The sequence below is a fragment of the Molothrus ater genome, chromosome 6 (genome assembly GCF_012460135.2).
Source record: "Molothrus ater isolate BHLD 08-10-18 breed brown headed cowbird chromosome 6, BPBGC_Mater_1.1, whole genome shotgun sequence".
NCBI lineage: Eukaryota > Metazoa > Chordata > Aves > Passeriformes > Icteridae > Molothrus > Molothrus ater.
This window is the reverse complement of record NC_050483.2, coordinates 59,010,339-59,153,489: the sequence shown is the minus strand read 5'-3', so window position 1 is coordinate 59,153,489 and position 143,151 is coordinate 59,010,339. Positions and strand designations below refer to the sequence as shown.

The following is a 143,151-nucleotide window of genomic DNA, read 5'->3' as shown; positions in this document are numbered from 1 at the left end:
GAGCCAGAGTGAAATTAAGGGTTTGGCTGCAATGAGCCAATTGACCCAAAGTCAGTCATACAGGGTTGTTTTTATTTTTGTACCCCGAAGCATTTTGCTGTTTCTGCCTGGATTTTTAAAGTGATCCAGGCTACTTCAAGCCTGATTTCTCTTCCAATTCAGCCAAACCTCTAAGAGGTTCCATCCAGAGATGTGGTCCAGCCCAGGCATTTTGGGCTACAGATAATAACATCTGTATTGTCTCACCCTTCATATAAGACTAAAAACAGAATCAAGGTTTTTAAAATGCCTCTCAGTTACCACATCTCTAAATCAAAAAAAAACCCTTAATCCAACCAATTATTCATTTGTTTCATTTCCCACACCCTGTCCAGCCCAAGGAACCTTCCTGTCTCACTCCAAGTCATTAGTGGTGCCAAGAACACCCTGCTGAGCAGTGCTAAAGGCACTAAAGGTCTTCCTCAAAGGGACAGCAGGAATCCTTGGGATATCAAGACCTTTACATGTTGTCTGCTTGTAATTGTCCTTTTAATATTGTGCAACCCTGATAACCCAAGTTTATCCATATTGTGGAACAGAAGGACTCTCTGTTATTAGATTTGCTCTTGCAGACACCTCACTGGATTGTCTGAATGTAATTTGGAGTCTCTGAAAACTGCAGGCACAGATCTCTGCCTCCTCCACTGTCTGGTCATTTCTATTCATTACATCTCTGGAATCTAATGTAATAAAATTATAAAAGGCTCTAACTCCTCAGCATTTAATCAGCTTAGTATGAGAGAATTACATCAGCAGCCCTTAGGTGTACTTTACCCAGCAAAGGAAATCTCACATTAGGAGGCAATCACATTATTCTCACTACTGAGGATTGCAGGAATTCCTGAGGAGCTGCCAGGAGCACAGAAGACTCGAGGTAGGCTGTGTCTTTGTTTACAGCAGGTAAAAAGCAGGAGGGTTTTGCTGTGCCAGCAAAGCCAGTCAGAGCAGGGCCCAGCACCCAGAGCCTCCTGGATCCTTCACTAAGATCCAGAGTTCTACATCAGAGAGGATTTAGGGGTAGGTAGAAACTTGGTGGATCCATCTCCATTCTCTGTTCAAGACAGTTTCCATGCTCACAAGAGCAGCTGTGGATCAAGCTTCTGTTCAGCAGAGCAGGGAATTTAGTGCCTACTAATTTAGAGAGCCTTTTTTCTTTGCTAAAAGGATGTTGGTGCCCCCCCCTCCCTCTGCTCTGTTTCTTGATCTCAGTTTCCAGAGAAGCTGTTCCTGGGTTATATCCCACCTTCACATCTGGGTTTCTCACCCTGACAGGATCAAGGAATTCACAGAAATTCCCTTCCCAGAAAGGTCCTGATGCTCTGAAGGTCTGTTTGTTGCTCCTTCCCAGAGCCCAGATTATTTCAGTGTATTGGCTTGTAGGGCATTGGTGGAGTGATTCTTTACTTCCACCAGGTCTGGAGAAGTCACAAGTTTTATTTTCTTGGCCCTTTTCATAGAATTATTGAATGGTTTGTGTTGTAAGGAACCTTCAAGATCATCCAGTTCCACCCCCCTGCCATGGCAGGGACACCTTCCACTGTCCCAGGTTGTTCCAAGCCCTGTCCAACCTGGCCTTGGACACTTCCAGGGATCCAGGGGCAGCCACAGCTGCTCTGGGCACCCTGTGCCAGGGCCTGACCACCCTCACAGGGAAGAATTCCTTCCCAATCTCCCATCCATCCCTGCCCTCTGGCAGTGGGAGCCATTCCCTGTGTCCTGTCCCTCCATCTCTTGTCCCCAGTCTCTCTCCAGCTCTCCTGGAACCCTTTTAGGCTCTGGAATGGACTCTAAGGCCTCCCTGGAGCCTTCTCCAGGTGAACCCCCCCAGCTCTCCCAGCCTGGCTCCAGAGCAGAGGAAATCCAGCTCTCAGAGCATCCCTGTGGCCTCTCCTGAAGTTGCTCCAGGAGCTCCTTGTCCTTCTGACATTGCAGCTCCTCCGAGCTGGATGCAGCACAGCAGGTGGGATCTCAACAGAGCAGAGTGTCCACTTTATTAATTTCAACCTGATAATTTCCAGCAACTGGTGTGATAAGGTGAATAAAGAGATGGTGTGAGGAAAGAGATGCTCCAAAGGATGATGTGTCCCACTCCCCTGCCTGGGGTTGCATAGAAACTCTGTGAGGTGAAGCAGGAAAAGAAACCCACATCTTCTCTGGGCCATGTCACTGCAAAGCCACCGTGTCCCACATCTGCTCCCCAGCCCTGCCCATGGGTGGCTGAAATTGGGCCAAAACAGGATTTCCAAGGTTCTTTTTGGTGCACGCTGATGTAGGCTTGGCTGAGAGGCAAAGAGAAAGGAGAAGGCAGACAGGGAGAGAAAGGAGGTGTTTAATGTAGCCCAGGGATTGCACTTCTCTGGGAATGCTGAGGCCAGGGCTGTCCTGCTCTCCTGCCTCATGGATCCATGCTCTCCTGACCCCAGGAGATGGCATTTCTGCCTCTCTGGACACCAGTGTTATTTCAAAGAAAACAGCTTGCTTGTTTTCCTGCCCAAGCTAGCTCAGCCAAGCTCAGCCTCTCTAACCACAGTCTGGGCATTTATTTTTGTCCTCCAGACTTTCCAAGCCATTTCTTGGGGTTGTTCGTCTGGTTCTTGCTGGGAGTGATGGAACATGATAAAAATAGAGAGGAGTCCCAGGCCTGGGCTCTTTCTCCTGAAAAAATTACAGTGAAGTTTAACACAAAGCTCAGGGAACCCAGGCAGGGTCTCACTGCCAGAGCAGGACATTTGATGTGTCTTGGAGCCTGTAGCCATGATATTTTCTGAAAAATCCTTTCCTTAGGATTTTTTTCTCCTGAGAAGCTGAGAGGCCTCAGAAACAAAATGTAAACAATGATTATCTGCTGCTGTGGAATGCAACAGCTAGATCTTTGATTAGCCCATGTTAGTTGTTTCTAATTAATGGTCCATCACAGTCCAGACTGTCTCAGTCAGTCACAAGCCTTTGTTATTCATTCTTTTTCTATTCTTAGCCAGCCTTCTGATGAAATCCTTTCTTCTATTCTTTTAGAATAGTTTTAATATAATATATATCATAGAATAATAAATCAAGCCTTCTGAAACATGGAGTCAACATCCTCATCTCTTCCCTCATCCTCAGACCCCTGCAAACACCGTCACAGGAGCCATCCAAGGGGTCTGGGTGATTGAATGCAGCTCATTAGGGTGGCTTCCAGCCTGCCCCTGAGCCTGTCTTCAAAATGTGGATTTGCTAAAATATTCAAGGAACTGTGTCTCCAGCTTCAGGGAGAAGCATCAGGGCTAAAATTGGTCGAAATATAAAGAGTGGAGCCACCTCCATCACCACGCCGACTTCAGAACTTGACTTAACTGTGACTTTCATTAAAATATCAGCTGGAGGGTGGGCAGCAGTGGGTCCTGTCCCACAACGCCTTTGGTGCTCTCAGTGTTCAGGGAAAGCTGTGGAGCCCAGGTTTTGTTCTGCCTGGAGCCAGGTGTCCGGCACCTGCCGTGTTATCCCTGTCCCCTGGGAGCACCAGCAGCAGCTGCTCGTGTTGTTGTGTCTCTGCTAATTTGGGGATGTGTTGTTGTGCTCTGCCAAGTGCCCTCTGCACACCACAGGGGGGTTTGTGATGGTTCCTGGAGGAGATCATCCGTGGTCTGTGATGGTTCCTGGAGGAGCTCATCCGTGTCACCGACAGCTTCCCCAGGTATCTTGGTTTGGAAAGACAGGAGTCTGCTGAGGAAGGCAGGAGCCTCCCCTGAAATGGAGAATGTGAACCCTTCCCACCCCTCCGAATTGCTATAAATTTTAAATTGAGGGGCTCTCAGGCAAAAAATATGGGAGCAGGAAATAACAGTTCTTTAATAGGGAAGAAAAATAAAAGGATAAAATAAAACAATGCAGTACACTAGAGCAGCACTGACAGAGTCAGAACCCAACCTGACACCCTGTGGGTCAGGGTGTTGGCAGCAGTCCCATTGGAATTGTGGCTGCAGCCCTCCTGCAGTGTCTGGGGTGGTTCTGCTGGAGCAGGGATCCTGTAGAAAGGTGTAGTCATCCTCTGAAGGTCCAGTGGAGAAGAGACAGCTGCTGTTCCTGTGGGGAATCCAGTGCAGAAGCTGTGCTGGTGTTCCAGAATCTCCAGATTATATCCAGGCAGGAATGCTTGGCTCCTCCCTCTGGGCTCACATCTCCCAATGGGATGCTGTAGTTCTTATCAGCCATGCAGGGACATTCAATAGCTGTTATCAGCAGGTGTCTCCCCTGAGGGAGGTGTGATTGTGGTCACTCAGAGAGAGAGATAAGGAACACTGCCCACAGAATACATCTTGTCTTGCAATCTGGAACACCAGGAAAGCACCACCAAGGCACAGCTGACCACTGCCCTTCTCCCAGCAGCACCACTGGACACTGACAGATGAGTAATGTCATGACTGACTCTCACAATGAACAGACAAATATCATGTATATAGGTTAAGAAAAGTTTTATAGATTTATAGCTATGTTGTACCCCCTCGCGTGGTTTTCAAGGGACATCTGGGGTTGGGACATCTGGGAGGGCTGGGTTGTCACTGTGGAACATCTGACCTGCAGTCAGGATCTGAGGAAGAGATCTCCACCACTGGACAGCGAAGAAGGGGTTGATGGATGAACTTTGGGAGGGGTTAAAGGGTTAAAAAGGGAAAAACCTCCATTGTGAGGGGGCTGAGCACATGGCAGGGGAAAATCTTTTGCTCCCAGCGCCGTAACCTTTTTTTCTAATTATTTTTTTTAAATTTTTCTGTTTTTATTTCCTTTTTAAAAATTCTTCTGTTGTATTTTTGATAAGGTTTAATAAACCTTCCTAAACTATGAAAAGTGAGTAACTATTTCTCACTACACTGATTTAGCTGCTTGCTGCTTCGCTCGGCTGGTCTGGAGCCTGACCATGGGGTGCTTCAAAGATTTAAGTGGTTTTCCTCAACCCCCAGGGGAGGACAGGGCAGGATTGAGGACAGCAGTTCAAACATCCCCAGCTCCCTGGGGTTTCCAAATTGATGATGGCTGGGGCTTGGCTCTGTGCCACAGCTGCTTTTCAGCCCTGAGCTGAATTGTCTGTCATCATCTGTCTGTCTGGGCAGGGTGGTTTCTCTGAGGGATGGTGGGAACCATCACAGGGTGCTGCCAGGGTGCCTGAGCTCATCATGGATGGGAAATCAGGAGCCTGGGATATCCTGACTGTGCAAACAGCAGCAGAATCCTCCTCTCCAGGAATTGCTCCATTTAGGGCTATGTGGTGCCAACATTTTCCATTTCCACCAGGAGTTATCTGGGTGGGTTTTGAGCATTTTACTTGTCAGCTACAACCTTGGGTATTTGTGGAGTTTTGCATCAGGAGTGACAACCCACAGAGCACTGACCCAGCACTACAGTGCTCACCACCAAACCCTGTCCACAGCATCCACACGTTTTTTGAGCACTTCCAGAGGATGATGACTCCATCACTGTCCTGATCAGCCTGTTCCAATGCCAGACAAACATTTCAGGGAAGAAAATTTTTCCTAATATCCAATCTAAATGTCTCCTGGCACAATTTGAACCATCACTTATTACCTGGGTAAAGAGACCAACCCCCACCATCTGTAATCTCCCTTCCTCTTTTCAGGGATTTGTAGAAATAATCTCTGCTCTTCAGTTTTGCTTTCAGACAAATATTCTTTACACAGGGAATGATCTCATCCAAACTGGGCACCTCAGTGGTAATGCTGTCAGCAGGGGTGCAGGGGAGCAGGTCAAGCACTGGAATTAGCTGAACATTTCATCTGGAACCATGGGAACCCCTTCAGCACAATGCCTGCAAAAAAATGCACCAGGACACGCAGAGCTACTTAGCCATGGATGTGTGGGGGGAGATTTCAGATTTCCCTTCCTGTTTGGCAGGAGGCAGCCAGGATACAACCAGTTGTGCTGCTGGGGAGCTGTGAAAGGAGCTCTTGGGAGGCAGATTTGGGGCAGGTCTTTGGGGTCTGACCTCGCTGGGACCTCATCATTGCTTCAGGGCTGCTCATAATGCTCCTCTTGTCGTGCAGCTTTTGCAGAGCCACAATTCAAACCAGCATTAGCAGGATCTGTTTCCTCCTGGAAGCTGCAGCACAGCCCTAGTGCCATTATTTTGGGATGTCCTTTGAGCAGAAGTGTTCACACCTCTGGATTCAAATCACCGAGCGCCTCTCAGCATTCTCACCGCTTATCTAAACAGATCGTATTTAAAGGTTTATTTTGTGGTCATAAAAATTTGCTGCTGGCACTCAAAAGAAAGCTCTCTGCTGGATCTTAGCCTAGAAACAAATGTGCTGGATTGGCTTAGGCTGCAAGGAAAGGGACTTTAGGAGTTTATGAGAAATGGGTCTCCAAACTGGAATGCTTTAAGCTGATTTCCCAGACTTACCAGTTCAGACAAAACAAACGCAGCACTTCTCCTGGCAAACATCTCCTGTGGAGCTGGCAAGGCTGTGCAGCACCAGCCCAGGACCTTCAAGAAGCCTCTGAGGAAGGTGTTCGAGGCACTCATTGAAAACTGAGCTTTGTTCAGCTCTGCAAAACAGGGGACATCAAACACAAGTGATCACCACCTTGAACCCATGTCATCTGCAGCACCCTGTGTGCAAGGGAGCCCTGGATTTTGGTTTTAAACCACTCCCAGAGGCTGGTGAATGGAGAGCAGAGATATCTTGGCACAGGGACTGGTCCCAGGGCTGGGGAGGCTGCAGGTTGTCCCAGGCTACACTGGTCCCATCCTGTCTCCTTGCTGGCCACAGAAAGTCACTTTGGGATGGGCTCAAAAGCCCCCAGCCTTTGCATAGAAAAGGGAGTGGATGGCAGGAGAGCCTTATTTTGTTAAAATCACAGCTCATACACTTGGTTTATCTTTATTCCTGCCTGCCTTCACTGCTGTTGTGCAGCCAATCCCCTCTGCCCCAAGCACACTGTGCTGAATGTGGGCTAATGAACATCACTGACTGTGGAGAAACATTCCCCTTCTGCTTATAACTCCCTCAGCCTCTTCATTTTTGGGCTCAGACGTGATTGATGGTTTTCTTAACCTGGAGTTGTGTTGCCAGGAAAAGTCAGAGCAACATTGATTTGCCTGTTTTGTGGTGAGGAAACAAGAAAGGTAAGGAAAAGTTTGCAGAGTGGGTTGTGCACTCTGCAGTGCCTCCAGGATGGGTGGAAGAAGTTCCAGGTGTGGTGAGGTGTTCTCCTTATCCTGGAAAGGTTCCTTTGAATGGGCTGCAGAAAATGAATTTCCAGTTACAGAGTGGGGACAATGGATCTGGGAGATCTGCACAGACTCACATCTCTGGGAAAGCCAGAAGGGTGGAAAAAGAGCACCAGGATGAGGAGAGTGAAACAAAATGGGGGGAAAAACCTCCAGAAAGGGTGCTCTTAGGGCAACAGAAGACGTTGGTTAAGGGATCTCCTCCTTTTCTTTGATAAAAGCTGGGTGCTTGGCATCTTGGCTGGCAGGATATTGTGAATTCCAGCCTGAACCCCAGGGAATGCTCTTGGTGCAGGTGGGCAGTGTTTAGCCAGGCTGGAGATCAGGCTCTCCACTGGTTTTCCAGTCAGGATCCGGGTGAGACACAGCCATTGCTCAGATAAATATCGGACAAACCAAAGGTGTCCTGCTGGGTCAGGGCCCTGCAGCACAACCACAGCTCCCAGCTCTCCTTACAGACTAATCCCTGCTTGGAAAGACTCTCCTGTTAGCCTGGAGGTTGCCCCTCAGCCCAGTAAAGATTCCCAGAGTGTGGCTGGCCTGGGTTCTGCCTGGAGTCAGTGGAAAATCCTCTGGACCCCAAAGGACGTGGATCAAGCCCACCCCAATGCTGATGCTCACACTTTAAATCCCCTTTTACCCCCCTCTGATTCCCAAAGGAGTCAGTGGAGTTTGTAGGCAGAAAGTCTTTACCAGGTGCATCTTAGGCATGTCTCTCTCACCAAGAATGCTTTCCAACAGGGATATTTCTTTCCCATAGGTGAAATTGTTGACTTAAACCCAAGGCCAAGCTTGTCTAACTATCTCACTTGCAGAAATTATTCTGGTCTTGCTGGGGGCAATCAAAGCTGTTGGCTCCTGTTTGTCCCATTGGCTCTGGAGCATTCCTGGAGCATCCTGGCTGCTCACTGATGCTTCAGATTTTAGTTTTTCTATTTTTCAGGTTCTGTGCTGCTTTAGTGGGTGGGTCTGGGCTTCACATCAGGGCATGCTGAGCTCTGTGCACAGAGCAGGGAGACAAAACAATTCCTGCTCCAGCTGGGCACCAAGGACAAATGATCCAAACCTCAGCCCAAGAGCACAAACACCGTGGGCTGGAGAGAGAAAAACAAGCAGGGTGGGACTGCAGGGGCTAAAGCTGGGATGGGACAATGAACTGCAAGATGCAAATGGAGCAGAACTGATAAAAGTGAGAGACCCCGTGCCCAGTCGTGCATTTTGTGACCATTTTGGTTCACCTTGGGTGCAGCCCTGGCTGGGCTCTTGTGCTGCCCAAGGTGGATGCCATTGAGGCCTTTTAATAAACTCCTGCTTTATTCTTTAGCTCTGCCCAGCTCTGTTCTAGGTCAGCCTTAACAAGGCATCATCAGGAAGGGTCATTTGTCCCTGACAGCCCAGGAGGGAACAGGAGTGGGGATGGGGCAGAGCCATGGGGAGGGATCTGCCATCTACAACCTCATTCAGAGGCAGAATTTATTTATTTGCAGGTTTCTGCTCATCCATGTGAGGCTGCCCAGTTTCTGCCTCCAAGACCTGCATGTAAGGACGAGAGGTTTGCTCTTGTCTGGGAGCAACAAATCCAGGGAAAGGGCAGGAGGAGAGAGGAGATGATCTTTGATGTCTCTGCATCCTGCAAAGACAATGATTCACAGCTGCCCTTGTTACCTGGGAATCTGTAAGACATTCAGGTGATTAATTTTAGATTTGCTCACATAAGCCTTTTTTTCATCCAGGCTGTGAAAGGCAAAGCAAAGGAGGGAGAGCCCTTTTTGGAGATGCATTAATGATCAGGGATGTATCATTTTGCTTTTACAGCCTGGCTTTTAAACTATGCAATGACAAGAGTTTCAGCCTGCTGCTGCACTAAGAAAATCTCTAATAAAAGGCTGTTTTATTTTAAGACAACATCATGAAACTTTACCAAACAATGAGGGCTCTGCTATAAACTGACTGAGGTCACCTTTTTTTTTTTTTTCTGGCCCCTGTGGTTTCCCTCTGGGGAATGGAACTTACAGTCCTTTCAACCTCCCTGCAGCAAGGTCTTCAGTTCAGGGGCCAATCTTATCCAGCATGGCTGGACACCAATTTCTGAGCCTCTGAATAGTTCTGTGGTGTGAAAACGTGCAAGGAACAGCTCAGATATCTGGTTAAGCACACAGTGCAGATGTTACAGATGTTGTGCTGCAGATATTTTGCAATAGATGCTGTGAGGGCTTTGAATTTCACAAATTTTCTCTGCTTTTCTCAGCTCCACCAGCAGAGATGTGTATGGGAGAGAGGGGATAAAATGGGGTGGACAACCCTGGGGCTCCTGCCTTGAAAATTAGAGTGAACCAAGCACCAAAGGCTCCTAATCCTCAGCAATGCATGAGATGGTTTCTTTTCCAGCCAGCTGGCTGTGAGGACAGTTTGGAGATCACTGTGGGGCTCTCCTTGGATAAGTCCTTGTCCTTAAATAACTTCTACCCTGGAGCTGAAGGAAATGATGCTTGTTCTTCTCAGGCTTTCACCCGCTGAGCTGTGTCTGTCTGACTCAGTCATATTTCACATCCAGCCCTGAGCAGGTTATTTAAATCCCAGTGGTAAATAAATGGCAGATCAGAAGCACTGTGGTAGGCTGCTTAACCCATGCCCCATTCCCTCCACAACAGTCTTGATTTTTCATCATTGGGTGGGAGAAAAAATCCTCCCCTCCTAGGAAAGAAGAGCTCCTCCAGGTAGAGCACAGCTGGTGGGTCCCCAGGGCTGCAGGGCAGCAGCTCCATGAGCAGCTCCTGCAGCCATTCCCTGCTCCAGGAGCAGCTCCTGCAGCCATTCCCAGCTCCATGAGCAGCTCCTGCATCCCTGCAGCCATTCCCAGCTCCATGAGCAGCTCCTGCAGCCATTCTCTTCTCCATGAGCAGCTCCTGCAGCCATTCCCTGCTCCATGAGCAGCTCCTGCTGCCATTCCCAGCTCCATGAGCAGCTCCTGCATCCCTGCAGCCATTCCCAGCTCCATGAGCAGCTCCTGCAGCCATTCCCTGCTCCATGAGCAGCTCCTACAGCCATTCCCAGCTCCATGAGCAGCTCCTGCAGCCATTCCCTGCTCCATGAGCAGCTCCTACAGCCATTCCCAGCTCCATGAGCAGCTCCTGCTGCCATTCCCAGCTCCATGAGCAGCTCCTGCAGCCATTCCCTGCTCCATGAGCAGCTCCTGCAGCCATTCCCAGCTCCATGAGCAGCTCCTGCAGCCATTCCCAGCTCCATGAGCAGCTCCTGCAGCCATTCCCAGCTCCATGAGCAGCTCCTGCATCCCTGCAGCCATTCCCTGCTCCATGAGCAGCTCCTGCAGCCATTCCCAGCTCCATGAGCAGCTCCTGCTGCCATTCCCAGCTCCAGAGATGTTCCAGGATCAGCTGCTGGTGTCTCCCCACCCATCATCCCTCTCCCTGCCTGCTCTCACTGCTGTCACTTCCCATTCTGGTGCTGACTCACCTTGTTCCTGCTGAGCTCCTTGCCCTGCCAGTGACTCCCTCCCTCCATGGGTCATTTCCCATCAGCAGCAGGAACATCTCTGAGCTGGAACATCAACCAGGCTGTCTCAGGCTGCCAGCCTCTGGTGACATCTCCTTCCTGAGGGTCTCACAGGGCTGGATGTGCTTTTCTCCTGCAGCACCTCCAGGAGATTGGCTCGGGGTCAGAGAGAAGCCTGGAGGAGGAAGAGCAGCCAGAGGTCCCCCATGACTTCCTGAGGGGGCAAGTCAGGCTCATGATGGCTCTCTGTCCAGAGGCAAGGTTATTTTCAGAAGGCTGGGTTTAAAGGGGATTTGTCTGAAAAAATGTATGAAGGCAACCAAAATGAAGTCACACAGAAAGAGCAGAGAGACATTGCAGGGCTGATTAATGGCTGAACATTGATGCACAGAGGAAAACTGCCTCTTGATCTGCCCCTGTGCCGCTTGTGGAGATGGATCTGTGACTCCTTAATGGGAATCTTTGATGGCAGAAGCAAGATTGTAAATTGGAACTGGGGTAGTGGGCTGGTCTGGCTGCTGAGCACTGGTAACTTTGAGCTCAGATCCTGTGGTAGAAAATGAATGTTTTGGTCATGTGGGACAACAGCTGTAGCCATTACAGCAGAGGAGACAGACCCATTTCCCAGGGAACAAGTGACAGGATGAGAGGAAACAGCCTCAGGTTGCAGCAGGGGAGGTTTAAGTTGGATATTAGGGAAGAATTCTTCACAGAAAGGGTGGGCAGGCACTGGCACAGCTGCCCAGGGCAGGGCATCCCCCCAACCCTGGAGGGATTTGAAAGCTCTGTGGATGTGGCACTTGGGGACATTGGGTCAGTGGTGGCCTTGGCAGTGCTGTGGTAACAATTGGACCCAGTGATCTTCAAGGTCTTTTCCAACCTAAATGATTCTGTGATCATTTTTGGTGGTGAGAGAATGAAGGAATGTTCTCCCGTTCAAGTAAAATTTGCTTTTACTAACGTTCCCCAAAACCAGGGGAAAGGGCTGGTGATGCTCAGGAGGGTGCAGAGCATGGTGCAGGTGCCTCTTCCTGGTCCTTTTTGGGATCCTGAGATGAACCACGTGGTCTTCTCTGCCTGGCACACCTTTGAGAGCTGGTGGATGCTCATCCCCTCTGAGCTCATCCTCTGGATGTTTCTGAAAGGGCCTTGTGAGAGATCTTTGATTCTGAAATGGATACAGAATGTGCAAGGCTAATCAGCCAGCCCTGTCTGCAGCCGCTGGAGGATGTAATTCCAGCCCTATCTGCACTTGATAACATTTAAACATTTCATTTAATCTCGGCAGAGCTGGTCTGAGGTGGACAAAAAGCCCATCCAAGCAAAAAAAAACCTACCAACTCCTCCACTGTCAAAAGGCTGAAACAGATCATTGCCTCTCCTCTGAGGCAAACCCAGCCTTCCCAGACTCACAGAGAGGAGGAGGAGGAGGACGGAGCCCTGTCGGGGGCAGAGCAAATGACAAGCTGGCACACAAATGCTGTTTTGTGGTGGCAAAAAATAGATGGTTCCAGGCAGCAGCTGCCCCTGAGGAGGAGCTCTGAGCTCTGAGCAGGCTGGGGCTGTGCTAATTACAGCCACGCACTCCTAACGAGGAGCACTGCAGGAGCCAGGGCAAGGCAGATGGGGGCTGATTTCCCAAACCCTACAGTGTGGGGCATGGCCAAGCAGAAAAAGAAGGAAGACAGGCAGGAAAAAGAAAGAAAACAAGACCCCATCACCTCTACAATTCTCTCCAGCCTCTGAAGCTGCTGCATCTCAATGAGCTCCCCACAGCTCATCCCATTTTCTCTATTTAAGGGTTGGGAAGTGATATGTTTATCCAGACACTGAGAGCAAAACATGCTCACGTCTTTTTTTTTTTTTTTTCTTTCCCCAGTCTGGGACATCTTATTTTAGGTTAAAGAAAACAGCAAGGAAAGGCAGAGTAAATATAACTCCCCAGCAGACAGCAAAGCCCACTGTGTCTGCAGAACTCGACCCACTGATGTCCTGCTGAGGGGAGAAGCCCACAACCACCCATGGCCAGGGAGGGAGAGCTCAAAAGAAGCATTAACCACAAACAGGTCCCTGGACTGGGAACCAGGAGCTCTCCAATCTGACACTGCTTCTCCAGCCCTGAGCAGAGCTCTGGGGTCACTGGGAACCAGCCCAGCTCCCTTCCAGGGTGTTGGCTCCTCACCCTGCTCATTCCCTGTTTGAACCAAAGGCTCTTCATAGGCTGGCACCGTCTCCCTGAATGCTCCTCAACACACCTAAAATGCAAAGACACTCCAGATCCAGCCATTTCCACCTGCTGGGAAAGCCCCTGCTCAGCTCCACAGGCTGCTGTCAGAGCTGCAGCCACTTGGCATTTGTGGGAAAGTGGAGGAAATCTGTCTGTCTTCACTTTGAAATACAGTCACTGCTTTACCCATCTCTAATAAAGCTGGTGGAGAGCCCTGGGTGTGGATGAGGGTGCACAGAGATCCTTTTCCCTACTTGGAATGGGTAACTGAGTAGATATTAGGAATAAATTGGCTGTGAGGGTGTGGGGCCCTGGCACAGGGTGCCCAGAGCAGCTGTGGCTGCCCCTGGATCCCTGGAAGTGCCCAAGGCCAGGCTGGATCAGGCTTGGAGCACCCTGGGATGGTGGAAGTGTCCTTGGGCAGGGAGTGGGACTAGGTGTGCTTTAATGCCCCTTCCAACCCAAGCCTTTCCATGACTGTGTGATCCTATGGAAATGAGTGGCAGGATGTGTCCCCTGGCACCAATAATTGCATTTTTGGCACCCAGGATTGCTGAGCAGTGCTCCCAGCAGGGCTGGTTCAGGGGAAGAACTCTGCAAAGCACAGCTGCCCTCTGCCCTGCCTGCTCTGCTCCCTGATGGACGTGGCTGGGATTCACCTGAGGGCAGCCTTGCTGTGCTTTCCCACGTTCATACAATGTCTAAAGCAATCACCAAGATTTCTGAAGCTCCTCAGGGCTGGATTTCCAAGTGTCTAGTGCTCACTGACATTTCAGGGAAGCCTGTCTCTCAGATAAGCACCTAATAAGGCTCAGAGGGAAGAGGGCAATAACACTAATAGCAATCACTGCTCCTGCTCTCCTCGGTAATTGCCTTTCCCCCGTTTTGTTTATCCAGCATTGACAAACCAATTGGTTTAAAAATGTCAACAGCAAAGACCAAGGGAGTGCACCACTTGTAGGGCTGGCCTCGATTTCCTTGTCCATCAGGAGCTGTTCAGCTGTGTCTGACAGTCCAGGGACAGCCATGAGTCTCCCCACCCACAATGTTTTCCTGTCTGGCTCCAGGTCTGGTTCCCAGAGGAGATATTTGGGATGGTGGTGACCATTGCACCCTGTGCTGGGGCTCTGTGCCTGCCCCAGCACTGTGGGTGCCCTGGGCTATATCCATGAAAACCAGGCTGATTTTTTATTGGCAAAATGCTGCTGGGTGCTGGAAAAGGGGCATGGAATTGGTGTTTCACAGGCAGACCCACCTTTGCCTCAATGCCTGCCCCAAAGCCACTGTGACCCCAGTGGGAGGAGAACAGGCAGGACCAGTGACAAAGACCTGAATTATTTCTAAAATAGGAGGTTTCAGTGTCCATGAGTTCCCTGGCTCCCTGCTCCAGCCCCAGGAATCAGTCATAGCTCTCCTCCTGGCTCCTTGGGGGCTTCAGACCTGCTGGTGGCACATCTGAGCATCCAGGGGGGATCAGATGGTGCCTGTGCCACCCTGGGCCAGGGGAGCCAGCACAAAAGGGGGCCTGGAGTGCCTCACACAGAGGTGCCACTGTGAGCTGCCACAGAGCATTCAGCTGCAAAGGGGCTCTCCCAGGGTGGCACTCGGGTCCCTGCTGACCCCAGGGTGAGTTTGCATGGTTAAATAAATTCTGGTGTTTAAAAAAAAACCCATAACAAAGCCCCCATGATTTATCCAGACCCAGGGAACTCAATGCTCTCTGGCTGGGGTCAGAGGAGGAGTGTGGCCACCCTATGCTCACTGGCACAGCTGATTTGTGCATTTATGGCAGCAGTCTCAGAAATGCAGCATCTTGCAAGGGAGCTGCTGGATCTGGGATGAACCTGCTAAGTCATTAGAGAGGAGCTTGCTGAGAGCAAGCAGGAACCCAGCCCAGGGGCCAAAATTCAGCTCTGTGATTCAAGGAAAAAAAAAAAGAAAAGAAAAGAGGAAAGAGAAGAGGAAAGGCTGCAGTGGGTTCACCACTGAATCACACTCCCAAGTGTCACATGCACAACCTTTCTGAAAACTTCCAGGGATGGTGATTCCACCAGATGTTGAGCTGTGAGTGAGGGAAAGTCCCTTGGGCTCCACCCAGTCTGTGGGAGAGAAGAAGAGACTCCAGAGGTTCCAAATCAGAGTGGACAACATTCCAGATGTCACCTACCTCCTACAGGACAGCTGCCCTGGGTGAGGTAGAGCAGCTTGGAAGCTGAGGATCCCCAAGAGACCTTTGCAGTAGCAGATGACATAAATCAAGGTCCCAGCTTGCTGCTGTGAGTCCTCAAGGGTGTGTCTGTGGTGGGTGGGTCTCCCCTGGTAACGCTGTTTATCCCTGAATTCCCAAAATGCTGAATTTGCCTTGCAAAGAGGTAAATTATCTCCCAAATGGGTAACTCGAGTTCATCTTTGGGTTCCAGCTCCCTGGGCTCTTCATCCCCTGTCCTCTGTCCCCTGCTTTGGCCTGTGATGGGTCCAGTCTCCTTTTCTGGTCACAAAGCCCCTACAGTTCCACAGGGAGCAAAGGGAATGCAACAGAGAAGGCAAAAACAGGGGGAAACAACTTTCCCTTTGCTCATTTCCCCCACTCCCAGCTCCACTTCCAGAAGTTTTCCAGGCTTGCATGAGTCTCTGAAGCTTTTTGACCTCCTTTTTTCTACCCTTGTGGCAGCTTATACTTTATTCTCTGCCTTCAGAACTCATCATAGCTGTGCAGGGGATGTTTTTTTAGCAGCAATTTCTTCTCAGGAAGCAGAGAGCTGCTGCCTGACCGTAGCAGACACAGAAAATGTTTACAAACACGTGGAAAAGAGACAATTTCAAGCCACAAGTTCAATCCAAGTGTGAGGAAGTGAGGTTTTCATGAAGGAACCGTTGTGCAATTGAAAGTCCCCGATGTAAACAAGAGCGCTCAGGAAAGGCTACAAAACCCCAGACACGGTGATTGAAGCCTTTGAATGATCCATCAAAGCTTGAGAGATAAAAATGTTCTTTCAGGCTCAAAACTGGAGGAGCTGGGAAAGGCTGCACAGCAGAGAAAGTTGGGCCATGAGGGGCTCGAGGAGCTCGGTGAGTGGGGAAGGAAGGCAGGGAAATGTGAAGGCTGAGTTGTGTAGGGGGATGCAGTCTGAAGGTGGTATAGAATGTAATCCTATCCCCCAAAGAGTTGCAGCTGAACTAATTACTAAAGATTAGGATCAGGCCTGATCTTAACAGGCCACACCTGTAGCCAAGAAGAACAAGTGGTATAAAAGAGTGGATTGGTGGGATCTGGAGTCAGGTGGCTGCTGCAAGGACCAGGAAGAGTCAGTGCTTAGAGGAGCCACTGATGAGAAACATTGAGGAGGTACAAAACTCTGGTGGTATAGGAATCCCTGCACTATAATGATAATAGAACTCTTGATAAATAAAACAACTAATGGTGACTCCGATGTGATTTGGGAGAAAAAGGATTTACATACTAAACTGTATTGCCCTGTGGATTTAGGACTAAACTATATAACCCTGTGGATTTGGGGAAACAGGATTTGACCTTATAACCCCGTGGATTTGGGGAAACAGGATTTGACCGTATAACCCTGTGGAGGGAGGAGTCAGATGGTTAGAGCAAGGACCAGGAACAGTCAGTGCTTAGAAGAGAAGCCAACGAGAAACATTGAGGAGGTATGAAGCTCTGGCGATAGGGAACCCTTGCACTACAATGATAATAGAACTCTTGATATGTAAGACAACAGAGTGGGGACAGTGATGCTGCTGCTTTCCCTGAGCACAATTAACATCAAGAACATGTGGGTCAAAACCTGGTGGCATGCAGGGAAATCACCTGCTGTGAGGTGAGAGGTGATAAAGTGTAGGTGTGAATGCTGATTTAGCTGTTTTAGGATGGAGAAAGAGCTGGAAAGTTCCCAGGCCTTTTTGGGCATCCCAATCTTGTCCCACTCCCACCAAGGAGCTAACAACCAGTGTCTCCTTCTGCTCCCAGGAACTTTGTTGAGGTCAAGGAAGATTTGTTCCTGTTAGAGTCACTAAGTATGACCCATGGCATAACTCCCAATAAGTATTAAAGCCTGCAGTGAACACAAAGTGGGTTGCAGCGTTTAAGGTGTCCAACACCCCAAGGATTTGGGCTGGGCTCTGGGAGATGCTCCCCAGCTCTTGGTCTGCTCCCAGAAATGCTGGTCACAGACTCAGAGAATCATCAAAGTTGGGAAATACACCCAAGATCATCGAGCCCAACCTCTGTGATGTAGGGAAAAGGAAGAATTTGTACTGGCTGCTCCAGGTGGAAGGTCCAATGCAAACTCGTGATATCACCAATTCCTGTGGTCACTTCTCACCTCTCAGCTCCACTGTACAATGATAATCTAATTCCTGTGGTGTCCTAAGGACAATGTGGAGAAATTGATAAACAAGATTGTTAGGTCATGTTTGAGCCCATTTAGGAGTCTCTGCCCCACCTGAGGTCTCTCCTACTGGAGGTTCAAGGGTGAACAAAACCATGGAAGTTTTCCTGGATTTCCACCATCTCAGCTTCACAGAGGAGTCCATTCAAATTCACCCTCTTTTTCCCTTGTCTGATGGCTTGGGCCCTATTGAGACAGGAAGGGACCGTGATTAGTGCTCCAAGCTGCTGCTGTGATGTGAACACCCAGAAATGATGATGACAACAGCAATAAACCCAGCATCAACCACAGGACAGCTCCTGGGAAGGCAGCAGATGGCTGGAGGAGATGGGAATATCCAAATGCTGTCCTGGGAGGGCCTCCTTTGGAAAACACCTTTCCCACCCTGTTTCCCAGCTGATGAGCACAGGAGGATTGAAAAAAATTACCTCATTAAGGCTGGCAGTGTCCTGGGGGGTGTAAAACCAACAGGGGCATCATTTCATTTCCATTCCACCGCTGTTTTCCCTCAGCACTGCAGGTGATGGGGGTGTTTGGGGGACAGTTGTGTCACCTCCTCCATGGTTTTCCCTTCAGCCAGGCAGTCTGTCTGTCTGCCACAGGAGTTTTTCTGTTGTGTGGCTGCAGCTCCCTGTGCAGGGGGAGATCAAACATCCACTGGCTGGCGACTCATTAGCTCTCCTCCGTGGGCATTAGTGGTTAACAGCATCATTAGTTTCAATGGTAAAAGGAGGTTTTGCAGACCCCAGGAGAGTGAGGCTGTTAATCTCCTGGCATTTCACACAACATCCAAATGTAGCAAGATCTGTGTTAGAAGAAAATGGCAGAAATACGGTTTTCTGTTAAGGAACTTAAAATTAAAACGCTGACCTGAGGTGGCTTTGTTTTGCTTGTGAGTTATGCTAAAGAACAGTGATTTTAATGTTGTGAAATGCCTTATAGTGTTAGTGAGCAGGCAGCAAAATTTCCACCAGGATCCTGGGGTTCCTTCCCACTTGTGAATATCTGCCATATCCTCTGTCCAGGCTCAGCCCCTGAGTCATTCCCTGTTGTGGGAAGCAGGCAGAGTTTATAATGAGGATAAAGAGGCAGCTTTTGTTTGGTGAGGAAACTTTGACCATTTTCTGTGTCTTGGGTCTCAAGGGCTGCAGCAGGAGCAGGCAGAGGAACACCTGAAGTCCATGCCCACATCATTGGAAGGTTTCCAAACACTGCCTGGCATTTTACTGTGACCCAGAGCCCTTCTGGTGCTGCTCAGCAGCTGAAGCCAAGCATCAGATGAATACTCCAAGGAAAGTGGTGTTTTTTTGCTGGTGGAGTTACAGACTTTTCCAGATTCATGATGTGTTGGTAACCTCGCAAGGAACACGGCCTGCCTCGCTTTTCCAGACTGCAGGAGGTCACACACAGTTCAGACAAGCTTTGGGGAAACAGCTGAACTTCAGGATGTTTGTATGAACCCAACCCCTGACCTCCCCAGCCTCACATTTTACTGATCCACAAGTACAGATGGAATATTTACACAGACATCTGTGTGTGCTGTGGAAAGACACCCAAATTGTGACAGAAAATGAACTTTCAGGGCTGTTGTGTCCCAACACTTGGCACAAGGAGGAGAAGCACCTGGGATCTGGATGATGCCTCCAGAAACATCCATCCCTGAACAAAGTGGGGTTTGTTACTGGTAGGACTCGAATACCTCAACCCTTCTGAGGAGGTCTTTACACCCCATTTGTCATCTCATGTCTGAGCAGCCCTGTGAGCACCAGAGCAATTTAGGCACTATGTGGAACACTGTGCACAATATTCCTGAAAACACGTGGAAGACAGGCTGGTTGTTGGAGGAGGAAGGTGGATTTTACTGCTGCAGCAGTGAGCTGTGGATGCAAGCACAGATGCAAAGGTGGCCTCGTGATTCAGCTTGGACTCCAAGGGGTGCTTCTGGATTTTGAGAGGTTCTCCTCTGGCCCTTTTCCTTCTCTTCTGAGGGCTGGACTCCCTCAAAAACAGAAAGCAGAATTACAAGTGGTTTAAAGGTTACCCACTACATGCCATGTTGATTTATACGTAAACCCCAAAGGACTGATGGATCAGGGAAAGGAAACTAAAAGGAGTTAGGTTTGCATTTCTGCAGGGTCCTTGCAGGGCACAGAGGGATGCTCAGCAAGAGGCAACATCCCTGCCCAGGACCTGGAACCCCAGGGGCTGGGGACCACCCCCTCTGGCAGCATCCCCTGCCCAGCCTGGCATGCTGCTTCCCTGCGGGTTTTGGGATCCTTGGCCACCAGCACTCAGCTCTGCAGGAAAACTGTGCTGCATCTGGCCCTGCAGTCTGATTGCTGAGCTTGGTGAAGCATCACCAAATGTGCTCTTCCATCCCAGAAAGGGGGGTATGGAGACCAGAGGAAGAGAGGTGCTTCAATATGGGAAGCTACAGCAATTTCCGACGGGCCCCTTTTCCTGCTTTTCCACTCCAAAGCAGAGTGTGGGGAAGGGAGCAGCAGCATTTCCTGACAAGTCTCTTCTGGTAGCTATAGAAACTTAGAGCACAGCCACAGTAACAAAAATACACCTCTTTGCTGGGGCTTCCTTCCTCTGTGGGTCGTGACTTTTCCCTGACGCAGCTGCCCCAACCCTGCCGGGCCCCAGGGAGCCTCAACCCAGAGACTGAAATGTTGGGGTTTTTTTTGTTGTTTTTTTTCCCCCCAGCTGGAATTGAGCAGTGTCATTTTATTGCCTGGAAATGGAGAGATGCAGAGGCAAAGCAGGGAATATCAGGGACCACCAGGGATTAGCTCAGGGCAGAGATCCTGAACATTGCATTTGTGATAGCAACAACGTCAGTGTGAGAGGGAATATATCCCTTGGAGAGAGGGACAGATTGGAGCAGAGAGGCTGTGGGGAGGGCAGGGATGCCAGGAGCAGCTTGTTGGCAGAGTCCTGGTGGCTCCCTGCTGCCTGCAGGTCTGCCAGCCTGGGCTCTGGCTGGGAGCCCTCTGGCTCTGTGCCATTCCATGGGCGTCCAAATGGCTTTGGTGCCCAGCACCAGGCCTGGGGACCTGCTGGGACAGGGAGAGATTCCCTCCACCACACCTGATGGACTGAGACATCCCCTGAGGTGATTAGCAAGGACACAGGTGGAAGGGAAGGGCTTTTTGGTTTTTTTTCTTTTTTTTTTTTTTTGTCCTCTTGGCTTTCCAGGAAATGTGTGCCCATGGATTGTGGCAGAACCTCCTGAGACATCAACCCCCAGCACACATCTCCATGCTCAGATGTGTTCTACAGTTCAGCACCCCACAGTTTTCATCTCAGATTAGGGGCAGGGAGACATCTGAGAAGTGCCAAGTGAACAACAGATTGTATTGCTTGATTTTTCTGCCCCTCTAACAAATAAAAAAAATAAGCAAAACCCACTAGACATGAGATTTATGAGCCAGTCGCTTACTCTGCTTTTGGTGTTGGCTGCTGCCATGTGCCAAGCCATGGTGGCTGTGGCTCTGCTCTATTTTCTCTATTTTTCTCAATTTTCTCCCCTTGAATATTGTTCAGGGGGAATAATTTGGTTAAAATTATTTGGTTAAAATTATTAGAGCTGCAGCTTGCAGCTCTTTGGGGTTTTTAGTTGCTCGGCAGGCAGAAGAAAACGGGATTTTAATTTTTTTTTTTTTTTTTTTGGTGTGTTTTTTGAGGGAATAACAGGTGGCTTTCCCATTAGCAGGGACCTCCTGCACGCAGGGGATGCTTGGGTGGGCTCCAGAGCAGAGCCTGCAGCACATTCCTGCATGTACCAGTGGCAGGGGGCTGCAGTGGGGAGCAGCAGGCGCCTCCCCCTGCCAAATTCTGCTCTTGGGGGGCGATGAAACCTCCACCCTCACCCCCATCCACCTGCATAAACCCTGCCCTTCTCCCGGCCCTTCAGGAAATGTGGGATCTCCTCAGCCCCATAAGGGATGCTCAGGGTGAGAGGGTGAGGGTGAGGCCCTGAGCTTGGTGCTGTCAGCAGAGGGGGGGGATGCAGGCACCCCAGAAAAGTGAAATTATGGGGTAGGGAGAGAGGAGAACCCTCTGGGGAGGATCAGGTGTGTCCCATGAGGTGACAACAACCCCTCCCTGTGTATGGACACCACCTCCTGCAAGGCTGCTCCTCCAAACTGAGGCTGTTTCCTCTGCTGCCTGTGGTGTCTGTTCCCATGCACTGCTCTGCTGCTGCCAGGAAGTTTTTCCCAATAATTTTCCTAATGGATGCCTTTCTTTGCTTCAGATAAAGCCAATTTCCTCCTCTGGTAGCCACGGCGGATGCAGAGAACAATGGGTACCATGTCTGCTCTGCCCACCCCATGGGACAGGGACTCTTGTCCCACTTCCTTAGGATGCCCAGACCTCCACTGGGAATGAAAAAAATTCAGGGAACCCACCCAAGGGGAAAAAAAACCCAAAAAACCCAAAAAAATAAAGCACTACTGTAAAGAAGTGATTTGGGAAAAGCTTGGCAAAAAATGGTGGAAAGCAGAAATTTAAAGAACAATGTTTGTGGGTATTCCAGGACAGGTCCAGTGAAACACACACAGGTGCAACTTTTGTAAAATTACTAGAAATCAAAGAATCTCATCACTGTGAGCTTCAGGAGTTAAGAAGCAGCCAAGGGTGACCAGCATGACAGAGGAAAATCGTGCCCAGGCTTTGTGTGCTGTGTTGCATTGCTGCAAAGGGAAGGTGCTGCCTGGGAAACCTCAGCCCAGGAGCCAGAGACCCACTTTGGGGAGCCAACCACTGCTGTGAAGCTGCTTATTGTGAAATAGGCAGCTGAGTGTATCCAATTATCACCCTGTCTCTGGGTAAAGCAGACAAAACCTGAGCTTGTTTTCTCTCTCTCTCTCTCTCTCTCTTTTTTTTTTTTTTTTTTTTTTTTTTCCAAATAGCAGATGGTGGAAAAGTCTGCAGCCCCCAATTCTTTAATCCCTCCTGTGTTGGCTGTTGTTTCCAGACCATGTCAGGTTGCTCTTTCCTGGACCAGCTCCAGCTCATCTGTATTATCCCTAAGCCTTGTGGAGCCTTGTGCCCAGGGAGAGCTGTCACCTCTGTCACCTCCCATGGGTGCACCCAAAGGCGGCCCTTGCCCTGCCCTTTCCCTCCTGAGCATCATCCCAAGGGCCCACCACAACCTCCTCAGCTATTTTTATGGTGTTTTAGACCTATCCAAATGCTGCTCCCCAGTCTAGATCTGGGTGTTATTGATCTATCCAAAACACAGCCCCTTTACCTCTTTCCTCTAACTGAATTTTGTGTAGCTCACTCAAAATAAATGGCATTAATTTATTGTTTTTAATTATCTGCCTTCCAAAAAGCTGGCACTCCTCACAGCCCAGGGTTATCCACACACTTTCTAACACACTCTTGAGTCTATCATCGAGTTGCCAATGTAAATTTTGAATACATGGGGACTAGATGCCCCTTGCAGCCTGGCAAGGAATGCATGATAACAGCTCCAGGGGTGCAGGTTTCCTTCCCTCTGCTGTGCCCTCCTTTATAACCTCACCCGGATCAGGTTTCCTTTGTTTGTTTGCAGAGTTGTCAACCAAGATGGTGCCAGGAGCTTCCCCTGAGTGAGGCTCTGTCACAGCTATGGCTTTGGTGCATCCTTCCTTCCTCCCTTCCCTCCATCCTCCCTTCCCTCTATCTTCCCTTCCTTCCATCCTCCCTCCATCCTCCCTTCCTTCCATCCTCCCTCCATCCTGCCTTCCCTCCATCCTCCCTCTATCCTCCCTTCCCTGCATCCTCCTCTTCCTCCCTTCCTTCCATCCTCTTCCTCCATCCTCCCTTCCCTTATCCTCCCAGCCAGTTTTCCAAGAGCAGGAAGGATTGACAGGAATTTGCTCTGACAATTTCTCTTCCCTTGCTTTCCCTCTGATCTCCTATTTCTAAATTCCTTGACAATTTGCACCCGTAGCTTTCCAGATGAGATCCAGGCCATGGCCAGGATGCCCTGAGCACTGCCTGGACACTCCACCTCATTTCTGCCCTGCCCTGTCACTGCTGACCCCAAACTGGGACCAGTTTGGCACATCTGATTCACCAGTTCTTTGGTGCCTGCTGCAACACCCATGGATTGGTCCCAGCCCTGCAGGGCCATTCCCCAGGTAGAGCACTCCAGGGATATTTGGGAGCCATTCCCTGTTCCTTGAGGTTGTTGCAGAGCCTTTCAATGTGATGTCAGCGGTTAATTGTGTTTAGGTATTTGGTGCTTGGCAACATTTAGGAAGGACAGAGAAAACATAAGGGACCGGCGTAGGTTCCCAAATGCTCCATAATGATGTGAGCTGAGGAAGATTTCCATAGGAGCTGGAGCATATGGCAAGCTTTAGCACTGCAATCATCTGCCAGGACATGTGCTGTCACCTAATTACACACCCACATTTGTCTCCTCTGCTCTACATTTTGCCTGATTCCCTGCAGAGGCATCAGCCATGGGATTTTCAGGCAGAGCACTGGGGCTGCTCCATCAGAGCAGTGGGACATCCCAGGCAAGGACAGCAGTGTCCCTGTGGGCATCTCCTGGGCTCTGTCTCCTCTGAGAGCTGGCTGAGGAGCTAATGCACCTCTTAGCTCCTATGTGGCTAAAATCCAGCTGGACAGACTCCTGTGGAGATAAAATGCAGGGGATGAGAGCAATGAGAGCAAAGATGTCCGTTTAACACATCAGCAGGTCCAAGGTGACACTCTGTTCCACATCATTCCTACATGCTCGTCCAACTTGTTCTTAAAGATTTCTAGTGACGTGGACTCCTGTGCTTCCCCAGCTAATCTATACCCCTGCTTAATTAACCTTGTAATCACAAAGATTTCCTTAAGCCTCCCTCCAATGTGCTGCACTTTAATTCACCCCTGCTTGTCCTGCCTGTGCAGAACTGTCTCTGAAGGACCTCTGAGGACTGGTGGAAGCCCTTCCCTCTGTCTTTTTTCCCCCATTTCCTTCAGACTTCAGGTTTTCCTGACCTCTGATCACCTTTGTCTCACCCCTTCAGGCTCTGATCAGTTTGTTTTGCACCCTTCTGTCCTGGAATTTAGAATACACAGTAAGATGTTTGTACTCTATTCCCATCTGTCAGAGCTGGGGCAGTTCTCTGCTGTTCATGGGGCAGTTTTTTCTTCATCTCTCCCACAGCCAATCCAGGAGATCTCTGCTGTCCATGGCCACTGAGTGTCCCTGCAGGGCTGATCCAATTCCATCATCCCATGGGGAGATGCTGCACCCAGGGGAGGAGCCAAGCATTCCTACCTGGATCCAATCTGAGGTTTTTGGGACACCAGAACAGCTTTTCTACTGGATTTCCAGAGAAGACCAGGCCCATCTCCAGCAGCCCTGGAGCTGCAGAGGAAAACTCCCCCCTTGTGCAGGATCCCTGCTCCAGCAGAGCCACAGCTGGCACTGCAGGAGGGCTGAGCCCCCATGGGATGGGGCTGTGCCACCCCCCTGACACACAGGGGACAGGGCATGGTCTGACTCTGCCAGTGCTGTTTTGTATCACTGCATGATTTATTTTATTTTAATTTTCTTCACTAATAAATAACTGTTATTCCTGCTCCCATATCTTTTCCTGAGTGCCCCTTAATTTCAAAATTACAACAATTCAGAGGGAGGGGGTTTACATTTTACATTTTCCATTTCAGGGAGGCTCCTGCCTTCCTTAGCAGACACCTGGCTTTTCAAACCAAGACACCTCTCCTGTGGTTGCTTTCCAGCAATGAGCCTTGCCAAAGGAAGACCTCGTGTACCTTAAACCCAACAATTGTCTCAACTCAGCTCTTTTTTTAATGACTTTTTCAAGAAATAAAATATCATTGGCTCTCATGGCCCTATCACAGCAGTAAAGAGGGGGATGGACACTGTGATGGAGGAGATGAGGATCTGCCCATCATGGTGGGATTTCACAGAACCCAGAATGGAATCCCAGAGTGGTTTGGGTTGGAAGGAACCTTAATGCCCATCCAGTCCTACCCCCTACCATGGGCAGGGACACTTTCCACTATCCCAGATTGCTCCAAGCCTTGTGCAACCTGGCCTGGAACACTTCCAGGGATGGGGCAGCCACAGCTTCTCCATGCCAGGGCCTCCTCACCCTCACAGGGAAAAATTTCTTCCCATTATCCACCAAACCCCACCCTCTTTCTTCATTTCTGACTGTCTCCAACCACGGCCTTCTAGTATGAAAAACAGCATTTCCAAAGTGGGGGCAAAAAAAATAAAATCTCTAATGATCCAAATGTTTTGCACTTGGCGTTTGATTTCAATGATATTTTCAGGGCAGCTTTGTTTTTAGTGTGTCTCGTTTGGAAAGGACGAGAACATTCTGTGCTGATGAAATTGTTCAGCTTAATTGCATGCTAAAAGCATGTTGATGTTTATGTTGTGTGAGTATTAATTTTAATCTCCAATATTAATCAGCAGCAATGTAAACAATGCATCAAGTCTTATCTTTGCCAGGTTGTATTTGTATATAATTTAATATTTACAACAGGTGTTCAATATTTTTTATTATGTGATAATGTTTCTCTATTATTGCTCATCAGGGACATGAAAAGAAATGAAGGCTCTAAATGGCAGCCAGGGAGTTTGGATTAAACATCTGGAGCATTTTTTTTCTTAGGGGAAGGGCAGTGAAGCACTTGGGCAGATTTTTGGGGGTGGGGAGAACTTGGTGTGACCTCAGTTGTCACACCAGTTGGTTGTCCCCATCTGACCATCACCCCAAAACCCTTTTAGCCCAATTTTCCCAGTGGGGAAGGGAAACTAGAACTGTCAGCTTATGGGGTGGATTTATCATAAAACAGCTCTGAAAACTCATAGATTTGATTGTCCTGATGGAACTATTTCCTTATTTTGCAGCAAACAAAGGAGAGTAAAGTCAAGATCTGGACTGGCCAAATTTTGCTTTGATTGGGACATTGGGGTCCTTGAAGTAGCTTATAAATGAACTGCTCAGAACATCATGGTCCACTTTCTCCTGCTGCCAGAGTCAGATAAAATTTAGCCATCACTCCTTGTCAGGACTGAAGATCACAAATCCAAATTGCCTCCAGATCAAGGCTGAAAAAATCTGCATAAGAAATTATTTTTTACCTGTAAAACTGGTATTTATCCCTCAGGTCTAGCTCTGTGCCTGGAACACCCAGCACAGGCACAGCGTGGGAGCCACGGCCATTTTCACCCCAAATTTGTAAGGCAGAAAGAGCTGCTGTGATCCAAAATACAAAATAATCTGTCTCTAGTAGATTTACTGGAGATTCTACTCTTCAAGACATGGCTCTTGATTCCCAGTACTAGGAAAGAGCAATCCACATTATTTTCTTCCAAAATTATTTTGAGGTTTCATGGAAAGACTTATGTAAGAGCTAAACAGCATTTTTATTTTTCATGCATGAACCACTTTGACATTTTTTGACTTTTAAACTAGAAAAGTTTTTTTTAAAAAATATTATTATTTTCCAGGAAACCATTTGGTTAAATTATGTTTTAATAGTGTTTCAACAGACTCTAGTACAGGAAATAAAGTAATCACAAGTTATGCACCAAAGCACTGATTTGCATTATATTTCCCCACTAAAAAAAAAAATTATATATTTGTTGTTGCTATAAACCAGAAGTTTTGCTTAGATCAGATAATTTTTTTCTCATGTCATGGATAGAGGGGCTGAATGAACAATGTACTGCTAATGGTGTTCATGTTAAATCTCCTTAAAGGAACCTTTCAACTCCCACACCTCCCGAACAAATAAAGTCTTTAAAAAATGTTTTTGGGTAAGTTCAGTGCTCCTGAAAGTTCCTCCTGGGAGAGGCCGTGAGAGGAGTGCTGGGGCTGTGTGTTGGTGTGGAAATCTGAGTTTTGCAGTGATTTATGTCTGGGTTAAGTTGAGGTGTGGTTTTTGCTGATGCATCAGTTCCCTCCTTCAACAGAAGGGGTCCCTTGAGAATCCTCCTGCTCCTGTTGGGAGCCCAGAGTAGCACCAGGATGTTGATGGTGAAATAATGGTAATGAGAATATAATTTTTGATTAAACAGCTTTTTCCAATTGCCTTTTGGAAGAAAACTGTTGTTAGAAAAGATTCACTCGATTCCTGGAGTTGGGTCTTTAAGGGAAAAAAACAAAAGGTGAAATTCTGGGATAAAACTTCATTTGGGTGATGATGTTCAGGCCTTGGGCAAGGCAAGCAGGTTCTCTGCTTCTTTTGGCTGCTTGTGTGTATGTACAATGTGCAAGTATCTATATAACTTATACATCAATATCTATATCTAAAAAAAAAAGATTTATGCATGCTATATGTGTAAATGTATACGAATAGTGTATGGCTTAAATTTAAAAAAAATCTTGAATGTATGAATATATATGTGTGCATATATATATATGTGTGCCTGTATCTATATATATATATAATAGCACATAGACCCATATATATTTATATATACATATAATAGCATACATATTTATATGCTTATAATAGCATACATATTATATACACATATAACACATACACAGAGACATATATAGATTTAAAAATATATATCTTATATAAATATTATATATATATGTATATGTATATATATATGTATATATATATGTATGTATATATATGTATATATATATGTATATATATGTATGTATATATGTATGTATATATATATAGTTCTGAAAAAGACATCAAAACCAGAAACTTTTTCTTGCCCCTGCCCCTATTTTATTCCTAATTGTGGATGATGGATTGCATTTATATGGCTCTCCCTAATCTCTTTTCTTAAATACAAATATATCTCTGTAAGAATTCCTTGGGAAGAGCTGTGGGCAGAAAGCTAATTCAGCCTCCGTGCTGATTCATATTCCGTGCTTGCCTCAGACATAACAGTGCTGGGCTTGTGGAAGTTGGTGCTTGCAGAAAACCCCCACCTGTTGGAGGGAGCAGCTCTGGGGTGTCTCATTCCTCCCCCATTATCAGCCCTGGGTGGCTGCAAGAATAGAGCCAGTGTAACAGCCTGGGGATGGGAAACGAGGCACAGCAGCCAAAATGGGAATGAAAGTCTCTTTTTAGCTGCTGAACAGAAGATAGGAGTTAAAATATGCAAGTCCATGACGGAGCAGGGAAAATGTGTGCTTTGTTAAAATTAACTGGTGAGGGCTGCTCCCCATCCTTCCTCCTCAGCCACTGTGGGAACACCATGGCTCTTCTCCAAACAGGGGCTCAGTTTTGGGTTTGCCTCGTGCCAGCTTCCACCCTTGGGTAGGAGGCACTGGAGGTGCTGTGAGCTGCAAAAATCTAAAAATTTCCTCAAATATCCGTCCTGAATGTACACATTTATATGTGCGTGCATGCACATATATAAATATACACACACACATGTAAAAATAAATGTATGTATATACATATTTTCAAGTCCTCAGCTGCTCTGTTTGCAACATAAACTTCCAGTCTAACTATAAAAAAAAGAAAAAAAAAATTAGAGGAGGAAATCGACAGTTGGAGTTGCTTGGAGGGAAGTGATGCTCCCTGGAAAATCAGTTTGTTTTTAGGGCTGCCTTTGCTGGTGTATAAGTCATGTCAGGAGTTACCTCCAGCACCTGTGGCAAATTCTCTCTTGGCTCAGACTGAATTTGCAGGGAGCCAGAGGGAACAGCCCTGAATTTTAACCTGGTTCCTACCCCTGCTGCATTAAAGAGGAGAATTGTTAACTACAAGTGAGCTCATTAAAAGGGGGATGAAAGGAGAGGGCAGCTCGGAGGGAGGGGAATTAACTCAGAAGGGAGCAAGGGGTAGGGATGGAAAATCCAACATGTGGGACTCCAGGAGCTGACTGGGAGGGCACATTCACAGGGGGAGCCCTTAAAATTATTGGGAAAATGCTTTTTCTACTCTGGCTGCAGGATTTTCCATAGTGGAGGGATACCTGAGAGTAACTTGGGATGAGCTTCATGCCACAAAGCCACAAATCCAGATGGGTTTCTTTGAGGGTCTTCAGAAACTCTGGCATTAAGCTTCCAGCAGTTTCACTGGTTAAACTGGTGGTCTTGTACAGATGCAGAGCAGACAGCTAAGGATGGGGTGTTCCCTTTCCCTTTTGCATCCTTGAAGAAAACCCCCTGAAGAAAGTGTAAGAAATGTCCTCAGCTTTTGGGGCAGGAAAGGAGCAAGATCCTCATCCCTCACTGTGGAACCAGTGCTAATTCCTGGCTGCTTTGGATGGGAGCAGGAAAGGGGTTAGGGGATGCATGAAGTGTAATTTTGCGATCAAAGTGAACTTTTGGGGTTTTTGCACTGGGCTGTGACACTCAGGGTGGCTGTTTGTACCTCCACTAGGTTAAATCAGCATTGTTATCCCTTTAGGAATGAGTAGCTATTACCACATTGCCTCTAAAAAAAAGCAATTGCTGCATCCATTGGGCAGTATATTAATTGACACCATTTAATTACAGCCTGATTTATCTCTGAACAAAATAAATTTAAAATTTCCAGTGTATTATTCCATTCAATTACTGCAAATCTCTGTCCATTTGCAGCCACAGGGCTGGCAAAGCTGGGCACACACACCAGCAAACACTCAGCTTTGCCCTCATTCCTGGGGAATCAGCTCCAAACTTGGCTCCAGCAGCCTGATTTCTGCCTCTGGTGGCTTTTCCAAGCTTTAGTGGAGGTGGGATGTTTTCCAGGCATTCCCAGAGCCAGGGAGGTCAGGGCTGGAGCCAAATGAAGCTGATACAGAGTTTGGGAAGGGTCTGAAACACCTTTATGGGATGTGGGATGATGTCCCAGCCTTACTGAGGTCAGAGAGGGGTTGGTGACCATGGCCCTGGGGTTGGGGTTTCTCCTGGAGCCTGGGCTGAGGTCTCCAAGATAAACCTGGAGTGAAGCCAAGCTGAAACCCAACAATGCCCATCCTTTTAGTCCTGCCAGCAGAGTTGCATCACCTAATCCCAGACCCAGAAGGTACCAAAATTTACTAAAATTTAGATGGCTAAATTTTATCAGACTCTGGCAGCAGGAGAAATTGGACCATGATTTTCTGAGCAGGTCATTTATAAGGTATTTCAAGGACCCCAAAATCCCAATCAAAGCAGAACCTGAGGTACCTGTAAGGGTACCTTACAGACCCTCTTGTTCCAAACCCCTGCCATGGACAGGGACACCTTCCACAAGCCCAGGTGGATCCAAGCCCCATCCAACGTGGCTTTGTCCCAGAAGCCTACATTTCACAAAATTCCTTGTGTTTTCAGCCACAGAAGCTCAACAAATGAAATAATCACGGGCAGATTTGCCAGTCTGCCATAAATTTGTGCAGAAAGAGCTTTCTAGCCAAGGACAGACAATTTGCTGTTCATGCTGCCAACCAGTCATAGGAAATGTGCCTGTTTGACAAGTCTGTGATTAGGGGACCACCAAAATAGGTCCCCAATTTAAAATAAATTTGGGATCTATTTAAAATTCATTTAAAATAAATGAAATAATAAATTCATTTAAAATAAATGAAATAATAAATAAATTTAAACCAATTGAAAAATATAATAAATGAAAGAAATTAATAAATGAAAAAAACGAATAAATAAATAAGAATATTTCATATAATTATAATTATATAAACCGTATTTTATATACTTATATATAATATATATTCTATATTAGATATAGTAATATATTTAAATGATATTATATCTATACTATAATAAATAATATTTATAAATAGATAAATAATCAAACAAATAAATAAATGGATGAAATAAATGCACCTCTGGCCATATGCTCTAAAAGCCCATCCCATTCCAGCCCCCTGCCATGGCAGGGACACCTTCCACTATCCCAGGTCGCTCCAAGCCCCATCCAGCCTGGCCTGGAACACTTCCAGGGATGGGGCAGCCACAGCTTCTCAGGTTTGTGGCACATCCTGGGCTGCCCACTGAAAGACTTTTAAATACATATGATGGCTATTAAACACATAATCACAGTATTGCAAAGTGCAGCAGGAGAGGGAGGTTTTATTTTATTATTATAATTATTTTCTGTTATATTGGCATTTTCTGAGCAGCCTGAAATTGGGCAGGAAGCTCAGGGGAATCTGGGAAACGACATGGGCAAAATTCCTGCTGCTTTTGCTCTTAGCTACAAATCTCTCTGTGTTAAACATGTTTTCTTTAAACACAGATTCCCTCACTGCTTCATCCTGGGGCTATGAAATACTCAGGCATTGTGAAGAGAAGGAAGACAAGCCCTTTTCCAGGGACTCTCCAGCTCTGTGGCAGTGCCAGCTCTGGCTCTAGAGTGTGGATTGGAGCAGTGATTTCAGCTTTACTAAACACGTTTTCCTTAAATATATGTTTAAGGTTAGGCATTTACTAACCTGGGACCTAAAAGATAATTTTGTCCCAACCTCTTTCCATGACCAAGGACACTTCCCACTGTCCCAGGCTGCTCCAAGCCCTGTCCAACCTGGCCTTGGACACTTCCAGAGATCCAGGGGCAGCCAGAGCTCCTCTGGGCACCCTGTGCCAGGGCCTGCCCACCCTCACAGCCAAGAATTCCTTCCCAATTTTTAATATCTTTGAATTGCTCACCAAATGGGCTTCCTTGCAAAGAAAAATGATTTTTCATTCCAGGTTAAGTAACACTGTTCCTTTTTTTCTCCAGCCCTGCAGTTTCTTTTTCATTATGTCTGGGAGAAGGGAACACAAATAGAGACACAGGAGAAACCTGACAGAATTCAGCCTAATAGGGAATATGGGACAGCATTTTTGCTTTTAGATCTGTACTGAGCCTCTCATCTTTATTAGAGGAGTTGACATCTGAGCTTATTTCTCTGTGTGATAAATCCACTGTAGTAAAAGGCTGTTTCCAGATGGCAATAGCTGGCACATAGGAGTAAGATATAAGCAGAACATCAGATACACAGATATAAGCAAAAACATCAGATACTCCCAACCAAAACTGTTGGCTGGTCAGAAATTCTTCAGTTTTAATGGTGTGCGAAACGCCACGTGAAACACATTCCCTCAATAAAAATCGTGGGGGATGTTATTTTCAAATGAGCTCTTTAATTAAGAATTTTTTCTTCAGCCTCAAAGTTTTCACTCTGTCCTGGATCAGCAGAAAAAAGCCAACACGGCTGATCTTATCAAACTGACACGGGAGGATTGGAAAGCTGGGGGTGGGTGGTGACAGGGATAATTTAGGTTGTAAAGTGCTAATGACCTCCTGGGATCATCAGAGCGTTTGTTTGGGTTCCTTTGGCCACAAATGCCTTTGCCATGAAGGCACAGAGCTGCTTTCAGGCCGGGGAAAGGCAGGCTGGATGCAGAGGCTGTGCCTCTGGAGGAGGTCTGGTGGCAGCCATGGACAGGGAGCTTTCACAGCTGGAACAAGTTTTTCAAAGCAAGTTAAATCTCCTGCTCTTCATTCCTGTATCACCCACAGCTCGTTTGTTCCACGCTGGGATGGTGTCCCTCACTCTCCCAGCCTGGATGGGAGGTGGGCAGGTTTGGGAATTTGAGCTGTGTCCTCCCCTTCTTCCCTCTTGCCAGGATTTTCTCCCGCTTCTGGCTGCAAGTCTAATAAAACAAAACCCCTGTGCATTATGCAAAGCCTTTAATTTAAAATGCTCTCCATAAATCTGGTCTGTTTTATTTTACCACGGATGGGGTTTTAGCTACATTTGCTGGTTTGCCTTTTTTTTTTTTCCCCCTAGGATTTCTGCTCTGAATCCTTTTAGAGCTGTGGTTGGGGTTTGCTCTAGGGAATGTCTGCCCTCACCCTCCAGCCTTCAAACTCCTTCCCTGTGTAAACCCTTGCACGAAGCCACAGAAATAATGTGTTATGTATTATGTGCTATATATTTTGTGCTATATATTTGGTTTGTGCTATATATTGGTTTTGTGCTCTATTTTGCCTCTGTATTATGTATGCCCTGTCTGCTGTACATGGCCTGTGTGCTGTGTAGCCATATATTAACATCCCAAATTCATTTGCATTCCATAATTGTTATAGAGACTCCTACAACACTTTGGGTTGGAAGGGAATTTAAAAGCCCATCTCTTTCCAACACCCTTGCCATGGGCAGGGACACTTCCCACCAGACCAGGCTGCTCCAAAACTCATCCCAGCTGGCTTGAACACTCCCAGGGATGACGATTTTTGCTCAGAACCCCCAGGTTTGGTTTATTTTACAGAGGCAGCCCCCAGGCCTGTCCTCAGGCACGCCCCAGCCTCCTGCCTGCCGCAGGCCGAGCGGTTTTTCCGAGGAAAACTCTCCAAAATCAGCTCTGGCTCCTGCTCAGAGAGTATTAGTGTGTGGATTACATGTAATGCAACCCATTATGCAAGGCAGCCAGGATGGCAGCCGGGATTACAGCCCGAAAACCCCATGGAAATGCGGGTTTAGCAGCCCTGGGTGAGCGCTGGGCCCAGAGCACTGAGAGGAGGGAGCTGAGCCTCCAGCATTCCCTCCCCGGGGATACCCCTCAGTGCATTTCATGGAATCACAGAATATCCTGAGCTGGAAGGGACCCACAAGGATCAGGGTGCAACTCCTGGCCCTGCACAGACACCCCAAAAATCCCACACATTCATTTCTGAGCGCGTTTTCTCAGCTCCGGCAGCCTCGGGGCTGTGACCGTTCCCTGGTGTGAAAAATGCGTATTTTATCATTGGCTTTTCACAAATATTCAAATGAATATTTTATGTGTTGTGTTAGAAAGTGATGCTGTATTAATTCTCTTAAGTAGTGTGTTAAATATAGTTTTAGGTTATACGAAAATGTTAAAATAGACACTATGCTATCTAGGATACTTTATTTTCTAAAGAAACGACTTGCAGTGAGATAGCAGCCACAGGACACCTGAATCTTTCAGAGAAAGAGAATTTATTGCTCCATTATCAGGAGAAATGAACTTCTTCCTGCCTCGCTGGGGAAGGATAATGCTGTCAGGATTATGAGAAAGAAGTTGATACTGACCAGACAGAGTCCTGTGTTTGAATGGAATTTATGCATCATGTATGAGGTGTATGAATATGCAACAGGCTGTTGTTTTTAAGGGTTAATCCTCTGTTAACGTGGGTCCTTTTTCAGGTTTATGCTGCCCAGAAAAGGTACCCGGACTGTCCATAACTCTTTGTTTCTATTGTCTCATATTGTCCTAATCCAAATTGTCCAAATTATTATTACTCTAATTATATTGCTATTTTTATAACCATTTTATTACTATTAAACTTTAAAAATTTTAAAAACAAGTGATTGGCGTTTTTCACACTGAGGAGCCTTTTCAGAGCCCCACCACCCTCTCGATGAAGAATATTTTCCTAACATCCAACCTAAACCTTCCCTGACTCAGCTCCAGCCATTCCCTCGGGTCCTGTCACTTGAGAGAGTGAAGAGTTGGTGCTGCCCCTCTATAGGAATGTGCCCCTTGTTGACGGAGTAACAAAACTATCCTTTGTCCTCTTAACAAGGAAATAAACCCAGAAGTTTCTCTCCTCAATGAGGTGAAAAGACCTCATAGGACCTGGGGGACTTCACCTCAAACTTAAGGATAGCTAATTGGACAGAAGCCAAAAAGTCCCACCTCAGCAATTTACTAGAAAAGAAGAGAACAATAAACCTAATCGCTTTTGTGAGGTGTTTTGCCAGGGGCAAGAGGACTTCTTGCACCTGGCTCGGTTTTTCTCTGTAAAGAGTTTTGTTATTTTGTCTTTTAGTAAAACCTTTTGTTTCCAACACTACCACAGAAGCCATCCTGCTGATTTTATGCCTTCTGAGGTAGCTGAGCTGTCTTGGGTGTGAAATAGATCTCCAAGAGCTTGTGAGACCTGGCTCGAGGAGACCCATCTTTCACCCCTCTGCTTCCCCTTGTGAGGATTTTGGAGGCTGCAGTGAAGTCTCCCCTCAGGTGGAGTTTCAGCTCCTGGTGCACATCCCAGCAGGAATGATGGGGGATACATCCCTGCCATGGGGTGCAAAGTCCTTTTACAGCATCCTCAGCTCCTTGGATCCTCTCTCTGCTCAGTCCAGAATGACACAGCTGGGACGAGGTCTGCTGTAAGGTTATGATGTTTGTGGGACTTTTTTTTCTCCTTTTTTCTCCCTCCAGTCCAAATCCACTGACTATTTTTATCCCTGAGCTATCATAGCTTTGTCCTTTGCCTTTTTGGAGTATCATGCTAATTGGGTTGGAACAGAGGCTTTCATTACCAAAAGCAATAGCTCACAAACAGAGTGGCACCAATTATTTTCCAACCAACTGCAGGATTATTTAATCCAAGGCTGGATTTTGAAGCCAGTGGCATAGAGGGATGGGGATGTCCCACTGTCCTGGCTGTGCATTCACAAAGATGGTGATAATTATCTGAGAGAGGGACATAGGCAGGGCAGTGAATGCTTTTCAGGTAGGATTTTGGGGGCTGAGGAAATGTCAGAGTTGATGAAAGGTGACTTGCTGCAGAATCCAGCCAGTGTCAGGATTTCCTGAGGCTGAGGTATGACCTGTTCAGACCTGTGTGAGTCTGTCTGTGGAAAATGACAGAACCTGGAACTGCAGTGGTTATAGGTAATGGAAAAGCTGATGAGGATGTTAACATCCCTTCTTTCATAGAATCATAGAACCATGGAATGGCTAAGGAAGAACTTAAAGCTCATCCAGTTCCACCCCTCTGCCATGGCAGGGACACCTTCCACTATCCCAGGCTGCTCCAAGCCCTGTCCAGCCTGGCCTTGGGCACTGCCAGGGATCCAGGGGCAGCCACAGCTGCTCTGGGCACCCTCTGCCAGGGCCTCAAGCCCCTCACAATCAGTAATTCCTTCCCAATGTCCCATCCATCCCTGCTGTCTGGAAGCCATTCCCTGGCTCCTGTCCCTCCATCCCTTGTCCCCAGTCCCTCTCCAGCTCTCCTGGAGCCCCTTCAGGCCCTGCCAGGGGCTCTGAGCTCTCCCTGGAGCCTTCTCCTGTCCAGGGGAGCACCCCCAGCTCTCCCAGCCTGGCTCCAGCCTCTGGAGCTTTTCCGTGGCCTCCTCTGGACTCACTCCAGCACATCCACGTCCCTCTTGTATTTGAGGCCATGGAATTAAGTGTAAGGTTAAGCTTAATTACATCTCTCTATTAGATGTGAGGATGAAACCTCTCAGGAGGGCTGGAGCACCTGAGGGTTGCTCCTTTCCAGCCCCAAAAGCAATGGGGATTTTTCCCAGCCTGCCCAGCCAGCCCAGCAGCACTCGGCCCCTCTGTGTCCCCTCCCAAACTGGGATCACTGGGTGCAAATGGTAAAGTCACTAATGCATAGAGGACAACCAAAATGTCCTACAGAGGAACGATTTGGTTGGCCAGCACCTCTCCAGGTGGGCACAGAGGAGTGGAAGCTGTGGAGCAGAGGCTGTAAAATCTCCTTGATCCAGGGGAAACGCTGCTCTGAGCTGCTTTAGGGCATTAGGAGAGTGCAGAGCTGGGCTGTGGAGTAGGCACAGAGCCCCCCGGGCTGCCTGGTGCCTGCAGAGCCAGCCCTTTGCTAATCCCTGACCCCGTGCAGCTCCTGGGGGAATCCAGGGGGCGAGCACAGATGCTCTGCTCTGCAGGAACACCTGGCAGGTCGGGTTCTGTCCTCTGGAGAGCTGCTCCTGGAGGTGGGGAGAGAGGGAAAGCAGCGAGGACTCATGTGTGACTAATGAAATCAGGGTGCACACATCCACAGGGATCAGATCAGCCCTGGTGGGGATGCTCAGCCCCACCAGGCAGGATTAATCCCCTGCCTGTCTCCTCCAGCACCTTGCACTGATACTGGCCACAGCCAGATGCTTCTGGGGAAGGTGTAAGAAGTCTGGGAGCAGGCAGACACCCCCTACACCCAGTGTTTTCCCTCCTCTGCCCTAGTTCTCTGCCATGCAAAGGGGACTGTGATGGGTGCTGTGCTCTGGGCTGCAGGGTGAGCTCTCTGTGTGCTGGAGGCTTTCAATATTTCGTTTTGGTTCTGAGTTGCAGCCACCAGAAGATGCTGCACTTGGGGCTGCTGGCTGAGGTTGCAACGTGACCCACGGCACTGGGGACATGGTGGGGACATGGTGGGGACATGGTGGGGACAGTGGGCTCTGAGACCTTGGCTGTGCTGCTCCCTCCTGGGGACACCACACTGGCCCAACCTCTTGTCCAGGAGCATGGATATAAACTTACAAGCCCAGCCAGCTCAAGGAGGGGATCAAGGCAGGGAATGGAATAGAAACACTTTTCTGCATTTCTTTGGTATTTGAAATTCTCTCTGGCAGCTCACACTTGGCAGGTTAAATCCCTTTCCCTCTTTCTCTTGGCACTAAGCCCGCTGGAGGCCGAGCTGCAGCCCCAGCTCTGTCCCCAGCCATGGTCTCAGAGGACATGGACATGGATTTTTCCGAGTCCTTCCCTCCAGCAAAGGCAAATGATGGGTGAAGCTCAGGCTGGGGACAGGCACGGGGTCTGCACTGTGTGCTCCTGCCTCCAGGGATAACCTGAACACCTTCCCAGCCCCAGGGCAGGATTGAGGCTCCATCTGCCCCTGCTCCCACCTTATTGCCCTCCTTGGCTCCTGGCCCCTGCCACTCTCTGCAGGGCAAAGGGCTGCTGCCCATCACACTGCTGCTGCTGCTGCTGCTGCTGCTGCTGCTGCTGTCTGGAGCCTCCTTGGCTGCAGCTTTGCTGTAGAAATGCTGGATTTTTTTTTTTCCCTAGAAAAAAAGATTCATATTTTCTTAAATCTGCAAGGCTAATTGAGCAGAGGAATTGATTACCATGGCCATGAGAAATGTCTTATCTCTTTAAGTCTATAAAGGAGTCACGCTGATGTAGTTATGAATTACCTGTGAAGTCCCTGAGGTGTGTTCTGCCAGAGACCAGAGCTGCTGGTGGGGTCCCTTCCCTGAGAAACACAAAACCCAGGGAGCTCTGCCCATTGCCTGCTGCCTCTGCAGCAGGGAGCTGTGATTTCTGTCTCAAGTGGCTCCATGTTGCTCCAATCAGCAGGACTTGTCCTTGTCCATAGTGGTGGAGAACACAGGGGCAGCTTTGAAATTGCTGGGACGATGCTGGTGTGTCTCAGCTCAGCAGTGCTGGTTATCCTTGCTTCACCTCCACCCCTTGGCCTGAAAATGTGGGATTTGCCAATCCTAAACGTGCTGGAAGCACTGAGATACTGAGACAGCGATTCACAGAATCCCAGAATGGTTTGGGCTGGAAGGGATCTCTTAAAGCCCATCCAGTCCCAGCCCTGCCATGGCAGGGACACCTTCCACCTGTCCCAGGCTGCTCCAAGCCCCATCCAACCTGGTCTTGGACACTTCCAGGGATCCAGGGGCAGCCACAGCTGCTCTGGGCACCTGTGCCAGGGCCTGCCCACCCTCAGAATGAAGATTTTTTTCCCTGATATCCCACTTGGACCTGCCCTCCTTGAGCTTAAAGCCACTCCCCATCGTCCTGTCCCTCCATCCCTTGTCCCCAGTCCCTCTCCAGCTCTCTTGGAGCCCCTTTAGGCACTGGAAGGGGCTCTGAAGCCACTCTGGAACCTTCTCCAGGCTGAACAGCCCCAGCTCTCCCGGCCCTGTGATCACCCTCATGGGCTCCTCGTGGTTTCTGAGCTCCAGCAGGAAATTCAGTGGGAGGCACCGTGCCCTGGTGTATTCAGGCAGCTCTGATGTTTTAACTCTGCCTTCTGCTTGGAAACTCAGCATCCCTTTCTGACACACACACGTGGAGAATTACAGTATTACAAAGCCAGACTTTGGGATATTCTGTGTGTTCAGGATGAATCCTGGGCCATTAGAAATAGCTCCTAGTTCCTCTCCTTTTTTTTTTTTCTTTTTTTTTTTTCCCACCAGGATAATATCAGCAAGCTAAGTGGATGCTTTCTATTTAGTTTTTTGTTTTGTTTTGTTTTGGTTTGGTTTTTTTGGTTGGTTTTTTTTTTGTTTGTTTTTTTGTTTTTTTTTTTGTTTTTTTTTGGGTTTTTTTTTGTTTTTTTTTTTGTTTTTTTTTTTTTGTTTTTTTTGTTTGGTTGGTTGTTTTGGGGGGGGGGTTTGTTGTTGTTGTTTTTTTTTTTTTTGTGTATTCTTTGTGGTAAGAACCACGTAGTGAGCACTCTGTGTGCTCCAAACATGATAATGATAATGCAGAGATAGAGCAGACACCCTGCTTGGCTGGAGATTGCTGGATAATATATGGCATTCTGGTGAGATAATAACCCCAAATGGAGTGAGGTTTTCTCCCTGCAGCATTTACATCAAATACTTAGGGTAGCCTTTTGTGGACAGAGGAGTCAGAGGTGGTATCATCTGACTGGAGAACAGAAAAGACTTGAAATAGGGGGATAAAAAGAGCTAGTCATTGAGATGATTTCATTTTCTTGAGCTTGCAAGGCCTGGGAGGCCGTGGGATGAAAGGGGATGGAGGGAATAATTGGAGTTATGAAGTGTGGGCAGCGAGCTTGCTGCTGGGGAAGTTAATGAGCTCTATGGAAATTAAATCCCCAGCATGAGGACTCACTATGAGGATGCTCCCCCTTGGTGGTTTTTTTTTTTCCCCTGCTGGCTGCCAGCAGGTACTAGAAAATGGGATTTTGCCATAGATGATGCCAGCAGCCAACCTGCTGTCACCAGATTTCCTTCTTGGAAAGGGAGCAGAGTTTCTAGGCAAGGCAAATGCAGAGTCTGGAGTCTGCCTGCCTTCCCTAAAGCACTGCCCTGTGCTGGCAGGAGGGTGCAGAGTCTGAGGGTCAGTGCTGCTGTTGAAGCCTGGCTGTGAAAGCAAGGGGGTGGGTTAGGGCTGCTGTAAAACAGGGCAAATGCCATATTGCAGAGGGTGAGCTCCAGAATCTGGGAGGTGAAGCAGATTTTCTGCTAAACTGAGGGCTGGTGAGTGGAAATTAAAAGGAGAACAAAGACCTTGGTGCATTCCCTATGTGCCATTGATATGGGATGCTGCTGGGAAAAAAGGAAATAAAGCAAAATAAAGATGAGGAAATATTTAAGGACTCTGCTAAATGCTGGGGAAGCCTCTTTGGGAATGTGCCACAGAGTTCTGGTGGTTACCCCCAAAAAGGGTGAGTTGAAATCACAACAGGTGCAGCACAGGGGCGTTGGGGAGGGCAGGGGAAAAGGGCCTATTTTAGGCAAGGAGCTGAAAAATATCATCTGTGTTTGTCCAAAGATGCTGGGAGAGGACACCATGGCTGTCTATAAATACAGAGGGAATGTAAACACCAGGGAGGGAAGCAAACTGATTTAACTGGAAGGGCTGTGTCAGCAGAAAACCAAATGGCTCTGAAGCAGGCAGGGATAAATCTGAGAGGGGATCAGCACATGGCTCTGGGATCCTGGGGTGGCTGGGGCTGATAGGATTGCTGAGGGTGAAAGACCTCAAAACTAATTTTGAGGCAGAGCTTGTTAAACTGGTGAAAGATCTGACAGGGCTGTTCTCTGCTGGCAGCAGAGTGGGGGCTGAGCTGGGAAATCCCTTTGGGGGTGAATTACTGTGAGCTCCCTGACTTGCATCCACAGCATCCCAGTGAGCCCATGGTAATAGGAGTAGGGACTATTCATAGCACTACAGGGTTCTTTAGTTGTATTTTCCATGCCTTTCCCATGCTATTTGCAAGGAAAAAAACCACCCCAGGAATATCTGAAATCAATACAGGAATATCTGAAAATGCCTCCCAGCCCCAGGCTGGATGGATGTCAGGATTAGCACAGGGGCTTCCAGCAAGGTCCCTGCTGTTGGTACAAAGGAGCTTGTGAGGGTCCTGTGCTGATGAGCAGAAGATGCTGGTGCTGGGGGATGCTCAGCCCTGCCTGAGACAAGGATGTGTGGGCACAAACCCACTCTGAGCTGCTGCATCTTGCTCCTCTCATGGGAACCACAATATTGCATTAGCACCTTATGGCGGCAGACCAGAAGTGGGCAAAAATTTACTTTTTTCTCAGTTAATCTAAACATTTCCTGCAACCTGAGAGCCTCCAGACAGATGGATCATAAAGCTCTTGGTGCTTTTTGGGATAGGCCCTCACAGGGAGGTTTGTGGGCTGCCAGCCACGCTTGAGATTTTGGAAAGGGTGGTGTGAGGGAGGTGGGAGAGGCTCCCCTGGGGCAGGAGGGTGTTTGTTCTGCAGCAGCAACAGACCCAGGAATGATTTCCCTATTTTTTTGCCCTAGGCATTTCAGTTTTGTTAATCAGAGGAACTGTTAATTCGTTGGGCTGGAATTAACCTCGTGAGGAGGGTGTTTGGATAAAGCCTTTGGGAGGCTGTGCTGTTTGGGCACAAAAGGGGTTTGCTGAGGCTTATGTGGGGTCACAGTGGCCTAATTAGGATTTAGGGGAAATGGTGCTTTTTTTGTAAATGGGTTTTTAGGTAAAGGAAGGAGGTGGCTGGAATGTGCTGTTAGATGTGGAGTGTAGCATTAAATGAGCATGTAAATGAGATGACTCTCATTAGAAAAGGGCAAGTTTGATGAACAGTTCCTGAGAGCTTTCCCTGGAATGATGCCTTTGACTTCTGCCTCCTGCCTTATTATGGCAGGACAAGGAGGCTGGGAGGGTAGGAGGGATAATGAACTGCTGGGAACACTGGGAGAGCACAGCTTTGATGCTGGTAATAAGGAGCAGTCATTTCACCTCTGAGCCCAGCACTGGCAAATCTGAGCCCCATCCCAAAATTAATCTGCTTGGTAACGTGGCAAAAGCACCATCAGGCCCAGGGGGCTGAGGTTTGGCTGAAAGTTATGGCCAGTGTTGGTTTTTGGTAGGGCCCTGCTGGGGCTGGCATGGGCTGCTGAGTCCCTTCCCAGTGTGCTTATGCTCAAGCCCAGGGTTGCATGGAAAGTTCTTCCCAGCATCTCCCAAAATTCCGCCCAGGAGCATCTCAGCACCCAGGCCTGCCCCAAGCCATGGATGGGGGAGAGCAAGGCCAGAGTTACCTCCTGCGCTTGGGATGAAGCAGTGCTGGTTTTTCCCTGCCTTAAATAATCTTGACTATTAAGCCTCAAGCCCTGGACCTTCTCAGCCTGACAAGAGCACTTCAAGATGATTCCCCTTGAGCTCTCTCCTTGTGTGTGCTGGCTGTGTGCTCCAGCCCAGCTGAGTGCAAAGGCTCCAGGGATGAAAGCAAAATCCCATTTGTCTTTCCTGACTGCAAGCAGTTGGAGGATCAGAGATCTCCATCCCATTTAGAAGCAGGCCGGGGCAATTTTTGGGTGCAGGGGATGTATTTTGCTGAATAAGGTGGTTTTTTGTTACCTCTCCTTCAGCTGAAGATGAAAATCTTGCTTCTCATCAGCTGCCTTTCTGAATTTGGTGATCACCTCCTTTGGTTTATTGGAAATAAACAATATTAATTATTAATTAATTAAATATATAAGCAAAAGGCTGACAGACATGGGGAGAGCCTCAGGGATTTATGGAGTGGAGCTGTCCTTATGGAATCTCTGCTGCGTCCCCCAAGTGAGGCTGAAAAGGGTTTTCTGAGCTCCTCAGCACTCCTGGAGGAGGTTTTAAGCTCTGACACACATGTCCAGTCAGATATCCCCAGGTGATGTAGATGTTCATGGTTCTCCTGGATAACTTTCCTTTGAGACAAGGAGATTGATGCCCCAAACATCTGTGAGACCATCAGATTGCAAAGCATTTCCCTTCTGGGCCTGTATTTTTCTGGGTTAGAATGAAAGCTGTCTCATTCTCCCTCCAGGCTGCTTTTCCTTATCCCTCCTGCCTCTTTACCCTCTAACTGAGGGTTTGTCAGGGCCAGGATTAACCCCACAGTCAGTGCAGATTTAGGCAATGAGGTCCTGGTGTTGGTTACACCCCTCAGCAGGAACTGACATTCCCCAGTGCTGGAAACTACAGGAACCAACCCTCAAATTGCAGCAGCTCCCACGCTGCTCCCCTGACTCCAACTGCAGCCATTGGCAGCCCTGTAATTGTCACTGTAATTGCAGGGGACTTGGAAACCCTGAGCCCTGCCAGAACCATAACTTAATCTTTCCTGAGCTGCTGCTTTTGAGGGCTGAGCGTGGGGATTTGCTCTTCTCGTGGTGCCAGGGGATCAGTCCTGATCCCAGGGCTGGCAGGGAGGGTCTGGGTGCTGCTGCTCCCTCCCAGGGCATGACAAGGAGCCCAGGTAAGCTCGTTACAGGGGCTTATTCAGCAGATGGATGAGCTGTTGCCAGGTAGATCTCATTGCTCATTAATATGCCATTGGCCTCATTTGTGTGCCCTGCTCACCCCTGGCTGTGTCCTTGTGTGCAGGGATTGTGTTTCCAGCCCAGCCTGTCCCTGGCATCCTGTGCCCATTGTTCCTCACCTTCCCAGATGGCAATAGCTGGTGAGGGACCTGGATATGGCCATACCCAATCCTGGGGCTTGAAAAATGTCCCCAGTGTGGCACTGGGTCACAGTCCCAAGGCTATGGAGGAATGATGTCCCATCCCTGGATGAGGGATGGAGTGACAGGATGATGAGGAGTGGCTTTAAGCTCAAGGGGGGCAGGTCTAGGTGGGATATTAGGAAAAAATTCTTCCTGTGAGGGTGGGCAGGCCCTGGCACAGGATGGTGCCCACAGGAGCTGTGGCTGCCCCTGGATTGTCCAAGACCAGGCTGGAGAGGGCTTGGAGCAGCCTGGGATAGTAGAAAGTGTCCCTGCCATGGCAGGGGGTTGGAATGAGATAGGATTTAAGGTCCCTTCCAACCCAAACCATTCTATGAACCTATGATTGACTGCAAGAGATACCAAAGGCTTCTGTATCTTCTCCAGCTGTGTCTCCCAGTGTTACAGAAACCCCTGGGGAGGGTGCTTGTGAGCGTGTTGACGTGGGGACAGGTGGGTGACACAAAACACCTCGGCCTGCAGCACAGCAGGGAGCAATTTGGGGCTGCTGCATTCACCTGTAGCATCTATCAAAACTCCCCCAAAAAACCAAAGCCTGGCAAAATCCCTCCTCCTGTGCCATTCCTTCTTAAATGTTTGCCATCAGTACATTTGGTTCTGCATTTTCCCTGCTACTGAAGTGAGAGATTTCATAATGATTCACACTGTGTTCTGCTGAGCAGCTTCAAGCAGCAACTGGGGAGTCTGTTAAACATGCATCCAGCCCAGAATATTTTGTACACTATCTAAATGCAGAGCTGTAATTAAAAGACATGCTTGAAATAAATGACAGAGAGCTTGGGGTTTGTGGGTTTTTTTTCCTTCCTTTTTTTTTTCCCTTCCCCAAGGGAGATAGGAAGGCGGGTGGAAGTTGCACTGAAGTACCAAAAGGCACAACAAGCACAATTGAACAAATAATATCCAACAACACAGGTCGACAGAATTGCTTTCAAATGCTGCATGTTCAGTTATCACCCAGGGAACTTTCTGTCTGATTAAAAATAATTATTGCTGGCATTAAATCTGTTCAGAATTACTCAGCGCAATTCGTCTCCTGCCGCACGCCGCTACCATATGCCTGGTCTGTTGAGTGAAAAATGTCTCTTTTATTCAGAGAAATAATGCTTTGTAAATATTTAGAGATGAATGTTCTGGATCAGTGAGCGGCTATTTTTTTTTTCCTGATGACAAATATGTGCAAATGAGCTTGTTTCTGGCGGCGGCTCCATTTGAGGCAGGCGCTGGATGGGGCCACATTAATCCCTCAGTGAACTGCAGGGGATGTGCCAGGATGATTTACCATGGGGACAGCAGAAGGGTCACAGAGTCATGGAAGAGTTTGGGTTAAAGGCCATCTCCTTCCAAAATTACTGCAATCAGCAGAGACTACAATCATCCTTCCCCTAGCCCAGGCTGCTCCAAGCCCTGTCCAACCTGGCCTGGGACACTTCCAGGGATCCAGGGGCAGCCACAGCTGCTCTGGGCACCCTGTGCCAGGGCCTGCCCACCATCACAGCCAGCAATTCCTTCCCAATCTCCCATCCATCCCTGCCCTCTGGCAGTGGGAGCCATTCCCTGGCTCCTGTCTCTCCATCCCTTGTCCCCAGTCCCTCTCCAGCTCTCCTGGAGCCCCTTCAGGCTCTGCAAGGGGCTCTGAGCTCTCCCTGGAGCCTTCTCCTCTCCAGGTGAGCACCCCCAGCTCTCCCAGCCTGGCTCCAGAGCAGAGGGGCTCCAGCCCTTGGAGCAGCTCCATGGCCTCCTCTAGACTGGCTCTAGCAGGTCCATGTCCTTCTGCTGGATTCAGCACTGCAGGTGGGGTCTCATGAGAATGAAACAGAGGGGAAGGATTCCCTCCCTCACCTGCTGCCTGAGCTGCTTTGGATGTAGCCCAGGATATGTTTTGCTTTCTGGGCTGCCAGTGCACATTGCCAGGTGATGTCCAGCCTTTCATCCACCAGCACCCCAAATCTTTGCCAGGTGATGCCCAGCCTTTCATCCACCAGCACCCCAAATCTTTGCCAGGTGATGTCCAGCCTTTCATCCACCAGCACCCCAAATCTTTCTTGGCATAGCTGCTTTCAAGCCCTTCAATCTCCAGCTTGTAACACCAAGGGCTGCCCCAATCCCTGTGCAGAACCTTGTGCTTGGTCACTTCTGCTGCTGAGCAAGTGGGGAGAAAACTTTGAAAGGTTTTGAAATCTATTTAGATACCTGCAATGCCTTCCAGCCAACCATAGTTGCAGGTACCTGGATGTTGGGCAAATGCCTTGGATTTCCCTCATTCCTGCTGCTGAAGTCCCAGGAGGATCCATGGGACATGGGCAAAGCTACAAGAGCTGGATCCCACACTGTGTCTGGATCTGAACCCTGCTCCCCAATATGCCTGGAAGGTGGGTTTGTTTAAGAAATGGGACACATGAACTTCTTGGCATGTCCACACTCCTGCCTGATGCTGACAGAGGCTGGTGGGACTGGATGGGATCGTGGGTTAAAGCTCCTGGAGCCATGTAATGGCAGTGGAGCCGACGCTTTACATCTTTCCCCTTTTACACTTCAAAAGTGCTACAGGGAAAATGCTCATCTCAGTGCCAAAAAATGTATTTGCTGAGCACATATAACCTCCAGGACAGCTGCTCTGGCTGGGTCCTGGTGATTCATGGAAAGGGAACAGGGCTGCTGGAGGGTGTACGGAATATTTAAGCAATGCAGTTTTCATGTTTTGTCCAGAGGCGTTAATTGAGATGAGATCTCTCCCACAGGTGAGATAACGGGCTCTGCAAGGAGTGAGAGTTAGCCAGACACATCCCTCCACTCCCAAAATGCCTCCCAGGGAGTGGAGGTGTTGGAGGGCACATCCAAAAGCTGAATTTCTTTCCCTCAGGATAAGCACAGGAAGAGGGATGCAAATCCCAGGCCTCCAGGTCTGCCACCTCTTCACCTCCGTCACCTCTTTCTCCCAGGCAAATTCCAAGTGTCTGGAGATCCTGGCTGGTGCTGCTGGCCTCAGTGAACACCCTCTGGATGTATTTGCTCTGTATTCCATTAAAACATGGAGGCAAACAAGGGGCATTAATGAATTCCTTCGTTTATGATGACAATACGTTTTCGAGTCCTTCTATTGATTTGCCGAGCAAGCTGATAAAAAGAGCAAACCTTGCAGTATTTACCGCCCCGAGCCTAAGTGTGATGTCTGAATCAACAGAGCCTGTTTGCTTTTCAAAATTCAAATGAGGACAAAAATAATCTCCTTTTCAGGAGGCCAGCAGGCCCCTGCAGGAGGGGTTTTTTGCCAAACTCACTCAAAGAGGTGTCACAGCCTGGTTGGTGTGGCTGGGATTTCCCCGAGCTTTGGGGTCTGTGCTGATGCACACAGGGGCAGACGCTGGGTCAGGCTGTGAAAACTGGAAACCAGAGCAAAAAAGCTTTGGACAGTCAGCTGAGTCATCAGCTCCACGTGGCTAATTAGGCATAGTTCCTAATGAAAGTCATTATTTACCTTGGAAAGCAGGAGACTGGGCTGCTTCAGCCTTCGCTGAGCGCAGGGCTGGGCTTTGATGTGTTTTCTAGGGAGGACAGTGGGAAACAGAGGCACATGGCTCCTTTGTGCATGGAGACAGGAAAAAACCCATGAAGTGAAGAAATTGGAGTGACTGGGAGGGTCAGGGTTGCCTCTGGTGCTCTGGGTTTCCTCCACACTGTCCCATGTTCAGTGGGAGCTGCAGGATGGAGAGGGATGAGCAGTGTGAGCCCAGCTGGCCATAGGCTGGTTTAAAACCACCCTGCTCAGATTAGCTACCAAAGAAAAACAAACCAAAAATCCAAACAGGATTAAAGAATTTCCTGTCTTTCTTGGAATATTGGAGACCACAGGCCATGCTTCTGCCTCTGTGCTCACTCTGAGAGCAGATGGAGCAAACCCATCCTCTGCTTTGCACTCCAAAATGCAGCAGCATGCTCAAGCCTTGACCAAAGAGGCCATTACAAAGGCAAGTCAAAGCCTTGATTTAAACCAGCTTGTTCAAATATTTTCATGCTCCTTGTGGTTGGATTCCAGACTTTTACTCTCTGATTACTTTAGCCTGGAAAAAAAAAAGGGAGAAAAGAAAGGCCCAATTCAGTGATGAGGGGATGGCACTGCTGAGCACAGGGTGCTACAGTTTCCCCAGGAATTCTTCTGGGTCTCAGAATACCCTGCAGTAAATAAAAACAACCAAAGATTGCTAAAGATTGAGGGAGATAGTTTTGCCCATCTTAACAAGTTATAGGATGCCTTCTGGGAGAGTGAAGTTTGGGAGATGCTCCATGGACACTATTATCAGTTGTGGTTATTAATGAATATCCTGGGCTTTTGGCACCATCAAATTGTTTTTGTTCAGGATCCTGAAGGGATTTGGGTTTCCTGACACCCCCATGGAGAGTGGGGCTGCGAGGACTCTTCCATGTTTTTTGTTCCTCTGAAGTGGCAGCTGTGGGAGGGCAGGGGAGGCTCTGGGGCTGGGCTGGCTCCATCACTGACTCCAGCTTCACTCACAAATTATTTATGGTCATCACTGCCTTCTCATTCTTGGTGTCATGGAGATTCTCCACAAGCAAAAACCTTCCAGTGATCTCCTCTTAATGTCCAGATTCATATATTTATTTCTTTTTCCTGCAGCCAGGAACGTGCTTGCAGGATCCCCTTCAGAAGCCACGAGCTTTGGCATCCAGGGGGGACACTGGAAGGTCTCTCCCACACCCCACACGTGACAGGCACTTGTGTCCTTGTTCCCTTTGTTGGAGAGTTTAGGCCTGGAAATCCCCTCATGTCCACAATCATCTCTCCAAGGCCACAGATCAGGCACGGGATCACTGGGGTTTTTTCTTTTTTGCAGAAGATGATTTTTAGGAGGAAGGAAGCAGCTGATGGTGGTGTGTGCTCCTCCCAAACCAAGATAAAGAAGGGTGCTCCAAATAACTCTGTTCTTGCTGGGAAAGGGTATTTTTAACCAGCAACATGACACAAAAATAACACAGACGGCTGGAAAGAAAAAAGGAACGGCTGCTTTGCTGGGAGAGGAGTTTGCTCTGTTTCATGGGGAAGGCAAGAAATATTTATTGTGCAGCCCTCTCCCAGCTCCCCATCAGCCATGCCATTCCCAGGAGGTGTTACCCATGGTTGTTTGCATGGACACGGGGGTGATTTTAAATGGCTGCTATAAAGTAATAAAGGTTGAAAGGTCAGGCTTGGGTACAACAGCCCCCAGGAGTCTGTTTTTACACCCTGGCCATGCCCTGAACCAAAGAAAGAACTGGTGGACTTTATGGGCTCCTTTCTCCAGAGACACTTGGGACATCTGAGTGTTCTGGTTAACGCTGTCAAAAGGCAGAAAATACAGCTCTGACTCAGTGCCAAAGCAAGAAATGACCTTTTTCCACCCCTCCTGCCTGCAGCCTTCCTTCCCCACTGCTGGACCGTGCTGGGAGCAGGGCTGAGCCTGGCCCTGGCAGGGAGAGAGCTCTGGCACAGCCTTTAGGGTGTCTGGGCTTTTCTAGCCCTGATCAGAGCCTCCATGGCTCTGGGGCAATTTCTGTACAGGCTTGACAGCTGTTTCTTTCCCTAAAGTAAAGAGCAGGAAATGAGCTGGGGTAAGGATGGGATGTGCAGCGTGTGGGGGAAGTTTTGGAAAGAGGCTCAGACCCCAGGGCTACACGAGGCATGTGGAGACTGTCAACATGCCTGTTGATATTCAGGTGGAAAAGTGGGAATATCCCCTTGCAGGTACATGCCTGTGGAGTATTTGTAGGTTTTTTGTTTGGGTTTTTTGTTTGTTAGGGTTGGGATTAAATGTGTGAGACAGTATTTTTTCTTTATGTGACTTATATGTTTTGTTATATGACATAGATGTTTATTAGTTTTTATCTATATTATATGACTTAGATGTTTATTAGTTTTTATCTATATTATAGTTCCAAAAATTGTGAGTTCTATGGTACTTCATTTTAAAAAATTAAAAGTGGAGCTGTATTTTTTTCTCTATTATGTTTTTTTAAGGATAAACTGTCTAATTAAGAAATTATTCTTACATTATTTTTATTTTTAACTTAATAACTAACTGCTTGTGGTCTGTAATGTGGACTTTTAAATTTAATTACACAATATTACTTCAACTCATGAAGAAGGTGAGGAAGGACTAGTCTCTGCTCTAAAACTTTAATCTTGTTTTATATATATTTCTACATTCGAAAATATTAAACTTTTAGTTTTTTACTGTGTTATAATATACACTTCTATTTAAACTACATACTCATAATTTTAGTTCTATCATTCACTTTTGGGAGCCTTCTTTATGGCCTCAGGTTAAATGCAGTGTTTTCTTGAGGGTTAGTGTCTGTCAGCACAGAAAGTTTAAAATTCCCAGTAACCAGGGCTCTAACACACACCCACACATGCAGAAGGGAAATGAAGGTTCTCTGGTGCTTGTCAGAGCATCCTTTGGGGAGAGCAGTCAGGAAAAGGAGCGGCTGTGGAGGAAAATCCCTGTCTGTGCTCATGGAGCAGCCCCAAGGCTCGGTGCCTCCAGCCCCTCCCTCGGTGGTGCCGTGGTGTGAGTCAGGTCCTTCCCTCTGCCTTCCCCTCTGGGATGAGTAATGGAGCTGGGATAACCTCTAACGTGTCCTGGGGACTCTCCCAGCTCCTTCTTTTAAGTGTTTTATTAGCAGGGATCAGGATGGAGTTGAAGTGCAGGGGTGTGAAATGTGGAGGTTCCAAGGAGATTCCCCCAATAAATGCACCCAGTTCCTACAGCAGCATCCGCATCCCGTGGGGAGGGAGCCCCATAACTCAGCTTTCCTCAAACTGCAGCACCCCCCAGTAAATCTTGTTAGTGTTTAGAGGTTTAAAAGCTCCAGCAGCTCTGCAGTGTTGCAGCACCTGGAGGTGCTGATCTGCCCAGCTGATCCTTGTGGTGCCGGGGCTGTGCCTGGAGCGGGGTGGCTGCCTGCAGCCTGGCCCTGGAGTGACCCAAAGGCAGCAGGAATTCAGTCAGAATGAGGACTAAAAGGCACCTTTCTGGCTCAAAACTGGCCTCCTGCTTTTCTCAGTGCTTCACAGGATAGGTTGATGGCATAGAACCACAGAATCATTTAGGTTGGAAATGATCCTTAAGGTCATCCAGCCAATTGTTCACCCAGCACTGCCAACCCCACCACTCAGCCATGACCCCAAGTGCCACGTTTCTGGCTCCATTTATTTGTACAATGGCTTGAAGAGGTGAGTCCTGGCCTTCTGGGGTGCAAATAATGACCTCAGGCATAATGGGATGAGTCTGGTGGGTGCTGAAATTTCCATAAATAAGTCCTTTACTATTGGGAGAGGCACTCAGACCAAGCCCTCTCCCTTTCAGGATTACAAATAAATTGCATGGTGTGATTTTTAGGGTTGTCCTGTGCCAGGAGCTGGACTTGATGATCCTTGTGGGTCCCTTACAATTGAGGATATTCTGGGATTCTGTGATAAAGAATCTCCTCCCCATAACCAGAGTGCCAGAATTGCACTCGGGTCGGTGAATCAGAGGCAAGCAATTTATGTCAAGATTTCCCTTCTCTTGCAAATTATAATGTACTCTATTATCATTATAGGATTATGATTATGTCTAATAAGCAGGAATTTTGGGTGCTGGCAGCTCTTTAAACTCCCCTGTAGGGATTTCTTTGCCTGACCCGAGGCAAAGGCAGGCGGCAAAGTCACGCGGACGGAGAGGGCTCTGTGGTGGCCCAAAATGAGGTGGAATTTGGAGGTCAGGATGAAAGGGACCATTGTGGGGGCTTGTCTGCTGCTTAACACATGAAGGGCATGGTGTTCAGCAGGGCTCATCATGTGTCAGCTCTGAGCACAGTTGCTGACCTTTGATTTTGGGGCCAAGGGGTTTGTTTGATCCCAGGGGTGATGCTCAGCCCATCAAACAGCCCAGGGAGGCTTCAGGGTTTGAAACTGTGGGGTTTGGCAGAAGTTTGTGATCATTCAAGGCAGCACGAGGCCTGGGTCAGGGGAGGGTTTAGGTTGGAAATTAGGAAAAGATTCTTCATCCAGAGCGTGGTTGAGAACTGGAACAGGCTCCCCAGGGCAGAGGTTGTGGCATGAAGCCTGGAAGTGTTTGGCCAGTTCTCTCAGACACATGGGGTGACTTTTGGGGTTATCCTGTGCAGGGCTAGGAGTTGGACTTGGTGATCCTTCTGGATCCTTTCTAAGTCAGGAAATTCCCCATGATTCTATGATTCTGTGTGTTAGAGAAGCCTTTTGGGTTAATTCAATTCCTCCACTACGTGCAAAATAGTCCTGCATGGGGTATTTAATTGTATCATTAATTTCTCATAGGTACTGAGCAGTTTCAAAAGATGAAATCTCAAAACACCAATGTCAAATAAAAAAAAAAAACAAAACAAAAACCAAAGGTGAATGCTTTCTGTGATTTGCTAATCTTTCCAGTGTCAGTCTTTAAGATTTTGAGGGCCTTGGTGTAGACTTTAATAATTGCAGTTGGTAAGACTGGATTTAAAGGGCTATTATTGGTATATTAAATGTCTGGCATTTAGTTATGTGTCATTTGTATGAAAATTGAAGCCACCTTCTCCCTCAGATCTCCTGCTAATAGTGTTGTTTTAATTTAGGCTTGTTAATGGGCCATGTAATTTCAGGACAAACCCCTGTGTTTGAAGCATTCCCAATCACTTCAAGTCCCTCATCAGCACTCAGGACTTCTCTACCTTTGCAGAAGGAGGCAGATGGAAAACACAGGGGTCTCCAGAGGCAAACTGCAAGTGGATTTCTCCACTCCAAGAAAGGATAATGTACATGTACATGTGAGTGTCCAGGATATCAGGGATCTGTTCTTGCCCCATCCCTGCAGTGTTCCAGCCCAGGTTGGACAGGGCTTAGAGCAGCCTGGGATAGTGGATGGTGTCCCTGCCCATGGCAGGGGGTTGGAATGAGATGAGCTTTAAATTCCCTTCCAAACTAAACCATTCTGTGATTCTGTCAAGGCATGGAATGTCTTTGGGAAGTTTTGTCGCCTTGTTGGAACAGCCCCCAAGCCCCTCAGTTCTGGGATAAATTGCTGGGACAGGGCATCCAGGTAGTCATGCCCTGCTCAGCAGCTGATGCTCCAGCTAGGAATTCTTCTCCAAGATTTCATCCCCTGGGCTTTTCCTTCCACTGCCTCCCTGGTGTTCTGCTGGGCTCCTTCAGCACCAGGAGGAGGTGGAGATGGAGGAAGGCTGTCACACAGCACTTGCTCTTCTGAGGATTTTACAGCACCCATACCTGCTCCTGAGCTTGTCACCACATCCTTCTCCCCTGCAGAAGGGTCTCATGTTCTGTGCTGCTGCCTGGTCCCATTTCCCCACCACAGCTCCCACCTCACTCCTGGAAGGGAGGCTCTGCTTCTCCCGTGGCTTTAATTCATCCACCTCTCACCATGTGAGACACCAGAGCGCCATTAAGCACATGAACACATCTCTGATAATTTATGGTCCAGCTTGGGAACTCCGTGGCTTCTGGATGCTGCTAAGTGGTTCTGCAAGTGAAATAAATATCATCCCTTCAGGATTCCAGCTGATAGCTTTATTTTAGGTGTTTTTCCCAAGGGGAAAACGTAGAATCTACACTTTAATTCTTCCCTGGTACCTGCTCCTCCTGAAAAATGTTGCTGAACTGAGTCAGGAGGAGAAGGAATGCATCTAGGTGCAGAGTCAGTTGCCAGCACCTGGGATTTATGCCATGGAAAACACCATTCCATCAGGGCATAGCTGCCCTGGGCACCTCATCAGCATGATGGGAAGTTGCATTTTTCCTGTTGTGTGGATGCAGGATGGGCACCTCCACGATAAATCCAGTGCCAGTGCCTCACTGGAGGATGTCGTGCCTGTGGTGGTGGGAGGAATCTCATTAACACAAACTTCAGAGGGATCCAGCCCTGCCAGCCACAAGACAAATGCAGCAGCACTATCATCATCTATCAAATGGAAAATGACCTTTGCTATCCATTAGGATGAAATGAAAAGCTTTGGGCTTTAACTTGGTTAAAATGCACATGGCTGTCTTTTTAGATCCTGGAGCTGGGCACATTGCTGAGATTAATCAAATTGTGCATTTTGCAAGTGCTTAAGCAGTATTGTTATGTAACTCCATCTCTGCGTGGCTTCAAGACAGAAAACAGAATAATTACACTGAGCCTGCCAGTGGAATCATCCTGCTGTGGTCAACAGCTGAGGAGGCAGGAGGGGTTTGGAGCCAAGTGCCAACCCCATGTTCTTAAACCTTGAATTCAGCTTTCTTCTGGTCAGAGTTAAATATGTGGGTCTCTCAAGCTGTGTGTGCCCAGCAGGGCTCAGCTGAAGGACATGGGTGCATCTCACTGTGGTCTGTCCTAAATCTCCCCACAGAAAGGAGTGTAGGAGTGGGTTTTTCTGGTATTTCACTTTGAAAAATGCTGATGTGGCAAAGAAATGTAGCCATGCTGAAAAGAAGGAGAGGAGAGCATTGCTGTGCTGGCATTGGCCATCAGAGAGGGGGCCCACAGAGGGAAGCAGGGCGGGGTGGGGGTCTGGGGAATGGGCTGGATGCCAGTGAAGAACATGCCTGGAAGACCCTCTTTGCACCAGCTATGTAAGCAAGAGAGCTCTGACCATGGGTCCCTCCTCTTTGATCACACCTTGTCTCTGAGATGAGCACAAATTCAGCCTTTCCCTAAGAAGGAATTACCCAGTTCATCATATCCAAATGGTTGTAGTCAGTGCCTCAGTGTCCCAAAGGGGATAATCCAGTGCTGTCCCTCAAGGGATGGTGTTGGGACTGGTTGGAGCTGGATGATCTTCAAAGGTCCCTCCCAGCCCTCTCCATGGTTGTAAATCCTCACAATCCTCCTCAGCTGCTTGGCCTCCATTGTGTGTATCCTGCACCCAACAGCTCCTTGTGTGTGTCTTCCCCTCCCTTTCTCCTCTCAAGCTCTTCCCTGATTTTCTCCTGGTCACAATGGAGCCCACCTCCATGCTGGTGCTTTGTGGGCTGATAATTTAGGACCATCTGTGGCATGGGCAACTCTTGGTTCTCCCACACCAAAGATGAATCTATTTTTTCTGCATAACCTCTCCAGTATTTCTATTTTCTTGGCAATTCTTGGCATAAATGCAGACAATTCTGCCAAGCCAGGCAAGGCAGCCAGATGGTGCCTGATGCCTTCTTGTCTTCACCTGAGAGTTGCACCCAACCCTGCATCCCTGGATTTTCAACCATTGCTGCTCCATGGGAAGTTGGATCTTGCTGTACAGCCAAGTCCCATTCCCAGCTGACTTGAGCAAAAGCAGGAAACACTTGGAGCAAACAAAACAAACCCCAAAAGTCCGTGCAGCTGTGTGAATTAGTTTGGATAGAATCAGTCTGAGGTCTCACCTTACAGTCCCTGGTTAGAAAAACTGCTGTGTTTATAGGTTGTAACCCCACCTGCATTTATTTCAGTGTCAGTCTAAGCAGATGCTTTACTTAAGCCTATAAATATCTTTTTTTCCCCTCCTGCTTAAAGTATCTGCTTATTTACAAACAGAAATTAAATCCAGTTTAGAAGATATGATGTAACAGGGTCTTATACTGAAATAACGACAAGCTTTGGGTTCCAGCTGGTGTAGCTCAGCTGGCAGATAAGACCATAATACTACTGCACATAGACAAGCCTAGAAGCAAGCATATATTCTTGTGACTTCAGTGCAAAAGGCAAGAAAAAGTGATGATGAGGAGAGCTGGAGCCTTGTAAATCAACAGAGCACCATTGGCTGATCTGACAGGAGTTGAACAAAGAGGAGCTGATGCCTCAGTGGGAATCAATCCCTTAATGGACAGTTCCCCTTGTCAGTTCCTGGAGTTGATGCAAGTCTCTGGGAGGATCTGAAATGATTAGCTGGAAACACATCCTTGTTTGAGCAGGGTAGTGCCTCTTCAGCTCAAGTTGTGTGAACTTGCAGCCTGATGGTGACATCAGATAAATCACCTCTAAAGTGGGCGCAATCCTGGATTTCTGTTATACCAAATCTGGAGGAATTTCAGCTTGTTGAGCATTGGAATGGAATGCCTGGGGAAGCGGTGGAGTCCCCATCCCTGGAGATGCCCACGGAACGAGTGGATGTGGCATTCAGTGCTCTGGTCCGGGTGACAGTCACAGGTTGGACTCGATGACTTCAGAGGTCTTTTCCAACCTAAATGATTCTGTGATATAGGATGTGCTATTTATGTCTGAGTGCTGGTAATAAACAAGTTTGCATCACTCAGTGATGAATCCATATGTAAAATCCATTTCCAGTGTGGTCCTGGAGGAGCTGCATGGCACCGGATCCACGTCCTGCTCGGACCTTGCTCGCCCCTGGGAATGCCTCTGCCCTGAGAGGCTGAGCTGGGAGCCTTGAATGGGAACCAGTGACTAAATATTAACTCAGAAAAAAACAAAGACCCTATTTAGATGTAAATGGAATTGAGGGGGGAGAGGGGGAAGTGGGGGGAGAAGAAGGAAGGAAACAGAAAGAAATAAAATAGGAGACTACAAGCAGAATTATTTCTTTGCAGATTCCGTTTTCCAGACTTCCCTCAGTGAGTTATCAGCAGCACTCCACATATTTGTGCAGCCTGATAGCTGCAAGGCACAAGTACATTCTCCAGGAATGGGGGGTGCAACTGGATGATCTTTAAGGTCCTTTCCAACCCAAACCATTCCATAATCCTGTGATTGCAGATCTGAGCATGGACATCAGCACTGGGCTGCTCCTGAGTTAGAGAGATGCCTTGTGAAGGCTGACCTAGAACAGAGGCTAGATAGAGCTAAAGAATAAAGGAGGGATTTATTAGAAGGCCTCAAAGACAAGACCTTGGGCAGCACAAGAGCCCAGCCAGGGCTACACCCAAAATGGTCACAAAATGCGTGACTGGTCATGGGGTCTCTCACTTTTATAAGTTCTGCTCCATTTGCATATTGGAGTTAATTGTCTAATTACAGATTTACCCCATGCAGTCCCATCCTTCTTGTTTTTCTCTCTTCAGTCCATCATTGTTTATGCTCTTGAGCCCTGAGATTTGGATCATTTGTCCTTGGTGCCCAGCTGGAGCAGGAATTGTTTGTCTCCCTGCTCTGTGCACAGAGCTCAGCATCCCATAATATGGAGCCCAGACCCACACACTGAAGCAGCACAGAATGTGAAAAACATAAAAGCTAAAACCTGAGGCATCAAGAGCAACAGGAAGGTGCAGCAGGAAAATCCTGCAAACCTAACAGAGTAGTTTCCTCTTTGCCAGTAACACAAGATGCACCTCGCTGGGAAGTGTCAACACTTCAGCATTTGCAGAGCAGGGTCTGTCAGACCTCTCTGCAAGAATGCTAATTGCTTTTAGTGGTGAGGCTGCTCAGCTCAATGGACAGACCCAGGTGCCTCTGGACCTGTCTCAGCTCCTCTGTGATCAGCCTGTCTTTGAAAAGCAGGTTGTCCATGGGTGCCACCCATCTGCCCTCCTTTGGGTGGGGAGCTGTCACCCCTGGGCCTGAGAGTTTGCAGCTCCAGGAAAGGCTGCAGCAAGCTGGAGATCAGATCTGAAAAGGCAGAGCTCATTTGTCTCCCTGACCAGCAGAATGAGTGCTCGGGATGTGCAAAATGAGGTGTGCAAAATGATGTGTTAAAACAATGTAATATATATTGTTCCAGCTTTTTCCCCCTCTTCCCTTGGTGTCACTGGCAGAAACTGACCAAGACAGAGAGGAGATCTGGGAGAGAAGGAAAACTCTGTGCTCAAGGTCAGTGTCTTTTCTAAGCTTCAGTGGGAAAATAAAAAGCAAAAAGTCAAACCTCTGCCCCAAAACCCCGAGGCCATGTGGCAAATTAACACCTCTAAAAGGGGTTTCTCCACTGCTGCTCACATCAGTCCAAGTGTTGCCATCACACCTGTGCTTGCCCAGCTGACTTGGCTGCAGGTGTGAGGAGTTACCTGTGTCCTACCCTTGACAAGCAGAAACACCCTCTTTTTCTCTCTTTTTATTTTCCCCTTGCTGAGAAAATGGGGGCAAATCCAAGAGTCTGTCATCCAGGTGCATGGGATTCAGCAGCTGCTCCACACTGGGGGCACCAACACAAGCAGAACGTGCTCAAGAGCTCTGCCAAGGGACCCTGCTCTGTCAGGGCTCCCAGCAAACCTTGTTTATTTCCACCTTGAATTTTTCCTGTGGATGAAGAGCATGTTATCCTTGGAGACACAACCCAGAGCTGTGCTTGCAAATTGAAATCCTGGGCCCTGCATGCTTCCTGGGAAGCATCAGATCAGTGGTGAACACTCACAGCACGCTGTCCTTCACAGGGGCACGTCTGCAGGGGCTTTGCTGCTTGCAAGGGTCTCCTGCTCTACAGCAGGGGAAAACGTGGTTTTCCTCTGATGGTTTGTTGTTTTTTTTGGTTTTTTTTTTTTTTGTGAAAGGCTTTACAGGCTGGGATTTGGAAGCATTCCCAGTTCTTGTAAATAAAACTGTGAGTCTGTCTGAGAGTGTTGGAAGAGGAATCTCAGGAACGTGGGAGCGTTCTCCCTGGAGCCGCTCTTGAGTTTCTCCTCTTGTTGCTTCAAAATATTCCTAAGGCGATGGTTGTTCTGCACATCTCCAGGTGCTGCAAACAAAGGAGACATGAGGCCTTCCAGCAAGTTTGTTTGGCAAAAAAATACAGGCCAAAATTAAAAGCAGGATTTGCCCCTGCAGTTACAGAACCGAAAGAAGGAAATATCAAACTCCGATTCTGCAAGATGAGTAAGGACAATGATGGAACAAATTCCCCTGAGAAATCATGAATGCACCAACCCTGGAAGTGTTCCAGGCCAGGTTGGATGGGGCTTGGAGCAACCTGGGGTAGTGGAAGGTGTCCCTGCCCATGGCATGGGGTGGAATGAGTTGATCTTTAATGTCCTTTCCAGCCCAAACCATTCTGTGACTCTGTGACGAAATATGAGCAGTGGTCCCTGTGTTGGCGACTGCAGTTTGTGAAAGACCTTCAGCACATCATTTTGCCCCGCTTTTCATGTCCCCACACAATGTCAGGACAGCTGAACAGCTTCCAGACTGGGATGGGACTTGGGGAAGCCAGGAGACATCCAAGGAGCTGAGATAAAAGGCTGCAGTTGTCTCCCAGGCTGTCTGCATTAAAATGAGAGACGTTCCTTGCTTGTTGTTCCCCATCCATGTGAAGGATAAAATTTTATGGAACAAAAGCTCACAGGCATTTTATTTGCTTCTTTGTGACTTAGGAGTCACAGACAGTTCAGGAATGTGATGAACCCTGAGAAGAAGTTTTATCTTCTCAACTAAGGACTGGAGCCGTGCAGTACCACCAGCAGGATAATCTATTTCCTCCAGGCTGCTGCCTTAAAAATGTCAAAAAGTTGAAGGGATTTGAGTAAAAATAGAAAACGACATCCTGGATGATGGGGGGAGGCTTTGTGTCCGGTGGGAAGCCAGGGAAGGCAGGAAGTCACCAGGCAAAGCCCAGCACTATCAAGGAACCCAGCTTGCATGGGGACCTGCGGGCTGGGATGGGAAGAGGGAGAACAAACCTTGTGGAATGTCAAAAATCCCACCTGGACATTATTCTGGGGGGGAATTGGGGTGGTTTCTGCTTGTTCTTGCTACTCTGCCATGTGCATGGGGCCAAAATGAGATGGGTGCCAGGGCTGGGTTGGCTCTTGTGGGGACAAAACACCTTCTGCTTCCCATGGCAGCATTGGCATGAGCAGAAACCCCTGGGATTTACTGCTCTAAGGCCATCCCAGCAAGCAAGAGCTCTTGGAATTTCCATTAGAGCAGCAGTGGATGGGCAATGCCAGTGATCCTGGGATGCAGATGTGGAGCCATGGAGAGCTGAGGGGTGGCCTGTTTCCAGGGCTTGGTGCTGAAATGTTGTCTTGGTGTAATTGAGTGAAGAAGACTCAGCCTGTCCTCTAACAGCAAATTAAACACAACTTTGTGGGTTTGGTGGTTTGCTGCCAAGTGCCAATACAGCTCCATATTAATGGCTTATGACGGGATTATTCTCCCTGTTTTTGGCAGGAAGCAGCTCTTTGGCCTTAATCCTGCTTGTGGCTGAGGGAAGAAACCCAGCATATCCCATGTATTTACCAATGGTAGAACACCCAAATACTGCTTAAATCCCAAATTTTCAGAGAGAAGCAGAGCAAAATGACCCTGCATCAATCCAAAAATGCTGCCAGGAGGCAGAGAGAGGTGAGGACCCTTCATGCACATCCCAGGGTGAAGCTCAGTCTTCCCCAAGAACAGGAATTACCCTGTGTAACTGTGGGCATCCATCCTCTCAGTATAATATATAAACATCACCATAAATATATTAAAAAATTATTTTATTTAGTTACAAAAATATGATACATAAAAATATATGTGTGAGGTTGTTAAATCAACAACTTCTAAAAAATTTTTAATACCAGTAGAGAGCTCAATATTTAAATGCCTAAAAGGGGTAAATCCCCCAAACAATGGGGTTGGAAATGGGAAAGCAAAAGGGATTTGCAGTGGTAGGTTTAGGAGAGCAAAGTACTCAGCACACAACCAGGTCAAAACCTCTTTGGGGGGCATCTGGATGAAGGCTGCCACAGCATTAATCCTTTTTAAAATTCACAGACTCCAGCCAGGGACCTCAGTGGTCACAGAGAATCAATTTTAGTGAAAATCTCCAAATTACACACCCAGCATCCCACCCTTCCCTGAGCTTGCAGTGATGAGAGACCGGCCAGAGAGGCTTCAAGGGCTCGATTTTGGGAAAAGCTGAGCTGTCAGCACTGGCAGCAGAGCTTCACTGAACTGAACTGGCAGCATCACTGGAAATAAAAGCAGGGTTGTTTTGTTTTTTTTTTTTCAAAATTTCTCCCTGATTGTCGAAGTTTTGGCTGGGTCTGTGAGGATTTGCCAGCGTGGGCAGCAGGGCTGGGCTGCACTGGAGGCTGTGGGGCTGGTCAGTGCTGGGGGTGGGGGGAGGACAAAGATACGTGTGTGCAAACCACCAAAAACCTCCAGGAAAAACGAGGACAGGCTTGAATTTTTATAAGGAGGTCAGCACAGCCGTGGCTTTGTGCTTCCCACGACCTGCGGACAATGTCCCTTCTCACTGTTACACATTTGCGAAGAGGAGGAGGGGAGAGAATAAAAGTCAAACTTTGTCTCCTTCGCCTTGCCCGTGCCAGCCGTGCCCTGTGGGCACGGAGGAGGTGACAGGGTGGCAGGGGTGGAGGTGACACCCTGCAGCACCAAGCTGCCATCGCTGCATCCATCGGCAAGGCACAGAGACGATGGGAATTTTGAGAGGTAGAAATGTTTATCTTGACTTCACGGAGTAACCAGGAGTCAAAGCATGAATAGCTAACTACAGGGAGAGAAGAAAAGAAAAAAAAAATAAAAAAGAACCCCAAAGCCCTCAGGACGCTTCAGTCTGCTTTAAAGTTCTCATGTGGCACGAAACAGAGACGTCTGCACTTTTTCTGTGTTTCCTTATCTTCCCAAAAACAGAGAAGCAATTGCCCACATGAACACATCATTTGTGAGAGGATCCAGGCACAGACACGCTGAAATATTTAAATGTAGCACCATGCTCAGTCAATGACCTTTGCATAATTAGCAGCTCTTTCTCTTTCTGATCATGGAAATGGCCTGTGGCTTCTGCCTTTGTGCTGCCTGCTATGGTCTCCATATGCTCCATTTGCATCCTGGAATTATCGATTGCCCTGTGTCTCAAATGTAAAGATTTATAAGCAGCCGTGGCAGGGTTGGGGATGCCAGGTGGGGGGGTTGAGGTCACCGAGGCTTTGGCTGCTGCAGATGGGACGAGCAGAGGGTTTGGCTGTGTAGGAGGGCCTCACTAATGAGTTGCAGGTTGGGTCAGTTCTTGGATGAGGAGGCTTCCTAGGGCTCTGTTCCCATCCCTTCCCCAAAATCAGGTGAACAAAACACGAAATAAATAAGATAATACATAAAATGAATCTTGTGAAATGAGATCTTTTGGGGCAAGGCCAGGTTTGATGGGGCTTGGAGCAACCTGGTCTGTTGTTCCTGCCCATAGCAGAGGGTTGGAACAAGATGGGCTTTAAGGTCCCTTCCAACTCAAGCCATACCACAACCCTGGGATTTTGCCACCACCAGACTGGGATTTATAAGGTTGCTTTTGCTTTCTCCAGGTTGGAAGGGGCTTGGAGCAAGCTGGTGTAGTTGAAGGTGTCCCTGCCCAGGGCAGAGGGTTGGAACAAGATGGGCTCTAATGTCTCTTCCAACTCAAGCCATTCCACAATGTCATTTCCCACAATGTGATTTTCCACCACCAGATTAGGATTTATAAGGTTACTTTTGCTTTCCTGGATGCTTGGATTTGACTAAAACATCTGACCCAAGGACTCCTTCACTCCAGAAGGCAGATAGTGATTTTTATTAGCAAGTGGTTTCCTGTTCTTTTGATTCCTTCAATAATGTATTTTCTGTTGCTGGGGTTGGATGTACTCTCTGTATATGATTGCTAACCCTTAGCAATGAATTCATGTTGATTTTCTTTCAGCTCAAAGGCTTTCCTCATTCATCTTCTCTCTCTTAATGGCAACAGCAGGTATGTCTGTGCTCTTTTTGTACCAAAAAAAATGTATCACACATTTTTCACAGATTCTTCTGGTGTTTCCATACAAAATCTTCCCCTCTTTAACAGAGCTGGTAAATCTCAGCCACCGAGTGCCTTTTCCCTGCCCAAAAGGCAGGAGCTCTCAGCCTCTTCCATGATAACTCGGCTCCTTTGTTAAGGGGAGGCATTATCTGATGAGGTACAAGGCATCTCCATCTCCCAACGATTCCAGGAGCAATCAGAGGCTCACCAGGATCGCGTTTCTCAGCCATTACCTGATTGCTGTGAAGCACCGTTCCAGCCCGTCCATCTCCTAAAGAGCCCATCATAGAGACAACTCGACCGGAATCCCGGCCGCTGCCGACAATAGCGAGCCTTTCAGCTTGGAAAGATAATGACTTACTAATTACCCAGACGGAGGAGAAGTGACCATCGATAACCACCCCTGCGAGCTCCCACAGCCGGCAGGAAGGCAGCGCTCCGCATTTTGGGAGCTGCCGCTGCACGTTGATGTTACAGGATGCTGCAGGATGTCGCTCCCTCTGCCACATCCTCCCGACATCTGCGCGCCGATGGTGGTCGCTGCTTTTTGGCGGTGTGTTTGTTGTGGTTTTTTTTTTTCTTCCGATTTTTTCCCCCTCTTGCTCAGATTTCAAGGGTTTTGGGGGCTGTAGCAGCCTTGTTTTTTTTTTTTCTTTTTTCCCTGAGTTTATGCACTGGCTGGCTGAAGGCAGCCTGGAATCCTGCCAGGGGCACCTGGCAATGCACTCAGTAAATTACAGCAGTGAAAAGAATGTCAGATGCTGGGAGGGAGTTATAAGGCTTTACTGGTGTATACATTTTGGAGGCCAAACGCTGCTTTTATTACATATTCAGGTATGACCTGGCATCTCTTTACCCTAACAAGATGTAGAGGAGGAAATGATGAATTGCCAGGTCTTGCTGCCCGCGAAGCCAGAACTCCCAAGGTGTTGTTAATCACAGAATGGACTCACAGAGTAGTTTGGGCTGGGAGGGACCCTTTAAGGTCATCTTGTCACCTTCAACTGGAGCAGGTTGCTCAGAGCCCTGTCCAGCCTCTGCCTCGAATGTTTTCAGTGCTGGTCACCCACCACCTTTTTGGTCAACTTGTTCAGTGTTCCACCACCCTCACCATAAAACTTCCTCAAAGAACACAAGGTCCCAGCAAGATCCCACAAGCCCTTTCTGTCCCACCAAGTCCCAGAGTGTTTTCCTCTTCCAAAATCAGTGCTGCAAAGATTGCCAAAGGCAGCAATGAGGAATTTGGGGAGACAAGGGGATGGGCTCCCATGGGCTCAGTGCTTTTGGCTGTGGAGCTGAACCCTGCTGGGGGACAGCCTGGGCTGGATCTCACCGGGGATGTGGAGGAGGTTTCTGTAACCTGCTGATTATCTGCTGGCTGAATGGGAGCTGGGGGAATGTCTCTCGTTTCTAATATACAATAATTTCTAAAATGCATTTCATTCTCTGTAGCAGAAATACGTGGAAGTGATGTTTGATTCTAAACTGTCTTTGTGGGTGTTCATGCTTTGCTGGTGGGTGAAATATTTTGGCATCTGCAGACTGGGGAAGTTTTGGGTCTGAGATTCATAGTGCTGGTAGTGATGGCTCCCATCATCCTGAAACTCCTTGAGCATCCCCTGAAAAGGGGATTTCTTGGCTGATAAAAATTGGTTGGGTGATACCAACAGCTAGAGAGGGTTTTCAGGGATAAGTGCAATTGGATAACAAGCCCTCACCAAGGGAGCCTTTCACTCCAGAGCCAGGCTGAGACCACAGATCTGTGCTGTGCCAGAGCTCCAGTGCTTGGAAGGCAGAACTCCTCTCCTACCCCATATCCTGCAATGATTTGGGTGTTCTCATTATGTCTGACTGGGGGAAGTCTGGTTGATTTATGGGATGGCTGAATTTCTCTTTGTGCATGGGGACCCAGCCATCTGCTCTGGAAGCTGCTCCCCTGGGGGATGGGGACCATCACTGCCAGGGATGGCTCCTGCAGGAGGATGATGTGGTCCAAGCCCAGGGATCCGTATTCACCAGCTTTGTCTGCTGGGATAAAGGTCAGAGTAGTAGAATTTCCCCTAAATTAGGTACAAGTAAATTATAGGGAAACTGTGTCCATCTTTTGCATCCCACCATTGTATTTGTGTTACCTTTGCAATGGAGGCAAAATTAATAAAGAAAAGGGGCTGAAGTCTTTAATTCCAAAACCAGCAGTTGGGTAGGATAGAGGGATGTGGTGATTTGAGAGGGGACTTGGCTCTGGGCTGCAAGGTCCTCAGCAGGAGCTGGAGCTGTGGCTGGACCTGAATCCTCCTGGGAAAAGTGCAATAAAGGCAACACGGAGATTTGGGATGCCAGTGTTCTGATTTTGGCAGGCACACACAAAAGGTGTTTATTTTCATTGCCCCTTAGCTAACACAAGTCCTGCAGGAACTGAGCTGCACAGTGCTGGTGCTCCAGGAAAGGGGGAGGCTGTGGGGCACCGGAAAAGGGACTCAGAACACCCCTTTGGAATAAGCCAGGTTGCTGTAAAAGACCTACAGAACCATCTGGGCACGTTTTGTGTTTTAGACCTAGATCATTTTCTTTCAAGAGAAGGACCTGTAGTGCCTGTCACACCTGGGGATGCCTTTCTGGAATGACAATGACTCAATTAGAGCCAGCCATTAGACAGATATGGCTAAGGTCAACTTCTGTCTTCCTGGACATTTTCTTGCTGGGTCCTTCTAGAACTCCTTGCAGTCAGCTTAAAATTTTTTTGGCTTGTCAGCAAACTTCCCCATTAGGAGTCAGGAGTCTCCTCAGAAAAGGAGGAAGCTGAGGGGCACAGGAAAAGTGACTCAGAACACCCCTTTGGAATAACCCAGGTTGCTGTAGAAGACCTACAGAACCATCTGGGCACATTTTGTGTTTTAGACCTAGATCATTTTCTTTCAAGAGAAGGACCTGTAGTCCTGGGGATGCCTTTCTGGAATGACAATAGCTCAATTAGAGCCAGCCATTAGAAGATGACCTTAGCCATATCTGTCTATCTACTTTACTTGGACATTTTTTTGCTGGGTCTTTCTAGAACTCCTTGCAGTCAGCTTAAATTTTTTTTGGCTTGTCAGCAAACTTTCCCATTAGAAGTCAGCAGCCTGGCCAGGGCCTCACAATTCCACAAAATCCCAGCAATAACCTCTCCCCACTGTGAAAATGAAAACTGATTTCCAGCCTTTGGTTTCTCTTGTCTCAACTGCTAATCCATGCAGCCCATTCTTTATCTCATGCAACTTTTATCTCTTTGACAGCTCTTGTGGTGCCAAAGCTTTGCTGAACCCCAGGTATGTGATACACATGCAATCACCTCCTCCAACATATTCATTGACTGCTTTAAGGGGTGTGAATGCCTTATAAACTTTGACTTCTTTCTGCAAAAACTTCATATTGCCCTTTCCCTGGTGTATCAGATCTTCCCAGTGCATCCCAGGTATCCACATTTACCTGAACTCCACTGGATTTTCATTTGTGTAGTGCAGGTCAGAATTTGACTCCTAAAGTTTAATTTTTTAAACTTGCTTCTTCAGTAGCAAGTTTGTTATTTCTCATCCTGCAGACAAGTGCAACCCTTCACAGAATTGTACAAATGCAAATATATACAATAATATATTTATACAATGTTTTATGGAATATAATTATACAATTATTCATATCCTTGTATTTTAATCTCTTTCAAAGTCTTGGGCCAGTGATATCTCACTCTGGAAATTTGCTCCTCTGCCAATTTACCTTTTCAATCCAAAATTTTCTTGGTGAAACTTATATTTAAGAAGCTCATCAAAGCCACTGCAGAAGAGGGGGGTTTTTCTGTGGGAGTCTCAAGCCCAGACACATGGGGAGCTCATTTACTCAGCCCACCAGTGTTTTATTTCACCCCAAACTTCTCACTTTCACTGCTTGCTGGTCCCAGTGAGTCCCTGGTTGAATTTCTGCCTCTGCTTTTTTTATGAGCATTTTTATGCCTCTGGTGAACTGCTTTGAAATATCTTCTGCACTTGCCTTGCTGTGGTTTTATATTTGCCAGTGTTTGTGCTATATTTCATTTCCCTCATTTTTGACAGCTATCTTTCTTGTTCCTAATAGCCTTCCCCACTCTGCTACTTAACTTCTTTGCTTTTAAAAATTCCTTTAGGGTCTTTATTAAGGAGTGTTACATATTAAGCTGGAGCCTTTACCATATCTTTAAGCTGCTGCCAGGGTATTTGAAAGCATTTTATCCTTTTAGCTTTTCCACTTATTTTTTAATGCAATTCTCCTCTGTAAATTTTAGGTGGTACTGTGAGTCGAGACCATTACACGCCATGGTGGAAAATTAAGACAATAGAAGAGATTTTCAAATGGAGTAAGGAAAAGAAAATCTGTTTTAGCCTGACCTAAGTGGGGCACTGAACCCCTGAGACATGGACTGAGAGGCTCCCCCAAACATGCTAATCTTGGTGTTGCATCAATGTGAGCAATCACATCTTATTTTTCCTGTAATTTATTTATCAAATCTACTTTTAAAACACCTGCTGCTCTTTCTTCTGCTATTTGTACTTGGTGGCTGCTTGAGAGCCTCACTCACCTGCCAGCTGGAGCCTTTCCAGCCTGAAAGGTGTCACCCACCAGGTGATACCTGCTTGATCCCAACCTTAGAGCTGAGAGAGTTTTTCTCCTTCCCTGGGGTTTATTCCCCTCTCTGGAGCACCAAATCCAGGCTTTTGCCATCCCAGAGTTTCATTTTCCCAGCGCCAACCATCCCCACTGATGGCTGAACCTGATCCCAGGCCTGGAAATCTCTCTCTGAACCAGGAGTGCAAACCTTTATCCCTGTTTATGCTCTGATCACATGTGCCATGAGTTCCACATGCAGTGTGAGCTGCAGGTGTGATGCAGGGGCTGTTTAGAGGATCTCAGGATGGTTTGGGTGGGAAGGGACCTTAAATCCCATCCCATCCCATCCCACCCCTGCCATGGGCAGGAACACCTTCCACCATCCCAGGGTGCTCCAGCCTGGCCTTGGACACTTCCAGGGATCCAGGGGCAGCCACAGCTGCTCTGGGCAACCTGTGCCAGGGTCTGCCCACCCTCACAGCCAAGAATTTCATCCCAATATCCCATCTAAATCTCCCCTCTTTCACTTTAAAAACCTCTTTCAGTACTTTTGAAGCCCATTCCCTAAGCCCTGATTCATAAAAGCACTGAAGTACACTCAGAGTCCAGCACATCTGGAAGTACTTTGCTAAATTAGAGACTTATTAATCTTCTGCATTTAAAATAACTTTTTATTACATTTTAAAAATAAATGGGCATGTACTATTTCTTCATGTTTGGGATTTTTTTTTTTCTCCAAACATTGATTTTTAATGCTTGCCTGGCTTGGCTGGATATTCCTCCACCCAGCCAAGCAGCTGCTCGTGCTAAACCTGGGAGCAAAATCCCTCTTTCAGTGTTGATGCAGCCTAGAAGGAGCTCCAAGTTATCTGTGACTCCCACTTTCAGTTTTTTTTTGGTTGGAAAACAACCCAACCTCCCTTCACTGCCCTGAAAAACCACCCTGAGACACCCCAAATCCAAAAAGAAAGGATGTTTTGAGCTGAAAAGTAGCAGAGTGCAGCTGTGGGCTTATTTCCCAATTATTTCAATGGGTTTGGGGGAAAATGCCAGCCAAGTGTTTCTTGTATCAGTTGCAAAAGGAATTTTTTGGAGCTGGTGGAAATAGAGGGGCTGGGATTTGGGGTTGGGATCTGTGTGGCACAGGGAGCTGTGTAATGCGTGGCAGAGCTGCTGCCTCCTCCTGGCCCTGCTTCATTAGCCAAAATGTAGGAATTTTAAATATTAAACAATTCTAAACAGGTTCCCAGTGCTGGCAGCTATTGGCCTTTGGGAATTGAAATGAGAAAACCTAAAATTTGGCAAGAAAAGACTCAACAGCCCTCAGAACACCTTGTGGGGCTGGGGCTGAATCTTCCCTCAGCCTACAACACCCCGTGGGCAGAATGAAGAGATTGGACATGGACTAATGAAGCACATTTCCAAGGAAAAAAATAATGGATCAGCCCAAGCTCAGGGTTTATGTCACAGTGTCTCACCACAGGTGCATGGCAGGTGAGTGCCCCTCACCCAGCACAGCTCATCCACCACAGACGTAAATATTCCTCTGTGAATCCCACTGGGATCTTTTTTTCTTTCCCCTGCACATTCATTTTTCAGCAATACCAAGAAGAGCATTTTCTGTATTTAATAATTTCCTCAGCAGTGCAAACCAGTGCATTTTCTGTAGTCATGGAGTGGGAGTCACTTCTGTGTTTAATGACAGCAAATGCACTGGTTTGTGTGCTGGGAAAAAAACCTGCAGGTTTGGGAAAAAGGTGCAGAGCTGCCCAACTTGCCCCGTTTCCCAAAAAGAGCAGTGTTAGAAAATGTGGAAGTGGAAAAGAAGGACAAATTCAGACCTCCAAGGTCCTTCCTCATCCCTCCCAAGGTCCTTCTGCATCCCTCCATCCCCAGGTGGGAGCAGTAAAAGATGCTCCAAGTCCAGACCCATCACTGACTTGTGGAAGCCCATCTGAGCTGAGCTGCTTGGGAGCATTGTTTTGAAGATTATTGGAGTTTGTTAATGTCATGTGAAAGCCAGGCTGCTGGGGAGGTCTTGCTTTCAGGGGAGAAATGCAGAAATTGAAGAGGATGCAGCCAGGAGTTTGTTTTCCACGCTGTTTTGGGGAATTTATTTGTTTCCTTTGACAGTGACTTACGGCCTGGCTTTCTTTTCTATTTTGTTAGAGCAATAAAGAAGATAAATCTATAATAATTCAGCTCCCTGTCTTCAATAAAATCTTGTCTTCTTCACACAGCCCCTGGGAAGATCTCCATTTTGCAGCCCTTCGAGATTGGTTGTGTTTTTCCATTTCACCTCTTCACTGGAATGACAGAAAAATAATATTACCAGTAAAATTAATAGCTAAATACAATTTCTGGCAGAGGGAAAGCTTTCAGCAGGAGCAGATGGGACTGTGCTAGCCCCAAGGATGCTCTTCAGCAAAGGTGGATGCTCCCATTGCTTTTGTCTTTGATAATGGGTTGGAAACCTCAAATATCAGCTAATGAGAGTTTCAATCCTCAGCACGGATTAACATCAGGACAATCTTTGCTGGTTTTGGGCTTTAGTCAGGTGCAGAGGACAAAGGAGGAGAGAAGGGGATGGTGGGGCAGACACCGAGGCGGAAAAATATCCTTGGAAGTCATGGAATGGGTTGGGTTGGGAAGGACCTGAAAGACCGGTAAAGAACAAAGGGTTTGAGGGCATTTCCGTCCCCTCAGACAGAAATTTCTGCCCCCTCAGAAGGAGGCAGAAGAGGCTGTAATTGGGCTCCAGGGATGAGGGACAAGAGATGGGACAGGGGATCACGGCAAGGGCAGGGTCTGACGGTGGGAGCCCAGGGAAGGGGCAGGGGCTGGGCAATGGCGGCGGCGCCGCTCCCACAGGGGCAGGAGCAGCCCCGGGAGCTCTCGGGGCGCTCCCTCAGAACCCCAAGCCCAGACAGGAGGCGACGCGGCCCCGCAGTGACCCGAACCTGCGGTCTAGAGACACGCCGTGCATCCCGGGGGTAGGAGGGGATCCAGAGCCCCACAGGTGCTGTGGAACCCGGGCTGAGGTGACCCAGAGCCCCCGGTCGGGACCCCTCGGTGACCCCGAGCCGCGGCCGCCGGTGCGCGGCCCCTTTAAGAGCGGCCGGGTCCCCTTTACTCTATGTTTACATAACACGGCCGGGCCGTACCACTGCTGCCTGTGCGGGGGGGGGGGGGGGGGGGGGGGTCGCGGCGCGCGGAGGGGGCGGTGCGCACCCGCGCCCAGCCCCGCCCCATTGGCCGGCCGTTAATGGGCGCGGGGAGGGCGGGGCCACTCGCAGCCTCGCGGGGGGGGGGACGGCGCCGGTTCGCTCCTCCCGCCCCCCCGCGGCGGAGGGTTGGTCCGTCCCCCCGGTGGCCCCGCCCCCCGCGCCCCCCGCGGTGTAGTGGCCGTTGCCGCTGGCCGGCGGCGCAGAGCGGAGCAGAGCCCGCTCGGGACGCGCTCCCGCACCGGCCGCCGGGACGGGGCGGCCCGGTGCACCCACAGCGGCGGCCCCATGTTTTCCTCCAGCCAGGAGGAGCTGTGCGCGCTGAACAAGGAGCCCGTCAAGTATGGGGAGCTGGTGGTGCTGGGGTGAGTGCTGGGCAGGGGCTCCGGGGAGCGGCGGGGGGAGAAGCGCGGCGGTCCCGGGGCGGCGGGAGCTGCCCCCTGCCAGCCTCCGGCTCAGCGCCGGCCGCGTCTCCGCGCTGCGAGGGAGCGCTCGGAGCTGGAGGGGGGCGCGAGGGGGCGCGTGGCGCTTCCCGCCTTCTCCCCGGCCGAGTGCGCGGCGCGGCCGCTGGAAGCGGGGGGGGGTGATCCCGGTGCCCGAGGGGAGCAGGGGAGGATGGATTGGGGGGGAGGTCCCGTTGCCTGAGCGGAGTTGGGAGGGATGGATGGATGGGGGGGGGGGGCGTCGCCGTGCCTGAGAGGAGCGGCGAGGGACGGGGGAGTGAAGGGGGGGGAGGTCCCGGTGCGTGACGGGGCGCGCGGTGCGGCCGTTGCGGGCTGCCGGTGCCGGGAGGGTTGGAACGGGGACGGGGACCCGATGCCGGAGGGGAGCGGGGAGGGTTGGAGCGGGGACCCACTGCTGGAATGGAACGGGGAGGATTGGAGCGGGGACCCGGTGCCGGAGAGGAACGGGGAGGGAGGGATGGATGGGGGTGGTCCCGGTGCCGGAGGGGCCCGCGCGTCGCGGCCCTTGCGGGGTCCCGGTGCTGGAGGAACGGGCGGAGCGGGGTCCGGCCGCTCTCGGGCATCGAGGTCGCGGCGGGGCTTGGGGAAGAAACTTCTTGCGGGGCCTGGGGGTACGGGGTTATGACACACAAACCCCCCCGCTCCCCGCTGCGGGCCCCGTGCCTCGGCCGGTGCCGCCGTCCCTCGGCCGCTGGCTGCGGGAGAACGGCGTCCTCCGTGCAGATGGCAGGGAGATGACTTTGGAGCGAGGAGGGTGAAGCGCTTATATTCGGATTCGTCGTGGAAATGTTTATTTCCTCGGCTTGATATGGATCTTAAAGTAATCCGCTTGGCATTACGCTGTTGCCCTGCTGTTAAAGCTCGCAGCCGCTCTGCTGAGCGCCGCGGCGGCAGATGAGGGAGAAGCGTCTAAGCCGCGCTTGCTGAGAGCCCTCGCCAACCTCAGGAGAGACGCTTAATTTTGGGAGTTCAATACGTGGTAACGTGTGGGTAATGGAGTGATTTTTCAGCGCTAAACACGACGGAAAGGTTTGGAGCCAGCCGCCAAGCAGCACGGTCACAGCCTCGCTGCGTTGCTCAGCCTCCCCCAGAACCTGGTCCGTATTTGCTGCAAGGTCGTAGAAAACCCTGTTCTGGTTTCTTGGGGATTTTTGTTCTGTTTCGGTGCTTTCCTAAAGAGCCGTGTTCACCTTTGCAGAAGAAGTGTTTGGAAAAAGAGCAGTCCAGGCTGGGTACTCCATCCAGTAGTGCACCTTTTTTCCTTAAGGGATGCTGAATGTTTCCTGTCACGAGACTGGGTCAAGATGCAGTTACCGTGGAATAAAACACAGCTGCTATCGTGAACGTGGCGTAGCTGGCGCTTGAAATCCTTGAATTTAAGTCCCTTGATTCGTGAGGAATACCCATATCACACTGATTTCAATAAAGAGACGTTCTTACTGTTTCATTTGCGGCGATGGAGGGTGAGCTCAGCTGTGCAACGCTGTCTCTGACAATAAAGTCATAGTATAATGCAGAATCTTTAATTAAATTAGAGTGCATAAATTGATGTTGTGCTGCAGAGGCTCTTTGTGCACAGCTGGAAGCATTTTCCTTTCTGTTGCTTTACTATTTTTAGCAGCAGTTGAAAGTGCAAAAGTATGAAATGTTTTGGCTCTGATCTTAACCTGGCAAAGTCTGGTGAGGTTTGCCTTTAATATGGGGACTCATTGATCTCGGCTTATCGGTTCTGCTGGGCTCTTGATCTTCACTGTGTGCGTTGAAACACGCCAGTAAAATCGAAATAAAATGTATGTGGCTGAGTTTGGGTCCTGTTTGAGTTTCAGCCATTCTCTGAAACTACTGAGGCTGCATCTTGTCGGTGTAAGATGTACTGAAAGTGCAAACAGATGCTGTTGTCCTTGCAGTGCAGCCAGGGACAAGAAGTCTGTGCAAGGGAGCTGAGTGTCCCCGTGGCTGCACTCAAACAATGGGGCATTGGCTGTCACTGCTCACACAATGGGATGTAGGGCTAGGTGGACGTGATGGAAGCAATCCAGGAAATCTCGTGACTTCAGTAACTGTATTTTTAATTTTTAGACGGAAGATTGTTGTTTTAAGAGCCCTTTGCCGCTACAGGAGTTCATTACTGCGTGTCCTATCAGAGGTGTCTTAAATGTTTGTAGTGCCATAAATAATGCAAACATCCCTCTCTTTGGTGACTCAACATTTGTGACTAGGAACTCTTGGAACAGCTTAAGCTGTTCAGTATGCTAAAAAAACCACTTAATACCTGTTTTGTATTAAAATCTTGTAATCTGGAGTTTCATTTAAATAAGACAATGTAAATCTGCTCTCCTCCCTGCAGCGAAACTGAGACCTGGGGACCAGCAGAAGCGTTCTGTTGCAGCTCCTGTTACAACTGCCTGATTAAAATTGATAGAACAGCCTCGCAGCTAGGTTAAAAAAAAAAAAAAAGAAAAAGCTGTTTTGAGACACTGTGTGGGTTGTTTTTTTTTTTTTTTAAAAAAGCCTTGATTGTGATGTTGATGAATAACTTGTGTCTTGAACTGTGAGACTTTTAAATTAGGTGGTGAAAAGGATGATGAACAAAGGAATTGGCATACCTGGCAAACTGCTGAGCTCCTGTTTTTAAGATGACAAAACTTTGCCTTTATCTTTTGCTCTCGCTCTGCCTTAGCAGTATTACAGTGGGGTTGCTGTACCTTGACCTTTAAATGGAGGGAAATGTGTTTTTTTGGCAGGAGGTGGCTCTCCCAGCAGGGCACGTTCTCATTGTCTCAATAGTTGGGATTGCTCAGTCTGCACCTCAGCGTGAGCCCCAGCAGAGCCCGAGGCGTTTGGTGTGTGCAGCAAACACATTGCTGATAACCTTCTCCCAGCTCTGTGCTACGTCTGTGCTGGCAGTGATGTGGCAGCGTGTGTTTGGTGAAGGTTTTGCCGAGGTTTACATAATCAATGTTGTAGTGAATAGAAACAGTTTATGTAAATCGAGCCAGACAGGTCAAGATGGCTGGTAAAGAAGAGATCATCTGCTTTATTGTGAATCTGCTTGTGTACATCTGCTCGTAGCATCATCTGCTCACAAAAGGCTCTGGATTTCTTGGTGAAGCAGAAACATTCATATTCTAATTCTTTTTGAAGAAAAAAAAGAAAGCAGCTTTGTTTGAAGTCCTGTCAAAGTAATGGCTCATTATATATTTCTTGGAACGTGGGGCTGGAGGGAGTTAAGGAGATGCTGAATGCAGTTCCAAGTACCTGAATAGTGTCAGGGTGTTTGTTTCTGCCTTTGTCAGTAGCTTTTGTTTGACTTCTCTGGTGCCTTCATGTTTTGAGGTGCGTGTCCTGGCCCCTTGCTCCTGGTGCCCCTTTGTCCCCTAACTTTGAATTGTGCCCTGAAGCCTTTATTCCAGCAGTGTCGCTTCTGCTAAGCGTGTGAGGAGCCTGTCCCTGCCTGCGGGGGGTGGCTGTCACTGAAGGCAGGTGTCAGTGGCCTGGTGCCCTTAAATCCTTTGGGACTGCACAGTGGGGATGGGCAGCTGTGACCTCTCAGGAAAGTCACTCGATTAAAATGATGTAAATTGGAGGAGGAACAGCAAACAGACGTGAGCTGTAGTCAGTGCCTGAGTTGTGTAGCAGTGAAAGATTTGTACCTGACATTGAATTCTTTTTGGGATGGGGTTTCTGGTAGCTGTGTGCATATAGATGGAATATTTCTTATTAACCAAGGACTTTCTTGATTTTGCTACTCCTTAGCAAGGAGGTGCATCCTCAGCTGAGGAAGACTTTGTTGTACAGACTTACTGGATTTTGCAATATCTAATCAATTTTTTAAATTTAACCAGACAAAACTCTTGAGGGCTGTCCCTCAGTGTTACAGTAGTCATTTTGAAATTGCTGCCAACATTTTGCATGTAAATTTTTCCATTGACTACCATTAAAATAAATGAATTGGTTAATTTGGAGGCTTCAGTGCCGAAATAAGCCACTGTGAGTTATGTGAGCATTGTTTAATGTGGATTCTTGGACATCCTTGAATAAACAGGCTGTAGTTCTGCTTAAATTTAACCTTTTGAGAAAATAGAATAGGTCTTGGAGCAGCCTGGTCTGGTGGAAGATGTCCTGACCCAGAGCAGGGGGTTGGAACTGAATGGTCTTTAAGGTCTCTTCCAACACAACCATTCTGGGATTCTACAAAAATTATAATTTGTGTTTACAGTCATACATTTTGTGGTAATTTTTGGGAAGCTCTTCTCATTGATGGACCACTTTATGCTGAAGCAACTTTAGATTTGAAACAGTCTTTTTGTGTTAATCTGAAGGGACATGCATTTTTAAATTCCTATTTTTCATACTGTCTTTTTCTGACTGATCAGAGTTCTCACTACCACTACCTTCTTGCAGGGTAGATAAAGTTTCTGAAGTGTCTTCTGCTTATAAACACATTTCTGGTTTTTTTTAACTTGCCTGTCTGGATTTTCGCATCACTCGTGTTCATCTCTTGCTGTGCAGTTCAGGAAGAAGCCAGGGCAGGTTTCCAGTGGCGTTGACAAATGCAGAGTGGGAAGCAGAGTGGGATCTCTGCTTGCCCTTGAGTGCTGTTTGCTGCTGTGCATGGACTGAAGCAGGAGGGAGAGTCATCCTGGCTGTGGAATTAAACTGGGGCTTAGTTTGCACATAGATGGATTTGCTGCTACCAGACTGAGGCTTGGTTTAATGCCTTGGTGATTTCCTGCACTATCTGCTATAGATATATTGGTGAGACTGCTTAGGTGACTTGAGTTCTGCTTTTAAGCCTTATTTGAAAATGTACTTTAGGTTTCATTTAAAGGAATGGCTGTAGCCCATAATGAGAACTACCAGTTAAATGTGTTCAAGGTCATGATTCTCTGAGAATCATTGGCTCCAGCAGTCATAGCTGGAAGGCTGCTGTTCTGGAGAAATAGATTTTGGTTTTTTTGGTTTTTTTTTTTCTTTGATATTGACAGTGGCTTCTTGGTGACCTTTATGTCTTGTGCTGGGTTTATGGTGGATTTTATATGTGCATATTGCAAATGTGTGATCAGGGTCAGTTCAGAACTTGCAAGGAGATTAATCAAACACCAGAAAAATTGTGTCTGAATAGAACATTAACTGCAGTGTAGGAAAACAGTGGAAAGGATTATATCTGAGGAAAGTCTGTGGATTTTTTTTTGAAAGCTTGTGTATGTCTGGATAGAGCAAACGTTTTGCTTCATTTAAGCTAAGAAAGAAAACATAGTTGAGTTGGTTTTTTACAGCTATCCTATTCCTTGGAGTACTTTTGACTTTCTCAGAGTGCAGATTTGTATCCAGCTGTAGGCTTTATTCACAACATCTCAGTACCCATGTAAAATCAGAGAGCACAAACGTCAGTCTCTAAAATCTATGTTTATTGAAGCAAATCACAGCATCAAACGTCTGCATGTTTAATGTTTGTCATAAAAAGGAAACTGAGTGCATTCTGGAAGTTAAACTAATCCCCTTGGTGTGTACAGGCAGGAGGTCACGCATGTGGAAGTGAAAGACTCAGTGTTTTTTCCTTAAAATATGGAAAACAGTTTACTCTGAATAAACAAGTCTGGGAAATGTAGAACTTTGCCTTTGATGCACTTCTTGTGTGGAACCAAGTAAGCTGTTCCTCTTCAGCCCTGGCAGAATCGGGGATGAATAGTTTTCCATTTTCAGCTGAGATTTGTAAATGGATAAATACTGTAACAGTCCACTTGGTTGCTTTAAAATATGCATATAAACCAAGAAATTACTTTCTAGGCTGTTATGGTTTGTTTTTTGTTGCTGAAAGCAGTATCTTAAGCTATTTCATGTTCCTTCTTAACAGCAGGCTGTTCTTTGACTGTGATTACAAGGTTGCTTGAGAACAGATTTTTCCTAAGAAGTCAGGAACTTATTATCCAGTTCAAACAGAAATTATGGCTGGTTTATACTTTGAGAACTCATGCTGCTCTCTAACTTGCTCAGTAGTGATAGAAGGTATAAACTTGATACTTTAAGATAACAAACTCTTTCTGTACCCTAATGAGAAGGTGTGTGTGTACCGAGCCTGTGCCTTGCTCTGGGTGGGGTTTGTTAGTTCAGGGTGCCAGCAGAGATGTTTTACAACTCTTTGCAAAGTCCTACAGAAGTGTTGTGTTTCCTGTTGGTATTGTCTGCACGTTCCCAGTTTGTCCTGAGCACGTGTGGCTGTGAAACCTTCCAAAGATCACTCTGGTGTGTTAGCTGCAGTCTTGTTCAGTGCTTCTTGTGGTGTCATCTCAGTCTGGTTATTCTGCACTGTCATACTCGTGGCTTATTTGTGCTGTGGTCAGCAAGGCAAGTGAAGTAGAGGAGGATTTGGTCTAAGCTCCCAGCTTGAAGCAGGATCTCGAGCTGGTTTCCAGTGTACTTTGTGCTGTTAAATCCTTTTTTGCTTCTGCTGTTTGATACCCTAAATCTCATTTGTGTTGGGGATGCCTTTTCTTTTATCAACAGAAATCCTTATGTTTATTCTTGCTCCGTCCCAAGGTCACCACTGGAAGCTTGCATGTGACTTGTCACGAGTTTAAACCTTGAGGGACAGCAATGAGGATGCTGGCATAGGGACTGTGCCTGCTTCCAGACAATTCTGAAGCAAAGCTGCTCATTCTGTTTGTTTTATAAAGACATCACTGAATTGTGCCCTTGCATTTTTCACTTCACCTGCATAGACCAATATGTTGAGGGGCTCCTGCCTTCCCTTCAGAGGGCTTGTTTCCCTCTTGATAGGTGCAGTTCAGAATTTTATGCCTCCCTTATTTTTGCATCATATTTGTTTTTAGGCATCTCCTGGTGTAGCTTTATACAGGTTAGTCTTGAGTTCATAGTGACATCCCCATACTTTGGGGGACCAATTCGTGCCTTGTCTGACAAACTGTAAGTAACATCTGGGATTAGACTGCTTTAATCCTATTACTTGCTAGCCTGGAATAGTCTTGGTGCTCATGTTAAGCAGAGAGTACAGTTGAGAGCAGTGGGGATTCCAAAGCAGAGATTAGTGAGCTCTGGGGGCTGAGCAGGAGCAGGAGCAGTGCTGTCCCACCAGCTGTGCCCCTCTGTGCTGACTCCTCTGTTTGACCTTGTAATGTCACCTCCTGTGCAAGTACTCTCCCTGGGTCTCTGCAGTGTGCATGGCTGAATAATGATTTAAAACCAAACAAAGAGCAGGGGGGTACAGTGGGCAGCAAACTGTTTGTAGGGTTTTCTTAAAGTCTGAGTAGGCATCGTGGTGCTGGGAGTTGAGCACTAAGAGTAACCTGTCTTTGGGTTTGCCTAGGAATAAACATCTCTCCTGGCCTTCCCACAAACAGCACTTGTTGGCTCGAGTTAAAAGATCTTAGGATTCAGGAAGACAGTCCTTGTAGGAAATCTCTGTATGGTGAAACTTCAGCAGTTTTAAATATTTGGTATTTGAAGACTGTCACTGAGGGGCTGTGTGGTGAGAGGATGCAGCATTTTAGTGTGATGGGGTTATGAGTGATGTGTGAACAAGGTGACACTGGACTTGCATTGTCTTCATCTAGACAATGCTTCTACAATTACTCCTTCTGATTGGTGTAACCTCTGTTCCTAAAAATAGCAACTATCAGCTGTTTTGCAGTGAAATTTCACTCAGTCCTTCATATTCCAGCCTTGGAAGTCCTCGTGTGAGGTCACTGGGAAGCACGCCCACAGCTGGGTAGTACAGCAGCTATTGGCTCATGGAGAAGAGAGAGTAATTCAGCTAAAAGCTTTCCTCTGTTTCACAACAGAAATGTCATCTGGACGGAGCACATTATAAACAGCAGTTGTAAAAATGATACAGACAACGTCTGCAAAGCTGGAGAGTTTGTTGTGTTAAAAGCAAAGTGGTTTGGAGATGAGCTCTGTTTGATGAGGAATGATGTGAAGGTGCTGATAGCTGAAGGACCTGTTTAGGCATCCTGCTTTCAACAGCAGCTTGTTTATGCTGGAGAGAGGGAAAGCAAGCAGGCTCTGTTTATGTTTCTGGAAGTGATTTACTTCAGGTCATTTAACAGTATAATTTTCAATATTTCATGCTGACCTCACTGTAGATACAACTCGTGTTTCAAGGAGGATGGAGTAAATGTGGGCTGCACCTAATCTGGGCAACACAAGGCTTCCTGTTCTAGGGAATTGGTACAAAGGCCACACGTGCCCTCACTGAGTGTATGTCAATAAAGACCTGGTGTTCTTCTGTCATATTTATTGCTTGTATTAACTATGATACAGCTACATTGCTGTGTAGCAACTGATTGTGTTTATCAGAGGTGCCAGCAGGCTGCTGTGCAGCGAGTCAAGTACTGTGTAAAATGTCTGTTGTGCTGCCTCCCCAAAGGAGTGGGGACAGGCAAGAAAAGTTAGGAGACAGCTGGCACATGGTAGGTTAAAAGGAGAAGGCCAAGAAGCATTGTGGTCTTCTTGAGTACTGTAATGTGAACTGAGCCCCGTTGTTGCAAAAATTTTTTTCTCTTTACATTCAAGGAATTGAGGACAAAAAATTCTCAGTGTTTCTTTCTGAGGAACACTTTTTAACTTTTTCAAGCACTTACTGAACTGTAAGGATGTGTTTAGTGGACTTTCAAATTACTCTTCACCCAGAAATGTGTGTGCTGTCTTTAATTTAGAATCCAGTTCATCAGCTGTCATGAAAGAATTTTATTCTTCAAACTGGCTGGCTTTAGCAATGCCTCAACAAACAGGTAGGCTTCAAACTTCTGAGGTGTATCCTCTTAAGGCATGGAAATGTCATGGGTGAGGACAGAGTGGGACTGTCTGTGAAGACAATTAGTCACTGTATGAAAGTAAACAAATTGAAGTGAATAAAAGCTGAAATCTCTGCTTGCCTGTTACAAATAAACTGGAGCCCAAACGTGCAAACGCTGGAGCACGTGCCCCTAGGAAGAGTGAAAGAACTGTTTAGTCTGGACACAGAAGTTAATGGGCTGAAACTTTGATATAAGCACAGCTGTATTTCTTCATGTGCAACAGCATGAATTCATTTTGATTGTTGGTGTCTGATTTAGTGCTGGTGGAGGCACAGCCTTTGAAACTGGAGTAGAGTTTGTGTGTGTCCTTTCACAGGGGACACTGTGCTGGTGAAAGATAGTGAGGGCTGCGAGGTTCCTGCTTCCCAGCACATCCTGTGCCAGGGTTCAGCACCTCTCAGACTGACTGTGTTTTTTATGGAATATTGACTACTAAACCAAAATGTTGCTCTACTTTGAAGTTGCCTTCCTCCTAGTGCATGTTTGACCTCTGAGAGCAAATAGCTGTGCAGCTCAATGCTTGGATTCAAAATCATTTTGGTGTTGAAGACGAATCTTTCAGACTTGATAGGATTCATTACCTTGTGCTTGCCCTAACCTTCCTGCTAACATACATGCAGTACTTACTTTGAATTACATTCTGAATCTTAAAATTTGCTGGAGTAGTTTTCAGTGCATTCAGTTTTGATTCATGAGTTTGGTGTGTGGCTTTCTGTGCTGGGCAGTGGGCAGAAGTCCCATTCCAGAGCCGCATGTGTGATGGGAGAGGTGGCAGTGCCCTGCTGTGGGTCTGAAGAATTCAGAGGAATTCTTCCCAAGTGTTCCCTCATCTCACTCTGCCAGAAGATTTAATTAAATGGGCTGTCAGTACCTTGGTGGCTTTTGCCAAAAAACTACTGGCAAATTAAGCAAATGGAATGATTTGGTGTTGGGGCAGATCTGTGAGGAGGCAGGTGTTGGTTCATGTGAGCAGCTGAATAACTTCTTCCATCAGAGCAAAAACTGGAGAAGGAAGTTGGACAACAGCCAAATGGACGAGCCTTGCATGGTTTTTTTACTCCACTTTTGTTTTAGGCTGGGCTTCACTGGAGCAATGAAAATGAAAGATGAGAGATGCCTCAGAACAGCACTGGTGGTGCTGCTGCCCTTGGGTGCTGCTGGCCTTTGGGAGGTTGCAGGCTCTGCCTCTGTGGGCAGTGGCCATGGGAGCTGCAGTGCTTTGGTCTCACTGACTGTGCTGGGATTTGTTCCTTAGGTGAGATGCCTTGCTCAAGGTGCCAGAGTCTGCAAGCTGCTTGTTTGCTTTTAGGGATGTGCACTGCGAATTTTTCCTGTAATTTCCATAAATATTTTCTTAATACCCAAATGTTTTTTTCTTCCCTTTTTGGTAATGAGTCCCTGTGCCCAAAATCTCTGGATATGTTCTTTCTTTTGACTATGAAAGATAACTAAGCTGGGTTTTTTCCAGTATTTTCAGTCTGCTTGCTGTCAGAGCAAAAGAGCTTTAACTTTTGACTTGGGTTTGGTGCCTTTTTCCATGTTTGAGCACAAAATGCTGGAGTTCCATTGCTCACTTAGCTGTGCCTTATCTCTGGTTGTGCAATTCCACTTCCAGCTGCAGAACTGAGCGCCATAGATCCAGCTTTATTGCAAGTTCAGAGTTTCCAGCATGCAGAGACTGGTGTTATCCAGCAAATAGCTCTCCATGTAAGGATGCAGGGAGACTACAGAAAGCACAGTTCCCTCTGTAAGCAAAGCCAGGGTTTAAGTGTGATTAACAGGGTCTAAGTCAAGCTCCATGTACCCTCCTAGTTTATTATGTGCAATGTGACTTCAAATTCAACTCAGGAATTGGCTTCTGATCACGTATTGCTGGTTTGCACCTTCAGCTCTTTGGAGGACACTGGTTTATGTTATGGATTTACCTACTGGCAATCTCTTGGTGTAGAGACAACAATGGTAAAATGATGCTTTGTGAAAGGGCAAGCAGATAGAGGAAAAAGTGATTTGCTCTTTCACCTCTGGGCATTCTGTGGCCATTGTAGGCAGGAAGGAAGGAACTGGATTTGGGGTTGGCTGGGGTCCAGTTGCAGACTCTATTCAGACCCAAGCCAGAAGGAATATGAGCTTATTTGTAAGTTTTGGGCAGAGATGACAGTTGAGAAAAACCAGCTGTCTCACTTTTGTGGGCTGAGGAAATTAGTTATGAATATGTCAGGTGGTAAAAGTGGGATGCTTTGTGCTGTGCAGAGACTGAGAAATGCATTAAAGATCAGTTTGTCATGCCTAAGTCAAGAGACCAAAACATTTAGCTGAGTTAAACTAAGATAAGAATGTATGATGCTCTTTAATATCCAGAAAATAAGTGTATTCATTTGTAAAAACAACTCATTTATTGTAACCATGTGTCCAAAGGAATGTTCTCCCACCTCCTGCACCATTCTTACTTGTGCCTGACCTAAGTGAAGCTTGTGTGAGTGATTGTGAGCAGCCTTTGTTTACTTAGTCATTATTAAATCTAAAGGCTGGTCTGGTTAGGGATAACACACATTTCATTTCTTCCTGCTTTTCTTCCTAGACTTTACTCTGTATTTGGAGAAATATTGAGTTTATTTGATGTACAGAGCAATGCAGTTTGACAGCTACTGTCAAAATTTAAAAAATTTGGTATAGCAAGCAGAATTTGACAGGACTTTTTAGTTTCCTGTTAGATTGTTTATTTTGGAAGAACGAAAGTCCAGATAATGACTGTTCAGATGGGCAGTTTGTCTTGGCATAAATGAATCCTGGTTAAAATCTGGAGAAGTTCTGAACCAGGTATTTGTTTCACTGATGGTCATAACTGCTTGTAGTGATGCCTCAGGTTTTAGCTTTTGTATTTTTCAGGTTCTGTGCTGCTTTAGTGTGTGGGTCTGGGCTTCTTGTTTGGGGATGGTGAGCTCTGTGCACAGAGCAGGGAGACAAAACAATTCCTGCTCCAGCTGGGCACCAAGGACAAATGATCCAAATCTCAGGGCTCAAGAGCATAAACAATGATGGACTGAAGAGAGAAAAACAAGGAGGATGGGACTTCATGGGGTAAAGCTGGAATTAGACAATTAGCTCTAACATGCAAATGGAGCAGAACTTATAAAAGTGAGAGACCCCGTGACCAGTGACATTTTGTGACCGTTTTGCGTCCATCTCGAGAATAACCCTGGCTGGGCTCTTGTGCTGCCCAAGGTGGATCCATTGAGCCCTCCTGGTAAATCCCTCCTTTGTTCTTTAGCTCTGTCCAGCCTCTGTTCTAGCTCAGCCTTCACAAGGCATCAGTAGCCTCTGGAACTGCTGCTGTTTGTGCCGTGGGATGAGCTGTGGAGGATCTGCTGTTGGCACAGAACAAGGGGTCACTTTTGGGCTGGTGATGCCACAGCTGGAGAGAAGCAGTCGCTGCTCCTGGCTGCCCAGGCAGTTTTCTTGCAGGAGGACACTGAGGCCTCAGCTCTGCTGGCACCATGGGCTCCCTCTCCCAGTCATTTTCCATCTGCCTCTGGTGAATATGCTGTGATTTACTGAGAGATGTAGTGACAGGTGAGGTTGTAGTCTGTAACTGGAAATGAAGGATGTCACTGAACTCATTTTATTCCACAGCCTCCCGATGCTATTTGAGCTCTGGTGAGGAGAGGCTGTAAAGATGAATGAGCTTCCTACCCCCCTCCTTGTTAGACATCAGGGAATCCATGTGACTGATTCTCACCTCTGAGAAAAAGCTTCAATTGGAGCTGTCACCTCAGTAGACAAAGAAGGAATCCAACTGCAAGACATGTGCCCAGAGGAAATCATGCTTTGCTGGTTCCCTGGCTTATGAAACTCCTTGTTTTTTCATTGTTCTCCTTGTCACTACCAGTGCTTCACCTCTGCTGCCTGCAGTAGTAATAACAGTGTTGGCATGTCGAGTTTGAGTGAGTGGGAATGGACACAAATGTTCTGCTACCCCAGGTGACTGAGGGATGGATCTAGGAGAGGTTTGGGTGTAGAAGTGAATAACTCTGAGTGTTGCCTTTTCTTGGAAAACCAGCTTTTTGGAGTTATTTTGAACACAACCTGAAACTGCTTTGAGAATCGTCAGCAATGTCTCATGTAGTTTAGCAGCCTCATATTTTGCCTCATGGATGAGCTCAGTTCAGAGCTAAGAATAGTCTTCTGTGTTACTCAAACATTTAAATTTTCTGGATGTGGAAAGTCTTCTTTTCCTAGTGGTTGTAAAATAGCCTAGTGGAGGATTTTTGTCCTTGGCTGGAACTCTAAAAGGAAAAATTTGGGATTTGTCCAGACATGAATGCCTCTCCAGTAGATTTCAGGCTTGTTCCTTTCTAATAGGCAGTTCCAAGAGAATTGCTTCTGAATTCTACAAAGATACTGAAACAAACTGATGGGGTGTGAGTATTTCTGGATGTCATTCTTATCTCCTGCTCCCCCTCAAGGTGGTGCAGCCTGAGAGATTTCTACAAATGCTTATTTTTGATAGGGCTGTAGGAGCAAAGGAAAACAGTTGTGAGACACCCTTAGAGATATTCCTATGGGTATAATGCCAAAGAATTGACAGAGTAGGAAAGGTTTATGTTCTGAAATGCACATGCAGCACCTTTAGCTGGGCAAGGGAGGACAGGAAAGAATTTGGTATCTTGCAAAACCTACATAAAAACGAGATAGTACAGACATAATCTGAGTCTTGCACATCCTCGTGCACTGCAGCAGCTGCAGAGCTCTTAAGCATTGTACCCTCCCTCTTCAGCTGGAAACAGTGCAGCATGGCCAAGGTGCCCTTATGGAGGGTGATGTCAGGTATAAAAACTTGAGGGCAACAGGGAATCTCTGGAGCCAGGCAGCTGTAATCAATTACTTGATTTCTGTGTCTCTGAACTAGCTCCTGCAGTCATGCTTTGCTGGGCAGTGCACTTCCAATTTCAGTCTTGGGCTCATGAGCTTTATTTCCACAGCTGAATTTCCATTTGGCTTGCAAAAGCTACTTCTGAGTCCTGTAATGCTGTTTGATATTATAGCCTGTACTTGGGGAAAGTTTGCTTTAAGCAGATCCTCTGTTTTCTTGGTCTGGTTTGCCCCATAGGGCGTCCTTGCCTTTAAAATCAAAGGAGTCTAAAGAAATAGAGAGAAACATATGGGGTGGCTTGTTTTCTTGAAAGTTGGTGAACAAAAATAGTAATAGTATGCTGTCTGTCTTTGTGGGTGTTGGCAGAGAAAAAGAGCTAGATTTCCAAAGGAAATAATTTGAGGGAGAGCTATCTGTGGTTTTAAACTTATTTTCTTTTCTACAAGCTATTGTGCCACTTGTGCACATTACTTAATATCTGTTGGAATGAAACTTCAGCTTGCAGAGCTTAACCAGAAGTAGGCAGGTTGGAATAGCCCTGCAGAGGAGCTGAGTGAGAGTTTTGCTCTAGGGAACTTGTCTGCTTTAGAGCCTTCAGTGTGGCTGCAAGGTTTCAGAGCTTGCATCTGTGTGTGAGTACAGTCTTGTGTGGTTGTTTTGCACAAAAGTCTCTTGCTGCTTCAGTGAGGAGGAGATGCCCTCCCATCTGCAGAGATCTCCCGTGCAGGCACTGCCTCACCAAGCTCTGTAGTGAGATTCTTCAGAGATCAGAATCTCTGAGCATTTGGACCTGGAAAAACATTAGGAATTCATCACTTGTGTTGCTTTGATTCATTCTTAGTAAGTGGTGTTTTCTGAGGCCTGTGAAAGGTCAATGTTTATTTTATGTAGCATTTTGGGAAACCCTCTTAAGGGAAGCAAATCTCAAATTCTATCAGTGAAAGTGTGAAACTGAAAGGCTTTGCTGTCATGAAGGTACATAGATCAGAATTCATTCTGCTGATCAGCAGTAAACACCTAATGGCTTTGCAGAAATCTTTTCCTGGCTAGAGATGTCTGATTAACTTTGTTATAGATGATGATAAAAGCAAACACCCAAGGTTGCTCTGAATTAGTAAGCTGTCAGTGTGTTTTAAGTCTGAAGAAGATATATTGAAGTCTAGCTCTCTGCACTGCTGCACTGTTAATTTCTGGTTTATTAAGACTTTTTTTAAAAAAGCCCCCACAGTTACAGCAGTGCTGTGATGCCTCTGTACCAGTAGGTTTCAGGTAATTCTTTCAGACAGGGTATGAAGAGTAATTTATTCTGTGCCCTGGATTTTAGGGCACATAACACACTTGCTAACCAAGAACAGGCAGAAATGTAATTCTTTGCTTTTTCTCTTTACTTACCCACTCTAAACATGCTAGGAGCAGGCAGAGCAGTAGATTATCTTCCCTTTGACAGCTTGTGCCATGGAGCAGTTGATATAGTGCAGAATCAGTGATATTAAGGAAGCTGCTGTGTTCAGAGGCAGCAGTGCTTGCAAGTGCTACAAAGAAGGAAAACCCAGTTCTTTATTTTCTGTTTCTGAGGCAAATATTTGGGATTCTATTCAGCAGTTGGGGTTGAACTGGGAGCTGTGCATTTGTAAGGGTGTCTTTTTCCCTGGGAAACTAAAAGGAATGTTCAAATTGATGGAATTAGACTAGATGTTGCAGCTCAGGATGCAGTAGTTGAGCACCTCACTTTCTATTCAGTGCACTGCTGGTGAGATCACCTATATTCACAAAATGGATGCAAATTTTCTCTCTTCCTCTGTGCTAAATGGTACTGAAACCAACCTAAGACTATTCTTGTTATGCTTGAGTGTTTGAAAAAGCTGTAACAGACATCCTGGAACTTGTTCCACTGTCTGTGAAATCACAAAAATGACATTGCCATTTGGAGGTGAACTGAAGTTATGAGAAAGCTATCACCTTTTCTTATGAAAATGTGAACTATCAAATAGTCCTTGATAGGGTTTTAGGGAAAGCACTTGATTTCTTAGGAAATGACTGTTGGGACTGTGCTTTTATTTTCAAAAGGCTCAAATGTTCCTTTGAGTGAAATGTAGTTTCCTCCATAATGTTTAATGTAGTGCAGTTTCAGCTGCACTACAGTAATGTGGTGTTATTCAGTAATGTGGTGTTATTACTGTTCATTCCTCAGGCTAAAATTTGAGCAGCTTGGTTTTGCACCTTGGAGCATGTGGGAAGTACAGATAGGAGAATGTTCAGAATGTCAGGGCAGGTGGGTTTTGAGGTCTCTCATCCCCTTGCATGCTGTGAAGTCTAATTTGTCTCAGTTTGGAAACTTGCAGCCTTTTCTTGATGTGATGTTTAGGAGCAGACTGTAAATAGTCTCCAAACAAAGCTGTGTGGTTCCTAAGCCTCTGGTGGTGTGGATCAACAGGATTCCTCCTTCCCTTCTTTCCTCCTGTGCACTGAAACCCAGCTGGGTGTAGTACTTTGCTTGCAAAGTGATTTTGTGTTTTTCTGACTTGTTTTGAGTGCAGTGAAAGTCAGGTCTCACTTTCTGCTGTATCTGTGTGTATTTAACCAAAGACCAAATCCAACAATTCCAGTGGCATTTGGTGGATTATGGATCCTTGTCAGATGAGCAGCATTTCCTCTGTGCTATGAGAGGTTTAGGGTTGGAAAGAGGGTTCTCTAAACATGGTGCTTGGCCCACCTCTTGTGCTCATGTAGCTGGAATAAAAAGCATGCTTTGAAATGAACCTGATTAGTTTATACCCTGTATTTTGCTGTGCACTAGCATTGCTGGTTTTCTGCAGTGGGGAATGGTTTTAGCTGGCAGCTTTGGAGATGGGCTTAGAGCACTCAATAAAATTGCCTCCTTGTTAAGTGAGTGCTGGGGGGAGCAGTAAAATGTTGGAAATAAGGATTGGTAAGGAAATCATTGTGTGAAAAAAGAGGTTTCCTTACCCTTTACCCTTTGCTTTCTGAAAGGGAAACCTCTTGCATTCTAATGCTCTTCTGGCATATTACTTCTGTTGGAATTGTATAATAATATCTTAAATGGAGTTTTTTCTCTGTTAAAGTTGCTCCCTTTCTTTTTCCCTGGTCATATCATGGTTATCTGTGTTTTATGTTGTGAGACTCAGGTCATCCCTGCCTAGAGAGTTTTTAGCTATTAAGTTGTTTGGAACTTGAGGTTATTTGACTGCATTAATTGAAGCTTATCCTGATGCTCTAGCAGGCTGCATCAGCCTGTTCCTTGGATTCCTCCAGAGTGTCAGCTTTAATCAAGCTCTTGTGCCACCTGCACAGCTGTCTTTGATTTCACAAAAACAAAAGTAACAAATTATTTTCCAGAAAAATAATCTGGGACAAGTAACAAGCTACTTGTTAAGAAAAATCAAGGAGTGTAGGAAGAAGTTTCTGCAGAAAGTTTCTCCTAGCCCAGGAGAAACACCAGCTCTTCTGTATTCCTGACTGCATCTCCCTGGTCTTCTGTGCCAATAGCTGCAGTAATAAAGCCCTGGCTCCTGTGCCCCTCACTTGGGGATGGTTACTTCTGCATTATTTTACTCCAGAATTTCTCTCTCTGCCCCTCAGTGAGGAGAAGAGTATCAAAATAGCCAAGAGTTTTGGGAATCTGGAGGAAGCTGGATGTGTGGTGTAAATAAAGCTGTTTCAAAGCAGTTCTTACACAATCCTTTTGGTAATTGCAAGCCAAGAGCATCCTTTAATTTTCTGTATAGAGTGAAATTAACACAGATCAGGTGGGTTTTTCTTCAAGTGCCTCTATTACGTAAGCTAAACATGCATGAGGATTAGTCAGCTGTATTTTCTATAAATATTCTCCTGAACCAAACTTGATTTTCTATTGCTCTTATGTTACAGCTGTTCTAATAGCAGGGTAGCCCTGCTGGTGCTGGAGGGGGATGTGTGGAGTGGAATAATTACAAATATGAGTTAACCTGATCTGTAGGGTTAACCAGATCCTTTCATCTCTGGGTGGCTGGAGGTGGGGGGAACAGGAGGAGGCCACAGCAGCCAGGAATAGCCTTTCCTTCCCAAACCAGAAGAGTGACCAGTTCTGCTCCAGAACACCAGGGAATAATTAAGGTCACCCTGGAGAACCTCAGCTACTGCACATGTGACTTCTTGTGGTGTTGCCAGCAGATAAGGTTCTACTTAATTTGTATACCCTGGGAAGGAGAAAAGTAGGTTCTGGCTTATCTGATCTGCAGTAGGTACCTCTGAAAGCTTTTTTTTTTTTTGTTGTTTTTTTTTTTGTGGTGTACATAACCTTTTACTGTGTGCTCAGCTAATCCATGGGGCTGGCTGGGTGGATGTGAACATAAAAGTTTTGTGAGTGTAACATGAGGCTTTGGGGTGGCTCACTGCTGGGTTCCTGATGGTAGGAGCAACTTTTGAAAGGTAGCTAAAAAAAAAAAAAAAGTAATTAAAATTGGCTCCTAATCATGAGCCAGTGATGCAAATCAGCCTTTTCTCTGAAGAAATCTGGGGTCATGGCACAGATCAGGCCAGGCTGCATTTCACTGAATCACTGCAGCAAGGAGTACTAAAATTTGGTGCTGGAGAGGAGAATGCTTGTGGTGAACACACAGGGCTGATCACTGTGCCAAGGAGCATTCCAAAAGTGCTGGAGAAGGGAATGCTCCCTGAAGTGTTTTATGAGAGTAAAATGACCTCACAAATGCAAGATGTAAGAACAAACACTTGTCTCAGAAGCAAAGAAAAAAACAGCCCCAAACTGATTATAGCCACAATTAATAACTCCAACATACCTTTCTTATGGATAATCAAATTCACAGATGCAAAAACATTGCTTTTAATTGGGTGAAGAGATGAGATTATTTGAGACTTTGGAACTTGCTGGTTTGGATTTTCTTGCTCTGCAGGAAGACTGGCTTTGTTAAGCTGTACAACTGGTAGTGATTAGGAAGCATTTATGCCTATGGAGATGTCTTAGCCAGCAGAGTCTGAGGTGGGACTGTGTCTTTCCCTCAGAGCTTCCTCCCAGGTTGCATAAACCAAAGGTCTTGGATCAGTGGTTTTTGTTAATCAAAGGATGGAATCCCTTTGGTTATCCATGAGTTGCTTATTGCTGTAGCCTTTCTACTCAATACTACTTTAGTTTTGTGTTTGTAACTACTTAGAACATTTTCCTTCAGAAAGAAAGCAAAATCTGGTGAGAATTAATCTTCTAGCACGTGAGCCTGCTGTGAGAAGGAAGAGAGAACAGGTTGTTTAAGCTCTTTGGTGGATTTGGCAGGAAGTGCAGGAGACTTGCTTGACCTGGATCTCCCTTGCTTGACCTGGATCTCCCTTGCTTGACCTGGATCTCCCTTGCTTGACCTGGATCTCCCTTGCTTGACCTGGATCTCCCTTGCTTGACCTGGATCTCCCTTGCTTGATCTGGATCTCCCTTGCTGTGTGCATGGGGAAAGTTTTCACTCTAAAAATGTTGAAACACAGTGGGGAGGCCTGGATTTTCCAGACTAACTCAAGCAGAGGTATCATGGATTGACTGGATCAAGCCTTTGGGTTGGGGATGGAGCAGGTGACTCTGCCAGCTCTGTGTTCTGTCCCTCAGAAAGCAGCTGTGCACTTTTCCAAAGGTGCAGTGGGGAAAGGGAACCTTCTGGTCATTCAGGGCTTGTTGAGCTCCTGGGAATGAAGGCAACAAGGATAAAACAGTATAAATAAAACAGTATCCTCCTTCCAGCCTCCAAGAAACCTCAGCATTAAAGGTGTTCCTTGCAATCTGCTGTAGAGATCTGTGAAGCTGTTGAAGGAGCAGCTGTGTGTTGACTGCCAGAACTCCCCAACAGGAGCAGGATTAGCAAAGCTCTGGTGGTGGAGCTGCTTCTGGGACACACATCAGTGCATGCAATCAGCTGGGGACAAGCTGAGACCTAAATTCATATTGAGTTAATATCTGTGACACTGATAGAACACCAGAGCACTCAGTTCAAAGGAGGAAATGAACCAGGAGTATCCTGTTGGTACAGAAGTACTCCTTAGCTTTACTTTTCTATTTGGCAGCTCTTCCCCATGAGATTGAGTTTGAGAATAACTTCACTGTTCTGTTTCACTGAAATTCTCAGATAAATTGCCAGTTGCAGACAGCAACTGCTTGTTTTCTGAAGCTCTGATGCAGAAAAATGTGTTTGAAATAATTCTTGCCTTTTTATTTAAAAAAAGGAAATCCTTAGCCATTCTTTTGCTGAAATATTACTAGACACAAAATGAATTGTTGAGGTTGATACAAGGGAAGAGGGTGTAAAGACTATGAAGTACTCTGGCAGTGATATTATATAAAGGGAAACACAAATACACTTATTTTGTTGTCACCTTTGTGGGTGTTGAAGCTTTCTGTTTGCGTTTTGCTATAAACATGTGACTCTTTCCTTTTCAATGTGTGTTCAAGGGAGGGAGTGCTGGATGCTTCAGCAGCAGAGGGTTTTCCAGTTAGTCAGGACTGGATTGTGGAGCTGTGAAAAAGCTCTGGGGCTGGGTGTTATAAAGGTGAATAATGTATCTTTAGCCTTCATATGTGGTGGATGTCATGAAAGCTGTAGACTTGTAGCACTTGCAAGGGAATCCCTCCTGCTCCCTGCTGGTTTCCATGTTGCTGATACAAGTGCTTCTGTGGCTTTGCAGTGGGCTGGAGAGTGAGGAATGTGGTTTTAAAACTGAACTTATAACATAAATCTAGTTTTGTTTCCCCTTCATGTGAACCAAGGAGAGAAGTAGTGGGAACAAATTAAAAAATGAAAGGTGAGACTGCTGCTTTTGGCAGCAGTGTGGGACCACACTGGCTCAGGGAAGGTGAAAATACAGTGTAAGCACAAACTGAAGTTTGCTATGTGTGGAGTAGGTTGCACAGGATTCTACCAAATATGGGATCAGAATGTACTTACAAGGGAGGATTTACTCAAGCCTGATTTTGCTTCTGCAGCTTTATTGTTTAGTGAGCAGAGATGTGCTGTTTGACTTACTAAAACTATGGAGACAACTGAACTGCAGCATCTCATCTGTTTATAGCCAAGTCTGTCATTTGGGATGGTTTTCATCCAAAAATGACGAGGTGTGCTGTGGATCTGTTATTAATAGACAAGGAAAGCAAAGTAAAAGTATTCTTTTTTTGTCTGGGGCAAATATTACCGGTGAAAATCAGGAGTTGTTCAGTTTTAGTCTTTTGGGAGGTAGTTTGCATAGGTATGCAGAAGTATTTAACTTTATGATGGCTTGTATTTTGATAGCATTGTAAAAAAAATCAGCTACATGCAGCACCTTCAATGTCAGCTAATAGATACCTTAATTCTAAGGAGGACTTCCTTGAGTTGAAGTCAAACTTTCCAAGGTGCAGGTCATGATTTGGAGCTGTTGTACCAAGCAACAGAACTGTCATTTACTCTTTACCACTGTCTAGGCTGGATTTTTTATTTTTATTTTTTTAAACAAAGCCAAAATAAACATAAACCAAAAAAGCTTGTGTAACAAGCCTTCTGACAAATAGTTCAAAGCTTGCTGCTAATGTCTGAAGTAGACAAGTCCTTGTAGTAGTACAAGTAGTACAAGACTTGTAGAAAGTAGGAGCTTGCCACAGTGGACTGTGGGAGAGAGCAAGTGTGGTCTTGCTCTCCAGACAGCCCTGAATCCAGGAGGAGGAGAGGCTTTCATTACACATCCCAGCCATGGGAAAAGCTTAATTGGAATTTGCAGCTCATTGTATACCAAACTCTTCAAGTGTTTGATGTAAATCTGTAGGAAACTGGCTTTGGTAATTATGGTGCCCATAGCCCATGCCAGCACCACTCCCTTATTTGCAAGGAACAGTGCTATCAACTGAGATAATTATCCCAGGAGGTTTCATGATGCAGCTTGTCCCAGTGCTGCTGTCACTGAGAAGCATTTGGAAAAGTACAGGACTGCTCCTTCCACCTGTGCTGGTCTGATGAACATCTGGAGAACTTCCAAAGTGCCCCACACATCTGTGTGTGAGCAGGGTGCTCCCAGAAATGATTGTTCTGTTGCTGTGGAATTGATTTTTTCCTAGTTTGTTTATTAGTTGGAAACAACATTTGTTCCAGGGTTTTTGATGGCCGAAGGAGAGTTCCAGCTGCAGTTCTTTTGGTAGCACTGGTCTTCTTGTGAAGCACAAAATTGGGTGCTCATATGCTGCTCCCTAAGCTGATCCTGGAGCTGTTGGAAGAGTGCAGAGGAGATGGGAAATGGCTCCTGCTTGTGGGGTGGTGTTGTGATGAGACAGAGTAAAAATTTTTTCCGAGTAGAAATCCCTTTTGATTTAGGTGAAATGTACATCTTTGAGTTAAGTCTGTGGTTTGAAAACATAGCTGTTTAGTCACCAAACACTTGAGAGGAAGTGTTTGCTGATGGGGAATTTGTGTCCTCAGTCCCAGTCCCTTCTCCATAGGTGATTCCATCCTGTTGCTGCGCAGGGGGAGGCGCTTGGTGCTCGCCCAGGCTCTGCTCAGTGGAAGCAAGAGCAGAAAGTGATGGAGAGGAGAGGGCAGGGCAGGTTTTGTTGTAGTTCTTCATGGCTGTGTTTAGAAAATCTGACTCAGCAAGGTGTGGGCAGCCATTCCTCCTCCAGGGTGCTGAATCCAGCTGTGTCCTGTGTGGCAGCTCCTGTTGGGAGGGAGGCAGGGACAGGCTGTGCATGGAGCTGCTCAGGAGCAGGAGCAGGGCATGGAAGGTGGGAGGGAGCTGCCATGGCTGGCAGGATCCCAGGGCACCACTGCCAGGTCACTGGGCATGGATGGAGCTCATTCAGGGCTGGGAAGCAAAAGTGTGGCTGCAGTGCCATGGGAAGGGTTAATTTGTGGGGAACAACTTGAGAGGCCTGGCCTAGGAAAAATGAAGGTGTCTGCTGGTTGTGGAAAGAGGCAACTTCTCACACCCTCCTTTTTTCCCCCCCTTTTAAAGCATGTGTGTGTCCCTGGGAATTGTCCCAGCTCTTTCTACCACTGTTGGATCAAAATCAAACTTGAAGGTCTATAATTGAAGCATAACAAATCATAAAACTACCACTCAATTCCTCCTGCCCTTTGTGGAAAGGAAATGTAGAAATGGGCATAAGGAAAACCTCCCTGAGAATTTATCAGTGCTAATCAGGATGACTGAGTCCATCATTCCTTTGCTTGCATTTCCTTCCTATCTGAAGACTCCAAGAGGTCTTTTAACCTTGAGCTTCTTTATTTATGTATTTTAAAAGTAATTAAACCCCACAGAGACCTGAATTGAAATAGAGTGGACTTCTCCAGTTAAAATTGTGTTCTGAAAATGAGGGAAACCCCCCCCAAACAATAAAACCCCACTTGCCTGGTTTTAACTTCCAGTGGAACTGCTTTAACTGTTAGCAGTTATACAAGAAAAATCAATAATTACAGGATATAAAGCTAGCAATGGTGATCTATAGTAGTTATATATTATTTCTGAGGGAATTGTTACTTTTTTAGGTTTCCAGATAAAAATACTGGTAGAAAGAATGTTGTCTTCAACAAGTTAAAACTTGCTGGCATATTCCTGATAGCAGTGACTTTGAAAGAAAGCATGTGCACATACCCAGGGATATTCAAGTGCAGAATCAAATAATTCCTATTTGAAGTGCTGGTATTTAAGCTGCCTGTGGAGCATTTTGATGTATCTTAGATGTATCTTGTGATGAGCATCCACAGGCTGCACTTCTCTGGAGTAGAGTTAATAACAAATTTCCAAATTTGCAAGTAGGCCTGGCATGAAATAGTAGTGATTTACTCTTGTTGGTTTTGTGCTGTGTTAGGGAATCTCCTTTAATATTCCAGAAAGACCCAGTGGTGTTCCCTATGAAAATGGGAGTGAGAGGACAAGTTCAGCTGGAAGTCTCTCAACTCTCTATGTGGCTTTAGCATCATGTATTAAATGTGCATTTTTTAAATGGCTGGGTTTTAAGTTCTAGAGCAGTGAGATTTGAGATAATTTTTATCTTAAATCTGTTCTTGCTTGTGCTCAGTCATTCAGCAGTCCTGTCCTTGGGATTCCTAGAAGGGTGGGAGGCTCTCCAAGTGCATTCTCCTGTTACACAAATATACAGGATGTAATATTTGTATCATTATCATTATGTATTCAGGATGTAATGATAAAAAAAATTCTGGGTTATTGCATTGCTGCCTCTTTCCTTTTCATATTCTTTTTCTGCCTGCAGTGTTAACCTGTAATCACAAAGACTGCAGGAGAGGGATATATGAAATCATTGTAGAATAGACCTCACCAGTAAGACAGAAGAGATTTATCAGTGGAATAACATCTGTAGTTTCTTGGGCAAAAGTCTGAAATCTCTGAGGATCAGGCATGGAAGATTCAGTCAAGCCCTGAAAGCTCTTCCAGCTTAGAGCTGGCAGGAATGGTGGTGAAAAACCTCTACCTGACCTAAATCTTGGTGAGGTGATGGTGAATTCCATGCTTGTGCACTGCAAAGAAATTTCCCTTCCCTGGGGAAGGAGCTCTGTCCCCTTGAGGCTTCAGACTTCTCTGAATAATTAATCCACTGGGTCTGTGTCCTCAGGGAGAGATGAAAGAACTGTCAAGGGCTCCTGTGTTACACCTGATAAGGAAAGTCATTAGTGAGGCTTCAGATAGTCACATAAATTAAAAACACTTGCATCCTCTTTCCTTAATCCTAAAGGCTTCATCTATTAATTATTAAAGTTTTGTAAAAAATGGAGGAGACTCAACTAGAAGAGCATTCTTTGTGAGTAAAATTCCTTTCTCATAGTTTGACTTGCCCATAAATTACTTTGGTTTTCCATGTTGCCCCTGTTCTTCTTCCAGTCCTGCATGAGATATGGGCAGGTGGGTGGTAGGGTAAAAACATTTTAGAACTTCTTACATTCTGAAATTCAAGTGAAGATGTAGGGTTTGTTCTTCTACATTCCTTTGCATTATAGAGGTGAAGAAATTCTCTGTGGCTGAAAAATGGAGTATTTAATTTGTAGTTAATTACATTTCACATGAGAATAAGATTTCAACCATTGGTAGGTAAAGAATGTTTGAATGCTCAATTCAGGAAGCAAAACTTAGCCATTGTTACTTTTTTTTTGTTTTGTCCCATGCGTTTGATGATACCAAAATATTGTGGCCAAAATTACCTCTCTCTCCTTTGCTGCTTTCCAGACTGGTGGTGTTTTATGCTAAACTTTTTTCCTTTCTTTCCAGGTACAATGGATCCCTCCCTAATGGTGACAGGGGGCGCAGGAAAAGCAGATTTGCCCTTTATAAACGATCTAGAGCAAGTGGAGTTAAACCCAGCTCTGTCCATGTCATCTCTACCCCCTCTCAAACTTCAAAGGTACGTGACACTGGCAAATCCTGGGTTTTGATGATCCTGAGTGGAGAGCAGCTCAGCTATTGCTGCTGATTTACCTTGCTGCCTGTTTATTCTGTGCTTGTAGGATACTTCTGTTTAATGAAGAGGCTGCAGTGGATTTGCTTTCTGGGGTATATAGCTTTAATCCAGTTACCTGTTTAAAATAGTCTGTGAGCTCAAGGTGTGAAATAATCTGACCTTCCTGCCCCTATTCAGAAAGCTCCTGTCAGTGCTGGCTGCTTTATCTGAGCCATAGAGTACATGGGATAAAAACACAACAAGTATTTTACTTTCTTTCTCACTGGAGTGACACTTCTTTCCTCTTCAGGGAGATAACTGACATGCTATGAAAAATGTTCTGATCCCTTTGGGCCTTTAATTTTTCTTGCTAATAATGATACTGTACAAATTTTTACCTGGAGTTGAGTGTGGGTGAAGGAGGAAAAGCAGCAAAGTTAATATATTAACATAGTAACATATTAATGTATAGAACTGTCCAGGTCAGAATTCTGGTGGTGGAATGTATTTCAGGCTGCTAAAACTCTTCCTATCTCTCTTCTCAAAGCCTTTTTCTTAAAGCAAGAAGTGAGTAGAGTTCATGCTAAACTGGAGGAGGAGTTCTGTGGTGGGACTCACACAAGAGGATGGTTTGTGTGAAATTAACCTCACTGCAATATCTCTTGGGACAGAGAGAGAGAACCTACACTGTGCTCAGAAATGTACCAAGAGAAGAATGTTGTTTAATGTATAGTATGGGATTGTTTTATTTTCTAATACACAGTGTATGCCTAAACTTACCAAAATACACAATATCAGAGCTTGTTCTCTTGGAGTACAGTATAGGGCTTGCCTGCTGCAGATAAATGTGGAGTCTTTTGGATTAAAAGTCACAGGAAATATTTTACAGTGTTTTTGTTATCTAAATGAAAGCTTTTGTGAGTTAAATCTTCCTGATGAAATCAACCTTCAGAATAGAGCTGTAGTATATGTTGGTAATTCTGGTTTGTTGCTTAAAATGTAACAAATGGGGGAAAAATGTGTTTTACATAGTGGATGAAAAATATACACATGTTCTCACTGGATGATCTTAAGCATTTGGACTGCAGATAGTATTTCAGCATTTGAGTTGCAAAATATTTAAACACCTGGCAGACACCACAAGGAATCTGGTTAATGTTCATCTGTGGTGTTATTGTAGTGCAGATAAAATATGTGTGCTGTACAAATTAGTGCCCTTATAAAGATAGCAGAGGATCTGGGACATTAAAGCCTTTCCTCTGAGCATTTGGATTCGGGTAGATGTGTCAAGTTGAATGGATTTTGCACTTTCTCTGAACCCTTAGAAAGAGCTTTTGTGTATTTGTGCTGCTGTCTGGGGCAGGGCTGGTGGATGTGTGCCAGAACAGTGGTGCAGTGGCTCTCAGTGAGTGCTCTTCCCATGCACAGAAAGGACACTTAGATTTTAAAGATGCTGTCATCAGCTTTTCTCACATCTTAGGCACCAGAGCCTGAATTGTTTTACTGAGAATTGTTTCTGCGTGTAACTTGTGTAAATGCCTGAAGAAACATGGGCTAATAAAGAGTGAACTGCTTAGTTCTTAGAAAATAATGGGCAACTTGACCTCAAAAGTTTAGTTGTGCTCTCAGTCTTTCAGTCTTGTATTTAAGAAAGATGAACCAGAAAAAACTTTTGCTGCATAGGATGTTAACAAGTTTCCTCTCTTTACATCATTGATTTTAACTTAATTAACCAATTTTCTGTTTTGTTCTGCTTGTCTGTCACTGTAACTGAACCTATGAGTAAAAACACAAGTGTAGGGCAGTGATGGTTTTTGGGGGGTGGATTTAGCAGAGGAGGGAGAAGCCCTGACTGCCTCCATTGGTGTTGTCTCTGACAAACAGAGGCTTGAATGAGGTGCATGGCTGGTTTTGTGCTGATTGCATTAATGCAGCAGCTCAAGAACTGTGGCTGTCACCAATTTTGTGTGTCAGCCTGAACACTGCAGTAGATGGAAAGAGGATGCTTGTCATGTTCCATTGTCCCTGCTGTGCAGGTGTCAAGGACAGCTGGAGTAGCAATGGCTTCAGTAGTAAATTTAGCTGAGCTAATTGCATATGAATCACTGCCTTTTGTTTTTTTCCACTGAGCGCTTGTTTTTTGCCACTCTGCCACTCTGAGGTGCTGAAGAAAATTCAGAAATATTTGGCCTTTTGAGGGTATCTGGATATATTTAGGGGAAAAGCAGTGCACAGGGTATTAAGTCTCAAGTTTTTTCAGAGTTGTTGTCATTGTTAAAATACAGACTGATCTCTTCAACATTATGCACTGGACTTCAAAACCTATTTTATTAACTCTTTGCTTTGGCACCATTCAGTAAATTTTGTGTTTTCCCCTATTTGGTTTTTGCCAGCATTGTCAAAATTAGTTTTACTGTAAGAAAGAGCTTAAAACTCTTCTGCTGTTCTAAGCTTGTCTGTGTGGACATGTCTGGGGTAGGGATTTGGGGAATGGGGGACTGTGAGTCTTCATTATCTTGAGAAAGATCCATACTCAGTTTTTAATAATCTCCTTTGCTGAATTAGAGAGTTTCTTTCAAAATCATCACATCACAGGAGAGGCCATTCCTTGCCTCTTGATCTGGGTCTGATGAAGAGAGGAAGGTTTATCAGTCACAGTAACAGAATTTGTGAAAACCGTCCTCTGGCTACCAAACTCATAGGTGTAAGTTTGCTCTTGGCTCATCATAACAACATTTTTATGGTTAGGGTTGGTGATTTTTATTTTCAAGCTGCTGGAGCTGTTTAACAAAGTCAAAAGTCAGTTGTAATGTTTATTTCATTTAGTTGATTTGTGTTCACTGTTGTTTTCATGCAAAATATTTAATGCTGTGAAACTCCAGTCACTGTCTGCTGGCGACTGACATGATTTCAGGATTTACTTGGGCAGAAATTTTCCAGTAAGTGCTGAACTTCAGGTGAGAGTGGGATAAAAGGTTGTCTTTAGAACAATCACCTGGGAATGATGAGTTGCTGCACTGGACGTCAGTGGGTTTTGGGAGGAATAAGGGAGACTTTCATAAGGGTTTTTTGTGTTTCGGGGATTTGTGCCTTTTTTTTGGTTGGAGATATTTGAGTCTAACAGGGAAAGAGGTGTCTGACTGAAAATGAAACTGGCTTAATACCACTGTGGAGTAATCTTTGAGGACACTGTTTTTCTTGCAGATCTTAAGCAGGTCAGTAATATGATGTGGAAATAAAACTGTATGATCCCAATTCCTGCAAAGTGTGGATGTTCCTGTTCTAGTCCACATTCACTCTCTTGATTCAGTGCATCACTAGCTTAACACTTTGCTCTGTCCAAGCACAGGTGAATCTTCACTCCTCATTACTCCTCATTGCTCCTCTTCATGACCATCCCTGGCTTCTTGCTGGATATTTTTAGTTGGGATTCTTTTTGGGGAACAGTGGGAGAGACCTGCCCCAGTCCCATATGAGAGGGGTGCTGGCAGCTGGTGTGAAGACGGAGCTCACTGGTGTTACTGGGAACTCTGATCTTGGAATCCCCCATGACTTTGGCTCTGAGAGCATTTGGATTTCTCTGTTGGCTTCTGATGCTTCAGAATTATTTCCATGGGCCTGAAGGTTAGAGAAATGAAGAAGGGGCTTCACGTATGTTTGAATCACCTGAAGTATGGCATTAGGAAGCAGGAATTGTTGACAGTAGCTCTTCAGGATTGCTCTGGAAATGTGGCTGAATTTCCTTGTTACAGCATGGATGGTAATTGAGACTTTCCAAAGTATTGAGCCAGTGGGCAGAAGAATATAACTGCTGAGAATTGGAAGTATTCCTTTTTAACAAGGGACTGTTGAGCTTTCCTAAGTGATTGCATGTGTAATAGTGACTGCAGAAAAGATTCCAAATACCTTTTGAATTGCTGAAGACTTGAAAAACCCCACCTTTAATATCTTTTTATGGCAGTGTGTCTTGGTATTTATTATGTCTGTCTTTCTCAGGATCAAAGTTTCCTTTGGTAACCTGTGGTAGATAAAGGTAACCTATTTTCTCCCCAATGAAATTACTATTTCAAGCTGACTGAGGAAGATCTCTCTTGACTTCCAAGTCCAATTACCTGCCGAGTTGGTTTCTGCTTTGTGCTATCACAACAGCAGCTTGGATAGTCACTGGCTGGGTTCCTGCAGCTCTAATCAAGTTTCCTGCTGCTGCTGGAGAAGAACAAAACACAGCCATACGAATAATTATTAGGTCGGGGAGAGAGCTGCAATTTGTGCTTTGAGTGACGAGAGAAAATGAAAGTATAGGATTCTTGTGATTAGTGATCTACTGCAGATATTGCATCTGCTTTGACGTCCTTTGAATTGGGAGTAAAAAGGCCACCAATCCTCTTGGCACTGACAGCTTTTTGGTGTTCATGCTGAATGAGAGCTGTAGAGCTCAGCTGCTGTCAGGAGGATGCTGTGTCTGTCAGTGGCTTCTCCTTTCCTGTTGGGCTTATTTATGGTCTAATCAGTTCATGGAGCACTAATTTGTTCTGAAGTAACTTAATCGCATAGGTGTCTCAAGAGCCCTGGCTTGTGCAGAAGCAGCTTTTTCTTGGCTCATCAGACTGAGTCTGCTTGAATAATAGTTTCCTTGGTGTAATGTCCTTTTCTTCTATGAAATGAGCATCATCTTAACATGCTAACTCCCTACCCCTGTGCCCTTGCAAATAGCAGGGAATGGTTAGGCAGGAAAAGATGGTTACACCAATTTCACTGGTAGGGCTGAATAAATAACAACTCTTACTTGGTTTGAAACCCTCCCTCCTGAGCTTTTGGGTCTGTGTCAAAGGTTTTGGAAAATCATTTTATAGTGTTTTCTAACAAAACCCAGATGTTTAGTGAAGGAAGGGGAATTAAAAATTGCTGAGGTCTACAACAGTTATTTTTTTATGACTTAACGTTGCTTTTTGTTTTCATGCTCTCCCTTCAGAGGATAAAAAAAAGATCAAAAAAATGCTTTCCTTGTAAACTCTCTTTAAACTACATCTTCTCTAAATCAATATTTTAGAGCAGATTCTACTTGAATGTGGTGCCCTTTGAAAGCAGAGGAGGATGCAGTGATCACCAGGCTGGTGTCAAGGAACTGGGGAACATTTCATTTCCCCATACGCTTCCCTTGGCTTCCTGCAGGGAGCCAGGCTGTGGGAGCACTGCTGTGCAGGACCTGTCACTTTGCAGCTTCCTTGACCATGTCAGAAATAACCTGGGGGATTTAGGCTTGTGAGAATGCAGAACCAGGGAAAGGAGAGGCTGCATCTCAGCTGAGGTTTAAATGCTGTAGTGTAAGGTCAGACACTGCAAATCCTGCTGCCCATCATGGAATGTCCTGGATTTCTTTGTGCCACAGGAAAAGTGACGAGTAGGATTTGTACCACAGTTGGTAGAGCCACTTGTTTCACTGGAAGATGAAAATTTCACAGCTTGAGCTTAATGTAGCGTGACTTGTTTAAAACTGTCTTGTTCCAGTTTGACTGGTTCCTGCATGCTTCCCCTCCATTCCCCAGAATTTAGAGTGGAAATTTTGGACCACCTGCTGTAGTGGTGAAGCTCTGTCCTGTTTCATATTTATTCTGTTTGGACTCTCAATTGGCTGGAATGGATCTGGTTTTAGAATTGCATGTCTCCTGAGAGCTGGGCTGCTCTGAGCTTCCTAAAGGTCAGGAAAACTCCCCAATCTGGTGTGGCTCAAATGAAGCTGGATGGCCTGAGCACAGTATTTCTGCCTGTGTGCTGCTACTGCCTTTGGAACTTGTTGGGGATAACTCACCCTGCAAGCTGGCAGTACTGAGGGAGATCCTCTTTGGAGTATTCAAGTGGGGATCTGCTGGGGTGTTCAGGGGTTGGGTGGGCTGTGCTGGAGCCCAGCTGGGAGCAGCCTGATGACTGCAGGGCCTTCTGTAGAACTGTGAGAGCCTGGGACTGTCAGCAGGTCTAATGCAGGAATCCCTCTTCTCTGTAAAGGTTGTTTCATGCTCAAAAGAAAGTGCCATGGCAAGGGGAATGTGGCAGCTGATAATGGATACGCTTTTCCTGTTATCTCAAGCAAAATTGTCTTAAATGGGTGGAACATTGTGTTTGTAAAAGTCAGCTAGTGTGTAGTCAGAGTATGGAATTGCTCTCCTGGAACAGGGGAGTTGGAACTGCATCAAAGAGGAGATGAGACTTCTCTGCTCCAAGGCTTTGTTGAGAGGGGCAATTATTTTGAAAACACAGAAAGCAATTGAAGCATCATGGGCCAACAGTAACTTTCCAAAGAAACAAACAGCTGCTACTCCTGTTTTACAAATTAGAAAATACTTGTTTTCCAGCGTGCTTAGAGATTTTGTTGAAGGAAAGAACAAAATCTAAATATTTCTCTTTTTGGGAGTCTCTTATGACTCCATCTGTAAAATGAGTAATGTTATCTGTTTGCCAAGAGAAGAACTAAGAGGGGTGACTCTCTTGTGACATTCAAAGATTCCTCTTTCTACTCTGTAGGTCTCTTGTCTGAGACATGTTTATGCTTTTTTTTGGGTGTAGATTTACTTTGTTTTGAGATCCTGCTGGTTTGTTCTCATTCAACACCAAAGACCTCACAAATACTTTAGGAGAAAGCAAGGGAGTACTTTATCCTGATAATCTCTTTAGAAGGGATGTATCCCCAGCAAAGTGCTTATTGGCTGCATGCTCTAAGCCCTTCAGCTCTGCTTGCAGAAATTCTCTGGCAGTTGTAAAGCAATCCAGAATTCTTCAGCAATGTGGCTTTGCTTCTACAGGATCATTATCTTTTTTTTTTTTTGATCATCCCTGAGGTGTCCTTCCATGAAAACAAACGAGTCCAGCCACTGGACCTACATCAGAGCTTGTACTTAGGTGACCTCTGTGTCAGACCCAGTGTGTTCTGTACAGACTTGCCTTGAAATTCTGCATGTCTCTTGTCCACAGTGATTCTGCCAGTTCTTCAAGAAGTTCTGGACTCTGCAGATGCCTGCTGTGAGATAATGCTTGTGGTAATCTATACTTTGGGCTTCTAATTTCAGTAGCAGCAGATCCCTATCACTTTGACTTGAGGAAGCTCATTAAAGGCCCAGCACTTTCAGCTTGCTCTGTTCAGTCTTCCCCCAGCTCTGAGGGATCTCCCTTCCCCTGAGTTCACCATAGCCAGGGAATGGTGGATGCTTTCTTCTCTGCTTTTTGGTACCAGGGAGGGGTATCCCTCCCTGGCCACCTGAAAACCTCTGGACTCTGAGGATTGCACATTTCCTGGGAACTGTGGCCTGAGGACAAGGCCAGTGTCTGAGCAGGGATCTGTCTCAAGCTGGGGTCATCCTGAATTGTTGCACTTTCAGCCTTGGATGTTGACAACAACAGAGATTTTCCTGGGAACCTCTCCTTGTAAATTTAAGATACCGAGAGACATGTTCCTTTCTCTTTTGCCCTAACCCTAGGATAAGAAAAGGGGAAGCAAGTACAAGGTTGGTTTCTATGTATTTAGTTTTCTTTCATGAAACTCATGTGGCCAAAGCAGCTCTGTTTCCAGGGCCTGTAGCTGCACAAATCTGTTTCTCCTCCCAGACTTCACAACTGATTGAAGGCTTAGATGACAAAGCACTCCCAGGTTGCAGCTTGGAAAACTTTTCTGTCTAAAGCAATTCTGTTCAGCATTGGTCAGGGGTGTTCTTGAGCAGGGGAATCTGAAAAGAAAATGGAACTTCCCTGGTGAGATAAACCACATTTTATACTTTCACTACAGCAGTGCAAATTTCTGGGGTTTATTGCTAACCTCAAATCCTAGAGAAGTTTAACAGAGAAGATGCTTTCTTTTGATGTATCAGATGGCCTCTGAAAATCAGGGCTTGGTGGGACCAGAGCATGCACATTTACACCCTGGTGACCAGGGAATTTCTGAACCTGTAGCAGCTTGCTTGTTCTCCTGTTCTTTGGGTGGTGAGTTAAGAGCCTCAGAGGCTCAGAGCTTCTGTTCCCTTCCACAGACAGTGCTCTTCCTGACAGTGCTGCTGCTGTTTCTTCCAGCTTTATTTCAGCTGCATGAGCCCAGAATTCCAGAAGAGGCAATTAAAGAAATCATATTTAGAGAAGTGAGGGAGAGGTGCTTTTTTGTGCTTGAGGTTTTTAGAGTTTGTATTACTAAAGCGGAATTTCTGGACTTCATAAATGCAAATAAAATTGTGTGAATGATCAAGAAACCCAGCAGGGGTTATGGGCTGATTTCTGTAATTTGTAACTTTGAGGCAATGGACTTTAAATATACAGGCCTAACTAGTTTTGAATTTCCTACAAAGGTTTGCAAGGAATGTTGAATAGGACAGCGAGAGCAAATGCACAAAAGCTGGAAGGGGGCCCGAAAGAAATTTTGGGGAGGTTTTGTGGATTACTTTTGACTTGTAGCCTTCCTATAATGGGCATTTACCATTATAAACTTTGGACAAGAGGCTAGAGTGTAAAACATGCAGAAGTTTTTCATCTTTCCTGTTATCTCTACATCAGCATTTGCTTTTCCACATCTCTGTCTCTTCTTCAGCCCACCAAAGAATCTTCAGTGCTGAAGGTCAGGAATGAGGCAGTGCCTTGGGTGGTCCAGGTGGGAGGCAGGGAGGACAAAGCTGACCTTGCTTCAGCTGCTCCCAGATTGTTCCCAAGGAAAAGCTGGCCTTGGAAAGCTGGATTGTGGAACTTGCAATAAAGCACATAGAGTGTTCTCCCTAACTCATCCCTCCTCCTCCTCCAAGCTTTCTCAAATCTTTGTTTGGTGTTTTGTCACAAAAATTGACTCTGTTGCTACTTGAGTATAATAAATAAACTGCAGAAGTCAAAACAAAATGTTTGCAATTTTGTTCAAGAGACAGCCCGTGCTGAATGTCTTAAAATATCCTTGTGTTATGATCTTGCCTGTTACTGGAAACACTCTCTCTAACTCCCCTTTTCTTTGGTTAAAAATACCTTGGTTATTTAATGTTGTCTCTTGGTATCTTGCACTGTAGTAGCAAATACTGCTGGGGTTGAAAGTATCACTGTGCCATTATGTGATGCATATAAAAACAAGGCTCTTTCTGAGGAACTTTTTTTTCATCTCCAGATGAAGATGCACTTGCTAAATTTAGAGGTAGGGCTCTGATTTTTCTCTGACTGCTGAGAAATTCTGTGTAGGAATCCTCTGATTAAAATTGAGCCATAATGCTAAATAAAAATCTATCTGTGCATTCCAAACACAGCATGACAAGGGAGAGCACCATCACACAGTGTGGCTCTCTGAATGCACTGAGGTTTTTCCAGGCTGAAATAGAATTGGTTTTTACTTGGTGGCAGTGAGTTACCTCATTTAGCCTTAAAAACACTAAACCACTTTGAAACAGGAGTGTGGAGGCACCTTCCTCAGTCAAAGGCTTTGATGGCTTCAAACACATCTGGGAAAAGGAGATTGTGAAATGTAACAACTGATGTTTCTGCTTCAGGTTGGATTTGGGCTCTGCAAAGGCTGAGAGGTGATAGTTGCCTCCACAAGTGGATGTTGGAATTTCCATGGAGCTGTAATCCATTCTGTTCAGTGTTTACCAGGCAATGTTTGGCTGCAGCCCTGGTGGTGGAGCAATAATGTGAATTGGATGATTTCTGATACCCAAAGAGTCTTGCTCCCAGCTCAAGGGTAACAGTCCTGCCTAGATTGATTCTGAGTAAGGCATTTTGCATTAGGTAAAAGCCCACAACAATGCTCAAGGTCCACAAGTGGAGACCATCCTTCCCAGTGGAGAAAGCAGTGTCAGGGTCATGGAGGCTGAGGCTGGAGCCTGTGTTGGAACATTTGGAAGATGCTGAAGCTTTGGCTGTGCAGGTTTGGGCTCTGCAGGCTCAGGGGGGCTCAGCTGAGCAGCATGTGCTGCTTTAGAGCACATGGGTTTGGTCAAGGCTGCCCTGACTCAGCTGTGTCCAGAAGGCCATAGCAATTTTGGTATCTTAGTTGCTGATACAAGCCTGGCTGAAGGTCGCTTCAGAGGGAACTGCAGCCAGTTTGTGTACATGGGATGTTTGACAGCTTGTAATCCTTTGTCCTTCAGTCATTTTTCTGCCAAAACCTTGAGTGTCTGCAGAGTCATTTTCTGAACTCCTGCCAGGATTCTGGTACTCTTTGTTTTGAAGTCAAGGAAGTTGTCTTCAAGGAAATGTCATACCCAGAATCATTTGTTAATTGTGCATAAATGGTGCATAGGCTGTCTTTCAGCAGTACTTTCCCAGCTTTCACTTGCCAATTTGTGAAATGTCTTGCTAGCACCAGTAGAAGTTCATAAATCACAGATAGAATCTGTGTACCTCATCAGCCTGTCCAGTGTTCCAGGATTATCTGAGCCTTGTGTTTCTCAGGCTTGATGAACAGGAAGGAGGGAGCACTTAGGACACTTGTTACAGGTACATGATGTCTCTTCTTTATCACTTATATAACTCTTCTCCCTGTTGTGTATCAATGTGTATTTAAAGAACAGTGAAGATAAAAAGTAGATTTTCTTTGAAACAGAAATCCTCCTCATTCAAATATTATGTACTCACCGTCTCTAGACAAAAGCTTGCACATTTATTTGCCATGATTTTTCTGTTTATATGCTTGCTTTATTTTGTTTTTCTTTTTTTTGTTTATGCTTGGATCTAGATACAGTGTTCCTCTTATTACTGAAATAGATGAGCAGTGTTAAAGAAGAGATACAAACTGTTGGGAGGGAGAATGTAATTTACAATTATAATTCTTTCTCATGAAGCATTCACTACTTTTAAATCTATTTATTTAGTGCCTGCTAACTATAGGCAGTATGATGATGATTGAATGCTTTTTCATGCAGGCTCATGGAGACTTGAAGTGGAATAAGATTCACCTTTGGAATTCACTGAGATAACTTTGTCAACAGCAAGAAATTGCATGCAAAGTGGAAAGGCAAAGAATGTGCTGAATGTTTTGGCATCATCAGTACTGTATTAATCTAATTTCTGATTGTGCCTTGCTGTACTAGTTCTCTATTAATAGTTTCTTATACCAAAAGCTTGTTTTGCTCTACACTGGGGGAAAACACCTTGCCTTGAAAATAGGGGTTGTGGTTCTATTCAAGTGCTTTTGGCAGAAACTGAGATTATACCTGTCTGGGGCAGGTTGTGTCTCCTTGTCAAGTGGCACATGGGTTGGTTGTCTGTGTAAACAGTGAGACTTGCTCTCTGATGTGGTGTTCTTGCTGCAAAATCGTTGGGCTGGGACTTAATTCCAACTTTACCAGGATTTTAAAGCATCAATAACTGGGGCTGAAGGGGTTGAATTGAACTCTTTGGTAATTGATAGACAGAATCTGGCTGTGATAGAGCTGTGGAAGGATGTATAGTATGAACTGTTTATGAGAAAATGACATTTAATGTGGAAATAAACTGATGCAGCAGCTTGAGCTTTGTCTTCTTCCCCTTATACATCACCTCCTGTGCATCTTAGAAATGCAGACATAATACAGAGTGTAAAGAAGAAATAGATTCCATTAATTGGTTTGTAAGCCTGGGTTAAAGTCCTGCAGTTATTTTCCTTGCCATCAAACCTCCCCTCTCCTGTCTCCTGCCACTGCCCTGCCCTGTGCTGCTCCTCTGCTCCTTTGTCCCTGGGAAGTGAGGGACACCAGGAGTCCAGACATTGGTTTTTGCTTTTTCTGGTTGGCCTATCAGTGAGATGCCTTTGAGCTTTTTAGGAAAACATTGCTGAACATTTTCTTTTTGGAAAGAAAAATGTTAAAACTGTACTCCTGGGGCTTTAAAAGAGAATTTTCCTTCTCATTTTGCATTTCATATATAAAACATGTATACACTGTGCTTAGCACTCACTACTGGTTTAGAGAGAGCCTTGCTCCTACTGGAATACACATCAAGTAAAAATAGGCTGGTGTACTCAGGAATTGTGAGATTTGATGTGTCCCAGTTTTCATTTGTTACAGCACTTTCACTGTGTTGGTCTGTCACTCCATGTTGGTAATATTTTGATTTTTATTTCTTTTCTCTTGAGCTGGTAAAAGGAGACCCTTGTTTTTGCCATAGTGAGTTTGTGCTGGTCTCTGAACACAAATTGCAGCAGTGCACCAACAGAATGGTGAGGATGTATTGACAGGATATTCCATATAATATTATGATAAATTCCATATAATATTAGATCCAGAAGGGATTTTTAATAATCTAAAAGTGTAGAACTACAAATTCATCTCTTCATTATTTGTTTTGAATACCTGTGTTCATGAAAGTAGTTCAGAGCCCTTATGGTTCTGGCTTAAATCCTAAAATCTTCACTGAGTCCTAGGATTGAATTTTCATGAATAAACAAGATCTTAACTTTGGAAAGCAGGTAATGATAGGATTTGGTTGCATTGCTGTTTGTTCACATTTCTGTGAAGGGGAATCCTGGCCTGAGAGACATGATTTTGTAATTAGAATATTAGTTACACTAGATCACCTCTTTCACTTTACTGAAAATCAGTGCTTTTCACGCTTTGCTGAGATGCACAGAGACAAGCACTAAAAATTACATGTTGCACTTCAAACTCTTCCTCTGTCTTGATATTTTCCTTGGTACTGAGGCCTTTTGCTGCTGAAGGGAAAAATGTAGGATGCATGCTGTTCTTTCATAGCTCTCATTTCCTCAAAACTATTATTATTTTCCTTGGAAGCTTGTCTGAGCAGAAAGTGTCAGTCATGATTCTGTGTGTCTGGTGGCACAACACTGATGTGTCATCTCCTGGTGCCACAAATAAAATCTGAATCTTTCCAGGTCAGGACAGAATTTCAGCTCATTCCTCCCAGAGTGTTTGCACTGGAGAAGCCTCATAGTAACAACTCAGCTTTTTTTTTTTCCTCCAGGAGGAATGTCTGCCTTTTGTTCTTACAACTCATTGTTCTTTTCTGAATGCCTTCCCCATAAGTGCCGTGTGGGTTTTTTTGTTTGTTTTTCTCTAAAACTGAGAATCTTGAATTAATTTGTGAAATGGTGTTTGAACTTCCTAACAGAAGTTAGTCAGGTTGATGTGCAGTGAGACAAAGCTGCAATTATCTCTATTTTTGTACTCCCAAGGGGCTTCATTACAGCAGCTCTTCTCTCCCTGCTGCCGTGTCCTGGCAAGGTGAGGTTCAGGATTCAACAGACACAACAAATTATTATTTTCTGTGTGTGTGTAGTGTTTCATCCCTGCTGATGGAACATTTAACTGGGGCTTTGTTTTTTGGTTTTTTTTCTTGCTGTTGTTGTAGTAATAGGAGAATCTGTGTGAGTTCAGACAGACTTTGTATTATTGAATACTTGTTTGGTAGTTGTCTTGGTTTGAAAAGCCAGGTGTGTGCTGAGGAAGGCAGGAACCTCCCCTGAAATGGAAAATGTAAACCCCTCCCTCTGAATTGTTATAATTTTGAAATTAAGGGGCTCTCAGGCAAAGATATGGGAGCAGGAATAACAGTTCTTTATTAGGGAAGAAAATAAAAAAATAAATAAAATAAACAATGCAGTGATACAAAACAGCACTGCCAGAGCCAGACCATGCCCTGTCCCCTGTGTGTCAGGGGGTGGCACAGCCCCATCCCATGGGGGCTCAGCCCTCCTGCAGTGCCAGCTGTGGCTCTGCTGGAGCAGGGATCCTGCACAAGGGGGGAGTTTTCCTCTGCAGCTCCAGGGCTGCTGGAGATGGGCCTGGGCTCCCTCTGGCCATGCAGGGCAGCAGAAGCTGCTCCTCTGGCAATGCACTGGGCAAAGGCTGCTGGGCTGTCCCAAAGCTCAGATTGGATCCAGGTAGGAATGCTTGGCTCCTCCCCTGGGCGCAGCATCTCCCCATGGGATGATGGGACTGGATCAGCCCTGCAGGGACACTCAGTGGCCATGGACAGCAGAGATCTCCTGGAGGGAGGATTGGCTGTGGGAGAGAGAAAGAAAACTGCCCAATTAGCAGAGGATAATTGCTCACAGATAGGAATAGAATACACACCCCCATTCCAGCCCAAGACTCTCTCCCCCAAGCTGTGATATGGCAAAAGTATCGAGGGTTCTGCTGCATCAGCTCCTCCACTGCTGTCAGCCAAAGACAGGGACACTTCAGCCCCAAAATGGCTTTAAACTGCTCTATTTCTAATATTGCTTAATGCAATTTGACAGGCACATAATGCTCTAACTCTTAAAGCCTCTAACAACAATTTCATGATGGACTAGTGTGGGTTTAAGCAGGCTTTCCTGAAGTTTTAGATTTGCTGATCCAACCCTGAGGGCAAGTACTTAATACTTGAGACCCTCCAGACTGTTAGTTACACTTCATAGTAACATTTCCTTCTTCAGGTAGTGCTTTGTCTTCTCATAACACTTAAACCTCCTTTAATTTGACTATTTTAGCTATCAAAGCTGAGGCTTGAGTGGCAGCACAAAACTGTAATAAGGATATATTTGGTTACGGACACAAAAACTGTCTTACATTTATACTTTGCACTGCAGAAAATTGTCTCTGTTGTTCATTTGTTGTTTCAAGACCCTTTAAATATTTTTTTAACAAATAAATGCTGTTTTGGCTCATATATTTTAGTAGGACATAGTTCTTTTTTCATAGTGATATCTTTACCAGCATTTAAGTATTGAGTGCAAGTCAGGGGAACAGAATAGTTTAGTCATGCATTTATAACTCCTTGTTAAGGGAATGTCTATAATATTTTGAAAAGAATGTACTTAAGTAGCTACCTGCAATTCAGAGCTCTCTGCCTGGAAAGTGAGCTTTAGCTATTGTTCAATATTTATTTTTAGAAATTGTGGTAATGTGGGGAGATCTATTCAAAATATTTTACTTAAAAGAGAGTATGTCAATATATAGATTTGGCAAGATGCAAATCCTGAATTTCTCAGATGCTCTCAGCAAGGGGAGGGGGGAGAAAATGTACCAAAACCAGTGAGAATTAAATGCTCTGGTGTTGTGCATTATTTTGTTGCATTTCAATGGCAGGTGAATTATGAGAGGCATGACTCCAACCCTCTGCAGGTGGAATTTTTGGCTGCGTTTGAAGACAAGGAAAAGTACCGAGGTGAACAGCCTGGGGTAAGCAGTAAATGGGAGAAACTCATTTAGCAGGCTCTAGTCCCAAAAATTCCTTGCTTGCCTACATTCCCAAAATTCCTTGCTTGCCTACATAATAATGTGAGGAATCTGACATCTCTGTGACTTGCTGAGTGTAAATGAGATGTTGGTATAATAAAGGACACTTTGAGAAAGTGTATGAGGATGCAGTAAAGAGGAAATGAGGAATTCTAAACTATTTATCCTCGTGTTCATGAGGGGGGGATCAGTTCCCCATCCATTTGGGTTAGATTGGATCCCTTTTCTGTAATGAGGCATTCTCTGAGTTTGCTGGGAGTGGGAGAGAGCCTGGCTGTGCCTTTCCCAAAGCTTGCACAGCACCTCCCTGCTGCCTTTTCCTCCCTCTGCACACATTTTCTCCCTGTATTTGGGGAAAACAGCAGAACAGCAGGTGCCTGTTCACTGCAGGGTTATAAGGTGACTCCTGGTTTATTGAGGGCTTCCTAGAAATACCATTTTCTAAATGAGTGTGTTCCCAAGGATCCTAAGTGGCTAAAGAGAGAGGGAGAGAGCACCTGCTGGCTTGGTAATTGATTGCTGGAGTGAGAGCAGTGGGGAATTCCTGAAGAGCTTTAATGGTCCTCTGAGAGCTGGAAAGGGAACACGAGAGACCAGGTAGGTCCCTGTGCAGGATGGGAATGTGCACCACTGAACACTGGGATGAAAAGTCAGAAAGAGAGAAATGGAAAAGAGCTTTAGGTGATATTATCTTCACTGTTATCAGCTGGGTATTAATTAATTTAAATCCTGGTAAATTATTTGTGAAATTGCAATTCCTGAGCTGGTTACTAATGGGATTCCATAGTAGTAAGCAATTTTCTAGCATTGAATGCATCACATGAAAGAAAACCTTTGAAAAACAACAAAGAAAACACCAAATAACAAACCCCATAAATTTCATTTGATAAAACTGGTAGCAGTTAAAGCGTTAGAAGGGTAAGTAAAATGAAACAGCTGCATTGAGTGGTTTGCACATTTAAAAATGGGCTTTCTAAAAAGCCACATTAGTTAGAATTAACTATAACCAAAATACTAGCAAAGTGAAATATATGGAGGATTTCAGTATGGCCTGTTGGTATTGCAACAGGGACTGTGCCTTGGAAAGGAGAGTTGTCTCCAGTTGGTAAAAATGGAATTCTGTAAAAATGGATTTCTGGACTGGGATGAGCAGGGAATTGTGGAATTGAAGAGTCTGTGTTATCCAGTACAGATCTGCTGTCAAGTGTTCAGAAGGATTCTGAAATGCTGGAGTGGATTCAAACAGGAGTAGCAAAACTGATTTGAAGGAGGGAATGGGGAGACTGTGCCTGGAATAGCAGCAAATGAAAACTGGCAGCTGAAATGAGCTGTTGCACGAGTTACCACCACAACTGCCCAAGAAACCTGGCACAAAGTGCCTCAGTTTGATTCTGAACTCCAGCAGCTGCCTAGGAATTTCCACATGCTGCTCTATGAAAACTGATTTCTTTGAAGAAATCTGGTTTCCTTTTAATTTAGTGTATTTTACACTTCATTGATGAAATCAAATTAGCATGAAGCAGATTGATATGTTTTAGCCAAATGTGATGCATTTAAACCAATGTGGGGGACAACAGGATGACTTTGAAAAATAGCTGGTATAGGGAAAATTTAACCTGATTAGGTAATTCTGTTTAAAAATATAAATTATATTTTCTTTGTGGTCTTTTGGAGAAAATATTAAGTGTGCCAAAGTATTTGGTTATTCTGAAGCAGGTGTTCACTGTTGTCTTTAGGGTCTGGGTGGATGGTGGAGTGAGTTGTATCCCAGTAACTGCAGGGTTTTGAAAATGATGGGAAATGTTCCTGTGTGTTGTAGTAGGCACTGTGTGCAGTGTGTGGAATGGGAGGGTAATGGCTGTTGTAAAAATAAATTAGGGCTGTTTGTGAGTAAGTGCTAAAATGGAACCTTTTTTTTTTTTAGGTGTAGAAAATGATGATGCTCATAGTGAGAGGAAAGTCTCTGTGTACATAATGTGGGGAAAAAAAACAAACCTGGGAAGCATTAGTGTGGGAAGATTAAAGGCAGATCCCATCTTTAGAGCCCATATGTGATTTGTAGCTCCAGCTCTGTCTGCAGAGACATCAGGGAAGGGGGTGAGAGCCCTGAGCCTTGATGGATGCAGGGAAACCCTCACAGCTCTTGGGGCCTTTTGTTCCTGGTGCTTCATTAGGCAAAGCAGATGTGAGATTTAAGGGATTATTTGCTACTCCTACAGAGGCTCAGTAACAAAATCCAATACCAAAAGACCTCAAACTCGAGTTTGTTTCATCTGGGGAATTGTAAATTTGGAATGATGCTGTATAAAGTGTAAAATGTAGTTTATAATCAACCACAAATTTTGGTTTATGGCTTCTGTGCCATCATTTAAAATCCCTGTTTTCCACACTCCCTGACCTGACTTAACAATCAGAGGGCAAATCTCCTGAGTGGAAATAATTTTATATCAGTTGCCACATACAGAAATGAAAAGGTCAAAATGAGATACTGTAATAAAAGGTGTTCTGAATTACCTATTACTTGTAATAGCTGTATTAATAATAATAGTAGAGGTTGAGAGAGCAGGATGGGTTAATGTAGCTGAATAAAACACCTTTTAGGTGTGAAATATTTTCTACACATTACCTTGCTTGTTAAAGAATACATGCCATTATCCCAGAGATTTAATAAAACATTGGAAGGTCAATGCAAAAATGAATGTTTTGATAGGACAAGATAACTGGGACAGAGGTAGTTGGAAGTCAGGCTGCAGGAAGTGGGGAGTGCATTCAGTTACTGAGACACTCCAACCTTTCCTTCAATGTTTGTGGAAGCCAAGAGAGGCTCTGCTGCAGTTTTCTGAAAGGAATTCTTTAAGTTAAGCCAACTATTGGTGTACTATTTGTAGGTTAAAAGAATTTTTATGTTGGCACTGCACTCTGTGGTCTGCATTTCTGCAGCATTGCTGTGCTATTAAGTTCTTGTTTTTAAGGATCAGTGAATCTGTACCAGCTTGCTGGGTGGTTGTTAGAAAAATGGATAAATTCTTTTCAGTTATAATTATATTAAATGTGAATTTAAATATACTCTTCATTTATATTGACTTTGAAGAGATTATCTTTTTGGATTTCCATTTATAATATTTGCTCTAAAAATATGTAAGCTCTTAATTATTTTTTTTAATCTGGCATTTGATCTGGATTTCCATTTTCATCTGTTGTCTTTAATTAGGCTTCCTGCTGGGTTTTGTAGCTTTACAGTTCATACCTTGTGAAAGAATCAATTGATTTCAGTGCAGATTCCCACGGTTACTATTCTTAAATTGCTTTCTTAGCTCAGCAGAGTGGTGGCAGAGTTCTTGCAATTTGATCTTCACAACCACTGCTGTTTATTAAAAAAAAAAAACAACAAAAAACAGATTACTCATGATTTTTCTACAGCCTGCATGAGATGATTTGATAATTTATTTGTAGTCAGTGTTTGCTCCAAGGAGTCACCAGAGCTGCTTCTTAATTCACTCATCCACAGTGTCTTGGGGCTTCCTCTGGATATCATCCAGGTATTCCAGAAGTGCACAGGAATGTGACTAAAATTGCACCCAAAGCATGTGATTTCAGTGTTTTTAATTTTATATATATATGAATATAATACATGTTTTGCCAATCATGTAACAGCTGTCAGTAGGTGTTTAGTGAAGAGACTGTAAAGGGCAGGTAGGTCTGGAGATGGAGGTTGGTGCAGAGGAAGGGGACAGGGGAAATGATTTAAATGATTCTGGGATTTATGGGACAGCTCTCTGGAAAGTCAAAATGGGGGTTTTGCCAGAGGGTTGCAGAAGGGAAATTTTTTTTCTTCTTATCTCCAGCATAAAAATGATGGATGGGTAAGCAGTGATCTCTTGAGCTGTGTGTGAAATGTGTAGTGGCTGTTCCAAGTCCTGCTCTCAGTAAAGCTATAAAATTGTGGATAGTGAAGTGCTTTGAAACATATCAAATACTGCTCAGGATCATGTGTGTAAATTCATGATTTTTTCTTAAATTAAGCAATAATATTGAATACATATATCATCTTTATTATGGGCAGCCTGATAGTGCTGGGTGCTAAATACCCTTACCTGGCATGGGACTGGGATTCAGAGCTCTGCCAGGAGAATCAACACAGCAAAGATTTTCCTTCCTCCTTGCTAAAACCTAGCTTAAACAACTGATTTAAGAAATCAAGTAATTTAAGACACCAAATTAAAACCATACTGTAAATCAGTTAATATTGGAAAACACAATTAATTTTTATGTCAAGAACTTCTACCCAGGCATGCTGAGGGACAAAAAAAAGGTCCTTGAAGTGCTTTTTGTTGTATGTAATTTCATAAACCTGTTCTCCACATAAATGTGGGCTGCTTTATCCTAGAAAGCACTGAATATTCTGTAAACCTAATTAAAACTGTGCCTTATTAACACTGTGGGCCTGCTAAGTGCATTGTGTGCATTGTGTCATTATTTAAGACTGTTACTCAGTGTTTGTTTCATTCAGTATAAAGCCCCAAATCCCACCTGCCACTGGGAAAATTGTATTTTTCATAGAAATAGTGACATATCCCATAATTTTGCTCCTGCAACATTAGATTTGTGCTCTACCTCTTTATTTTTAAAATAAAAAAAAATTAAAAGTATATTTTTAAATATTATAATCTTTGTCTGTGTGTGTGTTCAGATAATTTGGGTCTGGGAAAAAAGTGCTAATATGGGATGGAGTTGTACTTCACTTCTGCCTGAGCCAGCCTGTTTTGGAGAGGGGCAAAGCAGGTCATATCAGTGGTGAAATCATGTTGTGTGAAGTGCAGAGCTTCTGATGAGCTGTTCTCTTATCTGACATTACATATGAATAGAAAGCAAGTTGCCTGTAAAGCTTGCTTTAAATTTTAATAAACTGTAGAAAAGATAAGTGGTAATTTCCTGATGTGGATGCATCTAGTAGAGCCTGCTAAACCCAAATTCCAGGATCATAAATTTTAAAATGAATCTTTGTGGCTTGAATTTTTAAGCTGGCATGATAGATTTAAATTTTAGGGAAATAAATTTCCCTTCCTCTCCTCTGTCTGTATCAATCTTACTGAAAAACGACAGAAGATTCAAATTTGAGAACACAATGAAAATAACAGGAAGGGAGAGCAATAGAGGCCACTAATCCTCTAATTACTTTCTCTGAACACTGGGAATTGGGCTGCAGAATATCCTTCAGTACAATCTAGAGTAAGCTAAATTTATTCCATTCCAAAGCTGTAAAGGGAAGGGTTTTGCTACCAACTCAGAATAGTAATGGGCTGTGGTGGTCTTTATCTGATGGGAGAGAAGCAGATGTGGCTGCTCTGTGAAGGCCTGTCTGCAGATTGGAATTTTCCTGCCTCTTAATTGCCCTGTGCTCGCCCTTTCACACCCTGGGGTTTGAAATGGAGCTAAACAATCCCATGATTTTATAAACCATGGGGCAGAGCCCTCTGCTCTGGGCATGGGGGCTGAGGATGTGGCACATTTACAGCAGAATTCACAGAATGACCAGGTTGGAAGTGACCTTAAAGATCATGGACCCTGGCCCCCAGTGCCACATCCAGTCTGTTTTAAACACACCCAGGGATGGTGACTCCACCACCTCCCTGGGCAGAGCATTCCAGAACTTTATCACTCTTTCTGTAAAAAACTTCTTAATATCCAACCTGTACTGGGAAGTGACTGTGGTGGATTCTCCTATAAATTCCTTTTGGCTGCACACTGCTATCAAAGCTGTTTAGTGGCAGACATGACCTGTATTTTGGCTCAAGTGCTGTCAGCCAGTTCTTTTGTGCTTGCTTTGCTCAATAGTGTGCTGTTGGTATTGATATTTTCCCCAATCCCTCATTCTACACTGAAGTTCAGTAAACACACAAAGATGCTGAGGTTAAATGTGTGGCTTTCAGCTGAACCTCGCTCTGCTGCTGTTGCTTGTGTTTTGTGAACCTGGCTGGTATCTTGGATAAATTCTGGAGTAACACTCAGGGACAAAACATTCTGGATAATGAATCCTAAATTTGGTTGTAAGCACTTTGTTGTAGCTCTGGTGAGTGACTGAGAATGGGGTTTGCTTTCTCACAGTGTTTCTCAGTTTGCAGAGTGGGGAGGCAGTGCTCGTCCCACATCCCCCAGAGCCCTGACACCTCCTGGCTGCAGAGATGGTCTTTTTTTTTAATCCCTTGTATAATTTAGAAAGGTTTGGGAATCAGGACCAGCCTTTTTTTGCACAGTTCAGAGACAGCACCAGAGGGGTTTACAGTCACTTATGTTTTGGAATGAGCCTGGCAGCTGCACATGTGGAGAGGAAAGCTCCTTGCTTCCCACTTGTTAGCAACTTGATTTTTCAACTCCCATGCAGCACATAAATCAGGATTTAATTCTGACTGCTGTTTTATGTATTATCTTGTTGACTTAAATCACTTAAATAGCTCAGTTAAACACAGTTCAGAGTGTGTGTGTTTTTAAATACACTAAGTTGTGTGTAAGGAATGTGAGTAAGCTCTGAACTTTGCCCAGGAAGATGCTTGGTAATGTGTATAAATGAGAACTGGAAAGGTTACAAATACTGTGTTTGCTGTGCACTTGTAGGGCTAAAGAAGCCCAAAATAATTTTTTTTTTCCCCCCATGCAAGATGTGGGCTGTTAACTTGTTAGTGAGCTGAGAGGTCAGATCATCCCTTTTATCCCTGTAGGAGCCAGATCCTACAGATTTACCTGTTTTGTGCCTTCTGCCCCCCAGAAATCCCTTGCAGTAAGGAAGCTCTGGTTGAAAAGTGGGCTTAACATACTTCTGCCCAGAGCTACTGTCAAGTTTGCCTAACTTGGTTCAAGCACCAGTTGAACTATTTTACAGGATAGTTTTTTATTATTGAAAGTCTCCATGGAGGAAATTGCCACAAAGTCCAATTTGCAATGACTTGTTGCAGTTCCTGCAGCAATCCCAGACCAGTAAAAAATAATCTGATTGCTTTTGGGTTTGTTCTGTCTTGCCAATATTCCATAGTGTGATTTCTAGAAAGCAGCTTCTGTCCCTGATAGGCTCTATAAAATCTTAACTGCTTTCTAGAAGCACTGAATGGCTTTTTGGCAAGAAGAATTTGCCTTTTTTTCCCCCCCATCCTCTTGAGAGAGTTTTGTGCAGCTGCCTAACAGGTCTGTTAAGGTAACTGTCTGGAGAGTCTTTGGCTGTCTTAATGTAGAACTGAGTCATGTCAGATGCAGTTTATGGATTCTGGGAGCTGTGGGATGATCTGCAGCTTCTCCTGGTGTTATTGTGTGCTCTCCTTGGCAGGCAGGCACAGCTTGGTGCTCAGGGGTGCTTTGATTCACAGAAGCATTCACTGCTGATGAGCTGAGTGTACAAATCTTTCAGGCTGTGGATTGATAGAAGCCCTTGAGGGGACTTTAGCACTATTTTTTTTTTTTTTTTTTTTTTTTTTTTTTTTTTTTTTTTTTTTTTTTTTTTTTTTTTTTTTTTTTTTTTGTCTGGCTTTTAGTTAAGGATTCTAATTTGTGGCTATTTTGTGTGCTTGGCATACCCAAATACATGAGTGTAGCCAGGCATCTGCTGCTTTTGTTCTGATGTGTATAAATGAATTGTAGACTGTTGGCACCAGAATGTTCAGTTACAAACACTGTTGCATCCTTCTCTAATTACTGATATTTTTGTGGGTGTGTCAAGAGATTTGGGGATGTGATCCAGCTGCAGTGACAAAATCATGTTTATGCCTTCATGTTTAAATCTGTAGTCTTCCTGGAGAAATCCTACTCTTAGGAAATTAATGCCAGGAGTTCTGGGGTCAGAAGTTTTGCTTTACAAAAAGTCACACATGAGGGAAAGTCTCACTGGTGTCCAAAAATTATTAAATAATTTGAGTGTAATCTGTACTGAGAAGAATATGGAAGTCTAATCTGTGATACAGTGAAGGATCCCCATATAGTCTGTAGTGATCAGTTAAGACAATGAAAAGAGAATCCCTGCTGGAATAAATAAGAATTAGTGTGACTTCTTTTTTTTTTAAGTATGGAAAAGTTATTGTTAACTGGAAATATAAAAAAAATGCAAAACTGCCAAAAATCTGCATGTGACAGTCTGATACAACACCAGTGAAGGTCTCCTATGAAACAGATGAAACTCTGCATAGCACAGTGATAAACAGAAATGTCTCCTGAGGCTCCAAAGCAGCTGGAATTGCCCTCAACACAGGGTTCCCAGCAGGCAGCTCTAGAGCAGCTGTGCTAGAAAGTGTCACAGCAATGTGCAGGCATGAATGTGTCCAGAGGAGCATTCTGGATTTTGGGAAGGATGATTTATGCTTTGGGTAGTTGATGTATCTGACGCTGCTGCAGTTTTGTGTGATGCCTCTGAGCTGTCTCTGGCTCTGGTCTGTTTGGGGGAGAAATTCAGCAAACTGACTAAAGGAGGAAAACCACAGATAATTCCAAAGATGGATGAAAGATCACTTGTAATGTATTGTTACTGAACATGGCAGAAGAAAATGGAAGGAGAGAAGAAAGATCTTAAGGGCTGCAAAAGTGAAAAAGTGAGATTAGGCAGAAGAAAATGATTCATAGGTTGGTTCTGTAAAGTGTTGGTTCACAACCACCAAAAGCTGGTGATTTACAAAGCAACTCCTGAGCTACTGTGTCATGAAGTTGATGTGTGTTGGTATAAACTGGTGTCTACTTTGAGCTGCTTTTACTGATTTGGGGGAACAACTGAGCTGTAGAGCTGGTCAGGAGTCCTAGGAATGAGGAGGGACTTTGGTCTGGTCAGTGGCTGCAAAAATGATGGTTTGGACCCCTAACTTCAATCTGTGCACTTTCACCAACACCCCCTGTGCATTTTGAAGATGTTTTGAATACTCCTTTTTGTTTGAGGAGTACCCTACTCTACATTCTTCTGAAAAGCAGAGTTTAGCCAAGTGTCTTATCAGCCCTGAGTTAGCTTTGCAGTAGCTTATCTAGGAAAAACTAGAAAGTTTCCTATCTAGGAAACTTTTCCCTTTCTGCCTCCTTCCTTGCAGCAGGACCCAACCAGAGAATTAGGGAATGACATGTTTTGATGCTGCCTCTCTAGAGAGGGTGCTGTGTGTGGTATTGGCTGCTCGTCTAAAACAACACAGATTCAGCAAATGGACAAAAGGGTTTAACATCTGCCTGTTGAGTTGATAAATGGTGAAGTGCTCCAGTGGCAACACACAACCTCACATGTGCACTTGGAGCAGATGGCTTTGATGTGTGCTCCAGACAAATGTGCTGTCCCTTCTGTCCCCTCCAGCCTCAGCAGGAAAGGGTGCACAGAACAAACTTGGGAGTGCTTCAGAAGCCATAAAAATGTGAAGTGTAAATAAAACCACACTGTGCTGACTTTGTTTCTGTGTAGTCACTGAGCTTTGAGTTTTGGGAGGTGATCTGCATTCAGGAAAGTGAAGTGGGGTAGGTGACCTGCTATTTTCATGCTTCAACTTGTTCATTTTGACAGGGATTGCAGACAGTGCCACACATAGGTTGTTTCAAAGTGACAAAATTTAATTTCTTTGGGGTGGCACATTTCCTTCCCTACATGCAGTTACTGGCTCTTGGTCGTTTTTTTGGCCATTTCCTAATACTCATTTAGTTGTCAAGAGAATATTGACAGCTGAAGTATTAGAGACAGACAAGGTGTTAACATTGATATTTCAAAAATGACTGCATAGATGTTGTTGCAGTTGCAGTGTTTATAAAGAAAGGGAAAATCCTGGAAGAATGGGCTTGTATGGAGCTGTGCAGGAAGCAGATGCAGAGTTAAAAGAGCTGGGCCAGTGGTTCTGGTTGATTCAGATATTTCAGTCTCTCCTACAGGCACATTAAACCCTTAAGTTTTCCATAATAATGTGTCCTTTGCAGAAGGCTGTAGGAAAATTACAGTATATATATAATGGCTGTAGCAGTAGGCAGAGGTCAGTGTAAGTTTATTGAAATGCTGTCTTAGAGAAGCAGCAATTCTGGGCAATTACTGTTAGGTTTGAGACAGAGTAAAATTGCAAACAGTCTTTAGCTCATGATCTATGAATTGGCATTTGTCTTAATTTGCTGGGAAACTTCCCAAGTGGTGGACATGCTTTTCTGATGTGGGTAAGATATCAGTGGCTCATGCTCAGGAGCTTTTGTTGGGTTATCTTATGATAACTCAGAGTCTGCTGGCTCTGGCAGCCAGTCTGTCCAAAAATCCAGTGGAAATGGGATGTGTTCTTCACTTTTGAAGGCTTCCTTCCTTGCTGGCTAAAGCTTCCTTTAAGTTGCAAGATCTTTTGTCTGACATCCCTGAGTGTTTCTTGTGTTCTCTTTTTATAAAAGCAATGGAAGGCTGGCAGCCAAGTCTGAAAGCATTTAACTCATGAAGGCTCTGCTGTCATTAATTTTAAACACGTCACTGTGGTGTCGGTCAGCTCAGCTACCAACAAAGAAAACTAAAGTGTTCCCATAAATCATTTTATTGTCCTAATCCAACCTAATTAACTAAACTAAAAATCCTATTCTGATGAAGCAGCCCTTCCTGTGAGACATCTGCCTCTTTCTTAATGGATTTTAGCTTTTATTTCTGCTGTAGTGCACAAGAGTTGGTGACTGTAATAACGTTAAGTCCCTCTTGCCCTCTTTGGGGAGCTCACCTACCACAAGGGAATTCATTTCAAATTTCCAAATGCAGAGGATTTTTTTTTTTTTATTCCTTGGGAGCATGGTGTGCAAGCCAGGAGGAAGCAATAAAATCTCTATTTCTAGAAGTGGATTAGACTTGTTCCCTGCAAGCTTTGCAAGTAAAGGCTCTGAGAATTTTGGGATCTGCTTCTGTAGTTCATTGACAGGCTCCTGACACGGAAGGATTGACTTAACAGTGTTAAGTTGATGTAATCGTGCAGTGAGCTCCTGACCTGTTCTTGAACTCTAGGGCTGGAGGTGGCTCAGGGGAATGAGCAGCACTGTCACAAAGTGTGCAGGGCTTTGCTGTGGCACACCAGGACATGATCCCAGGCTGGGAACATCTGGCTGAGCACAGATAGAAATGCAGTGTAGGAGAAAAAGGTGGAAATTCTGACTAAAGAGCTATTTCTGCTCTTGGGGATAATCTGTTGAAGATTTGTTAAATTCTAGTTTTGTTCCCTCCTTTTTCTGTATCTTGGCTGAAAAAGCAGAGCACTAAGAAACACTGGTTTTAATATAACCTTTATATATTCTTATTCCCTTTATCTATGAGGTGCCTTTACATGGGGTGAGGCAATTTGATTTTCTCCCTTCTTGAAATGCTGATAAAACTGATAGCATCCCCTTTCCAGGGGGAGTGAGTGCAGAGCAAAGAATTCAGATGGACTGAGATATTCCGGGGGCTGCCAGAGTTGCAGTGTTGCTGCTGGGAAAGCAGACTCTGTTTGATCTCTATTTGATCTTGGCTCCTCTGAGACCTGACAGATTTGTAAGTCATAGCCTTTAGCTGCTGCTTTGATTGTGAGGGCAAAGTGCTGGAACGAGGTTTTGTTCTCAAAACGGAGAGAAAGGAGCAAGAATGAAAAAGTGTGTGTAAGGAGGCAGGGGAAAAACCAAGGCCAAGTGGAATTCCAGCCAGCAGGAAGGATATAACTGGAAACTTGAGCTACTAGCAAAGTTGAAAAATAAAAAAAAAGGAACATTTGCTTGGGCCATGTTGTTGTGAGGTCATGGGTCCTTTCGGTCTCTGTTAAAATTGGGCGGTTTTGGTCCAAAATCACCAGAACACAAATCATGAGGTAGTGGGGGGAGCTGTGGGGTTTGCCTGGAGCAATAGGGAGGAATCTTCCTGCTCACCACTGAGGCTTGGAGCCTCCATGTGGGAAGCCCCATGGAGTTGGATGGATTGCTGTGCAAACATGAGCCCTGTCTTGGAAAAGTGCTGGGCAAATCTGTCCCTTGATGCCATGTAGAATGTGGCACTCAGGGTTCCCCTCCTGCTTTATTTGGCATTTGGACTTCCTAAAATCCCTCAGCCCCACTATGGACATAGTCACTAGCAGTGGAATCATTCTGGAAAAATCTCTTGCTGCTGTTTGTTCCCCCTGCTCCTCCACAGGGTTTTTGTCAGTTCACCTTCACTTTGCTCTCTGTTTTCTCCAAAGGGAGCTACTTGAACTCAGAACCTTGAGACAGTTAAATGTAGAAAACCAAATGTTGTATGGACAGCTGGATTCACCCAGCCTGTGTTTCCCCAGCATTCCTGCTGGACAAGGGCTGGAATTTTCTGTGTCCAGCCTGGATTGGCTTGGTAGGCTCAGGCTATGGATGTTAGTGAGGTTTTCCAGCATTTGTATCTGTTGGAAACTAATTCAGGGTGTTTGCTTTTTTGTTTTCCTGTTCAATTAATATTTTTCATTAAACTTTTAAGAACCTGAGAAATAGGAACAAACTGCTCAAGTAAAGGAGTCCAAAATGCTGGAAGTGCCTGAAGGAAGATTTCCCTTCCCTCACTACTCAGGTGAAACCACAATCCTGGGATTTATGGTTGGATTTGATGATCTTAAAGGTGTGTTAAAATTCAAATGATTCTACAATTCCACTCATTCAAAAGCTTAGTGGATTCTAAAAAAAAGCTTTGAAAATAGCCAGTGTTGCTCTGGTGGATCTTGGCAGCCTTGGAGTGGAGGTGAGGAGGCAGAGGTGTGGAGTTTAGTGCCAAGTTCTTGTTTTTCCTTATCCTGTTTCCTGCCTGGAAGGTGGACATGGTGTTGTCCAGCCTGAAACTCTGAATTTATCAGTTCAAACTTGTGAAGCTGCTGTAATTCTTGTAGGAGTCAGGGCTTTTCTCCCGCTGCAGTTGCTACACCAGGGCAATTATGTGACAGCATCGAGGGGGTTTGAGGAGGGAATCCTGCTGACAGGAAAATTCCAATGCTAAAAGCAGTAAAAAGGCAAACTCACTATTTTGGTTGCAAAAAACCCCCCAGATTTGTGCAATCAGTCTCCAGACTCTTTTGGGACTTCTAGTAATGTGGTTCAATATTTCCTCAAGCAGTCAAAATCCTTCATGATTTTGCCTGTGTCTGCATTCCACTTGCAGTAGTGTTTTATTAGGAGTCTTAACTTCCACTGTTTTGTGTAGTTCCTAAAATACTGTTACTTGTCTCTTTTTTAAATTTTAGTTTTTGACTTGGAAGTGGCCAATTGCTTTGAGACCAGCACTTAAAATATCTGTAAAGTGTCTGAATTGGAGAGTAACTGTTGGTGCTGAGCAAGCTGTGAAAGCACACAAGTTGAAACATTTCTCATAACGTTCTTGCCTTTTTCCAAAAATGATTACACAATTCCAGGAAATTAAATGTAGCATTTCTTCACTGAAAATAACTGGGTATAAATAATGGAAAACAAAGAGGAGGGGGAGTAGATGGGAAAGAAAAGTTGGGAGGGGAAAGGAGCACGCAGAGAAAAGAAGATTATGTCCTAGCCTGGAATTTCAGAGGACACACTGACCCTGGTCAGTATTATTAATATATCTGAGCCTTGAGCTCTGGAGGCGTAGGCCACGACCTGACTCAGTAATTCAGGAAGTCCTTTTTGTGTGTTTCCCTCTGTGTTTTTTCCATCAGACCTTAAAACTTTCAGCTTGGGTTCTCAGCAAAGCTTCCAAGTGATGCAGGAGCTTGTCTGGCACAGGATGAGCTTGGGCCACACGTCCCTGCCTGGGTGCTGGTGGGCACTGCTGCAGTCAGGACTGTCACATTTACACCCTGTCCTCTGCTGGATTCCAGCTGCAGCAGAGATTTGTGGAAATGAGTGAAATCTTGTGTAGGAAAGCTGTTGCTTTCTGATCTTTGAAATGGTGATAGCTGGTAATATGAGTATGAACTGATTATTGTTATATTAAGCTTAAAACTTAAGGTGTAATGGTCTCCTGTTGATTTCTTTATTTCATTTCATTCTTTTTTTCTTTATTTCTTTATATCCTGAGAACACCTCTATTTCTTTTATGTCCTAGGAACACCTGAGACCTGCCCAGGGTTTGAGATCCCTTTCTTAGTTGTCACAAAGGCACAGAGGAGAAACTTTAGAGAGCAGAGCTCAGTGTCCTGGCAGGTCACAGAGTGTAGTGACTTAATCCAAACTGCATTTCGGTGCCATTTGTTCTTCCCACTGTAGTGGTTTTCACAAAACACTATAAATGATCTGGGAAATTCAGAATGTGGCTATTACTGATTACCAAGTGTGTTTACATCACTTTTCAGCTGTTACAATGCCTAGACTTTGTCTTCAAATTTTGTTAAAAGCTTTATTGCAGAAAAGAAGTTCTGGGAAAGGTTGTCTTACCTAATCCTAGAATGGTTTGGTGGGAAGGGACCTTAAAGATGACCCAGTTCCACCCCTCTGCCATTGGAAAGGGCATTTTCCACTAGAGCAGGTGCTAGAACCTCCAGCAAGGGGCACATTGTAAAAACACTGTATGGTTGTAAATGCATGAGGTTTGCAAGAAACAATTCTTCCATTACGTATTTTCAATAATTCTGTGTCAAATACTCTTGCTAACCCTTAGTAGGCTTTTAGTATGCACATAGATGTTTTTAATACCTCCAGCATTCAGAAGGATTTTTAATGATTTGTTCAATAATTGATGGAGCTTTGGCATAATTTAGGCTTTTGTGAGGGATGGCAGGCAGATGAGTAGAATATATTTAGTTGTTTAGTTTAACCATCCCTGTCTGTGAATTCTTAAGGTGAAAAGCAGAACAAAGGAAAGCAGCAAGTGAGAGAACTTCTTGGAGGAAATTATCCCCTTAACTGAAAACTGGAGAAAGCCTTAATTAACTTATTAATTCATTGCTTAAGTGTCTGCAAAGTGTTTTCTGAGCAGTAACAGTCATTACCTTCCAGAATTGTGTGTGGTTATATGGACCTTTATATTTACATCTGTTGCTCTGTTAGCCAGGAGATTCAGTTTCTCAGCTCGTTTCCCTCAGTCTGGGTGAGATAAAGCAGAAAACAGGAGCTGTCCTCTTCTTGTCTTTTAAATACTGAAATCCTTTTTAATCTTTGATGCTAAATCCCATATCTGTAGACACCAGTCTACTTTGACAGGTAGTAAGAAGTACCCTTTAATGAGGAAAACCACACTGAAAGTCTGGATTTTGTCACCTGTTATATAAAATTGCTGGGCTCTTCCTGATATAACCAGAAATTTACTTCACCTGAAGTCCTGGCTTTTAACTGGAAATCAGTTCTATTGTTCACTTACTTCAAAAATAAACAAGCCAAAGCTCCCTCAGCTCCAAGTCTTTGCTAGGGTACAAGTTGCTGCAAGGGTTAGGAATTAAATATAATTTCAGAGTAAAAAAGGTGTTTGGAAAAAATACAATATTTTTTACACACAGAATACCATATAAAAATGATATTCTGTATGTAAAAATATCTATAAAAATGTAAAAAAAGCATTGGGTGCTTCTGAACTAGAAACAAACGAGTGCAGTTTGGGGTTTTCCATTAAAAACAAACAAAAGAAATCCTATTGTATGTGCTTAGCCAACCTTGTAATAACATGTTACCCTACACTGCTTTTCCTGATCACAGCAAAGGTGTTTATGTAGAAAAATGATTTGATTACAGTATTTTTGTGTGTAATAGACTTTTTTTTTATCCACAGGCAATCAGCTCAAAAGGCCACCACAGCATCTCTTACACATTATCCAGAACCCAGACAGTTATAGTGGAATATATTCATGACAGAGATACTGACATGTTTCAGGTAAGGCTCTAAAATACTTGGATTGTTCTTTACAAGCAACATAAGAAACCCCAGTTCTGCCTTATCCTCTGGGTATTCTCTGAGACCTGGGGGATTTCCACAGTCTGACCCAGCTGCATTTATATATATGGGAGCACTTGGAAATTTTGCATTATTGTGCTCTTTGCAAACCCACAGCAGCATCTCTTAATATTCTTACTGAGTTACTCCTTTAATTGTGCTCTGCCTTTTCTCCAAAGACAAACAGTACTGGAGAGAAAAGTGTGCTCTGTTTGGGTTCATGAGTGAGCACAGAATTACACCCACCCCCTCCAGATAATCATGTAGCTGGAGTAAAAAGGAAGTGGAAGGACTAGGACATGGGATGGGGAAGGAGGGAGGCAAAAGGAGCTGGGCAGTAGGGGAGACAAGGCAGTGATAAATTATATTTATCATTTCACTCATTATGCTGAGTTCTGAGGGGTGTGCAGATCCCTCAGGTGGTGTGGGCTGAGTTTCTCTAAGCTCCCATCCATTGTCCAGCACGTGCTCAGTGTCCCCTGCCTGCATTTGTGTTTGCCTGCATCATTTACCAATCCAGTAACCTAAGTGCTATTATTGTGCCATGGTTGTGTTTATGTATTAAAAGAGAGCAGAAATCCTGTGTGTACTTAGACTTCAAATTTGGAGAACCCAAACATGCCAAACAACCCTTTTTATTCTGGACTGTCAGGTCTGTGTTACCTAGAGCATCTCACCAGGAATTGTTATCCCTCCTCATTCAGCCTTTCATATTTAAAAGGGTCAGCAGCTGAGTGCTGTTGACAGAGAGGAAATAACTCTTTGGAGGTGTTGTTGCTTCTCTTGACTTCTGTGTTTTGCTCTATATTAAATTTTCCAGTGTGTCTGAAACTATTAGGTCCAAATAGGAATTGATTAAAACCCAGTCTTATTCATTTGCTGCAGAATGAAGGATTGAACAGCCAGGATGAACTGAAATAGGTTTTTCTGTGTTGACTAGTGAAAGAAAAATGTAACCCATCCATTGGGGTTACTGTGTGATGCTTGTTTAGTTCTTGAGTAGCTACAGCACAATTTTTTCCTCTATATAAATTTTGAAAAGCCATTTTTGAAAGCTGGAATTTTCCTCTTCTTGAGTACAGTAAAAAATGAATAAAGAGTTGCAGAAGAGCTGCTTTTTCTGGGCGTACTCTATAGACATCTATTGCACAATGTCCTAGTGGTGGGTACAGCTTTTTTGGGGAATAAGACACCATTTCAGTCTTGGGGTGTGGGGAGGGTCCTGCTGTGACTTGATCTCAGTGTGACCTCGAGTGCTGTGTCCTGGTTCAGGTTTCTGCTCTCTGGCTCTTTCCTGAGGATTGCATTCCCTGCATTGGCCTGCAGGAGTGTTCTGCTGGACTGTGGCAATAATTCCCCCCTGAAGCAGCACCACAGCAGCTGAAGAGGTTTCCATTATTTGTATGAGCCATTAGATTGTAACTGTTCTCATGAATCTGTTGGAGAAAAGTTCCTTGAGGATGTTTAGTGGAACCCTGTGGTACCTGATGACAAAATTCATGTCTGTTGATCCACAGAGCAGAGTTTCATGGTTGGTCAGGCATCACTTGGACAGACAATGCTTGGAGTTTGATGCTTTCTTTTTAAATGTGTGTTCTTGGCTTGTGTAGGATGTGCAAGTTGAAAAGGGAAGGATAATTCCTGGACCACAGGATTATCCTGAGCCTTAGGACCCCACTTTGACTGCAGTTAACATGTATTATCCTGGGCAAATCACTTGGCTTTTTGTTCTTTATTCCCACTGTGCTTCTTGAGCTGTTGCTCTGCTGTGTTGTTCGTAGTTTTGTTTTTTGGGTTTTTCAAATGTAACTATATTATGAAATTTGTGTGCAAATGCTGCTGTGCACCTTTATCTGAGTGGCATCCAGGTCAGATTTCTTCATTTAATTACAAAAAAGAATGCACAAATCTGTTCTTCTAGCATTCCCCAGGCTCTATATGATCCAGCATCCATGTGCTGCTATAAATGAAGATTTTCCTCAGAGTTTAACCATTCTGTTGATATGCATTAGGTGAAGTTAAACCTGTTCCTTTATGGTTTGATGGGGTGAAAATGGGTTGATTATATCTGCTCATGCCACTACAAAACCCAAAATGTGCAGCTCCTACCCTAAATAACCACAAGTTTATACAAGAAGCAGGTACATTCAATACAAAGCATTGATTTTTTTTCTGAAAAATGACCCTTCAGAAGACACAGACTCCAATTCTCACTCTCACCAGAGTGAAATTCTGTTGAAGCCCAAGAACCTGCAGCTGTTCAATTCTGTGCTGGCAGAGTTTGCCTTGTCAGGAGCAGTGTTTTACTGTCAGCAGCAAAGCCTGCCTCTCACACAGTTTAACAATCACCTGCAGAGGACACAACCCTGCTGCCTCTGCAGCACCTGGCACATTTATGGGTTCTTGTTGGAAGTAACTTGGGCCAATCAGATGACACAGTTTTAACAAGAAGGGTCCCAAAGTACAGCCTGAAGTTGCCAAAAGAAGAAAGTCTTCTGTGCTGTGGTGGAAAATGGGAGAAAAATGAGTAATGAAGTGCGTAAAGAGCAGCTCTGAATAATGGACTGGGTCTGTAGTGACTGTGGTCTGCCTGCAGCTGCAGATGAGGTGAAAGTTCTGCAGGGTGGATGTTGATAGCATCAAGTTTTGCATTTATTCCTTAGGTACTTGCTTTTCAGGTGATCTCAAACCCAAATTCATGCTTTAATACAGAGCTTGAGAAAATGGCCAGATTTTGAAGGCCACTTTTTCAAATAAATTCAAATGCTGAAAAGTAGCACAATACATGAGACTGATCCTCTAGAAGGCTTTCTCAGCTGGAAAAGGGAAGAAAACCAAATATTGAAAAGATTTGATTTTGGATATACATATTTGTGACACAAATGTGAAGTGTTTATATAAAATACTACGTATCATTCTAGAGATGTAAAAAAGCACATAGATGCACTGTTTATAGATCTTAATGCTCCTATCTGAAGAAATTGGAATTTCATGGTGAATGATTAGTGTGATGCAAGGCTGGGAGCACACACTTGTGTGCTTTGTCATCCTTTAAGGAAAAATGAGGCAGATTTTTCTCTAATTGCATCTAAAAGCTTTGAGAGAATGATCTATTTCAGAGACTGCAAGAAGCAGAAACTTGTTATGAACAAATTAATTTCATATTTGTTATTGATTATCCTTTAAGAGACTCCATGTACAGATGGAGAACAGTCAAAAGTTATTCATGACGTTCCTGCTGCTGCTCAGTGCTGACTCTTAGCAGGAATTGCTTTGGATGGGAAATAGAAGCCTGGTAGAAATAATACTGCAAAAAGAAGAAGAATATTGCTTTGTAAGATTTAGCTTCAAGTTGTCAAGTTCTATAAATCAGGAATATCCCATATTAAATAGTTTCTAAACTCTCTCTCCTGGGTACTCTAGTAGGCACTTTCTGTGAGAAATTGAAATGTAGACTTTTGATTAGGCCTTGTTGAGTATTTCCTGTGCCGGGAGCTGATCCCATTTTCTGCCTGTGCTGAGCCCTGGGATGTGGAGCCAGTAACTGGATGTGTCACTGGAGACAGGAATTCTGCCATGTGTTAGACTGCAGCCTGCAAACAGAGCTTGAAGGAGAAGCACAGCAGAGATCCCTGCACTATTCCTATCAATCCAGTTGTGACAAGGCTTAGGTGTGGATAATACTCATTTCCTTGACTCTTGAACAATGTTTCTTTAAAGCAGGTTTAGTTTGCAGAGATGTTTGTTAATGATAGAACCATACATGGCTCCCCATCAAGATCTGAGCAGAATGGAGCTTTTGGAGAGACAATGAGATCATGTTTAGTGAGGAGGTTATTTAATATCAGTATAGATACCTGAAAACTGAAGGTAATTTCAGCGAAGAGTATTCCTAATTCTGTTTGATCACAAGGTGTCTGTAAAATTAATACTGTGTTCCACTTCTTGTTCCTCAGCTCCACTCTCCCAGTTAAGCTCAAAGTTGGTGTAACACTAATTTGCCTGTGGAAATATTGATAAAGCCTCACTGTCTGTCTGGCAGTCAGATCCTTCCATCCATGTAGTCAGGAAGTTTTCTGTCCCAGATGTTTCCAGATTTGGAATTAAAATTTTTAGCTGACAAGACAGAAAAATCTTTTTGTCTACTACTGAGTCTACTCAGTCTTCCTTCCTACACACTATTGGGTGTATTTCATTTCTGCTCAACTCAAGAAGTTTTAAAATTCTGTTAGTCGTGCATGTGCATGATTAGGAACCAATTTCAACATAGGGTGGGTTTTGCCTGACAACACTTCTTTCTGGGACTATAAATCCTGAAAACATGAAGGTGGGTAACTCTTTGTTATGACATATCTAAATAACCAAGTTCTGGGTCTAAAAAAAGTCCTTTATTTTCATGGCAAATGTATTTGGAACTGGAAAATGTGAATAAAGGTTGTCAATCTAAGCTAGTGCTTTCTCAACTGACAGAATGTAGAGGTAAGTAATTTGCTGTGGTTGGATGAGGAAATAGCAAGGTGATAATACATTTTTTTGGTGACAATACTATTATCAAACAGATCAGCTGTGTTGATCTGTTTCAAGCAAGCATGAACATCACTTGTGGTAAGTGAAAATTTGTCATTCCACGTCTGTGTTGTATTTCTGCGTGGGACAAATGTGGAAATACAGGTTAGACTCTGGCTGGATCTTAACATCCAAAAATTCAGTAGACAGAAGTTTGCTGATGTCATCAGTAAAGTATTAACCTGGCAAAACTGTGTCCTCAATGCTTCATATTTCTGTGGGTATTTCTATTTATACCATTATCTTAATTGTTTTTTGCAGGTTGGGAGGTCTACAGAAAGCCCCATAGACTTTGTAGTAACAGACACTATTTCAGGAAATCAAAATAGTGATGAAACCCAGATTACCCAGAGCACCATCTCCCGATTTGCCTGCAGGATTGTTTGTGACAGGAACCCACCCTACACAGCAAGGATCTTTGCAGCTGGCTTTGACTCATCTAAAAATATATTTCTTGGTGTAAGTACTGCTAATAATGATGTTACAAGCAAGCTCTGGTTTATATTCTGTTACATTCAAGCCCCCAAATCTCCTTGTACTTGTTGATAACTTGTACTGTCATTAGACTTTTATTACTCCAATGCACCAGCTGCAGTGTTAAATAGAAACTGCATTTTTATGTGCCTGAGTTATCACCAGCAGAGACTCTGAGTGGTCATAATTGTCTTTAACAATGAGGCTGCACTTTAGGAGCTGTTAGAGGATTTTCTTTAGGTTGCTTTGATGCATTTCTGATAGTCACTGTCACACACAGGAGAAAGCAGCCAAGTGGAAGAACCCTGATGGCCACATGGACGGACTGACAACCAACGGGGTGCTGGTGATGCACCCCAAGGGAGGCTTCACGGAGGAGTCCAAGCCCGGGGTGTGGAGGGAGATCTCTGTCTGTGGGGACGTCTACACGCTCCGGGAGACCAGGTCTGCTCAGCACAGGGGCAAACTGGTGAGTGGGAACTTGTTGGTTCTGTTTTTTTTTTTTTTTATTTTTAATTTTTGTTGAGGTTGGGATTGAAGGTACTTGAGATGATAGTTTGCGTTCGGACTCAGGTGTTTATTATTTTTTATCAGTGTCACAGTCTTACAGCAGTGAGTTCTGTAGTTTTTCATTAACAAGGCACAAAAATGGTTAACTGTCTCTTGTTACAAGGTCTTTTAAGGCTAAACTATCTAATTAAGAAATGACACCTAAATTATTTTCACTTTTAACTCAATAACTAATCTCTCAAAGTCCCCACTGTGGACTTTCCTCTTCAACTATAAAATACCACCCAAACCCATGGAGAAGAAAGATGGTAAAGAAGAACAACCTGCTTCTACAACCTGCCCTAATACTTCTATCTTTCTTCCTATTTATTAGTATATTCTAAAATCCCAAACTCTTAAATTTTCCTCCCAGTGATATTACACACTTCTAACCAACTACACACCCGTAATCTCAGTGCTATCAGTCAATTTTGGAAGCCTGTTCCATGAATTCAGGTCAAATGAAGTGTTCTCCAGGAAGTCAGAGTCTGTTTGTACAGAAGGTCTAAAATTTTCAACATCCAGAACTCCAACAGGAAGTGACTGAAATTAATGAAGGGGTCCTGTGGATGTGACAGTCTTGTCAGAGAGACAGAAAGCTAGATCAGCTTTCCCATGAAACAGTCTGGGAAGTTTCAGGGAGCTGGAGAGAAAGAATGATAATCAAATGGAAACAATCCACAGGTGGTGTTTTGTAACAAGCTGTTTTCCCATTGGGTTGTTTACAAATGGGTGTCTTCATAATTAGCCAATGGTGATGGTGTTTTAATTAAAGGACCAATCAGGTCCACCTGTGGAGACCTAGAGTATAAAAAGGAATGAGTTCCTAATAAAATTGTTATTGGCCTTCTGAAAATGCATGGAGTGTGTCACTCTTTATCAGTGTCACTTCTGACTCAACAGTGACACAGGGTATTTGTTTTCCTGGCTTTGAATGGAGGCAGGTACAGGGTGGCTGGCCCTGAGCAGTTGCACTGTGAGTGTGTAAATCTGTGTTACAGCAGATTTTGCACTGCTGTTCTGTTCCTGAGTGTGTGGGAGAACACTCAGAGCTTTCTGCTAATGCCACTTTTCCAACTGAAATAGCACAGTGTTAAAGCAAAATAAACTCTGCTCTGGAATCTCCATCTCTGGAATGTTCTCCAGGGACATGGGGATGTCTGAAGTTGCTGCATGGGGAGCTGTCTTTTGCAGTACTACCAGAAGAGTCCACTTTTGTGCAAAGGCAGTTTGGGTAAGGCAGCTTCTGTTAGATTTACCTGCCACTGGGAAGATAAGAGGAGCCCTGGAAGTATATTCCTGTTTTCTCCTGTGAGGCAGGATGAGCTTTGCCTTTGCCAGAAGTGAGAGATTTCAGCTGCCAGGGACTTGTGACACATAAAACCAGGAGAGAAGTTCAATTAACTGACTTTGCAACTCTGCCATTGGCTTTGCAGAAAACTGCCTGCAGAAGGAGTTAGGGGAATGGAGTTGGGCTGCTCTGCTTCCAGCAGACACCCTTCAGGACATAAATTGCTCTGTCACACTGATGGTGGCAGGCAGATGTTGCCTGGGGACCTGGACAGATGATGTGGCAATTGCAGCCTTTGTGGTTAGCAAAACACCTTTTTAGTGCTGCTAAAGAGAGGCACAGCAAAACAAATGAATCCCCCTCCCTGCATCCAAAACGAGTTGAATGCTCATTTAAATAAAATTGCATGGCACACTGGTATTGATGTGATCAGTATTCCTTGATTGGGTTCATAAAACCAAATGCAGGCTGTATAATGAATTGAACGCGTTGCATATGAGGGGAGCTTTTTGTTTTGCTGTATGTGAAGGAATTATCTGAAAAGAGCAATAGAACAAGGCTTCTCTCATCTCTACTTGAACCACTACATTTTTCTGCTGGAATTACTTGGCAGTGGTGACCTCTTATCTGTAGTCTGTATTGTACCACTGAGGTGTTTTGTGCAAGGATGATCCATAGTTAATCTGTGAATTTAAACTGGATTAAAATGTAAATGCTACACTGGTTGTCATTCATAGTATTCTTAGGCAGATGTGATGATTTCATGTGACCTACTTAATGTATTTGTTTGTATTTGACTGTTTGTTCTGCATTAGTGGTATTTTCTGCATACTTTCTGTGCATAAAGCCAGGCAGTAGGTGTGTTTTTCTCTTTAATTTTATAAAGAGCCTTTTTAATATATATTCATCACTAATGAACTGTTAGCAAAGGCATGGATTGCTTATATGTTTGTGACATTAAGATAAAGAATATTTCAGTCAAGTACAATGTGTGTTTATAATAATCCCCTGAAAATGTTGTAAGTACCTGCTTTTAATGAGAGAGAAGCCTTTAGGCAGTGCACGATGGGGCTGTGTTTGCTTGGAATACCTCATTAAATAAGAGGGCTAATGAGTGGGGTGGTTAATTGTTCATAAGCTGAGCCTGTGTGACTTCCAATTTGTCACCTGAGAAATTCAGCTGCTGATTCTGTCTGCTGCAGTGCTAAGCCATGCAGGTACCTGTGCTGCTGCTGAGGCACACTCTGGGAGCTCATGCTTCTGCAAAGTGCTTGACCCTTGCCACTACCCCTGAAAAAATGGTTTCTGAGAGGCAGGACAGCTGGCCTGTCCTGGGTAGCAGTTTTTAGTCCATAAAGGACTTTTATTTTACTGTGTGAACAGCTTCTGTCAGTGTAATGTGGGCAAAGAATTCCAGGAGAGAATCTGCTAATGCAGCCCTCAGGGAATGGCATGTCTTTTCTTCAGTCTATCAGGACTTACTGAAATATGACAAAGGAACAGAGAATCAATATTGGAGGAAAAAAATGTGTGCTCAGGGGCCCAAAGACTGTATAATAACTTATATTGCAGCTGCAAATGCAAATCCCCTGTACAAGCACAGAATAAGAGAGCAGTGCTCATTATAATCCTAGATATAGGTTAGGAGGTGAGGTGGATTCAGGACAACAATAAGACAAAATTAAGCAGGTTAAATACTGAGAAAGGTGATGTGGTGTCTGTGTGGTGTTTGTGAGGCCCCCAGGAGGAGGGAAGAGATGGGAATCTGACTTCATGTTCTCAGAAGGCTGATTTATTATTTGATGATATATTTGTATTATATTAAAAGAATGCCATACTAAAACTATACTAAAAAATAGAGAAAGGATACAACAGAAGGCTGATTGATTATTTGATTATATTATATTAAAAGAATGCTATACTAAAACTATATGAAAGAAGTAGAGAAAAGATACATTAGAAGGCTCATTTATTATTTGATGATATTGTATTGTATTAAAAGAATGCTATACTAAAACTATATGAAAGAAGTAGAGAAAAGATACATTAGAAGGCTCATTTATTATTTGATGATATTGTATTGTATTAAAAGAATGCTATACTAAAACTATACAGAAAGGATACATCAGAAGGCTGATTTATTATTAATTACATTATAAGAATGCTATACTAAAACTATACTAAACTATAGAGAAAGGATACATCAGAAGACTGCTTTATTATTATATTATATTATAGGAATGCTATACTAAAACTATACTAAACCATAGAGAAAGGATACATCAGAAGGCTGATTGATTATTTGATGATATTATATTGTACTAAAAGAATGCTATACTAAAACTAAAGAAATAGAGAAAGGATACAGACAGAAGGCTTAACAAGAATGAATAATAAAAACCTGTGACTCCTCAGAGCCTTGACACAGCTGGACTGTGATTGGTCAATAAATTTAAACAATTCACAATCAAACAATCACCTAGCACATTCCAAAGCAGCAAAACACAAGGAGAAACAATCAGATCATTGTTTACATTTCTTTTGGAGGCTTCTCAGCTTTCCAGGAGAAGAAATCCCAGCGGCGAAGGGATTTTTTTTTCAAGAAATATCATGGTGACGAAGGGATTTTTTCAAAAAACATCACGGTGCCAGTGTGTGTAAAAGCTCTTTGTGTCCTGCCACCAGGTAGAAAACGAGACCAACGTGCTGCAGGACGGCTCCCTGATCGACCTGTGCGGGGCCACGCTGCTGTGGCGGACGGCGGACGGGCTCCTGCACTCGCCGACGCAGAAACACATCGAGGCTCTGCGGCAGGAGATCAACGCCGCCCGGCCCCAGTGCCCCGTGGGCTTCAACACCTTGGCCTTCCCCAGCATGACCCGCAAGGACGTGGTGAAGAAGAAGGACGTGGAGGAGAAGCAGCCTTGGGCCTACCTCAGCTGCGGCCACGTGCACGGCTACCACAACTGGGGCCACCGCAGCGACGCGGAGGTGAACGAGCGCGAGTGCCCCATGTGCAGAACCGTGGGCCGCTACGTGCCCCTGTGGCTGGGCTGCGAGGCCGGCTTCTACGTGGACGCCGGGCCCCCCACGCACGCCTTCACCCCCTGCGGACACGTGTGCTCCGAGAAAACTGCCAAATACTGGGCCCAGATCCCGCTGCCTCACGGCACTCACGCCTTCCACGCCGCCTGCCCCTTCTGCGCCACGCAGCTCACCGGAGACAACTGCGTCAAGCTCATCTTTCAGGGCCCCATCGACTGAGGAACCGCACGGAAATGACCACAATAAAAAGTGTTTTTGAACGGTTTACTGTGAAGATTTTTTTGCCACTAATTCTAGATTTTACCTTTTTTTATAATGTTGTTAATATAGGGGGCGGTGGGGCGGGGATGGAGGGACCGTGGTGGGGTTGGGATACATTGATACCTGGAACTCGACAGATATCAGTGGTGTTGCATGCTCGAAAGCAGCATATTCATGGAGTCTTCTTGGTCAAATTGTAGTATATTTGTAATCTTTTTATTAGTACCCTGGATCAGAAAAAGGTGTCTTAAATGATTTTTTTAAGCTAAGATTTTTTAATGGAAAGGTTTTTTCTTCTAAACTTTGACAAGCCTTTAAAACCTATTTTTCAAATCTAGAAGGAACATACAGAATGTAACTGTCTTTAATTTGCAATATAATTTAACTTGAATAGTTTCTCAAGGAGCAAATACAGAATGTGTGGACAACCATAGGTGAATGTTCACTAGAGATAATTGGATATGTAAGAGAAAAATTAGCTGCCTAAAGTGTAGAGGATAAAAGCTATTAAAATATCTATTATGATATAACACAGCTGGCCAAAAGGGCATCAAAGATTACTTGAAACTGAGGAAATCATGTTTGCATTGATTTCCTTTCAGTGTCGTAGATATCCACTGGCTATTAGGTATGGGAGATGGCTGATTATTTTCTGGTTTTGTTGTTTGTTTTTTTTTTTTTCCACTTAACCTGCATCTGGTGAAACCACTTTGCTCTTTTCCATACTCAGCTCTGGGGTTTAAGCTGATGTTCTGTCTATGTGTGGTCTGGCCTTTTTATTTCTGCTTTGCTTGCCCTCAGTGCTCCTTGCCCAGGACCTTTGGGTGAGTGGAGGCCACAGATTCCCAAAATGGTTTGGGTTGGAAGGGACCTTAAAGCCCATCAGTTCCACCCCCTGCCATGGGCAGGGACACCTTCCACCATCCCAGGGTGCTCCAAGCCCTGTCCAGCCTGGCCTTGGGCACTGCCAGGGATCCAGGGGCAGCCCCAGCTGCTCTGGGCACCCTGATGAAGCCAGAGCTGTGTCCAGGCATTGCTGCAGTGATGAAGGGTGGTGCCACAGCAGGAGGTTTAGGTGCAGCCTGGGACAGAATTTATTTCCAAAAACCTGAATTCAGGAGAGCACTTAGTCTTGTCATTAAATCTGAGCCCATGGCTGGGACTGTTTAGATTCTCAAGAGCTTCAGTGCATTGTGGTTATTTGCTGTTATGTTTTGAAATTTAAAAAAAAAAAGCAATTTAAAATAAGTTATTTTTTTAAGCTCACTTTAAAGCATTTTCACTAGAAGGGAGAGCATCATTTCCAGTTCAGCTGAGCATTTTTGTTCACTTTTCAACTTGCTGCCATCTGTCACCTTTTCTTTTGCAGATTGAGTTGTGTTTGTATCTCTTTTTTTCCCCCAAATGTTTGCAAATCAAACAACATTCAAATGTAATCAAATATATGCACTGGGGTGGTACATCTGAAGTGGATCACTTGAAATTCGTGACTTTTTAAGAGAGCTGATAAATGTTTACTATGGAAATAATTAAATCAGAATTTCATATGAGGTGTTCCCTGCCCACTGTTAGGCTCATTTCATGCAGAATGGTAACTCTTTGATTTGTGGTTGGTTTTTCTTTTTCCCTTTATGCTTTCTGTACTCTTGGTATCTGAGGTATCAATCTATCCAGGTTTTAACAAAAAAATGGGGAGAAATCTATAACATCTCTAGTGAAATTGATCATTCAAGCTCAGTTCTGTTTAATCAACTATAGCCTTTTGCTATATTTGTGCCCTTTGTATAAATATATAATTTATATGATTTTAATATATTCTGTATATATATATACTTGAATTGGCCTGTTCATATTTTGGTTGTAAAATTGTTTTATAGTTAACCTTATAAACATTTTACATGTCCCTTGCCAATGGTGATGGGATGGATTTTGTCTGCTGCTGTTTTTAGTATAATTTTGCTGTATACATGTTCAGCATTTTAATAATTTGAAAATAGCTTTACTTTCTTTTCATGCTTTTGCTGTTAAAAAAAAAACAAAACTCTGCAGCATTTTTCTTTCCCTACAAGCCCCAAACTGTACAGTTTTTGTCCCACTCAGTGATTGGAAACAGGATAAACCTTGTTAACCTACAACTATATGCTTCTTCCTAGTGCCTTTTCAAAGAGATCCTCTTGTGATTCCATATTCCAAGTCCTTTCTCCCAGCCTCGTGGCTCATCTCCACGGAGAGCAGCAGCCCAGCCAGGTGGGGGAGAAACCCAGACACAGAGGTGCCTCTTCCTCACCCCTGAGCCCCCCTGCAGGTTCCTCAGGTGCCACAGTCATTCCTGGTTAGCAGATACCTCATCTGGGAGAGGCAGCCTCACTCCTCCCTGCTGGACTCACACGCGGGAGATGCTCCTGGTGAGATGCTCCTGGCTGGGTTCAGGCCCTGCAGCTCCCTGCATGTGCAGCATTCGCTGGGGCTGAGCTCAGCAGGGTCTGCGCGTCTCCTCTGAGCCCCCACAGCCTGGGCACAGCCAGGCACCACCTCCCTCCCCCAGCTGCTTCACTGCTTCCCTTCACTGTGCAGTTCAATTGCTGCTTCAGGGCTTCATCTCCCTTCTGCTCCCTGTGGAAGGTGAATGGAAGGTGTTGGAAGAATCCTCACTGGAAATAGAGCACACCATCAGGCTTGCTGTGTTTGGCTGGATGATGGTTTGTATCCAAGGAAAGTGGCTGTTGGAAACGGTGTAAACAAGATTTATTTTTCCTTTTGCTGTTGGCAGTTCTGTATAACACGAGGAAAACTCTGAGAATCCCAGAACAGGCAAGGCTGGAAGGGACCACAGGGGCTCATCTGGTCCCACCTCCCTGCTCAAGAGGGGCCCTCCTGGAGCACAGGGCATGGAATTGTGTCCAGATGGCTCTGGAATATCTCCAGTGAGGGAGACTCCACACCTTCTCTGGTCTCTGTTCAGGGAACTTCTTCCTCACGTTCAGGTGGACCTTGTGGGCATCAGTTCCTGCTCAATCCTCTTGTCCACAGAGCAGGGCCTGCTCCATCCTCTTGGCACCCCTTTGGATATTTATACACATTGATGAGGTCTCCCCTGTTGTCTCTTCTTGGGCTGAACATTCCCAGCTCCTTCAGCCTTTCCTCCTGCGAGAGGCTCCACTCCCTTCATCCTCATGGGAGGATTTGCCTCTGCTGTTCCTGCTCCAGCATCTCCGTGTCCCTGAGGAGCCCAGGGCTGGGCACAGCACTCTGGCTGAGCAGAGGGGCAGGATTCTTTTCCTGGAAGCAATTTCCCAGGGTTTGTGTAGAATTCAGGGACTTTGCTGTTCAAATCCAGGGCAGTCCCCTCTGCTGGGGAGGCAGAAGGGTTTGTAACATGATTTTCCTCAAACCCTGCTCTGGTGAAATGATGGAGCATTCAGCTCTTAGCCCTCACCTTACCCCAGCTTCATAAACACCTCCTCTGCTCTGGTACCTCTATAGTAAAAGGAGTTTGTGGATAAATCAAATTAGAGTCAGTATACTTGAGAAGCACCCTCAGGTTTATTCAGTATTTCAGTGTTCTGATGTTCCCTGCATCCCATTTCCAATGCTGGCAGTGTATTCCATAAGGATTTTTTTATCACCTGTTACTGTTGATTCTATCTGAATGCCTCAAAAGCAGCTTTGACTGCATAACTTAGAACTAAAAGTATTTTTCTAGTCTGATTTTTTTTTAAAAAGATGATATCTGTCAAATCCATGCACACTGGAGCTGGAACCCTTCCCTTTTTCCTGGCAGCTTTCTGTGTGAGTGCTGAAGTCTAAATAAAAGGAGTGCTGAATGCTGTTCTTACTGGGAATTGTTGTCTATTGTACAGGACATTTCACATGAAACTGTTTTACTCATTAATTTTTTTCAAATTTGGTCATTTTGTGCATCAAGCTACAGTTAGAGTACTGTACAGGTTGAGTAATTAAAGAGGAATCTTTTTTTTTTTTCCATTGTGAGGGTGGGAATGGGGATCAGAAGGGAAGAAAGCCATGGCTGAGCTGCTTCCAGTAGGAACAGAAGCAAAGGAACTGCTTGGAACTGTGACTGGAGCTGTTCCTGCTTTCAGACCTCATCCATGCTCTGAAAAGGATTCTCCTGAGTTTGTGAGGAAGTTCTGGGGTGCTCTGGGTGCCCTTCCAGTGAGACATTCCTTGGTGTTTTAGTGGCAATTCCTGGAATTTGGGGCTTTGGCTTCAGAGCCTGAGTGAGGAGCCAGAGATGCTGAGTGTGTCATAGTGAGAAACTGCAGTGGAACTGTGAACAGAACTTAATTATGTTTTAGTGCTTAATTATGTTTTAGGGCTGTGGTCATTCTCTGTTTGGTGCTCTTGCAGTAGCTGGTGGGTTCCTCACCATTTTTTCATTCTTCTGGAAGTGGAAGGAAGTTCCTCCAAGGCCGTCATGTTTCTGTTCCTCCATCCCACAGTCTTGATGCTTTCCTGTGCTTGGAGAACCATTGGTAGGGATGTGGCTGTGGTGAGGACTGACAGGCATTTAAATCCATTTTTAGCCTGCTAGGAAAGCTGACCTTGACTCTTCCTCCTCATTTCCTCAGTTTTTCACCCTCCTGTGAGTCCTTGGCTCCTCATTTTTGATTTATCCACACAGTTGCAGGTACACAAATAAATACAGCTTGGAAGGAAAACACAACCCAGGTGTTTTTGCAGTGTCTTTTGACAGATTTTTCTCATTATTCTGGGTTTTCCAAGCACTGGTCACAAGTCTGCAGACTCAGTGTAGTGAGGTGAAAGGACAAATGTGGAAGGTAAGGCTGGTTTTGGGGGTGGAGAGGGGGGAGTGTCTGGGATGGAGTCACAGTGGCTCTGCAATCTCTGTCCCACTGGGTGATCTTGGGAGAGCAGTGGAGTCACCCTGGACTGGCAGTAAAGGCAGAACTTTCCTGTCTGTGCTGCTCAGTGTTCATTTATTGGCAGCAGAACAAAAACTGGAGCTGCTTGGGACACCCAACCACCAGAAGAAAACCCCAGTATCTGTCCAGATTCCCTCACTGGGGGCATATTTATGTTCTCCTGGTGGGCAAGCCAGTCCCCAAGTCACCTGGAGTCCCTCCTGCTGCTGTCCTGGGGATTAGGGATGGGAATGGCTCTTGGATCCACCATGGAGAGCCCTTGGAAGGCAGCACAGCTGTAGGAAAAGCCTCTCCCACAGCAAGCCCTGTGTGATGGAGGGTGATGTTTACCTTCAAAACAGTGTGAGCAGCTGTTCAACTTCTGGGTATATTTGTAAAATTGGTCTTTTTATACACCGTGTGAAATGGACTGGAATAATTTCTTTTGCTGTTGTACCTGTGGAAGTACAAGCCATTTTACAGGAAAAAAGAATTATAAAACAAATTAAAATATTATCTCAGTATTGTCACTGACTCCTTCAGTTTATTTTCCCTGCTGGTTGGTTCTCAGAGCTTGACTTTGATTTGCAAAAAAACATATAAACAACTTCAAAAATAAATGGTTTCTTTTACTCTTTTATCCCCTTTCTACTCAGCAAACAAAACCTGAAGCCTTTGATTGAGGATTTTTAAATATTGGAGGTAGTGGAGCGTATTCAGGTGTGAGTGTCCTGGAATTTCAGTTAATTCCCTTCCCTGATTTTTAAATTGAACTGTTTGTTTTCAGTGCCAGCTGCCTCCTTGCAGTGTTAACATAATTGCTAAATAAAAGCAATTTCCAGGAATAATATGCTTTGTGACTCTTAAAATTAATTTCCATAATGGGAATTCAGTGGTTTGTTTTCCATCTGTTTATTCTGTATCCCTTTTTGCAGGTGGTCCCTGTGAGTACAGGAGCTTCATTTTTTTAAAGGAGCTAAAATGAATTGTCATCTTTTTTTGGAACTTGGAAAAATAAGTGTTGGTGTGAGCACAGGGAAGGGAAATAAGGATATCTGCAGTGTTTTCTAGATGTGGTCACCTGCCAGCTGGCTCTTGTGCTTCCAGGGAAGTCAAGAGTGCTGAATCCTTTCCAGGGAAGCGCTCCTGGGTGAGTTTGGGATGTTTGGGTGTAACTGTGCTCCCCTCCCAGCAGAGCAGTGAACCCTGAGGTT

General features: G+C 45.2%; 1 protein-coding gene across 2 annotated transcripts; it reads left to right on the top strand.

The window, feature by feature from the left end:
* The first annotated feature begins 70,563 nt into the window (after positions 1–70,563).
* On the top strand, positions 70,564–137,108 carry PELI2 (pellino E3 ubiquitin protein ligase family member 2). Of its 2 annotated transcripts, XM_036384939.2 has the most exons (7): positions 70,564–70,692; positions 95,716–95,848; positions 110,896–110,988; positions 126,707–126,808; positions 131,696–131,893; positions 132,189–132,377; positions 136,434–137,108. In XM_036384939.2, the coding sequence occupies exons 1-7, from the start codon at positions 70,616–70,618 to the stop codon at positions 137,010–137,012; spliced, it is 1,371 nt and encodes a 456-aa protein (XP_036240832.1). In that variant the 5' UTR covers positions 70,564–70,615; the 3' UTR covers positions 137,013–137,108. The 2 variants fall into 2 exon arrangements, with proteins under 2 accessions (XP_036240832.1, XP_036240833.1); XM_036384940.2 differs by lacking the exon at positions 110,896–110,988.
* The last annotated feature ends 6,043 nt before the right edge of the window (positions 137,109–143,151 follow it).

Coding starts and splice junctions, on each gene's coding strand:
- PELI2 (XM_036384939.2), top strand. CDS start 70,616: ATGTTTTCCTCCAGCCAGGAGGAGCTGTGCGCGCTGAACAAGGAGCCC. Junction 110,989..126,706: donor ACCGAGGTGAACAGCCTGGG/GTAAGCAGTAAA, acceptor TTTTATCCACAG/GCAATCAGCTCAAAAGGCCA. Junction 126,809..131,695: donor GAGATACTGACATGTTTCAG/GTAAGGCTCTAA, acceptor TGTTTTTTGCAG/GTTGGGAGGTCTACAGAAAG.